General features: G+C 34.0%; 1 protein-coding gene across 5 annotated transcripts; it reads right to left on the bottom strand.

Annotated features, from left to right (window-relative positions):
• Positions 1 to 36,518: 36,518 nt before the first annotated feature.
• Positions 36,519 to 135,651, bottom strand: LOC120415830 (uncharacterized). Of its 5 annotated transcripts, none has more exons than XM_039577460.2 (9): positions 135,430 to 135,651; positions 127,053 to 127,702; positions 115,508 to 116,141; positions 88,320 to 88,521; positions 63,954 to 63,965; positions 59,075 to 59,258; positions 58,077 to 58,139; positions 48,718 to 49,028; positions 36,556 to 38,250 (listed from the first exon to the last, which is right to left on the bottom strand). In XM_039577460.2, exons 3-9 carry the CDS (start codon positions 115,942 to 115,944, stop codon positions 37,288 to 37,290), a joined length of 2,172 nt encoding a protein of 723 aa, XP_039433394.1. In that variant the 5' UTR covers positions 115,945 to 116,141; positions 127,053 to 127,702; positions 135,430 to 135,651; the 3' UTR covers positions 36,556 to 37,287. The 5 variants fall into 5 exon arrangements, with proteins under 5 accessions (XP_039433400.1, XP_039433394.1, XP_039433395.1 ...); XM_039577461.2 differs by lacking the exon at positions 135,430 to 135,651 and adding an exon at positions 127,769 to 128,179; XM_039577464.2 differs by having other exon boundaries at positions 36,559 to 38,247.
• Positions 135,652 to 144,179: the final 8,528 nt, after the last annotated feature.

Here is a 144,179-nt window from a genome sequence, read left to right as displayed (position 1 = left end):
CTGCCCCTGAATCCGCTTTGTAAATGCCGGCCCCGATACTCTTCAAGGGTGTTCCCCTCAGGAACTGGGAAAGATTTACTTACTTTACTTTACTTTTGTCACATTTGCAAAAAAACACATTTTTTTATTTTTTTATTCTTTTATTTTTTGATATGTTTTAGGGGACATCAAATCAGAAATTTTAAGAATGTGCAAAGAATCTTTGACTGAGTCACGATTTTTTTGAATCAATACTTTTTACAATAAATCGAAATATTGGTCGCAAAAATTATGCAACTTTATTTTCCAATGTAAAATCGAATTTGTAAAAGTACTTTAGTGAAAATTTGATATAATGCACCGTTTTCAATTTATAGCAATTTTTAGGTAACTTTTTTGAAAATAGTCGCAGTTATTAATTTTTTTTAAATAAGTAGGTACACATGTTTGCCCACTTTTAAAAAAAAATATTTGTGAAAGGCTGAGTTGCTAGTTGCTGAGATATTGCCATGGGTTTAAAACAGGAAAATTGATGTTTTATAAGTCTCACCCAAAAATCCCACTATTTTTCAATGTTGATATCCCAGCGACTTATGGTCCGATTTTCAATGTTGAAATATGAAACATTCGTGAAATTTTACGATCTTTCCGAAAACAATAAAAAAATTGAATGTATTGTCAAACTAAAAAATCAAATCAAACTATTTTTTTTTTCAAAATCATTAATTTTGGTGCAAGGTTCGTAAAGTTTTGAATCATTTTTTACAACGTTAGAATTTTGATGCAAAATGCCGAAATATTCCCATTTTTTTATTTTTCTTAAAATGCATTATGCGTTTCAAATTACGTGAGATTTTGTATGGATTCTTACTACAGCAGAGTTTTAAGTTTCAGTTTTAGTTTGATAAGGATTACTCTAATTTTTTTTGTTGATTTTCTTTGTAAATACCATGAATTCATATTTTCCACTATGCATGTCAAACATTGTTTTGTCACAACTTTTGAGATCTTAAAATAAAATATAATGTTTTCTCAAAATATCGTATCTTGTGAAAAGCTTTGAAAATTTCGCGTCGATTGTCACTGATTTCACTTATTGTGAAATATCAGTTTAATTTGATGAAAATTCGAGTAGTCTATGCCAAAGACAAAAAAGTTGTGACATTCCATTTAATGTTTCGCGCACCTATTTTAGAAAATTTTATTTTTAATGTTTTCAAAGAATTATGGTTCAAATTCTGTGAAAATTTGAGTAATCGTAAAAAAAATTACTGTAATTAAAAAGTTAAGAACACGCAAAATCCATACAAAATATCTCAAATTCAATACGATTTTTGCAAATTATAATTTTTTTTTGTTTTTAAAACGTTCTTCTTTTAATTCACTGAGCATAACTGAGAATGCTTCAGAAACATAATACATGTGATTTGCTTTGTTTTTAACGTATTGGTAAATCTCCAGAAAAAAAATTGTTTTATGTTTTATTATTGAAAAATTTCTTCAAAAAACGAACACTTCAATATTTTTTTGAATATTTCAGATAGCAGGCTTTTCAATTGAATTTCTTTAATCAATGATTTATTATTTTGAAAACACGCTTTGAAAACAAAGCTTTATTATATAGCAGAGCAATCTTCTACGAAGTCGACCGATTACAAACATTTTTATTTTTGTATTTTTTTTTTATTTGGCTCAAAATGTGTGGGTGCCTTTTTTATGACCAAAGCAGCCATTTTGTGTCCCATACAATTCCCCATATAATTTTAGTAGCTATTCATACAAAATGGTACGGAAATATGCGAAAATCTGTAACTTTTGAAGGAATCTTCTGATCGATTTGGTGCCTTCAGCAAAGTTGTAGGTATTGATGTAAAATATTTTGAATACAATTGGTGAACAGAAATGTTTTTGCAGATTTTTTAATAACTTTTTTTTTAACAAATAATGACTTTCCCAAAATCCATATGTTTATGTAAGTATAATAGTTATGCAGCCATATTGTGATTGTTAGAAGATAAAATGTTTTTTAATTTTTTTTTTCTTTTCAGTTTTTTGTCCGTTTTTTTATTGAAACTAAATTTGCAATCATACCTTTTTTATGAAATCTACCGTTTTCAAGATATATGTAGCAACTTAAAAATTAAAATCAAATGAAAAATTCTCGTTTATGTTTTTTTAAAGCAGTGCACAGTGGGCGAAATGGAACCCAAAATCGGACTTAATTGAACGCGGCTGGTTCCCTGGTATGAATAATAGTGTTTCTTATGTAAAAAAAATCCGGGGAATCGATTGGTGATGGTTTCATCCACCGCACGAAACGGCAAAGGGTCCATTTTGCCCCAATTCCCCATTTTTTAACATTTTTTCTTGAAAATCAGTCTGTATTTGGAGCGGAGGCTTTATGCGGCCTTCCAAAATGCACTTAGCTTATGTGAAAATGTCCCAGGAATCCAGTAAAAATAACCACTTGCACCGCAAAAATCATCAAGGGTCCATTTAACCCCAATTCCGCTATAAAAGCATTTTTGGCCATTTTCAAATGTTAGGTCCGATTTTAAAAATCTGAAAATATTTTTATCGTAAAGATCAGACAATTTTACATAAGGATGACGATTGGCACTTGATACTTTGAGACATTTATGTTGATAATGTATGTGAAAGGCAGTTTATTCTGCGTTTGGGAAAATTGGCCCAAAAGTGATTCTTCAATCTTTTTATTTAGTTTAATTTCTATATCAACATAAATGTGTCAAACTATCAAGTGCAAATCGTCATTCTTATGTAAAATTGTCTGATCTTTACGATAAAAATATTTTCAGATTTTTAAAATCGGACCTAACATTTGAAAATGGCCAAAAATGCTTTTATAGCGGAATTGGGGTTAAATGGACCCTAGATGATTTTTGCGGTGCAAGTGGTTATTTTTACTGGATTCCTGGGACATTTTCACATAAGCTAAGTGCATTTTGGAAGGCCGCACAAAGCCTCCGCTCCAAATACAGACCGATTTTCAAGAAAAAATGTTAAAAAATGGGAAATTGGGGCAAAATGGACCCTTTGCCGTTTCGTGCGGTGGATGAAACCATCACCAATCGATTCCCCGGATTTTTTTACATAAGAAACACTATTATTCATACCAGGGAACCAGCCGCGTTCAATTAAGTCCGATTTTGGGTTCCATTTCGCCCACTGTGCAGTGCCCATTCCTGATTTTTTTAAAGTTCAGTAAATTTTCAACAAAATATCCTACGAGACATTGATGATTACAACTCTGGTTGCTTATATTCAGCAAATAAAAGAAAAAATACAAAAAAAATGAAGTTTTTAAATCCTCCTCCAAACCGCTTCTGATTTTCTATTACCAATGTCTCATAAACCAATGGTTCTATTTTCAATGTTTAAAAATGAAGCATTTGTGAAATTTTCTGAATTTTCTGAAATATTTTTTATATTTTGGAATCACTATCACATTTCAAAATGGCGTAATATTCCATTTTTGACCATTTTATAATACTGTCTTGATTCCAAATGTTTTACATTTTTTGGCACCACTTTATAAAAGAGATTCTTTTAAGCAATGCATTCTATTGTTTAATAAGTTAGAGATTAGCCTTGGTTTTTTTTTTAAGTTATTAGGTTTGCAAAAGCAAATCTGGGAGTCTTGTCTAGAAATCGGCTGATTTCATGAAATTTTATTATTTTATTTTTGATTCGGCTGAAAATTTTCACGCAAAAAAATAGAAGCTCAAAAAAAATATCTTGATATCATTAAAAAAACGATTTTTCAAAAATGTATTCAATGTGTTCTACAATTTTTGCAATGATATTTTTCTTTCAAAAGTACAATTTGTTATTACTAAAATCTTCCAAAATTACCTCAGAGAAAGATATAAAGTTTTGAACACAACTGAAACGACACACCAGACGATCCCAATTCTTCCTCATATATGAATAGCATGTCAAATATGAACATCAACCTTTCCGGCGGCAATATTGGCGAGTAAAAAAAGCAACAAGCGACAAAAAGCCAACGCAAACTTTTCCCGGGAAAACCGACTTTTCCTCGCAGCCTCTTGGTCTTGTTGTTAGCACTAATGGTCACAGTACGCCCCCCCGTTCCTGCCACCTTGGCCTAAATGTTGAGAAAAGTCGCTGATGGTGTTGCTTCGTCGTTTCCAGTTGTATTGTTGTTTGTGCAGAAGAAAAAAAAAGGTAAACGAAATGGCAGCCGCCACATTTATCTACCTGAATCTGGTTCTCGTTCTTTGTTCTAACTTTCTCCCCAGGTGGTGATACTTGCAGCATAACAGCAGCTCATATGAGCGTCACACTAAGCGAGGTCGACTTTTTGTCCCAATAAAGACAGCTAAATGGGAAAACGGAGCTTTTTTACCTCTCAATGGTGTACAACTTTCAGCTCGTTTCTGTTAGGGTTCTAATCAGGCTGAAGGCATCGAATATCGAATTTTAAAGTTTTGAGTATTTGTGATTACCTAAATTAGCTACACTCGCCGCATATGCTAGAAGCACTCGGGCGCGTTGATCAATAACTGCTACCTGTTTATTTATTGAAATAAGATTTCATCCCAAATAATCATTAGTTAATTAGTAGGAAACTGCTGTATAATCTTAAATTAAAAAAAAGTATACGGTGCATTCATGTGCTAGCCCACAGGACAGAGCAAGAATGACACGCAATACAGGGCAGAATGGAATTTACACAGAGCTAGCAGGAAATTGCAATTGATCTTGTAAGTAACACTTCTTAAGAAAAAGTGTACGATACATTATCGTGTTAAAAATAATGAATTAACATGAATTAAACTCTCGTGAAGCATGATTAAGGAGGAGGATTTCTGGAAAAAAAGAAAGGCTTCATCCATAAAGTACGTTACGCTAAAATCAGCCAAAATTTACCCCCCTCCCCCCCTTTGTCACACTTTTCCTATACTTAAAACACTCAATGTCACACTTGCTCAGACCCTCCCTCCCCCCCCCTAGAGCGTGACATACTTTATGGATGACGCCAAAGTATAAAACTGAAAAATGTAAGAAAATCACAAAGATTAATTTGATTTATGATCTGATTAAGATCAAATTTTTTAGTTTCTTGTTTTTGATTTTTTTTTGTTTGTCAATCATTTCGAAATCTTGGAAGACGATGCAGCTGTGTCCACATGTATCAGAAAAATATGTTTTTGTTTTTGAAATTAAATGTATCAGAATTGAAAAAAAATTATCAATTATTCAGATGAAACTGGCTCACAATATAAAAAATCGGTTTTATATGATCAATCTTTCAAACCGTATGGCAGATTTTGAAGTTTTTGCTGAATGGCACTATTTCGCTACCGCACATGGCAACCCATGAGAATTATTTTATCTACTACAGCCAGCTCTACATTTATTCTTGCTTTAAATAAAATAAGAAATTAGGAATTAGGAAAAATATGAAATTATATTATTTTCATATTTTTCCTAATGATATGAAAATGATAAAATTATATTGTAAAAACGCTGTAGCATTTGCAAATAAATATTAAAAGTTCAAAATTTACTTAATATGGTTCAAAGACACTGAGATCAGCAAAAACAATGCATTTAAAATTACCCAATAAATAATTCTTAAACAAAAAAAGATTGTTCAAGGGATTAATTATCTCAAAATCTTATAAAAAAAAAAAAATTCATCATACAGAACACCAGGTAGTAATTATTGATCAACGCGCCCAAGTGCATCTAGCAGATGCGGCGAGTGTAGCTAATTTAGGTAATCTCAAATACTCAATCTAATCTAATCTAATCTAATCAGACCCTAGCGCAGCCAATCTTTCGAAGGGATCCTGGAGAGTGCCTTAGGTTAGATGACGCCTAGCACTCTTCTTGTCATTTATTAACATTTGTAGTGCGCCATTGCATCGGAATGCATTGAAACAACACAAGCGTTAAAGCGGCCAGGCCTACTGCGTAAAGCCGTATCGCAGAGATGACTCGTAATTGGGTTGAGTTTGAGCACAGAGTGTTCGAACAACAACACAATTCTGAATCGACAGGGGAGGAAGAAGCGTGGGGACACACCACCATACGCTCCAAGATTTGGTTGTATTCGTTGGGAGCACCATGCTAAGAAGGTTTGGTACTCCGGGATCCTCTGGGATGGGACATTGTATTTCCACGAATGCCCTGGACACTATTTGCCGTGGTTATAGCGCCACAACTCGCTCTTAGGTAATCTCAAATACTCAAAACTTTAAAATTCGATATCTCTGGAACGAAACATATTCCTTTCTGTCGATAAGTGATTCTTATGTAAAATTGGCCGGGGAATACGATGGTGAGGTCAGATTTAAAAAATAAATAGGGCTGTTTTGAGATACGGCCATTTAAAGTTTTCAATTGCGCAATACAGGTAGAAAACATATTTTAATCTAAATTTTGACCACGGAAATGGATTCTACGTCCAATTTCCTTCAAAATTGAGTCTAAGACCGACCCTCTAAGATTTGCGGTTCCTGAGTTATCGTCGTTTGAAGATAGGGATTTTTTGGGAGGGTACAAAAATGGAGGGGGTGGTCCGATTTGGATGAAATTCGGGATTTTTGCATGTTTTGATAGTCTCAACAGCTCTGCCAAATTTGAGCAGAATCGGAGATGGTAATTTTCAAGTGCTGTTCCGCTTCGGGTGGAATGACCCATATACAGATTTTTGTGATTTTTGGGATCGATAAATCTGTATATCTGTCACGGCTGGTGTCAAGTGCCATTAGGCATGCAGAAAGCTCACTTTAAACCATAAGCTCCTAAAAGAGCATTTAACGCAGCCAAATAGCAATGCTTGAATATGGCGCCGGGACTCGTGGTGTAGGGGTAAGCGTGGTTGCCTCTCACCCAGTCGGCCTGAGATCGATCCCAGACGGTCCCGGTGGCATTTTTCGAGACGAGATTTGTCTGATCACGCCTTCCGTCGGACGGGGAAGTAAATGTTGGCCCCGGTCTAACCTAGAGGGTTAGGTCGATAGGTCAGTCCAGGTGTAGGAGTCGTCTCCCTGGGTCCTGTCTCGGTGGAGTCGCTGGTAGGCAGTTGGAGTAGCAATCCAAAGGTCGGCAGTTCGAATCCCTGGGTGGATGGAAGCTAAGGTTTGAAAAGAGGTTTGCAATTGCCTCAACAATCAAGCCTGCGGACACCTAGTTTCGAGTAGGAATCTCGCAATCGAGAACGCCAAGGCAATGCTGTAGAGCGAATAATTTGATTTTTGATTATTTAAAATGCAAAAAAAAAAATGTTAATTGATTTGCCATTTTCCGTTAGTCAACAAATTTACATGATTTTTGCTAACTTTATAGATTTGCAATATACCACATTAGGACACATTTTACGATTCAAAGTTCACTGAGTTTTCATAAATCTATTTCAATTTGTATTTTATGTAATTGTTTTTCTATCTACTATTTGTTTTGATTGTTCGATTTGAATTTTCTTTTTTAATCCATTTTCGATTTTGTTTTTCAATATTTGTTTAGTGTTCTGTTTGTCCTTTCAAAACACTTCCCGCAAGTTTTGCCCTGTGTGTTTTTCCACAATCAGCTACAACCCACGATAGTTTGCCAAAGAGTTGAGTCGCGCAAACAAACAAACCCACAACAACTTTTCCTTTTTTCCTAAAGCGTTGGCAAAAGGTGCCACGTTTCCTGTGTCCCGCCCCCACCACGTCGCTTTTCTCTCCGTCGTTGGTGAGATTCTTGGTTGTTGGCTTGTTTTGAATTACTTAACCGTAGATTGTGGAGGTGCCTAGTGGAGGTGTTCCCGGAACCTGGGGCTGAGTTTTGCTGTTGATGCATGCATTTTTCCTTTTTTTTTGCTTTCTCACCACCAAACAACTAACCTAAACTAAACAACGACGACGACGACAACAGTAGGGAGGCGTCCTGATATGAAGATGTAACTTTTCAGGTGGCACCTTTTACTTGTGCCTCGTTTTGTGGGAGGGAAAAACTGCTTTTTCTCACGGAAAGTTTTCCCTTTGCAGTGCCATTTTTCATTGTGCCATAGAGTGGCATAGAGTGCAAGCAGGGCAGCCTTTTTGAAAAGACTAATAGAAAGTGGCAGGAAAAATTGATGATGGTTATTTCCTAGTAAGAGCGGAAATCCTGAGAAAATCTAGAGTAATCCGCAATATAACTATTTCTAAGAAAGAAGAATTTAAAGTGCATTTAACTGAAAAAAAACATTTCCATCATTCTAATCCTGGAGCCTTTTAATCCCACGTGGTGATTCTATTACCAGAAATTTACTTTCCCTACATTGGAAACTAACCTCGCCGAACCAGGCCAGGCCAGACCGACATGAAAGTGGAAAAGTGGAGTGTGGTCTTTCGTACCGTGGCAAGCTTGCAAGGCACGAACACACGTGGATGGAAATTTAAAATTTATTAAATAGTAAAAACCCGACTTCACCAACATGTGAACAAGCCGGCAGAAGAATGTAGTTTGCAAGGGCCAGGGTTTCTGAAGCAAAGTTTGTTTCTTGTTTCTTGTTTCTTGTTTCTTGTTTCTTGTTTCTTGTTTCTTGTTTCTTGTTTCTTGTTTCTTGTTTCTTGTTTCTTGTTTCTTGTTTCTTGTTTCTTGTTTCTTGTTTCTTGTTTCTTGTTTCTTGTTTCTTGTTTCTTGTTTCTTGTTTCTTGTTTCTTGTTTCTTGTTTCTTGTTTCTTGTTTCTTGTTTCTTGTTTCTTGTTTCTTGTTTCTTGTTTCTTGTTTCTTGTTTCTTGTTTCTTGTTTCTTGTTTCTTGTTTCTTGTTTCTTGTTTCTTGTTTCTTGTTTCTTGTTTCTTGTTTCTTGTTTCTTGTTTCTTGTTTCTTGTTTCTTGTTTCTTGTTTCTTGTTTCTTGTTTCTTGTTTCTTGTTTCTTGTTTCTTGTTTCTTGTTTCTTGTTTCTTGTTTCTTGTTTCTTGTTTCTTGTTTCTTGTTTCTTGTTTCTTGTTTCTTGTTTCTTGTTTCTTGTTTCTTGTTTCTTGTTTCTTGTTTCTTGTTTCTTGTTTCTTGTTTCTTGTTTCTTGTTTCTTGTTTCTTGTTTCTTGTTTCTTGTTTCTTGTTTCTTGTTTCTTGTTTCTTGTTTCTTGTTTCTTGTTTCTTGTTTCTTGTTTCTTGTTTCTTGTTTCTTGTTTCTTGTTTCTTGTTTCTTGTTTCTTGTTTCTTGTTTCTTGTTTCTTGTTTCTTGTTTCTTGTTTCTTGTTTCTTGTTTCTTGTTTCTTGTTTCTTGTTTCTTGTTTCTTGTTTCTTGTTTCTTGTTTCTTGTTTCTTGTTTCTTGTTTCTTGTTTCTTGTTTCTTGTTTCTTGTTTCTTGTTTCTTGTTTCTTGTTTCTTGTTTCTTGTTTCTTGTTTCTTGTTTCTTGTTTCTTGTTTCTTGTTTCTTGTTTCTTGTTTCTTGTTTCTTGTTTCTTGTTTCTTGTTTCTTGTTTCTTGTTTCTTGTTTCTTGTTTCTTGTTTCTTGTTTCTTGTTTCTTGTATTCAATTTGGGGTTCTTTTCTTTTTTAATGATGTTTTTTTTTGTGTTTCTGGTGTTTTTTGAGTTTTTTTTTATATTTTGTGTTTTTTTGCGTGTGGTTTTTTGTATTAAATTTTAAAGTTATTTACATCTTTTGGTGTTTTGCGTGTCGTTTTTTTTTTTTGTTTTTTTTTTATATTTTTTGTTTTTTTTTGTGTTTTTGTGTTTTTTTTCTTTGTTTTTTTCGTTTAATATTGCTTCAGTTTTTTTTGTGTGAGTTTTCAGTGTATTTTTTGTGTGTGTTTTCAGTGTTTTTTGTGTTTTCATGTTTTTTAGTTCTTTTGTTTTTTGCGAATTATTATTTATAATAATTTTTGTTTTTTTTTTGTGGAAATAAGTGTTTTATGTGTTGTTTTCAGGTTTGTTTTTGTTGTGAACTTTTGTCTTGTTTTTATGTCGTTTTTGTGTTGTTTTTTGTGTTGTTTTTTGGGTTGTTTTTTTTTATTGCGTTTTGTGTGTGTGTGTGTTTTTTTTTGTGTTTCTGTGTGTTTTTAAAAGTATTTTAGTGTTTTTTTGTTTTTTTTTGTGTTTTTCCATGTTTTTTGGTTGTTTTGCTTTTTGCGTATTATTGTGTTTTCATGTTTTTCAGTTCTTTTGTTGTTTTGCGAGTTATTTTTTATAGTAATTTTTGTTTTTTTTTTTTTGTGAAAATTATTGTTTTTTATGTTGTTTTCAGGTTTGTTTTTTTGTGAATTTTTTGTCTTGTTTTTATGTCGTTTTTGTGTTGTTTTTTTTGTTGTTTTTTATTGCTTTTGTGTGTGTGTGTGTTTTATTTTTTATTTTTTGTGTTTCTATGTGATTTTTTCATTTTGTGTGTTTTTAAAAGTATTTTAGTGTTTTTTTTGTGTTTTTCCGTGTTTTTTAGTTCTTTTGCTTTTTGCGTATTATTTTTTAAAGTGATATTAGCTTTTTTGTGCTTCCTCCTTTTTTGTGTTTTTTGTGCATGTGTGTGTTTATTTACGTATTTGTTTTTTTGTGGCCTTTAGTGTTTTTTAATTGAGTTTTATATGTTGTTTTCAGGTTATTTTTGTGCATTGCATTTGTGATTTTTTTACTTGTTTTGTGTTATTTTACGTTATTTTTATGTCGTTTTATGATGTTTTTCAATTGTTGTGCGTTGTTTTTATGTTGTTTTTGTGGTGTCAATTTTGGTGTTGGCTTTGTGTTTTTTTTTCTTTGTTTGTTTGGTTTTTAGTTCTGTTGTGATTTGGGTATTGTTTTTAGAAGTTTTTTTTTGTGTTGTTATAAGGTTGTGTTTTTTTTTTGCTTTTATGTTTGTTTTTCTTGTTCTGAGCGTTTGTATGTTTTGTGTCGTTTTTGTGTTGTTATTGTATTGTTGTGCGTTGTTTTTATGTCGTTTTTTTTTTTGCTTGTATGATTTTTTTTTGTCTTTTTTTGAGCATTTTTGTGTGTATTTTGCATTATTTTGTGTTCTTTTGGTATAGTCTATGTGTTGTCTTTGTACTGTTTTTTTTGTTCTTTTGTGTTTTGCGTATTGTTTTTAGAGTTGTGTTTTTGTTTTTTTTTTTGTGTTTTATGTGTCGTTATGAGGTTTTTTTTGCCTTTATGATTTCTTTTTATCTTATTTTGTTTTTGTCAATATCAATAAATTGAAATTTGAGTTATAAAGTAACCCCTGACGATCTTCTCTCCTCTTAGCAGAAGAAAAAAAACAAGCTAGAGTCTATTCACCGGACCAGATATTTATAAGGTAACGGTGCGGTGCGTGAGTGAGCGCAGTATGGAACGGCCCCCCAAGAACCGGTCGGTTGGTCTGTTCGGGACCCGGGTCTCCCGCCCACACCGGAAGTAACCCATCGCACCGGGGACGTGTGTTGCCGTTTAATGATAGCTTAGTGGTGAACCAGGGCCATAAATAACCAACCAGCTAGAGTGTGTGTGGGTGTTTTCTTCTTGGAAAAAATCTTGCTCCAGGTTTGGCCTGGGCCCTCATAACCGTTTGTCCCAGAAAAATAAGGTCTGCTTGAGAGGGCGCTCTCAAATCCAAATAAGTGGGGGGTAGGAATAATTCATTAAAATTAATAAAAGCGAATAGTTATGCAAATCCAGCGCTGGTTATTTCCTGAATAGCACAGGTAAATGCTACCCACCACTTTTCAGAAGGGAAGGGGAAAAGGACGTAAATGGTCATGATAGATGAGAATAAGGGTAAGCAAACTAATCAACCAGGATTGTGAACTGTTCCATTGTTGTTGTTTGACTAAATCCTTTTGCAACAAATTAATCAATTAGGCGAAATCCCGTCACGCTACAATATCACATTGAACAGCGCATGACATGCGTTTTGAGACTGAAGGTAAACGAATTGCAATTTTAGAGCTTGATTTGATCGGTGCAAAATTTGCCAATTTTCAGCAGCGAGCTTTCAATCAAGCTATCATTACAAAACAGTTGTTTTGATTAGATTGCCAATCTGATGGGACGGTTAATTGATTGAAAGCTGTGTGTTAACTGTAAGAGTTTTTCTGTTTTTTTCTGTTTTTCTGTTTTATTGTTTTTCTGTTTTTCTGTTTTTATGTTTTTCTGTTTTTCTGTTTTTCTGTTTTTCTGTTTTTCTGTTTTTCTGTTTTTCTGTTTTTCTGTTTTTCTGTTTTTCTGTTTTTCTGTTTTTCTGTTTTTCTGTTTTTCTGTTTTTCTGTTTTTCTGTTTTTCTGTTTTTCTGTTTTTCTGTTTTTCTGTTTTTCTGTTTTTCTGTTTTTCTGTTTTTCTGTTTTTCTGTTTTTCGGTTTTTCTGTTTTTCTGTTTTTCTGTTTTTCGGTTTTTCTGTTTTTCGGTTTTTCTGTTTTTCTGTTTTTCTGTTTTTCTTTTTTTTCCCTTTTTTCTGTTTTTCTATTTTTCAGTTTTTCTGTTTTTCTGTTTTTCTGTTTTTCTGTTTTTCTGTTTTTCTGTTTTTCTGTTTTTCTGTTTTTCTGTTTTTCTGTTTTTCTGTTTTTCTGTTTTTCTGTTTTTCTGTTTTTCTGTTTTTCTGTTTTTCTGTTTTTCTGTTTTTCTGTTTTTCTGTTTTTCTGTTTTTCTGTTTTTCTGTTTTTCTGTTTTTCTGTTTTTCTGTTTTTCTGTTTTTCTGTTTTTCTGTTTTTCTGTTTTTCTGTTTTTCTGTTTTTCTGTTTTTCTGTTTTTCTGTTTTTCTGTTTTTCTGTTTTTCTGTTTTTCTGTTTTTCTGTTTTTCTGTTTTTCTGTTTTTCTGTTTTTCTGTTTTTCTGTTTTTCTGTTTTTCTGTTTTTCTGTTTTTCTGTTTTTCTGTTTTTCTTTTTTTCTCACCTATGCTTATGCTTTTTCTGTTTTTCTGTTTTTTTTCTGTTTTTGACTGTATGTTTTTTATAATTTTATTTTCTTAGAATTTAATGAAAATCTAATGTTTTAATAGATTAAATTATTTAAAAATGTTAGTCTAGCTGCAGCTAATATGCACCATGTGTCATAATAAATCATTAAAATCTTAATTATACAATTTACCTATTCGTAACCTAAACTGTAATTTTCTGCACTGCAACTTTTCATTACAATTTGACTACAAAAAAACGTTGCATGAATCAAGTCAAGCGTGACGAAAATGCTTTAGGGGAAAATGAATTAAAAATATTGAACATACGAGCTTTTCCTTTATTGTACGATTCACGAACCAGAAAAAAACACATTGTTTCATTCATGAATTTCATCGCGTGATTCAGCCCCGTTTCTTTCGCCTCTAGTAGTAATGCATTACAAAAAAGTAATATAAACATAAACGTGAAGAGGAATGATTAACAAAAAGCGCAACTCAGGGAATTTCCCAAATGGATCACGATGGAATGCTAAAAATCCGTCTGAATCACCATGCGTCTCCATCAAACGCTAATTTCGGGCGGAATATCAATGGAGCAGCATGGTGTGTTTGTTCTAGCCATTCTGATTGAACCATTCAGAAGCTGGCGAGTGAGTAAACCTCAATGAAACGCTCGAAATCGTTTGCTCTCACTCAAAGAAGTGAGTACCAAATTGTAAATAAATAAACAAATTTCGAAGCGATTGGAACAAAAGGCCGGATGTTTTGCATCTGCCACCGAAACCGACGACCGCACTAATCTACTTAACGAAATTGATTGAGAGCTTCTTCAAATGCGAAATTCCCAAACTGGGATCACCGACTTTCCTTTCGTTGACCGAGTGATTTCCAATTTTATGGTCGCAGTCTCTGTCTCTCCCGAGGGGGTCCTAGAATCAATAACAATAGCCACCACCGCCAGCAGCAGGAGTGAAGTGCAGTCAGTGTTGCAGGTCACGTGAAAGACCAGATCCTGAGCCGGAGAATCAACCGGGAAGTTTATGGCTGAGTCGTTTTTTATAGCGTAACATCCCCGACACTCCCGGGGCCGATAATTGAATTGGGGTTTTATTTTTACGAACTACGCGCGTTGGCCCACTATAGTCTCGGGAAATGCCTTTTTCATTGAGGAAAAAATGGTCTGGGGCGAAATTGATGTAGAAATTCTTAAGAAGGATCAATGTTCTTTTCTAGATTAAAAATATCTGCATTAATTTGTTTCAATTAGAACTTTTTCTTAAATCTAGTTGATTCAAAATAGTTTCAAAATGATTACTAAGTAATACTAAGGTTTTTTTGAAAATTAATGATTACCAATAATCTGGATGGTAAAAAAGAAGAAAAATGTATGTTATTCTCTAAAATTTCGCAGTTTTTTGAAGTTTTTTGATTTTTTATTTTATTTGGATAAAAAACAATCAAACAGAATACTATTTTGCATCATTAGTTTTTCCATACAGTTTTGCGCGCTTGTCATAAAATTTGGGCATGGGTATATTTGAAAAATCTGTATCTTCTATAGGGGTTTTCTGATCGTCTTACTGACTTCGACCAAAGGTTGGCATGATTATGACTTTTTGATTTTTTGTTTGACTTGTTTTTTTGCTTAAACTTATTTTAAGTTCGTACTTTTTGATTTTCGGATTTCGAATTTTTCGAGTTTGGGATAAAGATAGTGCAGAATCTGGTGCCGGAGATAGGACCTTTTGAAAAAATGTGATATTTAAACGCTGTCGAACAAAATATCAAAAAACATATCTAGATGCGAAGTCCAATTTGGAATCGAAAATAACTTTAAGCATTTTTTGATAAAATGCACCGTTTTTAAGTTAAAGAAAAGTCATATTTTCGAAAAACTAAAAATAAAATCTTGCAATTTCCTTTTTTTACTTTGTTGATCAGACTGCTGGTTGCTGAGAAACAGCCTCTTTAAAATTTTATTTTATGAAAATCCGAATCGAAACAAATCGACTCGAGTCAAAATTCTCCGCGGGTCGATTTTCAGCTCGCGATTCTTGGAAACGGATGTGCGATAAAAGGTCGAATGGACAAAAGATCGAATGCCAAAAGGTCGAATGAACAAATGGTCGAATGCAAGTTGAATGGACAAAAGGCCGAAAGTGGACAAAACGTCGAAAGGTCAAACGTAAAAAACGTGAAGCTAATATTAATAATTATAAACTTCTAAAATATTCTTTGAACAAAAATCTTACAATTAATTCCGTTTTTTCTGAGATTTTATCCATCCTTTAAGCAAAGATCTTTTTTTCAAATAAACAGAATAAACTACAAACCATTTTTTGAGAACTTTTCCATTCCTCAAAAAAATATTAGTTTTTGTAATAATATTTTGTTTCTTCTTGTTTAAAAAAAATGCAACTACAAAAAAAAATACAAAAAACAAACTATTTTTGATTATCGTAATATTTTGGTGAGTTTTTCCATTCTTTCAAACATGAGCAGTTCTTTTAAAAAAAAATCAGCTTCTTAAATATTTTGGAAGTTTATTTTTATTTTGAAAAAATCAACCTATTCTTGATTTGCATAATATTTTGGTTAGTTTTTTCATTCGATGAGCAATTTATTTTTAAAAAAGGTCAACTTCTATAATATTTTTAAAGTTTATTTTATCAAGCAACCTTTCTGTAACTGTCGTAATGTTTTAGTGAGTTTTTTTCCATTCTTTCAAATATGAGCAGTTCTTCAAAAAAAAAGTTCAACTTCTAATTTTTTTTAAAGTTTTTTTTATGTTTTAAAACAACTTATTCTTGTTTGTCGCAATGTTTTTGTGAATTTTTAATTATTTTTAAAATATAAGCGATAATACTTCTTCCAAAATAATATATAAGTTTTTATTTTTTTCATAAAAAAATAAAAGTTGAAATATATTAGTGATTTTTTAGTTCATATAAATGTAAACAGTTCCAAAACATGAAAAAGTAAAAAACAGCAAAGCAATCCACTTTAACGACCCCCGGATCTTTTTTTCTATTGCAAGTTTCTGCTCATTTCTAGGCGTCCGAAAATTATGTGTGGTGTCACTCAAAACCTCTTTTACGCAAATGGACTTGACGTTTTACTTTTTCACACATGTATTGCTTCTTAAATATTGTTGCAGATATTCTATCCTTTTTCAACCTATCCATCATGGTCAAATTAGATCCTTAGAAAAATCTGTCTTCAAAAATATAGTTGTACATAGTAAAAAAAAAATATTGTATTTATTTTTTTTTAAACCCCCTCCCCTCCCCCTCCCTTTTCAAAAAGACTCCAATAATCCAAAGGCAAGTTTTTATTCAAAAGACCTCTAAATTTTCAAAAATATACTGAAATTAATGAAAACCCTTAAAAACAACTTTCATGCCGCCATGCCTCACAATCATGCGACTGCCAGTTGGGTGTACGTTAGGGGCCATTTATAAGCCACGTGGACACTTTGAGGAGGCGATTGGCGATTGTCCATTAGGGTGACAATAAAAAAAATCGACATCAGAGATACCCTCTCACTCGATTCCTAATGCAAAAATAAGTATCTATGCCAATTATGAGCCAAATCGGTTAAGGCTAAGGGGTCGCTTTTCATCGTTGAAGTTTATATGGGGTAAATCACGAAAATGTATGGGAAAAAACATCGTTTCAGTAATTTTCTGCTAGGTGGCGCAGGTCTCGCCCAAAATTGTCCAAGTGTGAGATTCTTGTAAGAAATTTAATTCCCTCCATCTTTGTCGAAGGGTGCAAAACGATCCGAGTTGATCCTGATTTTTGGTGATTTTTCTAGAAAAAAAAAATATTTTCTTATATACTTCCTATATACCCCTTGTATACTTTCAAATATATAAGCCGATTTCTTTTCATCGCATTGCTAATAACTCATCAGGATCAACTCGGATCGTCTTGCACCCTTCTACAAAGCTGTAGGTAATTAAATTTCTTACAAGAATCTCACACTTGGACAATTTTGGGCGAGACCTGCGCCACCTGCTGCAAAAATCCTGAAGCGATGTTTTTCCCCATACATTATTGAGTGATTCGACAGAAACGTGCACGCATCCTGGTGGCGAATAGAAACACTACGCGACGATGTTCGGAATGACAGCGTGCTTGGAAATATTAATTTTTTGGTAGTTTTTGATTTTTATTTCATTCAAATATTTTTTAACATCGATGAGAGTTATTGTAAAGTGTGGCAATTGCAAAAACGAATCGAATGATGTATAAATCATAGGGGCTGAGTTAATTTTTCATGCTTTTTTCCTCGAATTTACCAAAAAGCTCTTTTGAAAAATTGATTTAAATAAGATTTAATTGATTGATAATGCTCCTCATGTGTGTATTATTGATAGAACAAGCTATTAGAGTCATATTACAGCATACATACAATAATTTTCTTAAAATATGACCAGTTATTCGATTTTTTTCAAAAAAATCACCGAAAAGCTTTTTTAAGGTCAAACAGGAAGAAAAGTAATGTTTAAACACTTTTACATTATATTTGATTATTACTTTTAACTTTTGCAACATATAACTCAAGTTATCCAAAATATCGATCATCTTTTTAGAAAAATCGTCTAAATAAAATACCAGTCAAAATTAATCGCTACAATTCACCACGCATTATGATCGTTAGCGAAATTGCCACACTTTGCAATACCCCACTTTTCTGAAAATGTTTGATTTTTCATTATAAACGCATTTTTTCCCTTAAAACTGCTCAAAATGTATGGGGGCTGTCATTCCGAACACCGCTGGAACAACAGCGAACCTAGCGGAAAAAATGTCGTCGAATTCTTCTATTGCGATTTTCCCCAACGATGAAAAGCGACCCCTTAGAGATAACCGATTTGGCTCAAAATTGGCACAGTTGCTTGTTTTTGCCTAAAGAATCGATCCAGGGGTTATCTCTTGCGATCTTCCGAAATTTTCAATTGGGTCCATCCATAAATCACGTGGACACTTTAGGGGGGGGGGGGGGGGTATGGCGATTGTCCATGATCCACACAAAAAAGATTTTTTTTTTGTATGGACAATTGTCCACGAAGGGGGGGGGGTAACAGATTCTTAAAAAAGTGTCCACGTGGTTTATGAATGGTCCCATTTTTCTTGTCACCCTATTGTCCATGCATGCTCCATACAAAAAGGTTTTTTTATGGAAATTGTCCACGATGGGGGGGGCGAGATTTCCAAAAAAGTGTGGATGGTCTCAAGGGGTCGTACTGGAGCTATGAATTTCGGAATAAAAAAAAATTTTGATGCATGTCTAACATTTGGTCGTACAAATGTTTAAAATATTTTTTTGATGCAAAATCCAAATAAAATTAAAAATGATTAAAATAAATTTTATAATAAAGTGGATGGTTTTTAAGTTTCAGTTAATGTTTGGTTGAAATTCGCCAATAATGTTCAGTTTTTTTTCCGATTTTAAAATATGTTCTGAATAAAAAGCACCATTTCAGACATTTTTTTTTAATTTCTTAAAGTAACATCTATTTTCTGACGATATCTTGTAAACTGCTGGTTCGACTAGAAATTAAACTATTTTGAATTTTTATTTGGAAAAAAATAAAAATATAATCTGATAAAATGACTTGTACTTTTTTTTAAAGGTCTAATAAAACAAATTTCTAGTTTGTGCTTTTTGGGTGTATTTGAAACGCCTTGAGTCAGTGGTATTAAAAACACCCAAAAAATGAAAATTTGGTTTATTGGACCTTTTCAAAAAAAAAAACTCCAGATTTGTTATTTTTATATTTGATGAATAACGAAAATTAAAAATTCAAACTAAACGCATTAAGCTAGTCGGGGAATTTATTTTTCAATGTAAATTTCAAACAACTGAATGAAACTGTACAATTTTTAAAACCAAGCTGTAGGACCTTTAAATGAACCGAGTGGTCCACATCCGGAAAAAATTCGTTCAGCCAAACATCCAACCAACATCCCCACACACGCACAGACATTTGCTCAGAATTTTATTCTGAGTCTATAAGTGAAAATCTAGAGTTTTTTTTTTCTATGAAAAGGTCCCCTCCATTTAATGAAGGAGGGATGTCACTGTCTTTCAAAGGAATGTCATCATGCATCAACAAAAAATCTCCTCTAATGATGATAGTAAAGTAATAAATTTTTATTATTTGTTCTTGTTGTTTCTTTTTTTTCATCGTCATTAGTATTCAATATTTTTTTCTTTAATAATAAAAAATGGGCTTCCTTCATAGTTTAATAATCAATACATTGAACACATGTTTATTATGCAATACAAAACGTTCTTTTCCTCAATTTTTTGTTGTTGCCTCATTTTATTCCTGTTTTGCCTGCTCGCCTTCTATTTACCGAATATGTTTCAAATGTGATGTTTTTCTAATGCATTCAAATGATTGGTTACCTTGCTTTCCCATTTTTTGTTTGTGTTTTTTTCCTTTTTGGTTGTCACAGCATGTTATCCTCCTAGTAAAGTAGTAGATATCGAATAAATGTGTTTGTGTGTGTGTTGAAATTTGAATTTCCTCAAACACCAAAAATGTTTAGCATTTTCTCGCGTGTATGTATTTTTGTGTGAAATTACATAAAAATTTTGCCTTTGAAAAAAACATTTAAAAAATCTAATTTACAGATGTTCACCTTCTCTCGGTCTGATATTCCGCTGGTAACACGTGTAATCAACACATAAAAAAATACCCTCGTTTCGATTGTGTGTGGACAGATTCTCATTCGCTTGTATTTGTTTCTAATTTTTAAATTAATGATTTGCTGCCGTGAGTATAATGTCATGATGATTGTTTTTTTTAATTTGATTTGTGTTATAATCTTACAGAAAAAGCAGACAAACTTAAATGCCTTACCTTTGGATGAGATTGGATTCGGTTTCCCATCTTATTACAAGTTAATACGATCATAAGAATATTACTTTTTGTTTATTTTTTTACTTTCTGTACTGGATTATTTCTTTACCATAACTCCGCGAGGGAAGTGTGTGAGTGCTGTCTGCGAAACGGATTCATAGTCGTTGTAACAGTTTTATTTCCTTATCATTTCACTAATTTTCTGGTTTTGCTTCCGGTTTAATGTAAATTGTTTTTGGACAGTTAATACTTTCATGTTGACTTTTTTTTTCTTCTTTCTTTGTGCTAAAACATAATTCAGCTGATTTTGTCGACGCGTGTAACTATTTCGATTTTTTTTCTGCTTCAGCACGTACACATTTTTGTGTGAATTGCAATTTTATTTAATGTTGCGCTTAAATAAAACAAATTCTTCATTTCAAATTAATATTGGCATGTGCTTGGTGAAAATGTGGCAAATTTAACCTTTAAAAGCATGGAAGATGGTTTTGAATGTGAAATCTAGATGTCGCAGTCAACTGTAGCGAAGACACCTACATCAGACGCTTTGACGACACAGTGATGCCAGATTGAAGGAAAATCTGAGCAGTCTTAAAAAAAGTAATCAAACAATTCTAGAGTTTTTTTAGTACGTCCTTTAAAAATATAAAAGACAATAGGGGAAATATACCCATTTTAATCACACTAAGCCGTTCGACCAATTCTCATCACTTTTGCCGTTTCTGCTATTAAATCAACATTTTCAGATGTTTCAACAATGGAGAGTTGCTTGCTCACTTTTATTTGAGCTATTTATTACTTTGGAACAGTCAAAAACACTTTATATAAGCTGTAATTCATGATCAAAGTGCTGATAGGCCGATAATAGAAATAGGCTGAGAAAGGGTATAGTTCCCCTAATTAATAGGACCTTTAAAAAAACTCAAGAAATTATTTCCCTAATTTATTAACTTAATTTTTTCAACGATTCAAAAATTCAAATTTTCATTTTTATTTCCTTTGCTGTAAGGATGTTTTTGAAACCGGCTTCAGTAAAGTGTACTCAAAAATAACAAAACAGCAACAAAACAAATGAAAATTTAATTCATACGACCTTTTGAAAAAAAACTATATGTACTGAAAAAAATTTGTGTCATAGAAAAAATGTCAAACATAGAATTTTAATCATTTTGTCAAAAAATATTGAACCAAATAGATTTTTTCAACCTAAACAAATCAATAACCATTGTATTCAAATTTCATAACTATTGTCGAAGGAATATTGCGAGAAAACGCTTGTACATACCCGAACAGAGGGTAATAACTAAATTCATGCCATTTCAAAAACAAATACTGTTAAAATAACAGAAAATATAATGGCATCTTCTTGAAAAATCCATTTTTGCATAAGGGTTTAATAACAGTTCATGTTATCATAACAAAATTCGTTATTGGTTTGATATAGGTTGAAAGCCAAAACAACTTTGGAATAACATTTTTTGTAATGGAAGAATACCTTTAACTGTTATTGGGATGATCGGATTAGTTGTTAAAATAACAAAAAATAATAACAAAGATTTGCTCGAAGAATTACTAAAAATGTTATTAGTCTGTTATTACAATAACAATCCAATAACAAAAGAATCATAACGACGAATAACAAATCTTGCTATAAATAACATAAAATGTTATTGGTCTAGTATTTTCAAATATCAAAAAATGTTATTCCCAAAGTATTTCCGTCTGCTCGGGATAGTTTTATTTATATACAGGTACATATTTTGCAATCATTGATCGAATCTTAAATTCAATTTTGGAATTGAAATCTTGAAATCCTCTCAAATTGATTTATTTATACAGAGTAAGACATGAAAAGACTTCACTTTTAGAATGTTAAATAATTTTTTACAGGAAATTTTTAACCAAAATATAACTTAACTTAAAAACAATGCATTTAGTTCAAGTATTTTTTCATTGCAAATTGATTAGACATTGAGAATTTTTGTTTCAACATTAATTTTCGATACAATCCAAAAATGTATATTCTCTCGTATATTCTAATAAAAAATAAATCTTTTTATTTTTTATCAATGATACTTTTCGCACAATCAAAGTTCTGATCAAGATCAAGATTGCAAATAAAAATCTATCGAAAGAAACCAATTTAGAAAAAAATTGTTGCACTTTTGGCCAAAGATACGTATAAATGAATAAGGCCGATGCAAATATTTTTCAAAGTTTTTTTTTCTCTCGGCTGTGACCGTGGTCGAGCGGTGGAGGGGGGAAATAAAAGAAATATAAATATTGAAATAACAAGGCATAGTTTTAACATTTGCATGGAAATAGTGTTTTAAAATGCATTTTAAACTAGATCAGTTGTTTTGCAATCATTAGTTTTCAAAAAATGTAAGATTTACCGAAAACAAAAATTTCATTCATTTTGCGATAAAAAACATTTACAATTTTCAAACATCAACCCAATCATGCTAAAAATGATTCTAAACGCAGAAGAATGCATTTTAATTTGATTTCGGCTGGTTGAACTTGAACTTCCATTGGAATTTTTAAGTTTTTTAGAAAACATTTCTTTTGCCCCCTGATTTTTCGAGCCAACATTGAAGGAGGGGGAGACAAAAACTTTAAATAAAATTTGTACCAGCCTAAAACGAAATAAAAAATCAATTTTCAAAAAAAAATAATTAAAATGCTCTCTGCGAATATGAGTTTAAAATATAGAGTAATTGGGTCCTAAAATGAAGCTTGGATTGCTGATATTATTGTTTACAGCGATAAAGCTTGTTTTTCTGAGTACATTGACCCTTTGTACGACCACAAAGAGTTTAAAATGGATTTTTAAATCAATTTTGAAAAATTAACTTCGCGGTCCTTCTTGACAGAAAAGCACCTACTTGACAGCTCGTTCCAAGGGGACCATAGTTGATCCATAGAAAAAATGTTGTCTTGTAAAAAAATAATTTTGCATTAAAATGAAAAAAAGTGATCAGAAATGGTTTTTAATCGTGTTTTTTACCGTTGTACATAAAAATTTACATAGGGCTTTAGTACCCAATTCCAAACTTTACAAAAAATCATTGAAAATTATACAATTGAATCAAAACAGTTGATTTATGTACTCAATTTAAGCTCAAATCAACCCACCAAGTTTAAAGGCATTTTTTAGATCTGAATTTTTATTTAATTTGTTTCGTTTCGATTTGTTAAATTTTTGGGGGAAATACTTTCTTTTTTAATTTTTAACAACATTTTCAAACAATTTTTAATTAAGTACAATCAATGACAAATTATATGAATACTTAGCTTTTAAGATTCAACTTGCCTTTAGACGGGCTTCGATTAAACAAATCGACAAAAGTAAATTTTCACTATGTTTTAACGCAATTGTTGCAACCTTTCAATTTTATTTTATTTAAAAATTTAATGAAAAACAGGCGAAAACGAAACTATTGGCACTACGCCCCCCGGGGCATGGCCTTCCTCTAACGTGGGATTTCTGCTCCAGCGCCTCTGACGAGACAGGAGAAACCGGGACCGACGTTTTACTTCACCATCCGATAGAAGCTCAGTGGATAAGGCGGGAATCGAACCGGCGTCTCATAGCATCATCGGGATCGGCAGCCGAAGCCGCTACCCCTGCGCCACGAGACCCACATGAAAAACAGGCAATATGGTTAAAAAATGATTACAGGTTGTAGCAAACCTACGAATAAAAATCAAAAACTTAACAAGATAAAATCATGTTAAAATACAAAAAGTAAATAAAAAAGACAATAAAAAAACAAAATTTTAGATTTTCGTCGAAAAATCATCAAAACTTCCGAAAATTTAAGGATTACAAAAAAAACATAGGATTTTCATGATCCGAAAATTTAAGGATTACAAAAAAAAACGTAGGATTTTCATGATTTATGTGAGTAATTTGAATTCTGGAGTTTTTTTTTTTTTTTTGAAAATGTCCAATAAACCAAATTTCCAGTTTTTGCTTTTTGGGTGTTTTTGAAACCGCCTTGAGTCAGGAGTATTAAAAAACACCCAAAAATCAAAAACTGAAAATTTGATTTATTGGACCTTTTCAAAAAACTCCAGAATTGGATTACCACTTTTCAATTTAAAAAAAACCTTCCACAATTCCCATCATTTGGCACCACTGGCCACCATCCAATCGTCTGATAGAGTGGTTGTTGTCTTCGCTAAGTAAGCAAAATGCACGCGTCGCGGTGGGAAAAATGCTTCATTATTGGTCACGTGGTCATGCTGCTGGATTGGTTTGAAATCTTTGGTATAAGAGAGAGAATCGATTTATGCGTATAATTTAACCAACTAAATCATTAGATGCGATATTTTTTTTTCTATAACGTTGTTAGGAACCGTTTGCTCGACCTTTCTCCCTCTCTCCTGCTTTAGACCGATCTCTGTTTTGGTAATGTTGTCTTTCTTTTTCGTCGTTAATCCGTTTAAAAAATGAGAATGAGTTGCTTTCTGTTTCTGATGTTTCGGCTATTTTCTCGGTCGTTCTACTAGTTGAGCAACTTGACTTACAACTATCTATCTCGTTTCTTCTGGCATTTTTTCATACCGTCTCTTTCAGTGTGTTTACAACTAAGGAATGTGTGTCGTTTTAAACTTAAAAAATACGTAACATTTACACTCTTCGAACCACTTTTTTTGGTGACCTTTTTCAGTTTTGGTTTAAAGATTCTTACTCACTGGGGTCCACGACAGTACGTGTGGGGTGGTTTATGAGACTAAAATTCGGTTGGTTTTACTATTTAATTTAAAACAAAATGGAGTTAATACTTTCCTTCTTCGTGGTTTCGATTTCTCGTCCTGCTTAGTTTCACTACACCAATAGTTAAACGGCTGAATCTGGTAGAATAATCTCTAATTTTTTTCAATTATTTAACTCTTCTCAACCTCAACCTTGTGATGTTTGCTTAATTTTCGTGATTACTATTTTACGTTTCGATTAAACCCACAACGATGACTAATTCTTATTTTCTTCTTAGTCTCACTTGATAGAGTGTGTATGTTTTAAAATTTGGCTTAGCTCTTCTGCAATTATATTCTCTCACTTATTTCTTGGTTTCAAGTTTGGTGAGTTTGTACGAAAATGTATCATTTCCGGGGGGGTTTTTCCTCAATTGTTTTTAGGCTCCTGCTCCAGTCGATAGAAAGTTTTTGTCTGTTTCCTTGTTTGTCCTTTTTTTATTTTTTTGGTTGGAGTGTGAAGCGATTGGTACGGCACAAATTGGTCGGGAATAGGATAGGACTAACGATTGTGCTCGTAGATCTTCTGTTTCAAAAAAAATAATCGTTGCAGATTTGTTTAAATTTTCAAACATTCAAATCAAGGCTTAGGTGGTCTCTTAAAACAAAATCTAGTAAAAAATAATAAAACTTTTTTTTTTCTTTATTTGATAAATGATTTGGTAATAACAACACATTGTTGACGATCTTATCTTGTTACAATTTTATCAACGCATGGCAACATGGTGCGATAACTTTTAAAAATATGGACAGTTAGAAATGTTTAAAAAAATCATGGATTTTTGAAAAAAAAAAGTTTAATAATTTACATTATTTAATTAATTTAATTATTGCTCAGAATGAAGCGATAACATAACATTAATTTAAAATTTTCAGAAAAAAATTGTAAAATTTAAAAAGTTTATATTTGAATAATTTAAAATTTAAAAAAAATATTAATTTTGAAAATTCAAATACGTACATAAAAAAATTAAATTCTGGGATATTCAAAATACAAAAAATAAGCATCAAGAAATCGACAAAATATAACATTTAAACTACCGTCATCAGGGGTGACATTGGGCATTGGGTCAGGGGGTGAAATTGGGTCATACAAAAATGCAGAAATTTGTGTGGCCCAATCTCACCCCTGATAACGATATTTAGAAATTTTAAAAATGAAGAATTTAAAAATTGAAATCAGATTTTTTTTAATTTAAAATATAAAATTTTAAATTAAAAAAACAAAACAAAAATTTTAAATACAAATTTGACATAATTTTCAAAGTTTAAGATTTTAAATTTAAAAATAAGAAATTTGTTACTCAAAAAAAAACACTGAAAAAAATAAAAAAAATCGAACAACTTTAAACAAAAATGTTTAAAAAAGGTTTTTGACAAAAATGGCAAAATTCAAGATTTTTTATTTGAATCATAAGAAATTTGTTACTCAAAAAATACAAACACCGAAAAAAATCTATAAAAATCGGACAACTTTAAACAAAAAGTTTAAAAAAGGTTTTTGACAAATATGTCAAAATTTAATATTTTAAATTTAAACCATAAGAAATTTGTTACTCAAAAATACAAACACTGAAAAAAATTCAAACAACTTTAAATAAAAAAGTTTGAAAAAAACTTTTTTTTTAATTACAAGATTCAAGATTTTAGATTTAAAAAATAAGAAAATTGTTACTCAAAAAATAAAAACACTGCAAAACATAAAAAAAATCTAACAACTGTTTAAAAAAGATTTTTGACAAAAATGGCAAAATTCAAGATTATAAATTTAAAACATAAGAAATTTGTTACTTAAAAAATAAAAACAAGGAAAAAATTTAAAAAAAATCTAACAACTGTAAACAAAAAAGCTTAAAAAAGGTTTTTTGACAAAATGTCAAAATTCAAGATTTTAAATTTTAAAAATAAGAAATTTGTAACTCAAAAAATATAAACACAGAAAAAAATGCAAAACAATAAATATTCACAAAATTTAAAATTTAACTTTTACAGTTTATATTTAAAAAATAATTATTTTTTTTCTTATTCAAGAATATTTTCTGGCAACGAAATTTTAATATAAAACAAAAAATAACAAATCAAGCATTTTAAAATACTGAAATTTACAAAAATTGAAATAAAAAAAACTCGAAAATAAGGCTGGCACAAATTTTATTTAAGACCATCCAAAAACCCCGTGGAACCCTCGTGGATTTGTCCATACAAAAAAAAATCGAGGAAGAAAAGTCGAGTCGAGGGACAAAAACTTTGAAATATATTTACAATGGATTTATTTTTTTTAAGTTCAAAAAATAAAAAAAATCGAAAATTTAAATTAACAAAAAACTAACTAATGTAAAAAAATAATATTTGAATTCTAAAATTGGGTCCTAAAATGAAGCTTAAATTGCTGATATTATTGTTTACAGCGATAAAGCTTATTTTCTGAGTACAATGACCCTTTGTATGACCACAAAGAGTTTAAAATGATTTTTTAAATCAATTTTGAAAAATTAACCTCGCGGTCCTTCTTGACAGAAAAGCTCCTACTTGACAGCTCGTTCCAAGGGGACCATAGTTGATCCACCGAAAAAATGTTGTCTTGTCAAAAAAAAATTTTGCATTAAAATGAAAAAAAGTGATCAGAAATGGTTTTTAATCGTGTTTTTTACCGTTGTACATAAAAATTGACATAGGGCTTTAGTACCCAATTCAATAGTTCAAAAATGTAAAAAATTAAGAATAAGTTGTTATTTGGAATCACACAGGGCCACAATAGATTCATCGAATCACAGTTGATATTTTATTTTTCGATACTAGTTTTTTTTTTTAATTCTCGTTATTTTTACTGAAAAGTAAATTTTTAAGTTAATTCAAAAGAAACTGCGTTAAAAGGCAAACAATGTACAGAAAACCCACTGTTGAACAATCACGACAACTTTGTTTAATAGACAAACTATCACCACTGTATGCAGCTGACAGAGCAGATGCCCTGTGGTAAATTGGAACCGTCAAATAACCGTCGCGTTTTGGTCGCTATATTATAACAGGGCATTAAAAAGTGGGATTTTCGTTGTGTCAAGGAGAAGTTTGTCTCTCAAGAAGGAACTTTTTTTTAACTTTGTTTTTAAAATTTGCCCGCCCGTGTGGATCAATCGGACCGCGCACTGGACTTACAATCCAGAGGTCGCCGGCTCGAATCCCGCGGCGGGCGCTCTAAAATTCTTTGTGTAAATATGGGTATTTGGCGCCGTCGCTCCGTGCCAAACTTTCATACACTTAGGAGCCCAGGGCGGCGAAGTCCTTGTAGATAAAAAGGAAGACATTAGTGGTTGGTACTAGCAATGGTGGCCGACAGCTATAAAGTCAACTTCGTTTTTCGTTTTAAAATTTACGATCAGTAAGGAAAAAAGTATCTGCTCAATGAATAAAAACAGAATTTTAGCACTTATATTAGGACCCAATTCAGAAATCTAGTTATCAAAGATATCATCTTTTCTGTAATCTAAGATGGACGCAAAATTGGCGAAGAATTAAAAAAAAATAAGAAAAAAAATGAATTATTTTATTTTAAACATTAAAATTTCTGCTTTTTTTATATTTTATCAATTATTATTTTTCTTGAATGTCTGAGGTATAACTTTCAGATTTTTGAACTCTTGAACTCGATTTTTTATATTTTTTCTGACCACGTTCCTTTCGAACTTCGTACTTGGCTTAACACATATTCTGTCCAGATTCCCAGTAAACCATGATTTGTAGATAACCCGGCCTTTTGAAATTTGAAAATTGCACCAAAAATAAATCCAAATAAATATTTTATTTTTCTTTGCAATGAGAAAATAATGTTTTAAGTCGTTGACCAATTTTCTTAAATGTTTGAGACGCTTAGGTCGAAAATAGGTACATGTGCCCAGTGTTTGCATTTATACTACAAAAAATCTATGTATTTCAGCAAAACAGACGATAATTTAATAACAAAGTAGTCATCTTGAGTAAAAATAACCCAGCACAATCAATTCCTGTCCTATTCCTATCCAAAATCCGCTTCAAAGGACTTACTTTTTTCCACAGCTCTGCTCAACAGATTCAACACTCTAAATTAGTGTGCTCTTGTTTTGTTCAGTATTCAGTTCTCGCCTTACCCTACAGTACGGTTACGTGTTACAGATATAATACATGTATTGTAAAAAATTTACGTAATTGTCTAACTAAACGACAAAACGCGCGCGCTTTTCCTTATTTTCCTCGTGAAAAACTAAACCCCGCCCTCGTTTAAAACCGAAAAACACAGAATGAACTCGAAATTACCCTAAATACCACTTCCGGCAGCGCTACCTTACCACCTTAAGATTCATATCCGGGGAGGTTTAAAGTGGTGCAGTAGCGACCCACCTCCTCCCCCGGAACCCCCACTCTGGTCCATCATGTGCCAGTCCCCGTCGCTGTCCGCTTCCGCTCCGGTCCCACTTCCGGCATCTCCCGCACCTTCCCCGTCCTCCTCGCCGCCGTCCACCATCCCGATGTTGTTCTGCTTGCTGAGCAGCTTCTTCTCGTCCAGCGATTTCGAGGTAAAGTCGCGCCATTTCGGATTCGTGCCGGTCACCGTGACGACCGGGCAGCCGCCGCCGCCGCCGGAAGTGGACGTGGTCATCGTGGTTCCGGTCGGGGCCGACGTCTGCTCGAACGAAACCGCCCGCTGCTTGCGGATCCGCTGGTGGTGGTCCTTGGCCGGATCGATGGCCACGACGGCACCGCCGGATCCAACGGCGCCCGCGGCCACTTTGTTGTTTTTACTCCGGAAGCTGTTGGACCGGGACGAGCCGTTCTCCTTGTTGCGCCGCGACGAGCTCCGGTGGATGTGGCCGTGGCGGGAGCCGCCGCGCCGGCTGGGCCGCTTCACCGACGTGTGGACCGACTCGGCCGACGCGCTCAGACCGACGTTTCCCACTAGAGGGGGCGAGTGTTACCCGGATAGTATACCATGCAGGCGCAGGAAGAGGGTGCGCGCGCGGCGCGGTGAGGAGAAAAGATGGTGATCGGTTTTAGGGGCAAGACATTGCAATGCTAATTTCTCTTTTAAAAGTTGTGAACATTATGGCACAAAGGACACATAAGCGCTTGCAATATGAGAATTCTACAAACCAAATAATTTTTTTTAAAGAAAAAGCCAACAAATCAAGCAATTTCAATAATGACTCGGACTAAACAGTAAGGGGCAGCGATGTGGAACACAATGACGAGTAATAAAATAATTACAATTATAACTGCAAGACGGGTTGGCGAAGAACACACACACGAAAACAACAATGAACAAGAACACACAATAAAAACACAAAACAGAAGGAAAGAAAGGGAGAAAAAGAAAAGAAAATAAGAACACACAAGTTGTAGAAGAAACACCAAGAAAAATCACGCGCAAATTTAAAATTTATTTTCATTATTTATTAAATTTTATGAACTTGTTAAACAGAAAAAAGTTAAAATTGGATTATTTACACAGGCGCGCGCATTTGCAATGTAAAATTAGAAGAGTTACGATGGTGCGACTGTATCACAGACAAACAGAGATCAATGCTTGACATCTTTGTTTGTCTATGAATGAAAGTTAATTGACTCATTTTGGGCAGGCACATTCCAGAATGCTTGGAGTACGCGGAATATATCGTTTGATTCGGCTGACATTTTTGCAGCTTTTGGAAGAAGAAATTTTTAGTGAAGCCATTTTTAAATACCGTCATCATTCCCAATGTCACCCCTGCTGACGGTATTGAAATTTTAAGAAATAGGAAACTGTTTGATAGCTAAAAAATTTAAATGATTTAAAAATTTAAATTTTTGTAGAAAATTTTCCAAAATTGATCATTTTTGTTTAGATTTCATGAAATAACATGAAAAAGTTGAAAAAAGAGCATATTTTGCATGGAAAAGTATTTATTTTTGATTTTTTTTTAACTCATCTTTGAAACCAATCTTAACAGTTTCAAACAAACCTTCGTTAAAAAAGACACCTAATATTACACACTGCGCATGTAAAATTTTTGTACACCAAAAAAAAAGTTGCAACCAATACGATTCAAACCCAGCACCAACAGTAAGTACTGGCTACTGGGAAATTTATTTTACAATCAGGCCTTTTACACGCAGCTGGATTACTACTTTTTTTTGCTGTGCATACAAACAGGGTATTTTTTTTAATCTGTATTTTTTAAGGAACTTACTGACTTTTTTACAACAACAAAAATCTGAAAATCAACATTATTTAAAATTTTCCGCTATGGCACTAAGAAAACCCTAATTTTATCAATTTCCTTTCTTTTCCGATTTTTTAAGTCCAAACGCTGGCTTTAAATGGTTATAAAGGGGCGTTCTTTTATTACGTAACGCAAAGTTGGGATATTTACCCCACCGATTTTTGAGTGTTTTTTACAGGGCTGTGGAGTCGGAGTCGGTGGAGTCGGCTCTTTTTGTGGACCTGGAGTCGGAGTCGGAGTCGTCAAAACTCTAATAGCTGGAGTCGGTGTCGGAGTCGGCAAAATTGTATGAGCTGGAGTCGGAGTCGTAAAATTCTGATAGACCCGGAGGCGGAGCTTGAGTCGGAGTTGTCAAAAAATTTAACATAATTTACGAACTTATTTATTGTTCAATATTTGATATAATTCAGGTTAATTCCCATTTTTTATATTTTAAATTTATTTATTGAATTGCGCGCACTGGGTTGACATTTATCAGATACTTAAAGTGTTGATCCTTAAATAATATCGTTGAACAAGTCTATTTTTTTAAATGCCTTAAATCGGGGTGATATAATTGATATAATTTAATTTATTTTTTCAAATATTAGAATTTTCTCATGATTTGTATGTTTGAAGTGTGTACTGGGCTGGATCACACAATGTCTTCTCAAATAAATTCAAAAAAGCTTTAAAAAATAGTTACTTTGAAAATTGATTATTTCAAAACCACCAATCAACCTTTGGTTGTAACTGCACACCAATTTCTCACTACTGAACTCAAATAAAATTACTGAAATCTGCACTACTGAAATTTTCAGTAATTGAAAACTTGCTGAAAAAAACAATTGAAAATTAGTGTAGGTAGCTTATTAACATAAAAAAAATGATATAAATTTAAAGTAGTTAAATAAAATGTTCCAATTTTCCAAACAACAAAATTAAAAATTACTCAGAAAAATTGTGCTGAAAATGCGTTTTTTTTATATTGAAAATACAGATTAGGTGTCGGAGTCGGAGTCGGAGCCGGAGTCAACAATTTGTGGAAAGCCGGAGTCGGAGTCGGCTTAACTCAGAAAGCCTGAGTCGGAGTCGGCGTCGGAGTCGCTTGAAATATGACCCGACTCCGCAGCCCTGGATTTTTAAGTTAATTTCAAAGTCAGCAGTTTTTAAGCTGCTTTAACGGAAAAAATATCCATTAGGATCACAAAAATATGTATTTCAATATGCGTTTCAAATGAAAAGTTTCAAAAAAGCAAACATAAAAATTTGAATTGTTTCAATAACCTTTTAAAAAAATCCAGAGCCGTTTTTTTAAACTGATCCACTAAAATGGATTTTTTTTAAACATTTCATCGGTTAGATTTTGTATGAAATGTCGGTGAAAATTTTGTTACAAGTGGGTAGGGGTCCAAAAATCTAAATATTTGCGTTACGTAATAAAAGAACGCTCCCTTATCAACTGACTGACTGACAATTTTGTTGATTTTTAACATTTCATCGAATAAAATCGCAGAAAAAAACATATCTATCAGGCTGCTGTTATGCAAATAATTTTCTATCTCCGTCAAACTTTTCACCGACATGGTTTTATGGAACTGATTTTGTTCAACCGCAATAGATTTCCTTTGAAAAAAAATCGTTAGTGTCAAACCTTCAAAAAATTATCACGATAAATACTTTTCTACCACAGTTTTTTGTGTGATTTGGTAGATTTTTGACAGTTCGATGCTAACGAATTATTTCAAGAAAATCTTCCACGGATTCAACGAAACAAGTTCAACATGCCAAAATTAGTGGTAATTTCAAATTTGATCGATAAAATGTTTCGAAAATTCCACCAATATCATATCTCAATTACTTTTTCAAAAGATCTTATCTGCATAGGAAACCCACACAACTAAAAAAGTAGTAATCCAGCTGCGTGTAAAAGGCCTGGGTGTAAAATAAATATTGCATTATTTTATGCAATTTTATGTGATTTTACACCCTGAAATATGTAGCCCATCAGTATGGGAAACCTACTTGACCGAAATGTCAAGCTGATATATGCGTTTTTCCTACCGAGTTTTCATCGGTCTGATGGCCGAGCGGGCTAAAGCGCCAGTCTCTACTGTAGGTGCTGGGTTTGAGTCCCGTCGGTTGCAACTTTTTTTGTGTTTGCAAAAATTGTACATGCAGTGTGTAATATTAAGTGTTTATTTTGACGAAGGTCAATTATTATCGGATTTTTTGCTGTGCATGACGATCGATTCACAGTAAAAATTGTGTAAATTCGGAAGGTGTTATTTTGGAAAGCTGAATATAACCTCTTTTATGATGACATTTTACCTCAATTTAGACTGAGAAGTGACATTACGCACAAAAAAGTGGTAAAATTTAAGATTTTCAGCTGTAAATCTACACTTTTTTCTGACAAAAAGGATGCACCACTTTTCAAACGTAATATTACTATGATTTTTCATAACATTTAAAAAGCCAACCAGATGAAATAAATCTACTCTGAAATTCAGCCTGATTCAAACGATATATTCCAAACAAAGAGACACTACACTGAAAAAAAATTAAAGTACTAAATTCCTAAATTCTAGGAATTTTGGCTCCTTTCCTTATTAAGTAATCCAAAAAACCCGATTACTAAATAAGGAAAAGAGGCAAAATTCCTAGAATAAAGGAATTTGGTACTATTTTTTATATCAGTGTAGGAGGGCGACGAAAGGATATTCGGCAATCCCTGCACACGAATGTTAGGGAGATATGACAAAAACAAGTTAGTTTCTTTTTTGTTTGTTTGCTCCGAATGCTTGCACAAGCGCATCAAGCACACTTGCGTTTCAGTCTCAGCCAGATTAGCTTCTTTATTATGTTCAGATATCCAATTCGATGTTTTTTTTGTCACATTGTTTCTGTATAATTCTGCGCGTTATTGTTTTATTACAGGCAAAATAATGAAACTATAATAAATATGTGGTTAAAAACTAGGTAAAATATCCTCTTTCTCTGTTGTTTTATTTTAGCTCACAGTGTACATGTGGTGAAATATAGTGTGTTGGTTGAAACTCGTGTAAAAAAATCGTGTGTGATTTGTGTTAAAAACCTATAACCTTACAAATTAATAGAAAATCAATAACTGTGCTCTTTCAATTATATATACGCTTGTATTTGTAGTAATGAATATATGTGTGTGTTTATTTGTGAAGCTTCGTATTGTTTTTTTTATCACTTGGAAACGAAACGAAAATCAGGGTTACAAAAAAATCACATCTAAGCAGTAAATCTCTTACAACACTAAGTAAACAATAAGGTCTATGAATGAGTGTGTTTGTGAAATGAGAGTGTGATCATCACTATGTAAATCAGTGCACGGTTAGAAGCAAAATCAGTTTCGTTTGTTTGCTTTGCTGAAATCTACCACCAACACATAATTGGGTTTTGCTCGGTTGACCTGCTTCCAGCACACATATTACGAGGAGTTGAGAATATTACAAAGTTACAGAATGAAATAATACGACGCGCGTGGAATGCATGGAATGTTGGGAGTACTTCTGTGAGGGTTGAGTTATTCGTTTGGCACTAACAGATTTTTTTTTATTTTGTTAGGATTAAGGTTTTATAGTCGAAAACGCCTCTGAAGAATTTCCTTTATTGTATGATTTTTTTATCCAAACATCAAAGTCAAAATAACATATTGTGTTATTTGCTGATATTTTTGTGTGTTTTTCTTCAAAGCGAGAAAACAATTATTTTTAAACTATGTAGGAATCAGCGATGGAATAATCATCATCAATAGAAAATCTTTTGACTTTCATCAAGAGAAAAAATCCGAAGGGAATCTAAAAAAAATCATCATCATTGATTATTCGGCGGAACATCTTTTTCACCACTACACTTGCAAGTGTAACGTCACAAGTCGAAAAATGACCTGGCACTTTTTGTAGATGGGCAATGTGTGTAAAGAAAGCAAAATAAATATTTGTAAGTGGTGCTAACAAGGAAATTCACAAAAAAATCATCAACAGATTGATTTTCTTGGAGAAGTTCGGGAGCGATTTTCATTTGCGTGATTTGCCTCCTCAAAATGATTTTTTTTTGCGATTATTCCATCCCTGGTAGGAGTTCAAAACCATTAAAATGCTTCGCTCTTTTACCAATATTTGTACCAACCTAAGCAAATTCATTAAGATACAAATTGAAAAAACCACAAAAACAAATTCAAAAATACTTAAAATTAAACTCAATCAATGAAAAAACAGTGTTATAACCAAAGAAGATAGTTTATAACTTACATAATGTTCACCGGTAATTAGTAATTAAGCAACTATCAATGTAGTCTACGTTTGTTTGGCGAATCAATAAATAGAAAAAAATTATTCAATATTTAATTTTTCATTTTTTAAGGAAACACTGAGAATTTTTGCTTAAAAGATGAATTTTAAGAGTCGCCAATATGAGGCTTTTTAAAAGAGGTTTTCAGACGAGGATTTGTTCAAAATACTCAAATTTCAAAAGAACAAAAACAAAAAAACTGGTTTGTGCACGAATCACTCAAATCTTAAATAAATCCAGATTTTGAAAATACTTTTTTTAATCTTTGTAAAAACTAAAAAAAAAATATTTTTTTTTTAAAATCACTTTGTGTATTTTTTCAATTCATCATTTTGTTAGAAAATTTGCTATATTTTGTATGCACATTGTCTTACATAGGCATTTCTAAAAATATATTTTCTTATTTTTTAAATTACAGTCCAGTCCAGGCTCAATTATCATAAGGTCATGGAAAATTTCACTTCGGATATTTAATCGAATCACGAACAAAAATATCTCTATATGTGTTTAATTTTCGATTGCTGAGCTCAAGTAGGTATGATCCCTAAACTACCCGTGAATCAAAATGTTTAAACATTAAATCCAAGATGGCTGCCAAAATGACGTTGATAAAATAATGGGGAAAAGCATTTGGTAATTTTATAGGAAATTAACCTTTCAAAATTCGGAGAGCGAATTTCATGTTAAAAGTAAGCAAATAAAAAACAACACAATCAAAACTTCGGATAATTGAGTCATGACTGTATTAAGAACCAAACTTAAAACTCGCTTTAAAAATCTTGTCAAATAGTTAATTATTGAGTATTGTCATACATTATCCCTTATAATGCATTCAAATTATTCTAAATTTGTATCATTTTTTGACATTCTTTATCAGAGCAATTCTCTACGAAATCGGTCTTTTTTCTTCAATTTTAATATTTGTATTTTTTAATCCGACTGAAACTTTTTTGGTGCCTTCGGTATTCCCAAAGAAGCCATTTTGCATCATTAGTTTGTTCATATAATTTTCCTTACAAATTTGGCAGCTGTCCATACAAAAATGATGTATGGAAATTCAAAAATCTGTATCTTTTGAAGGAATTTTTTGATCGATTTGGTGTCTTCGGCAAAGTTGTAGGTATGGATACGGACTACACTGGAAAAAAATAATACACGGTAAAAAAAATTTGGTGATTTTTTTATTCAACTTTTTATCACTAAAACTTGATTTTCAAAAAAACACTATTTTTATTTTTTTTATTTTTTGATATGTTTTAGAGGACATAAATTGCCAACTTTTCAGAAATTTCCAGGTTGTGCAAAAAATCTTTGACCGAGTTATGAATTTTTTAATCAATACTGATTTTTTCAAAAAATCGAAATTTTGGTCGCAAAAATGATTCAACTCCATTTTTCGATGTAAAATTGAATTTGCAATCAAAAAGTACTTTAGTGAAATTTTGATAAAGTGCACCGTTTTTAAGTTATAGCCATTTTTATGTAACTTTTTCAAAATAGTCCCAGTTTTTCATTTTTTTTTAAATTGGTGCCCATGTTTGCCTACCTTTGAAAAAAATATTTTTGAAAAGCTGAGAAAATTCTCTATATTTTGCTTTTTCGGGTTTTGTTGATACGACCCATAGTTGCTGAGATATTGCCATGCAAAGGTTAAAAAACAAGAAAATTGATGTTTTCTAAGTCTCACCCAAACAACCCACCATTTTCTAATGTCGATATCTCAGCAACTGTAGGTCCGATTTACAATGTTAAAATATGAAACATTCGTGAAATTTTCAGATCTTTTCGAAAAAAATATTTTCAAAAATTTAAAATCAAGACTAACATTTCAAATGGGCGTAATATTGAGTGTACACAACTTTGCCCAAGACACCAAATCGATCAGAAAATTCCATCAAAAGATACAGATTTTTGAATTTTCATGCATCATTTTTGTATGGACAGCTGCCAAATTTGTATGGAAAATTATATGGACAAACTAATGATGCAAAATGGCTTCTTTGGGCATACCGAAGGCACCAAAAAAGTTTCAGCCGGATTAAAAAATACAAAAATTAAAATTAAAGAAAAAAGACCGATTCCGTAGAGAACTGCTCAGTTTCTTTACGATTAATTTCATAAAATGTTTTAAAACTATTTTCAAGAATTAACTAACAAAATCAATTAAATAATATTTGAAAACTATAAAAATGTCTGCTGAAAGAAGGAATACGTTAAGTGGTGATTTCAAAATTTACAAATAGAAAAATCCTTAACCACACCAAACGAAAAACTCAACACTCTCAAAACCCAAACCATTGTCCTTCTAGAACAGAAAATCCAACACGGTAAACACCAAAATGGACAGATTGCTCTGCCGGGACGTATTGTTCCCGACCGAACTCGCGTTCCTCGACTGACTACGACTCAACGTCGTCTGGTTTATGCTGTTACTAGCAACCCTAGTGGCGACCGCACTTGCATTGTTGGCAACACTAGCAGCCGTCACAACGTCACGGTCAGCTTTGGCATTCTGGTGGTTATGTTCCGTTCCGACGGTCGTCGTCGTCGGCGGCGTGGACGTGACCACCGGTGGCTTCGCGACTGGTTCCGCCGGCCGACTGCAGTTGACGATCGACATGGACGCGTTTGACATGACCTGATCGTACGAGTGACGTCGCTGACGGATCATTCGACGACGCCGCCGCCGGCGATTCTCCGCACGCTGGTCAAAGTGGTGCGCCTGGATGACGGCAAAGTCGTGCTCGTCTTCGTCGTCTTGAAGATCGTCAACGACGCCCTCGTCGTCATCGTCTTCGTCTGCGTCCGGTCGATCCGGCGCGATGATCTCGATCGAGTCGCAGTGCTCGAAGAACCAGCCCGGGTCGCCGGGTGTCCCCGCCGTGGCCGCCGCCGACGACTGCCGGAACGTGGTGCGCTTGTTATGCAGTGGGTGATGATGATGATGGTGATGGTGGTGTCGCAGATGATGATGATGATGATTAGTGGCAAGATGGTTAACATCAACAACAACAATATCATTCAAATGCTCGTCAACGCTCTGGCAATAGGTACCGATAATTCCGTGATGGCCGTGGTGCCCATGGTGGCCTCCTGGTCCTACTCCAGCGCCGCCGCCTCCTCCTCCTCCGCCGGGACCTCCTAGCAGACTGCCCGGAATGGGCGTCGACGTGATCATGCCCGGGTTGTACAGTTCCAGCGAGCCTCGCGCCCCCAGGAACCACTCGGACCGGGTTCGCATCCGGGCCGCTTGCCGCTCGTGGACCTGCTTCAGAGTGCGTTCGGATTTTGGATCGAATGTATTTTTTTCGTTTGAGAGGGCACGAAGGGAAACAGAGATAGAGAAAAGAAAACGGGAGGACAAATGTTTGAGATTCGTGTGCGGACCCTCGGTGGAAGTGATTGAGATTGGACACAACTCTACAACTACGAGTGTGGTTGAGGGGAACCGTATTCTATTCTACTGGAACAAATTATAAACCGACGGTCCCTGGGCTCGGATTAGGGCTACACACTACTGAAACTAAATGGGTTAGGAGGCCAATCCAATGATACTGTTACTAAAAAACGAATTAAATTGTACAATTTTCCCTTGAGTTCCCTCGTTAGTACACCATCGATACTTATAAATAGGTTTCGGAATATTTTCAGAATTGCAGTGTGTCCAGTTTGATTGGATTGTTTTGTGGTTGTAAAACTGTTCAATTATCGTAACACGTGCTTTGCGTATCCCAGTTCTTTTGAATTTCCAAAAGCCATCCAACTCCGAGCAAAACATATTTCGTCGCCGTCGTGCTAACTTGTCGCACGTGCATTTTGGGACAAATTGAGTTAAGAACGCCAATGTCTCACCATTTTACCTTCACAGATCCCCAAAATTCGATTCCAATCGTGAGATATTCAATAAAAACCGAAAATACTCCGTGCATTGTTGTCGCTCTTCATATGAAAGAAGTTTCAATGTAAGTGCGTCAAATGACCAAAGCGATTTAAGGTCTGAACGCGTTTGACGCACGTACAAGTTAGACTACCGTAAACAATTGTAATTATAACTCGGGACTCCAGCAACCAACTTTAACCAAACTTCGGGACAATGCAAAGAATGGGTCAGCCAAACAAAACGTGTTTGTTATTGGTTACATTGCGTGCTCTAGTTTTTGTTTATTCAAGGTCAAACATTAAAACGCGCTTTTCTCGGAACGCCAAAACGGCGGGTGCGACAAGATAGCACGACGACGTCGATTTGGAGAGATACGGTAGAAAATTTAACTGTTCCTCTTAAAAAAATTGGAGTATCGTAAGCTTCTGGTTTTGAATTTCTCAAACTTAAAAATTCAAAATTAATAACATTTCAAAAATTCCTGAAACTTTATAAAATTTTAATAATTAAAAAAAAAACTAAAATTTTTCAAAATGTGTAAAATTATGAAAGTTTTAAATTTTCTAAAATTTTCAATATTCATTGGAATCAATTTTTAAAATACAAAAAAAAACAGATCAAAGAATCTAAAATTAGAATCTAAAATTAGTTTTAGCTTATTAAAAATAAGGATAAATTTTAAAATTTAAGAAACAAAATCTAAAATGTTTGCTGCCATATATATATACAGCAATTCCATTTCAAAAGAGCCTAAACCGAAAAAAAAGTTCTCCGATCGGGCTCAAATTTTTTCTGGGGGTTCCTTGGCCAAAATAATTAGACCCGTATTTTTTTGTTTGGCCATTAGGGTGACCTACATCGTGCTAGGGTGGTTCGAAAAATGGCAATTTTTGTCATTTTTCGCAAAAACCTCTATTTTCAAAAAATCATATCTCCGCGCCATTTCATCCGATTTTCGCTGTCTTAGGCGCAAAAGAAAGATGATGAGTTAAGCTATTTGGGAAAAATAGTAAGAAGTTTCGAAAATCTAGCTTAACATTTGAAAAAGTCGCATGAAAACTTAAAATGCCGTTTTGACCGTGTCTGGACCAAAGAGCCTATGTCTGAAAATATTTTTATCGGATTCCTCGGAAAATTTCACATAACATATAAAAAAATTGGTGATGTCGAACCGTACGTTTCCAAGATATGATTTTTTGAAAATAAAAACTGAGTTTTTCGACGCGCCACGCGCAAAAACAGGAAAATGACGAAATCGGCAAAAAATCATCTTTTTTCACTAAAACTGCGATAACTTAAAAATTTCAGCGATGACCTATACATGTCTGGGTACCAAAAGTTGCGTCTTTCAATTACAAAAATTTTGATACCCAGACATGTATAGGTCATCGCTGAAATTTTTAAGTTATCGCAGTTTTAGTGAAAAAAGATGATTTTTTGCCGATTTCGTCATTTTCCTGTTTTTGCGCGTGGCGCGTCGAAAAACTCAGTTTTTATTTTCAAAAAATCATATCTTGGAAACGTACGGTTCGACATCACCAATTTTTTTATATGTTATGTGAAATTTTCCGAGGAATCCGATAAAAATATTTTCAGACATAGGCTCTTTGGTCCAGACACGGTCAAAACGCCATTTTAAGTTTTCATGCGACTTTTTCAAATGTTAAGCTAGATTTTCGAAACTTCTTACTATTTTTCCCAAATAGCCAAACTCATTATCTTTCTTTTGCGTCTAAGACAGCAAAAATCGGATGAAATGGCGCGGAGATATGATTTTTTGAAAAAAGAGGTTTTTGCGAAAAATGACAAAAATTGCCATTTTTCGAACCACCCTAGCACGATGTAGGTCACCCTAATGGCCAAACAAAAAAATACGGGTCTAATTATTTTGGCCAAGGAACCCCCAGAAAAAATTTGAGCCCGATCGGAGAACTTTTTTTTCGGTTTAGGCTCTTTTGAAATGGAATTGCTGTATATATATTTTTGCTTGAATAGAATTGAAATTACTACTTTTTAAATTACGAATTTATTTTGGAGATCTGCAAAAAAAGTTTTTTTTAAATGCTTAGTTCTGAAGAATTTTGAGTTTCAATTTGTTGTGATTTTAAAATATTTGATTTTCAAATTTTGGATTATTTTCAAATAATTTTTTAAAGTTTTTTTTTTGTTTTATATGCTCAGATTCATTTTTTTCATGATTTGAACTACAACATTTCGAAATATTAAATTTCAGAATTTTGATGATTCTATTTTAATTTTTATATCAGAACTGATTTGAGACTACTTAAGAAATATTTTTTTTTTTTTTAATAATTTATCAAATTATTTTGGAGCGTTGAAGAGTTTCAATTTTTCAAATACTAAATTCAGAAGAAATTGTTTTTTTTTTTTTTAATTTTTTCAAGATACTGAAATAATTAAATTTCAAAATTTTGATGATTCAATTTGTTTTACAAAAAAATAAATTGAAACAATTTTTTAAATATTGTTCAAAAAATATTTATTTTGAAGCTCTAAAAAGTTTTTTTTAAATACTTAATTCAGAAGAAATTCTATTTTTAATTTGTTCAAGTTTTAATTTCAGGATGGCAATACTTAATGATTTCAGAATTTTGGTTTTATTTTTCAATTTGGTTTGAATTTCAATATTTATTATGGAACTTATAAATTTATTAGAGATAAATTAATATAAATTTATTTAGAGATTTCAAATTTGTAAATTCCTAAAGATTTTCTAAATTCCTGAATTTTTTGAATTCAATATTTGTTTTATTTTTTTTACTTTATGAGTTTAAGATACAAAAGTTTGATTGTTTGATTTTGAAATATTTTAACATTTATATAATAAGTTAAATTTATTTATTTCAATTGATCTTTTATGAAAATAATTTCTAAGCTCTGGAGAGTTGTATGGATATTGGATGTTTTAGCTGAAGAATTTCTAAATTTATGAACTTTTAAATTGTTTTTTTTTTTTTTGTTAGATTTTATGTCTTTAAGATTTTCAATTGAATTTCAAAATTTAAAAAATGTTAGTTCTCTAAATTTGAATGATTCAGTGTTTTTTTTTTTCAATCCCGAGTTTGAACTATAAAACATTCGAATTTTAGAGTAAAGGAGCTTTGAAATTTTTGGATTCTTTAAAATTTGATTCCAGGATTTTTTAATTTTCAGAATGTATGATTTAAAAAAAACTTAAAAATAAAATTTAAGAATTTCTTGAATTTACTTTTGTTGTGTTGAAAAAATCCTGAACTTTTGAACTTAAATTTATTTTTTAAATGTTTGTTAGTTTTGGTTATAGAAAAATTTTTTTTTTAAAGAATTAAGATTAATTTTTCCCAATTTTTCAATGTCACAGAGTTTAAAAAATTTTAAATCAGGGTATTTAGCAATTTTTGATTTTGATTTATGAATCCAGTTTTAAAATGGAATTATAAAATATTAGAATTTTTTAAATAAAAAAACTTGAATTTTTTGAATTCTTGAACGGTTTAGTTTTTAAAATCTAGCATTAACCTAACTATAGTTTTTTTATTTTAATAATTTCTTCTTTTTTAAATACTATGCGCAGATAGGCTACTACAAATTATATTTCAACTATTTTAATTTTATTATTCATTTGTTTTGACATGTATAGGTCATCGCTGAAATTTTTAAGTTATCGCAGTTTTAGTGAAAAAAGATGATTTTTTGCCGATTTCGTCATTTTCCTGTTTTTGCGCGTGGCGCGTCGAAAAACTCAGTTTTTATTTTCAAAAAATCATATCTTGGAAACGTACGGTTCGACATCACCAATTTTTTTATATGTTATGTGAAATTTTCCGAGGAATCCGATAAAAATATTTTCAGACATAGGCTCTTTGGTCCAGACACGGTCAAAACGCCATTTTAAGTTTTCATGCGACTTTTTCAAATGTTAAGCTAGATTTTCGAAACTTCTTACTATTTTTCCCAAATAGCCAAACTCATTATCTTTCTTTTGCGTCTAAGACAGCAAAAATCGGATGAAATGGCGCGGAGATATGATTTTTTGAAAAAAGAGGTTTTTGCGAAAAATGACAAAAATTGCCATTTTTCGAACCACCCTAGCACGATGTAGGTCACCCTAATGGCCAAACAAAAAAATACGGGTCTAATTATTTTGGCCAAGGAACCCCCAGAAAAAATTTGAGCCCGATCGGAGAACTTTTTTTTCGGTTTAGGCTCTTTTGAAATGGAATTGCTGTATATATATTTTTGCTTGAATAGAATTGAAATTACTACTTTTTAAATTACGAATTTATTTTGGAGATCTGCAAAAAAAGTTTTTTTTAAATGCTTAGTTCTGAAGAATTTTGAGTTTCAATTTGTTGTGATTTTAAAATATTTGATTTTCAAATTTTGGATTATTTTCAAATAATTTTTTAAAGTTTTTTTTTTTTGTTTTATATGCTCAGATTCATTTTTTTCATGATTTGAACTACAACATTTCGAAATATTAAATTTCAGAATTTTGATGATTCTATTTTAATTTTTATATCAGAACTGATTTGAGACTACTTAAGAAATATTTTTTTTTTTAATAATTTATCAAATTATTTTGGAGCGTTGAAGAGTTTCAATTTTTCAAATACTAAATTCAGAAGAAATTGTTTTTTTTTTTTAAATTTTTTCAAGATACTGAAATAATTAAATTTCAAAATTTTGATGATTCAATTTGTTTTACAAAAAAATAAATTGAAACAATTTTTTAAATATTGTTCAAAAAATATTTATTTTGAAGCTCTAAAAAGTTTTTTTTAAATACTTAATTCAGAAGAAATTCTATTTTTAATTTGTTCAAGTTTTAATTTCAGGATGGCAATACTTAATGATTTCAGAATTTTGGTTTTATTTTTCAATTTGGTTTGAATTTCAATATTTATTATGGAACTTATAAATTTATTAGAGATAAATTAATATAAATTTATTTAGAGATTTCAAATTTGTAAATTCCTAAAGATTTTCTAAATTCCTGAATTTTTTGAATTCAATATTTGTTTTATTTTTTTTACTTTATGAGTTTAAGATACAAAAGTTTGATTGTTTGATTTTGAAATATTTTAACATTTATATAATAAGTTAAATTTATTTATTTCAATTGATCTTTTATGAAAATAATTTCTAAGCTCTGGAGAGTTGTATGGATATTGGATGTTTTAGCTGAAGAATTTCTAAATTTATGAACTTTTAAATTGTTTTTTTTTTTTTGTTAGATTTTATGTCTTTAAGATTTTCAATTGAATTTCAAAATTTAAAAAATGTTAGTTCTCTAAATTTGAATGATTCAGTGTTTTTTTTTTCAATCCCGAGTTTGAACTATAAAACATTCGAATTTTAGAGTAAAGGAGCTTTGAAATTTTTGGATTCTTTAAAATTTGATTCCAGGATTTTTTAATTTTCAGAATGTATGATTTAAAAAAAAACTTAAAAATAAAATTTAAGAATTTCTTGAATTTACTTTTGTTGTGTTGAAAAAATCCTGAACTTTTGAACTTAAATTTATTTTTTAAATGTTTGTTAGTTTTGGTTATAGAAAAAATTTTTTTTTAAAGAATTAAGATTAATTTTTCCCAATTTTTCAATGTCACAGAGTTTAAAAAATTTTAAATCAGGGTATTTAGCAATTTTTGATTTTGATTTATGAATCCAGTTTTAAAATGGAATTATAAAATATTAGAATTTTTTAAATAAAAAAACTTGAATTTTTTGAATTCTTGAACGGTTTAGTTTTTAAAATCTAGCATTAACCTAACTATAGTTTTTTTATTTTAATAATTTCTTCTTTTTTAAATACTATGCGCAGATAGGCTACTACAAATTATATTTCAACTATTTTAATTTTATTATTCATTTGTTTTGACATGTATAGGTCATCGCTGAAATTTTTAAGTTATCGCAGTTTTAGTGAAAAAAGATGATTTTTTGCCGATTTCGTCATTTTCCTGTTTTTGCGCGTGGCGCGTCGAAAAACTCAGTTTTTATTTTCAAAAAATCATATCTTGGAAACGTACGGTTCGACATCACCAATTTTTTTATATGTTATGTGAAATTTTCCGAGGAATCCGATAAAAATATTTTCAGACATAGGCTCTTTGGTCCAGACACGGTCAAAACGCCATTTTAAGTTTTCATGCGACTTTTTCAAATGTTAAGCTAGATTTTCGAAACTTCTTACTATTTTTCCCAAATAGCCAAACTCATTATCTTTCTTTTGCGTCTAAGACAGCAAAAATCGGATGAAATGGCGCGGAGATATGATTTTTTGAAAAAAGAGGTTTTTGCGAAAAATGACAAAAATTGCCATTTTTCGAACCACCCTAGCACGATGTAGGTCACCCTAATGGCCAAACAAAAAAATACGGGTCTAATTATTTTGGCCAAGGAACCCCCAGAAAAAATTTGAGCCCGATCGGAGAACTTTTTTTTCGGTTTAGGCTCTTTTGAAATGGAATTGCTGTATATATATTTTTGCTTGAATAGAATTGAAATTACTACTTTTTAAATTACGAATTTATTTTGGAGATCTGCAAAAAAAGTTTTTTTTAAATGCTTAGTTCTGAAGAATTTTGAGTTTCAATTTGTTGTGATTTTAAAATATTTGATTTTCAAATTTTGGATTATTTTCAAATAATTTTTTAAAGTTTTTTTTTTTTGTTTTATATGCTCAGATTCATTTTTTTCATGATTTGAACTACAACATTTCGAAATATTAAATTTCAGAATTTTGATGATTCTATTTTAATTTTTATATCAGAACTGATTTGAGACTACTTAAGAAATATTTTTTTTTTTAATAATTTATCAAATTATTTTGGAGCGTTGAAGAGTTTCAATTTTTCAAATACTAAATTCAGAAGAAATTGTTTTTTTTTTTAAATTTTTTCAAGATACTGAAATAATTAAATTTCAAAATTTTGATGATTCAATTTGTTTTACAAAAAAATAAATTGAAACAATTTTTTAAATATTGTTCAAAAAATATTTATTTTGAAGCTCTAAAAAGTTTTTTTTAAATACTTAATTCAGAAGAAATTCTATTTTTAATTTGTTCAAGTTTTAATTTCAGGATGGCAATACTTAATGATTTCAGAATTTTGGTTTTATTTTTCAATTTGGTTTGAATTTCAATATTTATTATGGAACTTATAAATTTATTAGAGATAAATTAATATAAATTTATTTAGAGATTTCAAATTTGTAAATTCCTAAAGATTTTCTAAATTCCTGAATTTTTTGAATTCAATATTTGTTTTATTTTTTTTACTTTATGAGTTTAAGATACAAAAGTTTGATTGTTTGATTTTGAAATATTTTAACATTTATATAATAAGTTAAATTTATTTATTTCAATTGATCTTTTATGAAAATAATTTCTAAGCTCTGGAGAGTTGTATGGATATTGGATGTTTTAGCTGAAGAATTTCTAAATTTATGAACTTTTAAATTGTTTTTTTTTTTTTTGTTAGATTTTATGTCTTTAAGATTTTCAATTGAATTTCAAAATTTAAAAAATGTTAGTTCTCTAAATTTGAATGATTCAGTGTTTTTTTTTTTCAATCCCGAGTTTGAACTATAAAACATTCGAATTTTAGAGTAAAGGAGCTTTGAAATTTTTGGATTCTTTAAAATTTGATTCCAGGATTTTTTAATTTTCAGAATGTATGATTTAAAAAAAAACTTAAAAATAAAATTTAAGAATTTCTTGAATTTACTTTTGTTGTGTTGAAAAAATCCTGAACTTTTGAACTTAAATTTATTTTTTAAATGTTTGTTAGTTTTGGTTATAGAAAAAAATTTTTTTTAAAGAATTAAGATTAATTTTTCCCAATTTTTCAATGTCACAGAGTTTAAAAAATTTTAAATCAGGGTATTTAGCAATTTTTGATTTTGATTTATGAATCCAGTTTTAAAATGGAATTATAAAATATTAGAATTTTTTAAATAAAAAAACTTGAATTTTTTGAATTCTTGAACGGTTTAGTTTTTAAAATCTAGCATTAACCTAACTATAGTTTTTTTATTTTAATAATTTCTTCTTTTTTAAATACTATGCGCAGATAGGCTACTACAAATTATATTTCAACTATTTTAATTTTATTATTCATTTGTTTTTTTTTTATACAGTCCAGACTTGATTATCCGAAGGACTTGAAAAAATCACTTAGGATAATCAAATCTGCAGATTATCGAGTCTAATTAAATTTCATATTTTTTAAATTCACAATTGGGCCATTGCAAATTTAATTTCAAGTTTTTGCCCTCCTACCCCTTCGAAACATTTTCAATAGTGGCCAAAAAAATAATTATAGCTTCAAAAAATTAATGTTAATTGGAATACTTTATAAAATTTATTGTCCACTTTGCTAAACATTTATTATGCAACTTTAATCAGAAAAAGACGTTTTATTTTTTTACAATTTCTGAATTCTGGAACCACAGATCGAAAGAAATTAAAAATATTCTCACAAATTCATTGATATTTTGCAAATTTGAGACGGTATATATGTAGTGATTTATAAAGCATTTAGTGATTGTTTTTGCTTCACAATTTAAAAAAATATGGCTTGAAATTTTAAATTTATGATTTTTCAAAATGGTCTTGTCTTTGAACATCAATTAAATATTCAAAAATTATTTTTAAAAAACGAAAAAATATTGGCAAGATGACAATTTTAGAGTACAAGGCATACCACTTCGTTCGCCCTTTGATATTCTGCTTGCGGTCGCTCACATACGAACAGATGAGCGCATCGAAAAGTCACTCACACATTCATTTGGCTCTCACCAGGAATACATTCGCGCAGAACCGCACGAGCAAGCAAGAGAGAGGTTGAGAGAGAAATAAAGAGAGAATGTGTCTACGTGAGCAGTCTGAGTGTCGAGCTTGGTTTCGTTCGTTTCAACTTCGTGTGCGTTCACTGACGGTCGCTACGAAATTCAAGTTAACAACCACAAAACAATCTCAACTACACACTAATAACAAAAAAGTAAGCCGGTGTCAATCCTAAAAGCCAAAATGACGATAACAGTAACAAAAAAAAATACAACACAGTGCACAAATTGGCATTATTTGGTTTATGTTTCACAACATCGATTAAGCCTTTATTGGTACATAATAGAACAGAAAAAATAGTAGCATTAGTGTGGTAAATCCGCTGAAAATACAAATATTATTTCGATTTTGACGACATTCTACAATGAGATACTGCTGCTGAGATACTTTCCCGTGTTTTGATTTTGTTTTCTCTACTATCCTTTTCTATTGTTTACGAATATCCCAACGATTTTTCTTCCTTCTTCCTGAGGTGATGCATTTTTTTTCTGTGTGTGTGTAATAATACTCTTCCCAAGTTGAGTACGCGCGAAACAAAAACTATTCTACCAGTAGTAGTGCGAATGGTTAAAGTTCTACAAACTAAGTCGCTGAAATAAAATTCGTTTGATGGATCCTTCTACAAGCTAGTTCGACTAAAGTTGTGTAAGTGGTGTGTATGTTTTCACGTGTGTGTGTGTCAGAAAAAGTAAAATAAGTAAGATAAAACTAGCAAGCTCGTAACTAATAATACGCAAAGCCCCACAGCAAGGTGAGTTTGTGTGTGTGATTGGTTCGTTTCTTTCGATCGTTTTGGGTGCAAATTAATTTAAGAATTAAGAACACTTTGGGTTAGCAGCTGAAGCGTTTGATTTTAGTGGTACAAACTCCCCCAATTTAGCGTGTAACGGCGTGATTCTATTGTGTATTAGAGAGAAGGTAACCCAAATTGTTTAGGTGTGTGTTTTTGAGTGTAAAGAAGGTACTCCGTGTTCAGTCGTTCAGTACATGACCCTCACCTGAGGTAGGTAGGACAGGCTCTTGGTGCTCTCGGCGTACCGGTTGACCGCCCGCAGCTCGTCCAGCGTCATGTGGTGCTGCGAGCCGGACCGCGTCGTCGTCGACGAGCTCGAGTGGGACGAGCCGGAACAGCTGGACTTGCCGCCGACGCCCTGGAAGATGCCGGGCCCTTCCAGCGAGACCGAGAGCCGGGCGCAGGACTCGAGCAGCGAGTGCTCTGGAATGATGCCGAGGGAGATGGCCGAGTTGCCGACGTTGGGGCCGCCGGTCGTCAGCAGGGCCGGCGTCGAGTGCGATTCCTCCTGGGCGACTGCGTTGCGTTGAGGTTGATGGTGATGATGGACAAACACATAATGGTGGCGATTGGAGGTTAGACGGCGACAATGGGAGATCAGAGATTTGGAAGATTTTTAAAATGGGGGAGACAAAGAAAGGATCATGATTAGAGCAATTTGTCCCGATTGTCACACAAAAAGCAAAAATTGCTCACAAATACTACCTTAAAATTCTAGAATCTAATCGTGTTTGTGCTGAGCTTATACGAATATCACACAAGTATTTACAAAATAATAAACAGCAATTCATTACATTCTCGCAGATCATTTTTTTGCTGTTTTTTAGCCAATTGTTACTTGGCCCATCCATTCCTAATGTCCAAAGAAGCCATTTTGCATCATTGATTTACTCATGTACGCCTTCATACAAAAGTGCTCCAAAAATATTAGAAATTCCGAATTTTGAGAAACTTTTTCTAGTACACAGTAGAGTGGAACAAATTTGACCGATCATTTCAAGTCTGAATGTAATGGATTTCATAACAAATTTCACTCAGTGTGTGTTTTTTGGAATTGCAAAAAATGTTGTATGGAACTCGTTGCAAAACTTGATTTTTTCAGCACTCTTCGTATTTATCCAACTCGGTGAACCTCGTTGGATAAAAGTACGACTCGTGCTGAAAAAATCCTCTTTTTGCAACTTGTTGCATAAACTACTATTAATAATTGTGCAGTTTAAAACTTTCAAAGGCTTTGCGCTTTTCGATAAATTAAATTTCAGCTTTTTTAATAAAATTGAAAGCTGGTTATAAAACAGGTATAATAAGCTATAAAAAAATTTTTGTATGGATTTTGTGGTTTATTTTGTAATTCTGAAACAAACAAACGTGAACCACCCTAATTTCAACAAAGTTCCTACGAATAAAATTGCCTTTATTAATTAACAACATCTTTCCCGAAGACACTAAAATTCCAAAATAGTACAATTAAAAACAATGATCTTAAATTTGCGATCTTGATCCCAACTTAGTAACAGTTAGGGGTTTAAGTAGGTCATAAAGCTAATTTAGGCTGTCACGAATCAGTGTCTTGCGAACCTTCGTGGTGAACGGACACTAGAGCTGCGGTATTTTTTACTACCTAAGCTCAGAGTTATTTCAAAACAAAATTCACAGTCTTTTTAAAGACTACCTGAGTTATTTTCTAAAATTCTAAACAGTCTTTTCAAGACTAACCCCACCTGAAATTTTGTTGTATTTTACAAACGAAGCCATCTTTTTAAGAGAACTTTGCTTGCAAAATGCGTCAAAACAAAGGTAAACGCAAATCTTCTGAAGATTTGGTCGTTACGTCGGTGAAGCGTTTGAACGCTAAACCGGCTAACGGAAACAGAAAAAGAAAACAGCCTTTTCTGAGGTCTGATTCTGATTCTGAATGTGAGGTCAATCCTCCAATTCCATTGACAAACAGTTTCGGTGTTTTATCCGAAACTGATGACAAGGAACCTTCTCCTCGTACTGAGCCTTCTGCCGTCGAGAAACGAGTAAAGGCTCCGCCAATTGTAGTGACTTCCGTCTCCGATTTGGCCAGCTTTCGAACGCAACTGAAGAATTGCAAGGAAACTTGCAATTTGAAAGTTTCGTTCCAGCTTGGTCGAAGAGGAGAATGTCGCTTGTTGACGGAATTTTTACAAGATCACCAAACTTTTGTTGGTTATTTGAAAAACCACAAACACAATTTCTACACGTATGAGACCAAGAATGCTCGGCCATTCAAGGCGGTCTTGAAAGGTCTCTCCAACGACTTGTCGGTGGATGAGATCAAAAACGAACTTAAGGTGTTGCTTGGCTTTGCCCCATCCCAAGTAATACCGATGAAGAAAAAATCAAACGGGAATATTTCTCGCTTTGGTTTGACTTCACAATTTTATCTGATTCATTTCAACAGAAATGAAATCAACAATTTGAAACTTTTGGACAAAGTTCAGTTTTTGTTCCATGTACGGGTAAAGTGGGAGCATTTTAAGAAACATGGCGGTAATGGTCAGAATCTGACCCAGTGCCGGCGTTGCCAGGCATTCGGTCATGGTACTGATCATTGCGCCATGGTTCCAAAATGCATGGTTTGCGGGGATTCTTCTCACGACAAGGACAATTGTCCCGTGAAAGAAGTCACCCAATTTAAATGTGCAAATTGTGGTGGAAATCACAAATCAAATTTCTGGGATTGCCCCATCAGAAAAAAGGTTTTGGATTCTCGTGCTAAGCATCAGCCGAAATCCAAACCGAAATTTTCTCAAAGTCAGGTTGTACCTGCATCTTTAAATCAAACGTTCGTGCTGTCTCACTCGAACAATTCTAGAAATACCCCTACCGTGGAAAAGTTAGGTAACAACAATGGCATTTCTTATGCTAACGTCGTTTCGGGTTCGGGTTCATCCACGAATTTTAAATCCTCTACCAATCTTTCTGAAATTGGGCAGGTACCTCAAATCTCATTTGAAAAATTTTCTGCTGGCAACGCTTTGGGATCTTCTGATCTTGGCGATGTTACGTTTGAAAAAATGACTTTTTTGCAAAACTCACTGTTTGGTTTGATTCAAACAATGAGTAATGCTACATCCATGATGGAAGCAATCCAGATTGGATTAAAATTTGCGAATGATGTTGTTCTTACCCTGAAGTTTAATCATGGATCTAAGTAATTCCATCAATATTATGAATTTTAATGCTCGCTCTTTAAAAGCGAAAGAAAATGAATTTTTCAACTTTTTACGAGTTCATAACGTGCATGTTGCTGTTATAACCGAAACATTTTTAAAAACTGGCATTTATTTGAAAAGTGATCCAGATTATAAAGTTATAACTAATAACCGAATGAATCGAAATGGCGGTGGAGTTGCAATAGTTATCCACCGTAGTATGACTTATAGCACTTTACGTGACTTTAAGTTAAAAGTTATTGAAAGTTTGGGCATTGAACTTGAAACTTCTTTTGGGAAAATTATGATTGCAGCTGCATATTTGCCTTTCCAGTGCACTGGGGAAAATAAAAATTATTTCAAAGGGGATTTGAATAAACTTACTCGGCATAGATCTCGATTTTTGATCATCGGTGATTTTAATGCCAAACACCAATCTTGGAATAATTCAAAAGTAAATTCCAATGGTAAAATTCTGTTCAGAGATTGCACTTCTGGTATTTATTCGGTTTTATACCCGAATGGGCCAACTTGCTTTTCTTCTGTTAGAAATCCATCAACAATTGATTTGGTGTTGACAAATCAAAGTCAGTATTGTGGTCCTTTAGTGACTCATGCTGATTTTGATTCTGATCATCTTCCAGTAACTTTTTCACTTTCTCATGAAGCAGTTACCAGACCCAATAGTTCTGTGTTTAATTACCACAAAGCTAATTGGGACAGGTATCAGCATCATATTGAGAATAATTTAAATCATGATTTTGTTTTAGAAACCAAAGCTGATATTGATTCAGCCTTGGAATCTTTAACTAATGCAATTTTGGATGCTAGGAATATTGCTATTCCTAAAGTCCAAGTCAAATTTGATTCTCCCATTATTGATGACGATCTTCAGCTTCTGATTCGTCTGAAAAATGTTCGCCGAAGACAGTATCAACGTTCTCGTGATCCTGCACTGAAGCGAATTCAAAAAGATTTGCAAAAGGTTATTGACCACAGATTCACTCTCCTGCGAAATGAAAAGTTCGCAAGAGATGTCGAACAAATTAAACCTTATTCCAAACCTTTTTGGAAACTTTCAAAGGTTCTTAAGAAACCTCAAAAACCCATCCCTTCTTTAAAAGATGGTGATAATATTCTATTAACTAATGGGGAAAAAGCTCAAAAACTTGCTCAGCAGTTTGAGAGTGCTCATAATTTCAACTTGAATGTTTTGAGTCCTATTGAAAATCAAATTTCAATAGAATTTCAGAATATTGTTGAACAAGAATTTTCATCAGATGAAGTTTTTAATACGGATCTGAATGAAATAAAATCTATTATCAAAAAATTTAAAAATATGAAAGCCCCTGGTGAGGATGGCATTTTTTACATTTTAATTAAAAAATTACCAGAAGCAACTTTAAGTTGCTTGGTCAAAATTTTCAACAAATGTTTTGATTTGGCATATTTTCCCAGTAGTTGGAAAAATGCCAAAGTAATTCCGATTTTGAAACCGGATAAAAATCCTGCTGAAGCCTCAAGCTATCGGCCCATTAGTTTGCTTTCATCTATTAGTAAATTATTCGAAAGAATAATTCTTAATAGAATGATGACGCACATTAATGAAAATTCAATTTTCGCTGATGAGCAGTTTGGATTTCGCCTTGGGCATTCAACTACTCATCAGTTGTTGAGAGTTTCAAATTTAATTCGAAGCAACAAATCTGAGGGCTATTCTACTGGCGCTGCTCTTCTAGACATAGAAAAAGCATTTGACAGTGTTTGGCATAAAGGTTTGATTGCGAAATTGAAAAGGTTTAATTTTCCGATTTATATCGTGAAAATTATTCAAAATTATTTGACGGATCGTACTCTGCAGGTATGTTATCAGAATAGCAAATCTGATCAACTACCTGTACGTGCTGGCGTCCCTCAAGGAAGCATTTTGGGTCCAATTTTATACAATATTTTTACTTCTGACTTGCCTGATTTGCCCCCAGGATGTCAGAAATCACTTTTTGCTGATGACACAAGCATCTCCGCCAAAGGCAGAAGCCTTCGTGTCATCACAAGAAGATTACAAAAAAGCTTGGATATTTTCAATTCTTATTTGAAAGAATGGAAAATTACTCCAAATGCTGCAAAAACTCAACTTATTATTTTCCCTCACAAACCAAGGGCTGATTTTCTTAAACCAAAAAGTCATCACATTATAAAGATGAATGAGGTAAATTTAAAGTGGGAGGATCAAGTGAAATATCTTGGACTTGGTTTTGACAAAAACCTTACTTACAAGGATCACATTGAAAGTATCCAGGTTAAATGTAACAAATATATTAAATGTTTGTATCCACTTATAAACAGGAATTCTAGACTTTGTCTCAAGAATAAACTGTTAATTTATAAACAAATTTTCAGACCTGCCATGCTTTATGCTGTGCCGATCTGGACAAGCTGTTGCTTAACCAGGAAGAAAAAACTTCAGAGGATTCAGAACAAAATTCTGAAAATGATTCTGAAACTTCCTCCCTGGTTCAGCACCAGTGAACTTCATCAATTAGCCGAAGTTGACACTTTGGATGTTATGTCCAATAAGATAATTGATGCATTTCGACAAAAATCATTGCAGTCTTCAGCTGCATTGATCCGCTCTTTATATAGTTTATAAGTTAGTTTTAAGGTATCCCTTTTCCCTTTTGTACATGTAGGACCTCCTACATTTGAAATCACTGAATAGCGAAAGCTACAATATTTCATGAATAAATGAAAGTTGCTAGTATTTAAAATTGAGGTGAAAAGTCATCGTTTGTGATTGGACACTCAATAAAAAAAAAAGGCTGTCACGAAATTTTCAGAACCATGATAAAACCTATTAAGGTGAAGCCGTTGATAATTTTCGAAAAAAGCAAGCATCGCTATAAAAAATTGTGTATTAAATTCAATTTAACGAATTTCAGCACCAAAAGGAATCAGCATGTGTAGGGCACTTGTTGAAGGAATTTTGACAAAATATTGAATGCGACGCAAAATTTATATCTTTGAAGGAAAATCATGACAATGATGGAAGTCTTCACGTTTTAACTGTGAAATGTTAAGTAGGCACAGTGTTTTTTTTAATGAAATTATTTTTATTAGGTCCTTTTCGGTTTGGTAAAAATAATTGTTTGTCATGATTTTTGGATACGGACATTTTAAAAATTCAAAATTCAAAAAAAACTCAGTGTCCATACTGCACAGTTTTCCAGATCGCAAAATTAAGTGGAAATTACATTTTCCTAAAAATTGTGCAGTTTTGGAGCATTGTTAAGGCTTGATTTTTTTAAGGGTGGTTCGCGATTATTGTTTTTGAGATAGTTAAACTTTTCAGGATTTTTTTGATATTTTTTCTTCTAGAAAGTTGTTAGGCATGCCAATCCAGGCAACTTTGACGAAGGCACCAACATTTTATCTCAAAATCTATGCCTTCGACGATTAATTTTAATATGTTTTTTAGTTACGTCTTTTAGCGCTCTGGAAAACCAACATTTTGATGTATTTGTACCAAATAATGGACTTATTTAACAGCCATTTTAATGTAAACAAGATGCAATATAAAAAAATAATATCTCGAAAAAGCGAAAGCCAAGTTTTATAAGCCAGGTGACTTTCAAAAGTAAGGTATATTTTTAATAAACTTCAGATATCTTCATTCAAAAATGTCTAATTTTCTAGGGAAAAGTGTATGGACCACCCTAACGAAATTTTAAAAATTTTCAACTGTTTGACTTCCAATGTTAATTTGCTAGCTTAATCTGAATCTGCCCTCAGAATTGAGCCAAACTGCAAAATATCGATTTTTGGATGTATTTTGGGTTTACATGTTTAATTTACATAGAAAAATGTGCTCAGAACATCAATTTCTTCATCAACCTAACCCTGAATTGCTTCGCTCAACAAACCGATTTTTAAGGGGTTTTCTCTAGAGCGTCCAATTTCCCGGGGTTACAAATTTTCCGGGACACGGGAAATTTTCAGCCAATTTCCCGGGAAATCCCGGGAATTCCCGGGAAATTTTAAATTTATTGAAAATTGTTTTGATTTTGGTTTTAATTATTATTATGCAGCAAAATTGTAAAGGACATCAACATTAATGGTTTAAATAAGTTTGAAGATCAATTAACAGCTTGACTGCATGTTAAAAATCATTCAACTACAAGAAAATGTATTTTGGTATTTTTTGATGAGAAATTTTAAACTTGAAATGAGAAAAAAAATGCAGAAATTATGTTTTTCATGACAAATACTGGTTTCAGCTCTTGAATAAATGGTAAAGCTTTTTAGTGTTGGTTTTACTCCAAACAACCTAATGTTTTCAAATATTTGAAGCAAGTTTTGAATATATTTTTGCATTTTTTGAGAAAAAAAAACAATAGAAAGTAATTTTTCAATGATCTTTTTTGTATTATCATGCAACATGATTTAAATTATACGATAAATTAACAAGATTCCACAAAAAGTCTTCTATTTTTCACATTAAACCCTCTAACACCTGTAGTTGCACCAGTGCTCCATAATTCTTTTACTTCAAATTGTTATTTCTTTAGTACTAGGTATTCAACCAATTTAATTAATTCTTTTTGCACAAATTCGATTTTCATCTCATTTGATCATGGTAAACAAAAACGTAAAAAAATCTCAGTTTTAATTCGGAGGTATTTGTGATTTGTTTTGATGAAATAACATAACTTTTTGAAATAACATCAATTTGTTAAAAGCTTACCTAATTGTAATAATTTAATACTCATTAAGCATGATCTATTCCCAGTTGCTTCAAAAATTAATATTATCAGAAATAATTCTGTTATCTTAATTTCTGATAATCTGATTAATTATAAATAAACAAAACAATACATTCAATTTAACAAAACCATGTTGCGTTTATTTATTTATTATTTTTTCAGAGAATTTTCAAAAAACAGTTAAAAAATTTAAGAAAATTTATACTTCCGCTTGAATTTTGGGAATTCCCGGGATTTTTTTTTTTCGGGAATTCCCGGGAATTTTTTTTTCCCGGGACGGGAAATTGGACGCTCTAGTTTTCTCTGATGCTATTGATAAAATAAGTCGTAGGAAACGTAGATTGTGAGATAACATTTTGGTGTCATCAATAAAATTGTTTGGATTGGCCAACAACTTTCTATAAGAGAAAACAATCTCAAAAAAAAAAATCCTGAAAAGATACCATAATCGTGAACCACCATATTTTCCAATATCCCAAAGGTATTTTTCCTAAAATTTGTGATTTTTTATTTGAAAATTACTATTTTTATGGAAAATTGTATGGTACCACCCAAACGAAAATTAAAAATGTTATCCATGTTATTTTTTCCGCTGAATCTGCACTCAAATTGAGCTAAATGTTCAAAATGTTAACTTTGTTATCATATTTTATGTTTCTATGTAAACAAATATTATAAACTCCACGAATATTTGTGGTCTGGACCACTGTGGAATGCCCACATGCTGAAAATAAAACTTTAATTTTATTTCCAATAATTGATTCTGAATGAGAAAAAGCTAACTTTGATTTGGTTTACAATGTTTTTTTTTTTGAATAAGCATTTACAATTTTAAAAATCTTAATTTTTTGTGTTCGAAAAAGTTGATCTTTTCAGCACTATACCAAAAAAAAAAATTTTCAATATTTTTTGTTTTGTACAAAATTCCACTCAAAAAGCATTTTTGGAGTAGCAAAAAATGTTGTAAGCAACTCGATGCTAAACATTATTTTTTCAGCACTCGTTGTATTTATCCAACTCATGCTGAAAAAAACTTTTTTTGCAGCTTTTTGCATAGAATACTATTGTTACATTTTGAGCATTTTTATCGACTCACGAGATTTTTTCTTTCTTGTCTGTTTTGAGTTGTTGAGTTCAATGGAACCCAAAAATGATCGAAGGTGATTTGCAAATTTTTGTCCATGATTTTGTTTAAAAAACATTATTATTTAGAAAAAGGAGTTTCGATCAAAATCTACAACTTTACCGAAGACATCAAATCGGATAGAAACTTTTTTTAAGATACAGATTTTGTTTGGAGACTTGTATGAACAAACCAATGATACAAAATGCTTTTTTGTTTTTTTTTTTTTTTTTTTTTTTTGAGCTAAGGAAAGCATTAGCAGAGATTAACTAAAAACAAACAAAAAATATGATATATTTGCGAAAAACTAAAGAATTGCTCTAAAGTTAAAACAATACTCGCACACTTAACAAAATAAAACTAAATATACAGTTAACTAAAAAGTCTACTCAAACGCTACAAGCTACTACACTGAGGCACCGTGCTACCGGTGACAATTTTGGTGGCGGAGGAGGTGCGCTAGGTTGTGGTGGTAAAGCAACAAAGGATTCGAACGTACTTAGTCCCCATCGTTCGCACTCGCACTGCAGCCAGGTTTTCTCGGTTTCTAGTGCTAGTTTTACTGCAGGAAGAGAGGGTGGTGGGCGTCGTCCACACACACGAAGGTCGAACACGATGCGATTAATTGAAGGTGGTGGTGGTGGTATTTTGTGGTGAGTAGGTGGTGGTGGCAGAGATATATGTATGAGATATACGAGGAAGAGATAGAGAAAAATGGATAAAGGAGAAATAAAAAGAAATGAAAAAATATAATTAATATACCATTAGTGAATTATTCTAAAACTCTCAATTCGGAAGGGTTTTGATTGTGTGAGTAAGTTATTTTAAGGTTAAGATATTAATATTCTAAAATTTAAAACCAAGCCAGTCGTTTTTATGATAAAAATAATCTCAAGCGGAACGCAAACGTCAAAATAAATTTAATTATACACACTGTAAGAATTTTATTTTTTTTATAGTAAAAATGTAAATAAATAAAACAAATATTTTCTTGTTCTTTTTATCACTACTATGTTATTTTTATTCTAAAAAAATGACATTGTAGCCAGATTATATCGATAGGTCTTGGCAGTGTTGCCAGAATTTATGAGTTATGAATTAGCTCAATCAAATATTAATTTTCAGGATAATGTGAAGCTCATTTGATTAAATTTCAGTTTCAGTAAGAAAAAACTGTGTTTTTTTAAATAATTTATTTGATCAATTAAGTAGCTAAAAAAACATGCAAAAACAGAAATAGCTAAAAATACCAACAAAAAGTAAAACAACATCTAAAATAAGATAAAATATTACTCACTACAACCAAAACCCAACACTCTCAAAAACTAAAAAAAAAACGACGACAAACTTCCAGCAAGGTTTATTGTACATCATAAACCTTAGGTATTCTTGCCTAAGTTAGCGTCGTCCGGTCATTCAACCCTAACACCTCGATAAATATTTTCGAAAAGCAAAACCTATAACCAAAAACCAACAATCCACCACACCACAACTTACACGCGTAGTTCTGCTGGGCCGTTTTGCCCCGCGGCGGCGGCGGATACCGGAACGAGCAGATCCACTCGTCCTGGACCCGCAGGACGCGGCCGGTCACGCGGGCGTAGTACTCGTAGTTGTCCCGCCCGAACAGGTCGTACGCGGCGAACTGCTCGATCATCTGCTTCATGATCTTGGTGGCGACCTGCAATGGACGATAGGAAAAAGCAATAGCAACAGTTAGGTTTGGTTAGACGGGCTTGTTTCAATTGGGCTCGGGGCGTAATCCGATAATCAGTTCGGGTGATGTGGGCACGGAGAACGGTTTGATGCGATGACTTAACTAAGGGATGGTGACGGAATGTGAACGCTATGAGTCAGAGGTTTTCGAATAATAATAATCACGACAGCGAGATTACTGATAGGTACGAGTATCGGCTGCTAATTGGACAAACAGATCGTAGGTAGGGAAGAATGCTGGATGATTACTGATAGAGCTTTGAATGATTTCTAGCTGAAAGAGACATTTTTTCGATATCTAGAGCAGACCAATCAGGTAAATATAGTCAGAAATCTTTCGTTGTACTTATATCTCAAAATTGAAAATTGAAAAATAATACTTTTCTCTACTTTTGATGTATATATCAACATAGTAATATATGTGTGCAAGTGTGATTTTGATGTTTCCAACAAAGCTAGAACAATCGGTTAAGTTTTTTTTTAATTTCTAGTGTTCCTTGGCACTACCATCCAAGTGCATTGTTTGAAAAAATAAATCATAGCTGTAATCAAAATTTGTAGCGAAAAATCAAATTAAAAAAATGGGGCATGGTAACAGTTATGCAGACATTTTTTTTTAATATCTTAGAAAATAAACCAAAAATGTTAAAAAGGCCTAAAAGTTATTAAAAAAAACAAAACCCTAAAAGCTTATTTTGTTTTAAGATAAATATTCAATAAAAAACATCATACATAACATAACGAAAAAAGTAACCATTAAACTTACTAAAAACATACTACACGATTTTCAGAACCACTTTAGAGTATTATTGGCCTGTTATCCAGGAATCGGTTCCCAGAATGCCAACTTGACTTTTTTCAACGAATCCCCATCATGTTGCAGATCAAACTTTAAACAATTAAATGATATGTCCATCTAAAATCATGCTATTGTTCTCAACCCCTTCCAAGCCATTCCGAAACCGGATACAAGTGGCCGCTAGGGGACGCTTCCGGGATAAAGAGGAAACCCGATCTTCCAACATATCAAACTTCATAAATTTTGAGATATTACTATCTACGGTCCAGGGATGCCAGGTACACAGATTTATCTGTGTTTCATAGACTTTTGAAGTTATGTCCAGACATTTTGTGATGCATGTACAAACTCTGAAATTTGACACAGACATACACAGTTTTTCCGAAAACAGAGTGAAAATTCAATTTTTGGAAGTCAGGATGGTGTTGACAACAATTTTTCGATTTTATGATTTTATGATTTTATGATTTTATGATTTTATGATTTTATGATTTTATGATTTTATGATTTTATGATTTTATGATTTTATGATTTTATGATTTTATGATTTTATGATTTTATGATTTTATGATTTTATGATTTTATGATTTTATGATTTTATGATTTTATGATTTTATGATTTTATGATTTTATGATTTTATGATTTTATGATTTTATGATTTTATGATTTTATGATTTTATGATTTTATGATTTTATGATTTTATGATTTTATGATTTTATGATTTTATGATTTAGATGTCTAGATTTTGCAGAACTCTATTTGATAAAATCTGTAATTCTTGCAATCAAAAACATCGGAAGTTATAAATCCAAGATGGTGTCAAAATGGCGGGAATGAAATATGAAAAAAATCAGTTAGGGGCGCAAAACTCAAATTAGATGTTAAAACCGAGAAAAAATATATAAAAATTCCGAGCTACCGCGGCCGTGAGGTTACGGGTTACGCCCTGTGAGCGGAAGGTGATGGGTTCCAATTCCTGTCTGGCTCGGCAAAGTCAGGTCCCTTCAAAGAGTAAATCTGCTCACTGGGAATACTGACCGGTAGGGGATGAGTATCGATTTGCGGCGTACTGGGTTTCTAATCCAGAGGTCGTTAGTTTGATTCTCGTATCGGGAGGATGAAGTTTAAACAAAAAAATGGCCATAATTCGATTATCCGAAGTTCTTGAGAAAACTTCACACAATCAAACATTGGAAAATCAATACTGCGAATAGTCGAATTCGGACTGTATTATCACAATTCAACTTTGTGCCAAAAGGTGACGAGATCTTTGACGAAACCAAAGGTTTTGCCTTTCTTACAAAAGAAAGGTTTAAGGTTTGCTTTTGGAAAAACGCTTTCTCAGAAATTTTAAAAAAATTGTGCACGGCGAGGATTCGTCCCAGGAAAAAATCCTATTACTAAATTGAAGGTTAGGATGCGCTCTTTCGATTGAATTTTGGCCCGAAACCCGGAACTCAAAGTCTGATTTTTGAGAGCTCTTTTTCTGAAATACATGAGCGATGTCTCTATCCGCTCTTAAAAATTTGTGTCTTCCATCACTGGAAAACCGCTCGTAAAACCCACCATTTTTATAAGTCAGATCTGTAGCCGTGGAGTCGGAGACGAACATTTTATTTTTCGATTCACAATTTTCGACCAGTAAATGTGGTCAAAGCCATTTTTAGAGGTATTTTTTGGACTATTTTACAGATAACACTATCAAATTAAAAGAATTCAGTTTCAAACAAAAAGCCATTCGAAAACATGCGCCATAAACAGCGTAGGCCCAAAATTTTAAGCTTTTCCAAAATGTATTTCCAGAGATATAGCCATTTTAGTGTTTTTCGTCTTATTTTTACCCTATTTTTTCCTATAAAATTCTTGGATTTATACAAAATCATATACTGAACATCAAATTCGAAGTCCCGACTCGTTCTTGCTCGAAAGCTCGACAAGTCGTTAAGTCGAAACTTCAACGCCAGCGCTTTTACGCTTGCGCGTTTTACGCTGCGCGTGAAAGTGTTCTTTCTGGCTTCTCATAATAGATCGACAAAGTGCAATAGCGATACATATTTTTTAAGTTAATCATAGACTAACAATAAAGACTGAGTACCCTTTATTTTTTTTCTTATAATTTCAATCCAATATGTTTTTCTAAATTAAATTTAAATATTTTGCGACAAATAATGTACTTCAGAAATAAAAAAACGGCATTTGAGGTTTAGCCTAAAAAGATTCGAAGCTTTAGGCAAAATTCTCACTGAGTGGTATCATTATTTTTCTGAAAAATTAATTACACCAATATACAGTGAGTCAAATATTTGTCCGTACCCCCCCGTACGGAAAATGTTTGTGATATAAAAGTACATAAAATTCGACTAAAGTGCCATGTTTTATACATCAATCGACGCGGCAGAATGTCCTCTTTAAGACACTGTCATTGGATTTGAATTTTCACTTTCCGTACTGAGAATTTTTGTACCGTCCTGGGACAGAATGTTTTGCTTGGGGAATTTGAAAATTTCAAATTTCAGACTAGGGACTCGTAATCGGGCTGTAGTGGACGAAATTGGATGCTTTAAATTGCAAGAGGTGGGTTTTTTTGTCCTCTATCTGACCACCACAAAATTTCCCTCCGAGGGGTTAACCCGGTTCCGGGACAATCCGGATTGTTTAACGGTATTGTTCCGAAACAGTATTTTTGGTCGAAAAATGTCAATAAAAAAGATGAAAACAATGTATATTTCGAACAAATATTGTTAAAACTTGTTAAATAGAGACTCTTACAACATAAAATAGCAATTTTATAAAAATAGTTGTTTATAAACTAATATTTTGATAAGTTTTATATAAAAAACTAAATTTAATCCAATTTTTAATATAAACTAACTAAACAAAGTTATCAGAAGTTCAAAGTTGTCACAAACTGGCTAGAGGTACTAGTATTTGACACAGAAACAACATTTCATTAATGAATTCACTTAAATCGATCAGATTTTGTACTTTTATTAGGGGTACGGACAATTATTTGACCTCTTTATTTTACTTTTTTCAGTAAACTATTTTTGTATTTTTTAAGAAAAAGTTTTTTGCAAATCCAATGACAGTGTCTTAAAGAGGACATTCTGCCGCGTCGATTGATGTATAAAACATGGCACTTTAGTCGAATTTTATGTACTTCTATATCACAAACATTTTCCGTACGGGGGGGTACGGACAAATATTTGACTCACTGTATTTCTCGGCGATTCATCATTTTGTAAGAAAGGCTCTATTTCACCTCCGGTAATATTAAATCGTTTTTTATTTTTATTTTTGAAAATCTTGTCTATTTCAATGCATTTTAATTATTTGATGTTTTAAAATTTTCGTACAGTTGAACTCCTAAGCTCACGGTGAAATTGTTAATTACTAGATCGAGTTTAGTAGATTAGCTTTATATGTTTAAAAAAATGAACAAACTTCACCTTAAGTGTAAATAGTATTTAAACTGTTTGAAATGCTTTAAAATTAAAAGAAATAAAAAATAAGAAAAAAATAAAAGATATAAAGTAAACAAAAAAACATAAGAACAAGCTATAGTTAAAACAAGAGGCTAAAATAGATTTTTTGACAACAATTTTCCATATGATTTCTGTATCATTTTTGGCATGCATGCTGAACAAAAATAATCATTCCAATTTGTGTAATTATCTACTGTGGATAGACATGACAAATACTGAGAGGGCAGATATAAAAATTCTGAGTTCACAGGAAAAGAACCAACACGACAGAGGGAGACCAGAAGAAACGAGAAATTACTCATTTTTTTGTTGGCATATTTTCCAATCTAAATGTCAGGTTAGGAGTGAGGTTAAATAAGGAAAAAAAAACTTACAGTTACTTCCGCCTGATGGTTTTGGGTCAGTGGATTTATGTTTCGATTTGTTGTTAGTGTGTAGTGTTAGTATCGATTGCGTGATTAATTTTAGTTTGGTTATTTTTGTTTGCACAAGTCGGCCGAATCGATGGTGATGACGGGGTGTCGATGAAGCCGGATTTTGCATTAGTCGCGCAGATAAGTGAGTTGGGTGCATATGAAAAAAAAGAAATAAATAAAAATAAATGTTATGAAAATTGCCGGCAAATTGCTCGCTTATAAACCATAACAAAATAAGCCAACACACACGTGGAAAGTGAAAACCAATCTCGGAAACTGGCATAAACCTTCCTTCTCGAAAACATCGCGCCTCAAATTGCAATTTCCCTATTTTTAATCATCAACACAAAAGGCAAACTTCCGCACAACGCCCGAGATATTGATGGAAAAGCGAAAATTTCCTCCCAAATGAAGTGTGAAATTATTAATCGTCGTCATGTTTGCTGCGGCGGTGTCGGTTCGAAATTGCATCCCATTTGCTGTGTACTAACTACTACAATGTAGAGTTTGGTTTAGTTTTGCCCAAGAAGGTTCGATGACGCCGTGGCCACACACAAGCATTGACGTGAGGAAAACATTTGCCAAACTATTAAACTTTAGTTGCTTTCGGCGACCACTTAACCCTTGAATGGCACTTTCACCTAATTTTGTTTCAACAATTTAGAGCAAAACCACTTGTTTTGTTGAAGGTTAATCAGCTCAAATTTTCTTCACTTTCATCTTTTTTTTTTCCTCTTCATACTCATTGTTCTTTCTGTCTGAGCGATCATGTTCGCGGCTAGTTTAGTTTTTGTCTCCGCGCTTTACCAAAGCCCAGGATTACGAGCCGAATCTGCCATGCGCTAAGCTGCTTAGGCATTAAGGTTAATTTGTAGAATTGTGACGACGCTGAAAAAAAAACCACGGTAGCCACGAAATTAGAAGGCAGCAGGGAAGGGAAACAAAGTGATTTTGCAAACAATGGCAACTAGTTTGCAACTAGGTTTAAGCCCGTCATGGTGACAGGAGCGATGGAAACGCGGGCAAAATTAATGGTAGCTTATTTTGGTTAATGTTTTTAAGGGGACAGAACAAAATTAAAATCATAAGGAAATTAGAGCGTCCAATTTCCCGTCCCGGGAAAAAAATTCCCGTTTCCCGGGAAATTTGTAAATTTCCCGGGAATTCCCGAAATACAAGCAGAAGTATACATTATCCTACCTTTTTGGCAAAAATGTTTTGAAATTATTTGATTTTATTTATTTCAATACACTGTTCATATTGAACTAATCAGCTTGTCTGTAAAATGAAATTGTCAAGGTTTAATTCAGATAATATTTATTTCTGAAGCATTCACCACTAGGAATATTGTTTGCTTATATGTTGGACAACAAAAATTACGCTGTTACGGAATAAATATAAACTATTTTATTTTTACAACCTTTTAAACGTTTTTTTTTTGTAATATCATTTGAAAATAAGATATTTACATCTTCCGGCCAAGATCAACATTGAGATTTGAGGATGAAAATTGAACTGATAAACTGTTAAATATAAAAAAATATCGTTTAATTTCAACCACTTTTAAATGCTCAAAATTATTTTATTTCAATGAATTTATCAGGCTGAATACCATATATAATACCATATATAACTAAAATCATATTATAAAACCATTAAAAAACAACTTCGTATCATATGAAATTTACCCAAAGAATGCAACTATATTTAAAAAAAAAACTCCCTCCAAATATTTGAAAACTATGAGTTGTGATTTCATGAAATAGTGTTTCAAGTTAAGAAGCGCTAGAAATAAGATTTTTAAGGTAAATTCAATGATTATTTATCTATTCACAAGTTGAAAATACTTGTTCTGAGATAAATTATTTATCATGACAAACAAAATTTATGCATGATTTTTTTTCCATTTTAACTTGACAAATTTAAAAGCAATTTTATGGTTGTGGAGCATAGATTTTCATTTCAACAAAAATACTAATATTTTTTTCTTTTATTAGGGACGATTTGAAAGACGGCATTCAAATTAGAAAGTTTATATATTTTCTCAAAGTTGCATGATTTTTGACAAGCAGTCAAGCCATTTATTGATGCTCACACTCATTTTGACCATTAAAGTTGCTGTTCTATACAATTTTGTTGCAAAAGATTTACTAGAAACAGGATCCGAATAATTTTCGTTAAATTTTAAATTTCCCGGGAATTCCCGGGATTTCCCGGGAAATTTGTTGAAAATTTCCCGTTTCCCGGGAATTTAATAACCCCGGGAAAATGGACGCTCTAAAGGAAATACAAATACAAACAAAACAATTTACAAAAAAACTGTTTTGAAAAAAAAATGATGATGATATTCATCCGTTTCTGGTAAATTTTCATCAGGTACACATTTTCACATATTTTTTTCGGTAAAATTTCTCGAAAAAGGGAGAATATAGAACAAATCAAATTTTAAACCTTTAAAATTCAATTATTTTTCTGCGTAATTGAACAAATAAACATTCAAAAACTTATTGTTTTTGCTTAAGAAAAAGTTAACAAAAAAATATAATTAATTATTGTTAAAAACTGAATTGCTCACAAATCAAATAAAAACACACAATAATAAAAAAAACTACAACAAATTTAACCAAAAGCTTTGAATAAAAGCAAACCAAAAATTCAAAACATAAAATGATAAAACATACTAAGTAAATGACGAAATAGTAGTTTTTGCAATTCCGTCGTGAAACTATTTACTTTTCCTGTCATTCTTGAACGACGAAAAAGCCTACTTTTCTGTACCAAAAATAACAGAATCGAATAGCAACACTTTTCACAATAAATGCTGAAAAGTTCTACTTTTAAGCACTGAAATGGGTGCTGAAAAGTTGAACTTTTCAGCACTTGTTTCGAAAAGTAACACTTTTCGACATTTTTCTGATTTAAACGATTTATTGACAAAATACATGAAAATTTGACATAAAATTTCACTCAGTGTGTGTTTTTTGGAATTGCAAAAAATGTTGTATGGAACTCGTTGCAAAACTTGATTTTTTCAGCACTCGTCGTGTTTATTCAACTCGGTGAACCTCGTTGGATAAATGTACGACTCGTGCTGAAAAAATCCTCTTCTCCCAACTTGTTGCATAAACTACTAATTTGAAAAGTGTTTCTATTCGAATCTGTTATTTCAGTAACAACATTTCAAAAGGGCGAAACCTACGATCCTGCCGTTTCGAGAAAATCAACATTCAAAATTTTGCAATTCCGATCAATTCCTATTTCCACAAAAAAGCATGAAAACCATCATTTTTTTCAAAACGTAATAGAAAATAGCAATAATTTCATCATAGAGAGCAATTTGAAATTAATTAAGGTGTTTTTGCTTTCAAAAATTGAGAAAAACAAATTACGCCTTTTTGAAGAGCGTGCCTCCATTTTCGCCCCACCGTATTCGCCCAGGTATTCGCCACCCACTCAACCAAAACAACGGTTTAGCCCGTCAGGTTACGCCACAAAGCAAAAGTAAACAACAGATTCGCCCTTTTGGTTTTTGTTCACTTTTTGGGTTTTTAAAGAAAAAAGTGGTGAAACAACTATTTTATCATTGTGAAACGTTACAGTCAGTGATAATACAGTGATATTTGCAACCGCAGTGATAAAAAATTGGTCTAGAAAGCCTTCATAAGGAGTCCGGTTCAGGCCAAGACTCGTTGAGCTAGGATACACCGTAAGTAGCAAGTTGGTTTGACGATGTGGTCTATATTGAAGTGACGTTCCTTGGGGTGTCCCCGCCGGAAGTGGGAGACATGGCACCTGACGACTAGGCCACCCGCGACACCATCCTGCCTTCTCAATCTTTGCTTAGCTTCAATGGTTACGGAGGCGATGATTTTGTACGGCATTCCTCCTAAACCTCCCTACACTAACTTTTTGTCTTGCAACTGCTCGACCCAGAATCCCCGGATGTCCCAAGAACCGGTAAATTATGGACCTTCATATCTAGATTGTGAATCCAGACCAGATCCGATGCTACAATAATTGAAATTGAAAAGTTATGTATTTAGGATCATACAAATCTGTGTTTGTTGTGGAATTGTGGTCAGAGACATCAAAACATACATTTTGATCCAGTTTGAGGATTGTCAGGTTAAAATTCAATAAATTATAACGAAAATTTAGTGTTTCTAAATATACGTCGGAACTTGCAGAAAACACTACATTCGCCCCTCGTGATTGGATGAAAACACAAGGGCGGAAACTCAAATTGGTTTGTTTTGATTGATGTTGTTGATTAGCCCTTTTGTTTTTTGCTTGTAAAACTACGTATTTTCGGAATTTTGTGATGATGGAGGGTGTTTTAGAAGCAGTTTTTTTCGCTTTATATGATTCTGACAAAAACTCAGTTTGTTTACATCTGAGGGTTTCGCCCTATTGAAAAGTTGTTACAGATTTTTGCAAGAGAAAAGTAGGCTGTTTCGTCATTCTAGAATGACAGGAAGAGTAAACCGTTTCAAGGCGGAATTGCAAAAAAAAAAAATTGCAGGAATTGTAATTTCAAAAATGTCCTAAATATTCTTAAACCAGCCCAAACATGCTGAATAAGATTGTCAATGCAGAAATAGGCATTTAAGATTGTTCTAAGTTGATTCGACTTCTATTTCCATTAAAATTTAAATGTGAAATGTCAAATTTTATGTTTATTTTTTATAAGGCTGGTACAAATATTTTTAAAAGTTTTTTTCTCCCCCCCCCCCCCCCCCCCTTCAAAATTGGCCCGAAAAACCAGGAGCAAAAAAAATATTTTCACAATAAATTTCAAAATTTCAATGAAAATTCAAGTGCAACCAACTGAAATCAAATTAAAATACATTATCTTGCGATTAAAATCATTTTTAGCATGTTTGGGTTTATTAAAAAATCTTAAGATTTTTTTAAAATTTTCGATGCAAAATATTTTTTTTCGATACAATTTTTGTTTTTGTCAGATCTTAGATTTTTGAAAACTAGAGATTGCAAAACATCTGAACTAGTGTAAAATGCATTTTAAAACACTTTTTTTTCATTTAAATGTGAAGACTATGGCTTGTTATTAAAATTTTTATATTTTTTATTTGTTTGCCCTCCCCCCTTAACCTCAGCCAGGACCGAGGGACAAAAACTTTTTTAAATATTTGCATCGGCCTAATTAATATTCCAATTCTCGGCATCTCAAATAACTAACTTCAACTCGCTTGTTCTCGGGCATAACTCAACCAATCGGAACAATTCATTATTTTTTTAGTAAAATATAAGGATGTCTAGATGATCTTAAAACTTTGCAGAACTCGATTTGATCAAATCTGTAGTTTTTGCAATCAAAAACTAACTAACTGTTCTAACTTTTTGTTTGCGCATGCAAAGAAAAAATCTTCCAAAAATCCGCGGAGGCAAGCGCGGCAAATTTGCTCGATGAAATCACCTTGCTTTTGAAAAGTGGCGAGTTAAAATTTGTATACTAAAAAATAAAAAGCTAATATTTGTATTTGTGCCGAAGATATGAAATATGTGTGTGTGTTTTTTTTTTGAAAAATCGTCAATAAAAACGCAAAAAACACCTTATTTCAAAAACTACCACCCTAATCACCAAACAAAAAATAAATGTCTAATTATTTTGGCCAAGGAACTCACATTCCGAATCTGAGCCAAATCGGAGCACTTTTGACGTGGAATCGCTGTAATAATGTGTATTTTTTATTTTTGAAATATCACAACAGGGTGCAAAATTTCCAATCTTTCAAAAACAAATGCTGGCGATAGTGCATGGGAAGGTTTCCTAATCTACTTTGCGAATAGGGGTTTCAAAAGCTAATATACAGCCATCCTTCATACTCGGAACAGTTTACAGATCGGCGAATGTTCGAAAAATCATAGAAAATTGATAATTGAACATAATGACTTGCTTCTACCTGCATGTGAAAGCTTTTCTTGCGATCTTTCGGTTGATGTATTGACCGACTGTAAATTTTTACGTTTTATATCAAATTTTCAAAGAAAAACATTGACTCTTAAAATCCCCAAATTCGGAACCCTTTTTTATTACGGATGTAAACAAACTTTGATTCTCTCCACGAGTACATATTTTCTACAAAATAATGACTTCACACTCTGGAACCAATGAAAATCAAACTATGTAATGTTTTATGAATGGTCTGATAACTTTTTTGTGAAAATATCGGTTAAATTCAGGTGTTCTACAATTGTGGGAGGCACAATAACATCCCACAATTATGGAACAGGCAATTTGGAGGCAGTGTTTTGCTGCTCTGAATAAAATAGTCTCGAAATGCAGTTCTTGTTCAAAAAGAACTACTTTTGCTAGTGAAATAACAAGATAATGTCCAAATAAAGGTCCTAAAACTAGAAGGGTCGCCAGGAAAGATGCATTTGGCATGCTATTGACAAATTAACACAGAAGTGTTCCGACTTTGTGAGTGTTCCGAATATGTGGGATGGCTGTACTATAAAAAGCATAAGAAAAAGCATGTTTTTTATTCGCCGAAAATATAAAGCCAATTCCAAATTTGATTCAAAACATATTTGAACTTTGTTTAAAATGATTTTTTTCTTGCCTGACAAATAAAAAACACAATTTTTTAATTGAGATTGTGAACCACCCTAGCTTAGCTAAGACCACCTTAGTTGCCATATAAATTAAAACGGGTTCAAACAAGTTCACCCCCAAAAAAAGAGCGCTCAATCGGGCAGTTTTGGTTCTGATTTATACGACATTAAAATAAATTATCTGATAGAAAAAAATTACCATTTTTTCATAGCTATAACTTGGCTTTAAGAAACACCCTATTGAAATTTTATAGTTGAGCAATTCCAGCTCAAATCGGGAATTTTTCTGGTACTTTTGTACCCGACCCTCTCCGATTTCAATGAAACTTTTTAGACATGTTATCCTAGGCCTATATAAGCCATTTTTGTGTATATGGAGCCAATTGTACTCAAAAATGACATTTGAGAAGGGCGTAAGTTATTTAAATATTTTTGTATTTTGTAATTTAAAAATTACTGTATCTCAAAGTTTTTGCATCGTATCAAAAAGTGGTCAAAGACAAACTTGTAGAAAATTTGATGGGCTCGCTGAAAATTTACACTGAAAGAAAAATACAAGCCAATTATATGAGAATTTTAAAAATTTTACGTTTAAAAGTTAAATTATAAGGTGATGTAACGATTTTTTTTCGTTCAAAATTTTTATGAAAATAGCCTAAAATGTGACAAAAAGACTCACGAAAAATGCAGGATGGTATGTCTCTCCTAAAAAAATACAAAAATCATTTACTAAAACTATTTTTTTGAAAAGTGGTCTAAACGTCAAAATTTTCAAAAACTGATAGTGTGAATCGATTCCCCAGACAATTTTACATAAAAGTCTTCATTTTGACCATTGTCTTATATCCAATCATTGTGAAGATACAGCGGCTATAAAAATAAAAATGCTGAAAAAATAGATTTTTTTTGTGTTTTTTGGGGAATTCTATATGACAGACTTGATTTTTCAGTCTCGTACATTTTTTTTACCGGCAAACTTATGGGAAATTGGACGAGCTTTCCGGTAAAAATATGCACGAGACTGAAAAATCAATTCTGTCATATAGAAATCGCCAAAAACCACCAAAAAACCTATTTTTCAACATTTTTTTTAAAACCGCTGTAACTTCACAAGGATTGGATTTAGGAAAATGGTCAATATGAAGACTTTTATGTAAAATTGTGTGGAGAATCGACTCTCGTGTTCGGTTTTGAAATTTTTTGACGACTACAGCACTTTTCAAAAAAACAGTTTCAGTAAATGATTTTTGTATTTTTTCAGAAGAGACATACCATCCTGCATTTTCCGTGAGTCTTTTTGTCACATTTTAAGCTATTTTCACAAAAAATTTGAACGAAAAAAAATCGTGACATCACCTTAAAATTTAACTTTTAAACTTAAAAATTGTAAATTCACATAAAATTGGCGTGTATTTTTCTATCAGTGTATTTTTTTCAGAAAGCCTATCAAATTTCCTACAAGTTTGTCTTCGACCACTTTTTGATACGACGCAATGGCTTCGAGATACAGTAATTTTTAAATTACAAAATACAAAAATATTTAAAGACCTTACGCCCTTCTCAAATGTTATTTTCGAGTACTATTGGCTCCATATACACAAAAATGGCTTATATAGGCATAGGATACCATGTCTACAAAATTTCATTGAAATCGGTGAGAGTCGGGTACAAAAGTACCAGAAAAAATCCTGATTTGAGCTGGAATTTCTCAGTTACATTAAAGCAGAAGTTTTAAGTTTTCAAATGCATCGTTAAACAAACATTTTAAAAAGGCTTATTAAAAATATAAAAAAACGCTGTAATTTTGAATAAAATGAGCTAACAACTTCGTTCACGTTTCAAAAGTCGTGCTTTTTACGTTCTTAATATTTCCCGAAAAAACCAAAATTGTCAAAAAACAATACAAAAAAAAAGCAATAAAAACACTATGTTATGGGCACCCTAGTTTTTTTTTATTTTGTAGAATGAACAGATTACAAGAAAGAGATTTGGTGTCTTGGGCAAAGTTGTTGGAATGGTTTGAATTTTAATAATACTGAAGATAGTGAACCATTATCTCATCTGGGAGTCAAGACAGTTTTTGAAAATATTAGAAATTGTTGAACGACCCTAGTATCGTTTTGATCAAAAGACGTTTTTATTCTTGACAAATGCTTCGTAAGGTTTTTTGCCCATGGCGATGAATTTCTGAAAAATTTAAAATACTTCCATCCACGTTCAAATTGAACTTCAAGATAAACAGTAGAGACTCTCACGATTTCTCCTTCTTGAAGGTAAAAATGTACCCTCGTTGACATTCCATGAACTCCGCACTCTTAAACATAAACAATTCCGCAAGGTTCCTCACTCAACTCTCAATGTTGTCAGTCAATTCTCAGTGCAGTGGTTGCACACACAGAAACACACATTTCAGTGCCCGGGGATTAATTCGTCGTCGCGAAATCAATAACATTCCCCGTCACAGCTGACAGAACTCCTCCACAGCGCCAAAGTCACACCCTGACCTTATGTAATCTGCTGCTCTTTTCCCTATAAGTGCATACGCCGCGAGAAGGGGTCGGTCTTTGGACATTCAACGTGGCTCAGCGCGCGCGTGACTTGTCTCGATTGCCAACTCTTCATCAATCGTCAGCGAAGCGAGTTCTGATTCTTCGAAGAGGTAGAATTCAACCCAAGTGGTGTCACTCGATAGCTTTCCTCGATGCACTCCACTGGACAATTCTGTCAATCGTCGAACCAAATCGCCCGTTGCGGTTTTTCGAAAAAAAAATCGTTACAGCTTCAACGCCAACTTGCGAATGCAATCGACAATACCGTGCGCGCGTTGACCGCGTTTTCTCGCCGGTTACAAAATCTCGGAGCAAAACAAAGCAAAACAAAACAGAAGCTGCGCGCTGCGGGCGAAGAGGAAAAAACGACTAAAATTATGCTAATTAGCCTCACTTTATGGTACCAGCACCGACTACTGACTGGGTGATAATTAAAACTAAAGCGCATAGATGCGCGCGCGAGCGCGATTCGTTCAGCTTTCGCAGTCATATGTTTATGTGCGCTTGAAACGCCAACATGCCAAACTCAAGCTGGGGTTAACCCTTGACGATTTTATTTAGTGAGATGATTGATTTTTTACGAAATATCGAAAAAAAACGTAGGGTAGATGTCACTTTTTTTGGACCAACTAGGCAAAGCTTTTTTTATCATTTTTTCAAATAAAAAATAAAAAAAAATTTTTTTGGGCTTTTCAATTTTTTGAGTGAAAAAGTGGAATGAAAGAGTGGATATTTTTTAAGAATTTTATTATTCTCGACTTGGCCGAAGACATCAAACCATTTGATTCAAACCAGTCAGAAACCTGTTCTCTAGATATCATTTCCAAAGCGAAATAAGCCCTTGTGAAATGTTAGACGTGATTTTTAAATTCTAAAGGTACGATTTTCAGAGATGTTCAAGAATAGACTAAACTATTATGAAAATTAAAAAATGCAAAAAATGTGAAAAATTACCTGAAAATAGATATATAATGGATTTCAGCGGAATGTAGACTGGATTTCGTCATGTAATGTGATCATTGTCAAAGCCCAAATTGCCTAGAAACTAATAATTGGAAATGGAACCAATTTCACCTGAACCACATTGACAGCCATCAATTGCCAGCCACTCCAAGGAAAGATATTTGAGAAGAGTTGATTTTCACTTTTTTAAGGGGATAAGGGAAAATCTCCACGGTATCCCCAAGTAAGTTTCACTTGGAGTTGAACCGTTTTTCGGGATGGTATAAGGTTTTGAAGCAAGCAGCAAGCAATCCGATGCTGCTGTCGAGACTTTTTTGGACATGAGGAATCCATAGACAAAGTTTCATCCAAACCAAAATATTTAAACTTAAAATTCAAAATCGTAAATTTAAATAAATAAAAAAACTTTTAATAAAACAAAAATAAAATTTTGATAAAACAAATTAACAGCTGAAGGTTAATACAAGTCTTCCTCTATATCTTATTCGATCTACTGGTTAGTTGGCTGATATTAGCTGTGTTTCTTAGCTAGCTGATGCAGACCAACCCAAGCGTGTGCATTAAAACTGTGCTATTGTGTTGTTTATGGTTAGGTAATATGCGCTCTGATGCTGGCCAAGAGGTAGTAACGCAGCGGGAGGGGGAAGCTGATTTGGGCAGATGTGGGTTATTTATGCTCGCTCGTTCGACGTTTTTTGCAGCGCAACGAAACTAGCACTTTTACTCTCTGAAATTGGTCCACTTTCGGCGATAGAGTGTGCGTTTGATATTGGCTGGGCAATTTTATCGTGAATTGTTATCGACAATTTGAAGTCCTTTGGAGAAATTTTCAAATAATTCCAGATAATTCAGAAAATTGATTTATATTTACAGAGTGATGAGATTTTTACAATAAGAATTTTGCAGGTACGTCCAAGCACCCTTCCTCCTGTGTAGTTTCGGTAAAAAACTAACCGTTCACAGAATACTCTCTTTGTTAAACATAACGTAGTGGGGCTGGCCGCTTTAATTTTCGTGCTACATTTTCACCCGAATATACTACAATTGAGCAATTCTCCACGAAATCGGCCGATTTCGACCATTTCATTTCACCAAAGAAGCCACTTTGTATCATTTGTTCACCCATACAAGTCCCCATACAATTTTGGCAGCTGTTCATAAAAAATGGAACATACATATTCGAAAATCTGTACCTTTTGTAGGAACTTTCCTATCAATTTGTTGTCTTCGGCAAAGTTGTAGGTTTTTACGAGGACTCAGATAAAAATAGGTACAGGGATTTATTTTTGTCGATTTTTAAATTATTTTTTATTTCACAAAAAATCTATTTCACAAAATACATATTTGTAATTTTTGATTTTTTTATATGTTTCAGGGGGCAAAAAGCCACAACTTTTGAGCCATAGAGAGGTATGGTCAAATCCGGATTTTTTTAAAAAAAAGGTCCAATAAACCAAAATTTTAGTTTTTGCTTTTTTGGTATTTTTAATACCACTGACTCAAGGCGGTTTCAAAAACACCCAAAAAACAAAAAAAAACTGGAAATTTGGTTTGTTGGACTTTAAAAAAAACTCCAGAAATGTTTTGCAAAAAAAAATACATTTTAGTCAAGTTAAAGTCAATTTTAATTGAAAAATTCCAGTTTTTCGAATTTTAAACAATATCCTCGATAGTCCATCTCTAAAAATATTTTTTTTTTTAGAAAAGTTTAGAAATAGGGCGTAAAATTTTCCCGGGTTTTGAATTTCTCGGGAAATGGGTAAAAGATATTTGAAATCCCGGGAATTCCCGGAATCCCGGGAAATTTTTAAAGCAGGAATAAAATCTATGTTTTCATTATATTTGTCATGGTTTTCAAGCTTGAAATCATAGAATTAGCTCAATACTATTCATTGGTGATAATTTACGCTTTAATATGAACAAGGATAGCAGATTTTAAATAGCCTGAAAGATGTTTTTTGTTGTTCTTTGTTGTGCTTTGGTTTCTAATTCAATTCCAATGTGATTCAAATTAAATAAGTCTCTTATAAGCAAATATTTTTATTTTTTATATGACATGAATAAAAAAGCCTAAAAAAAACATTTTAAATGTCTGAAATATCAAATAAAACGATAGAAAATAAAAATATACTAGCCAATTTCACATTTTGAATAAGTTTAGAAATTCATGTTTTATATAAAAACGCTTACTGGGAAAAATCGGAACTACAGTCTAAATAGTTACAGGAGATTTGAGACAATTAAATTGGAGATCGGTGTACAATCAAAAAATCAAAAGATTATACAAAAAATGACTTAAATAGCTGTCTTAATTCGATGAATCCGTCTTGATTTGCCAAAGATGTTTCATAAAAAAATATTTAAAATGATATTATTTTTTAAAATTTAAAATCATACATAAACAATGTCTTTTCATAAATATTTAAATGGAAATAGAAAATATTTGAAGCTCTAGGTAATTTACGGATCGGTAATTTTTTCACAAAAGTCAAATTAATGCTTATGTCTAAAATTTTTTTGAATAGGTCCTATAAACATATGAAAAACACAAAAACTTAATGGACCTTATAAAAAAAACCCTAGATATGTGCTTAATTTTTGTTATCGTTGTTCATCTATTTCCAAAACAAAACTTGAATTTCCAGACCAAAATTTGATATTTTTTCCAATTTCGGAAATTCCCAGGACAAAATACAAAAATCCCGGGATTCGGGAATTCCCAGTTTTGGAAAAATCCCGGGATTTCCCGGGATGGACGCGCTATTTAGAAATTAAATTGCCTAAAAGACCTGAATCGACATTGGACCTCTAGTTTTTGAAATAAAGCGAATAGAAGAAAATAAACAAGAAAATTTAAGCTTTTTAAGTTACATCCAAATATTCTCACATTTTCTAATGCCAATACATTTATGAAGTTTTGTGATCGATTCAAATTTTGGTATCAAAACTAACATTTGAATGTTTGGCCCTTTTTGAACGTTATTCCTGATTGCAAAATTTTCATATTTTTTTTTTAATTCTCTTATGTATTATATGCAATTTTATTGGAAATTTTCTGAACTTTTCGAAAAATTATTCAATTGGCTACATCTCGAAAACAGTGCACCTTATTCAACAAAATTTTAAGTACTTTTCGATTAAAACTTGATCTTAACTAAAAACTGAAGTATATTTTTTTCCAGAAAACACTTTTTTTCAAAACATCATCACTCAGCGGCAAAATTTTTGTCTCAAAAGTTGTGGTTTTTTGTTTCCTAAAACATTTGAAAAAAATTCAATGATAAAAAATATAGTTTAAAAAAAACTTAAGAGGCAGTATTTGTAGATTTTGCTCGGTTTGTTCTATAGGTCGTATCGAGGTGCTCCGATTTGGATGAAACTTTCAGCGTTTGTTTGTCTATACATGAGATGAACTCATGCCAAATATGAGCCCTCTACGACAAAGGGAAGTGAGGTAAAACGGGCATTGAAGTTTGAGGTCCAAAAACATGAAAAATCTTAAAATTGCTCACACTGGTGAAAAACTCGCTCTTAATTAGGAAATCTTTTTTTTTCCTGGTATAATTTTTTGGCTGAATAGTCCTCATCTACAAATTTGCCGAATGATTTTCGAATATTCACGTACAATTGTTGTATGGACAGCTGCCAAAATTTTATGGGTGAACCAATGACACAAAATGGCCTCTTTGGTCGTAGAGAAGGCCCTCAACAAGTTTGAGTTTTCATAGAAGGATAACTGCAATTCTGTTCTTATTATTTTATGAAACTTTTTTGTTAAAAATGTGAAGTTTGACACAAGATCATTATTATCCTGTGTTGTGCAGAAAAATGCACTAAATCAGACCTACACGTTAAGCGTAACAAACCCGTTACTAAAAAAAACAACCTTACCACAGTTCACCCAACTTTCACTTATCGCCCAGACACTAAATTAGGCCGCGCATGAGTGGCTTGTCCTAAAAGTTGCAGCAAAAAAAACATTCGTCGCACCCAGCAAGGAAGGAAGTCACGACGCGACGACTTCAATTGGCTGCTATTTACCACGGCCATAAATATATGCACAAGCCCGAAGCAAACTGCACTTTTGATAAACAGTTTTTACTGGGACCCTAAGAGCTGCCGAGACCATGTTTAAATTTCGCGCTCTATGATTTATGTGGTTTTCGCGCGGGGGCTGTTTTGTAATAAGAAAATTTATACCGTAGACTACTTTCGCTGATTTTTTTATTTTTCTTTATTATTTTTTGTTAGTTAAGTTTGTGCAAAAGTGAAAGGATTGTTTACATTTTTATTTGCCAGATGGGGTTGCATATCTGATCCTTGGCTTGTCTTGACTTAACTTATCACTTTATTTGCTGCTGCCACGAACAATTTATTAACCTTTGTGCAAGGAGTACTGTAAAGACTTAATAAAAACGCAGTCTTCAGCCGAGCATGAAGAACGTCCGCTTCGAATGCATTGCGCAATCCTTGAGCGCCTTTGCCAAGTTTCCATAGGGGAAATTGGCCAGTTGTGGGCGGCCTCCTTCTTCAACCAGAAACCCACAATTTGCATAAAAATACACCGTAATAAGCCCAAGTATTACCTCACATCGCCGACTTGCAGCCGGTCAAGTACGAGTGGCAATAACCCTACGAAATAATTGACCAAATCAACACTCAAAAGTTGCAATGGGCATCAACAATGGTAATTTTCTCAATACAAAAACTCAAACGCACGCACACACACTGCTATTAATCCACTTAATGGGCTGGTCGGAAGTGGTTAATCATGGCTAATTTCACACAGATTTGTGGTGCGGTTGCGACGACAGCGTGTTATTACCCTTGTTCGAGCGGTGCCACTTGTTGGTGGTTTGTTTTTTGGAGGTCCACAGCGCAGCCGCCGTGGCACTACAGACACACAATTCGAAGATTTGATCTGATGGACCAGATTTGGGGAACCACCCGCTCGTTGTGGTTGGCGATTTTCGGTTGAAAATTGAGATTGTTGCATAATTTATTAAGTATGACCAAAAGATAAATAAATTAACACAATTCAATTAATGAAAACAAGCGTATCCTAGTAAGCAAACAACAAACAAAATCTTCACGGTAAACCGATTCCGGAAACAGGTGAATCGTGTAACACTATTGGAGAACTACCAAGTGGAGCTAGTTGATAAAATGGCAACTTTTTTATTTATATCGATCGTTTTAGTGAAATTTACAACAACAAAATCAGAAGAAAAATTTACAAAATGTGTCCACGTAGTTTATCGATAGCCCCTAAACCAAATAAAATAAATTAATTATCGATGTTCACATTTTAATTTACGACAATATCAACGAAACTGCCTTCTCTTCTCTACTAAAAATAATAACAGATTCGAAAAGTAATACTTTTCGATACAAACTGAAAAGTTTTAACTTTCATCACTCAAATGTGTGCCTAAAGTTAAACTGTTAATCACTAGCATCGAAAAATAATAATTATCAATATTATTTTGATTTTAACTTAAAATTTACTGGTTTGTTTTTTTATTAAATAGTGAGTTTCTGAAAATATTTAGTTCGAAAAGTCCAACCAAATTCCTGCGATTTCATATTAATATCATAAAAGAATTGACCTCAGGTTGCTTAGATACAGCGAATAAAAGAGAAACAATCAGAAAAATTTAAGTTTTCAAAGTCTCACCCAAACCACCACCCAAATTTATACTCAAAATAAGTCAACAACTAATGTTCTGATTTTCAGAACATTTGTTATATTTTGTGATATTTTCGAACATTTCTGGAGTTTTTTGAAAAGGTCCAATAAACCATTTTTTTGTAGACAATGCTTTAGGGGACGAATAATAAAATATTTCGACGGTTTCGATATTTAAAATCTAAAATTAAAACAAATTTTAAAAAATCATAAATTTGGAAAAGGGACCATCCATAAACCACTTTAGGAGGGGAGGGGGGGAGGGGGGGTTTGGCGATTGTCCACGATCCATACAAAAAAGTTTTTTTTTGTATGGAAAATTGTCCACGAGGGGGGGGGGGGTAACAGATTCCCAAAAAAGTGTCCACGTGGTTTATGGATGGTCCCAAACTTGGAAAAACAATCACAAATCTAGGGATTTGAAAATTTAGATATACAGTAGTTGTTCGGTAACTGGGCTGAGAACGTAGCCCAGTCACCGAATGTTGCTCGTAAACTGGGCTGAACAAAAAATAACGAGGGGATAACCAATGCACAATATTTTCCAGATGAAATATAAAAATAAAAGTTACTCAATGTTATTTACAATGCTTACTTTTCATATTTCTTTAATTGTAACTTGAAATTAAACAAATGTTTGAAAAAAGTTTTTTTTATTTATTGAATATGATTTTTACATCCATTAACCCTTCGGTCATTTTGGTTTGTTTTGGTTTTTTGACGTTTGTCTGCTTTTTAACTGGGCTACAGCCCAGTTAACTAGCACCCAGTTAAAAAGCAGCCCAGTTAAAAAACGCCCAGTTACCGAACAAATACTGTAGTTCGTACTCGATGATCCACGCCAAAGTTTCACTCCGAAAAATCGAAACGTAAAATTTATATTGTTTTCTTCTCAAAATTTCTCTAGAGGTCAAATTTTAGACCCCAAAACAACCTCCATTGTTACCAGATTTTCGGTAATTTAGGATGGCGACAAAAATGGTGGCATTTAAGAATAAAAAAAAACTTAATTTGTTTTTTTTTCTAATGGTTCAAAGTTTTTTAAGTTAAGGAGTAAGGAATTTAAGTATTTAGGAATTCAAGAACTTGAGAAATAAAAAATAAGGATAAAACACGTTATTCAAAACTAAAAAAAAATCAGAGCCGGCAATCAGATATAAAAAAAAGAGTTAAATGTAGTAATAAATTCTTAAACATTATGTCAACGATTCTTATAAGAAAAAAACAACCAAACATTTTCGGAAGAAAACTGTTTCAGTAACAACTTCTAAGAAATCGATGTCGCCGAACAAATTTATGTTTTAGTAATTCCTGCTTATGAGCAATTCCAGCTCAAATCAGGATTTATTCTGGTACTTTTGTACCCGACCCTCTCCGATTTCAATGAAACTTTGTAGACATGTTATCCTAGGCCTATATTAGCCATTTTTGTGTATATGGAGCCAATAGTACTCGAAAACAACATTTGAGAAGGGCGTAAGGTATTTAAATATTTTGTAATTTAAAAATTACTATATCTCGAAGCCATTGCTTCGTATCAAAAAGTGGTCAAAGACAAACTTGTAGGAAATTGGACGGGCTTTCTGAAAAAAATACACTGAAACAAAAATACACGCCACATCTATGTGATTTTTTGATTTTTAAGTCTAAAACTTAAATTTAAGGTGATGTCACGATATTTTTTCGTTCAAAATTTTTGAGGAAATAGCCTAAAATGTAATCAAAAGACTGACGAAAAATGCAGGATGGTATGTCTCTCCTAAAAAAATACAAAAATCATTTACTAAAACTGTTTTTTTTTTAAATGTGGTCTAAACGTCAAAATTTTTGAAAACCGGTAGTGGGAATTTATTCTCCAGACAATTTTACATAAAAGTCTCCATATTGACCGTTGTCCTATGTCCAATCCTTGGGAAGATACAGCGGTTTTAAAAATGAAAATGTTGAAAAAACGGATTTTTTTGTGGTTTTTGGCAATTTCTATATGACAGACTTGGTTTTTCAGTCTCGTAAATATTTTTACCGGAAAGCTCGTCCAATTTCCCACAAGTTCGCCTTTGACATCTTTTTGATTTATATCGTTTTTTTATTTACGTAATCAAATTTACTACCCTGGTTTCTACCACACTGAAAAAAATATTCTATTTTCAGTTATAAGCAATGTAATTAAGCTTATATCTGTAAGCCCTTACATCCAATTGAAAAGCTGTCAAAGGCAAACTTATGGGAAATTGAACGAGCTTTCCGGTAAAAATATTTACGAGACTAAAAAACCAAGTCTGTCATATAGAAATTGCCAAAAACCACAAAAAAATCCGTTTTTTCAACATTTTCATTTTTAAAACCGCTGTATCTTCCCAAGGATTGGACATAGGACAATGGTCAATATGGAGACTTTTATGTAAAATTGTCTGGAGAATCGATTCCCACTACCGGTTTTCAAAAATTTTGACGTTTAGACCCCTTTTCAAAAAAACAGTTTTAGTAAATGATTTTTGTATTTTTTAGGAGAGACATACCATCCTGCATTTTTTGTCAGTCTTTTGGTTATATTTTTGGCTATTTCCTCAAAAATTTTGAACGAAAAAAAAAAGTGACATCATCTTTAAATTTAAGTTTTAGACTTAAAAATCAAAAAATCTCATAGATGTGGCGAGTATTTTTGTTTCAGTGTATTTTTTTCAGAAAGCCGTTCAATTTCCTACAAGTTTGTCTTTGACCACTTTTTGATACGACGCAACGGCTTCGAGATACAGTAATTTTTAAATTACAAAATACAAAAAATATTTAAATACTTTACGCCCTTCTCAAATGTTATTTTCGAGTACTATTGGCTCCATATACACAAAAATGGCTTATATAGGCCTAGGGTAACATGTCTACAAAGTTTCAGTGAAATCGGAGAGGGTCGGGTACAAAAGTACCAAAAAAATTCCTGATTTGAGCTGGAATTGCTTATTCAGAATTTTTTTTAAAGTTACTTTAAAAAATCAGCAAATATTGTTTTTCCTGTACCAATATTTTTTCTGAATAGTTCTTTTCAATATCTACAGCTTTGCAGAAGACACCAAACCGATCAGCAAATTCCTTCAAAAGAAACAGATTTTCGAATATTTAGTATGATTTTTGTATGAACAGCTGCTAAACTTGTAAGGAACCTTGAATAGGTAAACCAATGACACAAAATGGCTTAGAAAAGTGATCGTAGAGAAGGCCACATAAAAGTTTGAGCCATTTAAAAAAATGTAAATAAAATCCATTTCCGGTTTTGGTGGAGAAATTCAACATGGTTAAAATTGCTCTCCACTGAAGCTAAACAAATCGTCAGCGGTTTACGAAATTGCACTTCATCAAATTCATATTTCCAGGTTAATTTTCCACAATTTCCCGGCAACAGTGAGTGATGGGCAATGGTTATCATCGCTCGAACTAAATGCAGCATAAAAATTAAAATTTAACCATTCCCCCCAATTTCACACCTGCTGGCTTTCCGTTTTTTTTTTTAAGCTGATTAGGCAAGTAACCTCCCTCTCCTCTCTGTGGGTGGGGTGTAGCACGCGGCTATCAATTACAGGGTAGCTATCAGCAGCAGCTCCAAGCGATAATTGCAGAAAATTTATGCACATTTGAGCAGCGAGCGCCACTTCACCGTTCATAAACCGATTAGCAACTATTGGTTGGTGATTTAATTTGAATTTTGACTTTTTGTTTAGCTGGTGGGGAAAAAAGAGGTTAACTCATTTTGAACACCTGATTTTTCCTCATTTTTTCGTAGAAAAATACATGGAAATTAAGTTGGATTCGCTTCGGCACACCCCAAATTTGCAACATTATGATGTAGTTGAGTTTTTATTTGTTTAGTTAAGTATTATTTATTTTATCTGGAAAATTTGTGTGGAGCATCCCAACCTGTCAAGGGGGAGGTCATTCCACTTTCGAGTGACCGTGGCAAACAAAAATCTCACCGAAATTAAACCACATCAAATCGGTAAAAAAAGAAAGAAAATAAGAAGCAAAATTGCCCCTGACAGACAGCGATCGCGCCGCAAATCAAAACAACAACAAAGCGAAAACGAAAGTGTGCGTGTGTGTGTGTGATTTGAGAAAAATTATCATCAAACACAAAATTATGCTAACTGTGGCGAAACGAAATCGAAAGTTTTCGGGGTCGCACTGATTTTATTTCTCTTCTCTTTCTTTTTCTTGTTGCAGTTTTTGGGGGCACATCAGCGTAAAGATATTAATCACACTCAGACATAAAAATACTCAAACATACACACACGTACAAATCACAGATAAGTGCACGCGATTGAAAGCAAAAGCGTGACCGAATTCAGCTGCTGCTCGGAGCGAGTTAAGTCTTGAGTGGTAACACAGCAGCTGTCAGCGCGGTTGACGGTCGGCGAATTGGATTATTATAAATTGCATTGCGTTGCAATGTATGGATTTTTGTGGTCTTTGTTATTGTTTTAAAAGCTCCCGTTTGATTACGATAACAAATAAAACGGTACCAAGGCTCTTTTTGTCATAAAAAATTGCAAGAGTCACCAAACGTTCAACTTACGAACATAAAATATTGTATTTTTTCACCTGTTTTTTTTTGTAAATCAAAACATTTAAAACTAAAACAGAACGGAAACAATATTTCTGGAGTTTCTTTTAAAAAGGTCCAATAAACCAAATTTTCAGTTTTTGCTTTTTGGGTGTTTTTTAATACTCCTGGCTCAAGGCGGATTCAGAAACATCCACAAAAAGCAAAAACTGGTAATTTGGTTATTGGACCTTTTAAAAAAAAAACTCCAGATTTTCAAGTTAAACATGATATTCAAAGAATGAACGGAAATTCGAAATATAATGCCCAATTCTGGTTTTTTTAAATCAGAGTGCGAATACAAGTTTAATTTCAAATGCCTTGTATTACTCAACCAAAATCATTCAATCAACTCAGTAAAATCTATTTTGTTTGAATAAATTTTACAGTACTAAATTTCGAAGAAGGGGCCCAACTCGCTGCGCAGTAAAAAAGGATAATGTTGGGTGGTTAAACATTCGATGGATGTAAAATTACATTGTTTTCTATGTAATTTTATCTCTATTTGTGTGAAACATGTAAACTTACACAAAAAAATATGTAAATATTTTTTCTCACACAAAACCTGCTAACATTCCCTGATGTAACATGATTAGTTTGACTGAGTGCTAATTCCATGAAATTGATGTAAAATTACCATTTTCGATAATGTTCTACGTATTTTTTTTTTTTTGTAAAACTTATTAAATTACACACAAAAATATTTAAAATATTTCCCGAGGTTTCCAGTGGTTCAGATTGTCACGAATCAATTTTTAGGATTTTTTACATAAAGATTACTATAGTTTACGTTAAAACCTCTTAAATTTATATATTTTCATGTGTAATGTTACAAGCTTTACAAAAAACGAGGTAAAATAACATCAAAAAATGTAATTTTACAACCATCAAATTTTTAACCATTCAATTTTTTTTTTTCTTTTCAGCGGGTTTAGGTAGTTTCTAAAGATAATTTGTAGAAAATTTTAGGTTTCGTGTAACTGATGTACTTTTCCAAGATATTTTTTTGAAAAAGATATCTTCTCAGTACGCAGTAAAAGTAACCATGGTTTCATCAATTCCAGTAGAAATGTAGACAGCTTTTGGGTAAATAATATTCAAATATTTCCACGAAAATGTGTGAATTTATATTTTTGATGAGTAACTGCTATTGTTCCACATTAGGGTGCCCAGAAAAAATGATCCCCTGCTCCACAAGCTGAAAACGGTTTATAGGGCTATTATAAGCACCTGTGTAAATTTTGAGCGGATTTGGATGAGGTTAAGCCATTGATACCCGAGCCTGAAGTCGGAGAAAAAAAGGTTTTTCATACAAAAATGACTTTTTTAAATCGCTAATAACTTTTCAGGATCAAATTTTATAGCTTTGACATGTTTTACAAAGTTGTAGAGCATTAAATTTAAGAATCTCAATTTCTATATGACAGACTTGATTTTTCAGTCTCAAGAATATGAAAAAAAAATCTTTTTTCAGTTATGAGCAATGTATTTAAGCTTATATCTGTTTGCCAACATCCAATTGAAAAGCTGTCAGAGGCAAACTCGTTTTCGTTTCGTTTTACGGAGCAAGGTGGGGGACGCGGCCTCAAGTCAGTCCAAGTCCGGTTTCTTGTGGAAAAAAGGGTAGTGGCCGAACTAGTATTGCATACCAAATGAACACCACCGGAAGATATAGGGGATCGGGAGGGGGAAGGTGAAAGAAAATTAGTGTTGGTGTGAGTAGTAAGAACTTGGATGACTTGCACAGTTACGGAAATCTAAATTTTACACTGAATAAAGAAAATCTGAAATTGTAATTCAAAGTAAAAAGGCCCGGAATAAATTAAATTATTACTTAATTAAATAAGAAAATGTAACTAATCGGAGATCTATACAAAAGAAATCTATGATGTATTCCAAATTGAAAGGAAATAAAAAAAATACTAGAGAACAAAAGATGAAAACTAACTGCCGACCTGTCGCGTCCGTCAGTAATCTTGTCGTACGTTACAACTAGAAAAAGATCTGCCAAAGAACTATTACACTTCGACCAAATCAACTAATCATTTAAGTCCAATTATTCATCTACGGAAAACTAACTAACTTTAATCAACAACCTAAACTGTCTGAAACTGTCTGAAAGTAAATTTAATCTCAAATCCTCAAATGTTTTATTACAACGCCAAATAAGGTAAAGGACCTTGTTTTAAAACCAGTCTTGCCGCTTCCAAAAACCAATAAAAATAAAGGAACAGTTCATACGTTGAACACTCGTCATTAAGGCAACTATTTCGAGCCTTTCGTTTCATTAGGGCATAAAGCCTTGCAAACAAGAGTGCATCTCTATTATACCTTATGTAAACTGTCATTTGAGTGAAGGAGACACACTCCTGTTCACAAAACCCATGCGCCCTTTTGAAATGTTAGGCTCCATTTGATTGTCAAGGCTCCAATAGATCCTCGATTCGCAACAATATTCGATACAACCATAATCCGAAAACCGTTAGTTCAACAGATTAACGAATTTTGTCCGATATCATTTCATTATTGATTGATCGAGACTCTATGGAAATTTTGACATATCAAAATGCTTTGTATTATTACTTAAATGGAAGTTTAAAATTTAAGCACGTAACAATTTTTTAAAATAAATTTCTAAATCTATTCTATCCTACAATGCCTAGAAGAGGCCTCTGTTTCTGTTGTGAGTAAGCGCTGGTTTCAGAGTTCATTTTTCAATTTAAAAGGGGTGGGAGACGACTAATTTGCTTCATGAACTCCTACTCGGCCTTGGGACCACCTCTTAAGACACTGATGGCTCCTAGCTAGGAATTAAACCTAGACACAGCGTCGAGGCCCGCTTCGCATGGCAAAAATGTTGGCTGGGGGGAAGTGATATTATCACGAAATTTTATTTTAAAGCCAACATTGCTAACGGCGTCGAGGTCCTTACTCATGCCCAAGGAAAAGCTGTCAGAGGCAAACTCATGGGAAATTGGACAAGCTTTCCGGTAAAAATCAGGTTTGTCATATAGAAATTGCCAAAAACCACCAAAAAACCTAATTTTTGACATTTTTTTTTAAACCACTGTATCTTCCCAAGGATTGGACATAGGACAATGGTCAATATGCAAACTTTTATGTAAAATTGTCTGGCGAATCGATTCCCACGATCGGTTTTTAAAAATTTTGAAGTTTAGACCACTTTAAAAAAAAACACTTCCAGTAAATGATTTTTATATTTGTTTAGGAGAGACATACCACGCTGCATTTTTCGTCAGTCTTTTTGTAACATCTTAACCTATTTCCTCAAAAATTTTGAACGAAAAAAAATCGTGACATAACCTTAAAATTTTACTTTTAAACTTAAAAGTCAAAAATGTCATAGAAGTGGCGTGTATTTTTATTTCAGTGTATTTTTTTTTTTTTTTTTTCAGAAAGTCCGTCCAATTTCCTACAAGTTTGTCTTTGACCACTTTTTGATACGATGCAACGGCTTTGAGATACAGTAATTTTTAAATTGCAAAATACAAAAATATTTAAATAACTTTCGCCCTTCTCAAATGTTATTTTCGAGTTCAATTGGCTCCATATCGAGAAATTAAAAGTAATTGTGTGCGCGTGCAACATGGAGTTAAACTATTCAAAGTGCCATAGTAATCTTCATTTTTTTCATGATTTTTGAACTTTTTTAAATCGAGTTTGGACTGTATAACCATTATTATTCTTTATGTGAGACCAACAAAAATTTCTCAATGAATTTTTAATTCAATCGATTACAACATATTTTTAAAGAATTTTGAAGTTTTATTTTTATACTCGTATCAAAGTTGTTTTTTAAATATGGAAAAGTAAATCTCGACCCTTCATTCTCGTTGACTACAGATATTTTTTTCGAATGTCAAAATATCAAACACAACATTTTCATAATTCCCAAAAATTAGGAGAGAAATTTCCGCCCCTCAAAAACCTACCTTAAACCGCAGCACGTCCTCCATCCGGGCCGTCTTGCCGTCGCTGACGCACGACTGGAAGAAGCTGGGCGCCACCGACACGCCCAGCGCCTCGCTGGTCATCCCGGTCGCGGCTCGCTCCGAATTGCTGGCGATCACCCGGAAGGTGCCAAACAGCAGCACCAAAAGGCGCTGCGTGTGGCCTGGCAGTGACATCAGTAGTCTGCAAGAGAGGAGACAAAGAAAAAGTTAGAAACTATTAAAAAAAAAATTAGTTATAAAAATTTAAAGAATTAAATGTAATGTTTGATCAATACACTGAGAAAAATAGTCACAAGAAATTCTTGGAATTTATCCACGAAAATACATTTAGAAAATCTAGAACAAAATTAAAAATCTTTCAAGAGCACAATAAACAAAGTGATAAGAACATCAAAAATTCAAATCAATTTTCGAAAAACACTGTGAAAAATCATCACTTTAAATTCTTAAAAATTATCAATTTTTTTCGTTTTTTTTTAATTATGTGAAAAAAAAAATCTAGATTCTAAAGTGTTCTAAGCAAGAACGCCGTCAAAGTTAATTGGGGAAGGCATCACCGGTCTGACACAAACTTCCGAGAGGTGCTAAATGAGCTTAGTGTAAACAAAACATCAGAAACTGCTGCACACACGGAAATGGCAACTCAAAACAAAAACTGCTCTCCTCTCTCATCCACCCCCCTTATGATGCATAAAACAAAACGAAATGATGCACAAATAGTGCATCGTAATGTAAACAAGAGCTTTTCTTCTTCCACAACCCCCTGAAGCAGACACAAACGTTCAAGTGTCACGCGAAGGTGTCCGGAGAAACGTGATTCCGTCAAACGTGAACGAGCGCGCGCGCTCTTTTTTGTCTTGCTGTTTTAAAATTAAATGTCTGACTTTTATGGTGTACTTCAAGTCGTCATCAAAGAGTCGTTAAAAAGAAGAGATATCTCTACAACTGATAAGATTACAACGTGGAGATACAAAAACAGCGTTGCTCGATTGGCACTCTTGGAACAAAACCAAAACAAATCGTAAAGTTTTGAATCTACTAGCGAATCATTCTTGAATTTCATAAGCTCAACCTGTTTTTGGGCATCAACTACCTGCTACCGGACGAATCACTGGACAAACTGCGATCCTAGGAATAGCAGCAACTTGTTGGCTGGAATGGCCATGATTCATGCACCTCAGGCTGAATGATTTAGGTGCTCCTCTTCAGCTCACGTTGAACAGGTGAACAACAACAGGGACAGTGGGTGATTCATGATCTTTACTACCTTTGCTCAAGCAGTTAGGATATGGGTTGTTTGGTAATCAAAATGGTATTGTGCGGTTTTGTTGAGATTATTAGAAAAGTACTGTTTATTCAAAATCAAACTTGATCCAGAACAGGAAAAAATCTCAAAAATCTCAAATGTTTGAGGTTTCGATCTGACTTCCATCCGATTTGCCGTTTCTCACCATTTTAACAAATTATTTTACAAAATTCTTAGTAAAAACTTATTTGATCATTCCCTATTGGAATGGACGATCCATATAAAAAAAATGATTTTGTATGGGAAAATGCTACAAAGGAAGAAGAGTGTCAAAAATTTCAAAAAAAAATGCTGCATTTATTATCAAACTTCAAAAATACTCACAATTAAAGTTGAAATCTGAAAAAAAATATTTTTTTAAGCTAAATAAAATTGCATAAAACTTTATTGTTAGACGATAAATTCTTTCTAGGCAACTCGTCAAAAGTATTTTGCCGACATTAATTTTTTAAACAAAAAAATCTTATAGAGATTTTGTGTATTTTTCATTCAGTGTAATTTTTACTAAAAGCTTGCCAAATTTTCCTTAGTTACAGAATTGCATACGAATAAGAAAACAAATCGGTCATTTTTAATGCAAAAGCTCTGTTGAGTGGTGAAACGCTGCACTTTAGAAAAAAAATATTTGACTACCATTGCAATGCTAATTGGATTTTTGAAAAAAAGCTTTTAATTCTTTTTGCGATATTTTCAAAAGTCTTGTTAAAGACACTGAATTTTGACAATTTTGACAAAGCTCAATAATGGCTTATTTTTAATCTAAACAATATTTGAAAATGTTTGTTAATTTAAAAAAAATCAAACATTTTTACACGAAAGATCGATTCACGGGGAGCTGTTGGGACAAAATATATATTGGAATAAACAATTATCCAGATGGCGGAAGGGAGGGGGGTTTCAAGTATCTGAAAAAAGTGTTCACGTAGTTTATGAATAGCCCCAACGCAGTTATTATTGACATTGAAAACGTATCGAAAGTTACCGAGAAATCGTCAGTTAAAAAAACAAGGCTTAAATGAAAACTCTTGGCACAACAATTTTTTTAATTTGGCAAGGCTCAGGAAAAATTGTAGATAATTACAATGATTTAGGGGACTAAAAACACCTTTTTGCGCTAGTTTGGAAGCTAAAAATCAATTTTGCAATGATAAATTACTTTGCACATATTTCGATAAAGTTTTCAAATTATAAAGCAGGTATTAGACTATGACAATCAACAGTTTGTCAGTTTGACAGTTTGCCAATCTCGCAAAATTGTTTAAAAAAAAATAAAAAAAAAATAACAATTGAAATTACAAGCCATGGTTTCAACATTTTAGTGAAAAAAAGTGTTTCAAATTGCATTATACACATGTCCAGTTGTTTTGCCATCATTAGTTTCCAAAATATGTAAATCTTGAAAAAAAAAAATTGCGAAATTTTTTTTTTGTGGTGCTGTACTTTGGAATTTCATAAAAAATCAAAACATTTTTAAACAATCCCAAACATGCTAAAAATGATTATCAATGCAGAAAAACGCATTTAAAATTGTTTTCAGTTCATTAGACTTCTTTTTTCATGGAAATCTTGAAGTTTTTTGGAAAAACAAGTTTTATTTGTTTTATAAATATAATATATATAATATTCAGACATACACTTTGAAAAATATTTGCAACGGCCTAATTAGCATTATTTTTAACTCGCGATATCTCGGAAACTATTGGTTCAATTTATTTATGTTAGACATTTTTCTAGATAAAAAATAATTCGAAATTTTAAACTTAAGAAACGCTTTTTGCATGGACAAAAAAAAACAAACAATATAAAAGTAAAAAAAAACATTAAAAATACAAATTTAAAAAAATGCATTTTAAAATCTAGAATTATTTTAAACTTGGTTAAAAATCAGCAATCAGGATCTGCTAGAACTAAAACATTAACCGATGCATCCCAAAAATCAGCTACCATCTATTTATGTTGAATTGGTAAATTTTAGATGGAATTGCAATTCATGCTGATAACTAATGTTTTACTATACTTCGTCATTTGTAAAAAAAATGTCAAAATGTCCTAGATCCTCGATTCATATCTCATCATTATAAAAACAAATAAAAGGTCTCAGTCATCTCTCTCTCTCTCTGCCTGAACTTCTCCACTTCATTGGCACAAATTACCTATCAATTTGACTAATCGTCGCGCACCGTCTCTTGCAAAAGACCAACGTGAAATAAATATCTCAACACCGGCATCAAGTCGTCAAACGCGGCAGCAGCGCCAGCACTGTTCAAGCTATTAGTCAAAAGTTTCGTCGTACAACGGCCGGCGGCAAGGGTTAACAAGTAATATCTCTTCCGCCCATGTGCGGCGTCACAACGCGTTGACACGACCGTCGGCCGGTTCGGTTTGGTTTGTCTCCTGGCCCGGTGCCCCAGTCTCAGCCGAACCGGCCAATTCTCGAGTAGATGTGCGGGATAGATGTCAGCAGCTGTCAATCAACAGAACCGCGCCCGCCGGGCAGGTCCGCCAAATTTCTTCCCCCTAGTATTCCGCGACTCTTGGGGGTTGGACAAAGTACACATGGCCCGGTTGATGATGATACCGGTGCGGTGATGACGACGTCGACGATGACATGTAACAGAATATGTGTTCGCTAATAGTGAGTGCGCCAAGATGCTGCCAAGTGGATCGTCGAAGAATCCGGACTTCGTCACTTGGTTGGCACCCCGCCGGCGTGTGGTGCGCCGAGAGGAGGATCTGAAAGGTGTGGAAGTGATTTCCGGATTTTGGACAAATTGTGGGGAACTCTCCGACTCATAGTTTCTCGTGTAACAGACGCATTTAACCTCTTAATTAAGTTTAACTTTACTACATGTTTGAACTTGTACGAGGCTTGTTGGATATAGTGTATCCCATAAAGTGTCCCCTCGATTTTCTCCCTCGTATTACGACGTCCAATTGTGTCATGTAAAAGCGGCCCCTCTCGTTTTATGGGGTCAATATTTGTTGGGGACGATGAGTACGACATTGGCAACCCTTTGCTATGTACTCTGCTGCTTGATTACTTTACTGCGAGTGTGTGAAGCTGTGGATTGACTTTATCAAGACTTCAACAAAAATAGACGGTTTCCACGCGAAATCGACCATAAAAATACGATTCTGAACCGGACCATTTCCGATCTTAATAAAACTTCCTGGATCGTTTGTCCTACTCAAATCAACAACTCCTGTGCACTCAGTTTAGTAATTCACAATGGCATTTGACTTTTAGGAATTCTTTTAGTTTTAAATTATTGGTAATTACTTTTAAATTGAAAAAATCATATCTTTCGAAGCAGATGTTCAAAAAATCGATCGAAAGTGTGTTTTAACGAAAATCGTGCGCTCTTTTCAATGAAAATATTTCCAAAAGCCGAAACTTTCATTTTCGATCAAAAAACAGCCAAAAATCGAATTTTCTTCGAAAATCAGGCTGAATACACCCTTAGATTCAAATTTTGCCATTACCATTCGAAAGAGCGGACAATTTCCTACTTTTCTTTCATAGACACCAAGTTGGAGCGAAAGCGTTTTCGAGTGGTTTGTAAATAAAAACCTTGTTTCGTTTTTTTTCCAAAAAACTAAATTACATGTTTTATGGCAAATTTTGTAACAGATCCCATTTTTAAACTTAAAATAAAGTTAAGCTTCCGTGTTTTTGAGTTTTTCCTTGACGTACCAGTTTCAAATACATATAAATGGAACGAAATAATTACTAAAGATAACCAAAAAAGGTGCACTTAAGGTAAAATTTCCTGAACCACTTTTATTATGGAAAAATGTTTATCTCACTCGTCAGTGTTGTTAATACCTGCAAAATATTTGTTTTCCTATTTTTTTGGCTCTTAGGGTGATTCCTGTCGCGTCAGGGCGGTTCAAAGATGACAATTTTGAGTATTTTTTAATAATCATTGTCAAACGCCGTTTAGACTGAACTCATGCGTATTTTTCCTTGAAAGCCAAATTAGTCACTTTCCATGTACAAACCGGATAACTTAAGTTGGTTTAAACAATGTCAAGTTGTTTTTGGAAATATGTGTTTTTTTTTTGCAAAATCGCCATAATTGTCATTTTAAAGCACACCCTGACGTGCCAGACACGAGCACTTAGCAGAATTTTGTAAGATGTTCAATAATTTGTCAACGTGTTTTTTTTTCCTACAATTAAAATAAAATTAAAATCCAACACAGGATTTTTTATTTGTTATCCTGAGAATAATTTAAGTAATAGAAGGACGAAAAGGGAATAAATATCACAGAATTTTACAATTTGCAGTTACCTTAAGTGCATCTTTTTGGTTATCTTTAGTAATTATTTCGTTCCTTTTATATGTATTTGAAACTGCTAGGTCAAGGAAAAACTCAAAAACACGGAAGCAGAACTTTATTTTAAGTTTAAAAATGGGATCTGTTACAAAATTTGCCATAAAACATGTAATTTAGTTTTTTGGAAAAAAATAAAAAAAAAACGAAAAAAGGTTTTTATTTACAAACCACTCGAAAACGCTTTCGCTCCAACTTGGTGTCTATGGAAGAAAAGTAGGAAATTGTCCGCTCTTTCGAATGGTAATGGCAAAATTTGAATCTAAGGGTGTATTCAGCCTGATTTTCGAAGAAAATTCGATTTTTGGCTGTTTTTTGATCGAAAATGAAAGTTTCGGCTTTTGGAAATATTTTCATTGAAAAGAGCGCACGATTTTCGTTAAAACACACTTTCGATCGATTTTTTGAACATCTGCTTCGAAAGATATGATTTTTTCAATTTAAAAGTAATTACCAATAATTTAAAACTAAAAGAATTCCTAAAAGTCAAATGCCATTGTGAATTACTAAACTGAGTGCACAGGAGTTGTTGATTTGAGTAGGACAAACGATCCAGGAAGTTTTATTAAGATCGGAGATGGTCCGGATTTTGAGTGGTCGATTTCGCGTGGAAACCGTCAATAGATGTTGATATTTTCTTCTCTTGATCTACGTAATGTTGTATCAAACCGCCCCTCACCATAGCACCGTAACTTGCAAGGCACGTCGACGGCCAATTCGGTTCAAACAGCTTTGCAGCTTTCATTTCGCATTCGTTCTTCTTTATCTATTTTGTATTTCTCTCAAAAATAAAAAGCATACAAGCATGTATTTCGTAGATAATGTTGCCATATTAGTCATTTTGGTAATTTTGGTAATTTTGGTAATTTTGGTCATTTTGGTAATTTTGGTAATTTTGGTAATTTTGGTAATTTTGGTAATTTTGGTCATTTTGGTCATTTTGGTCATTTTGGTCATTTTGGTCATTTTGGTCATTTTGGTCATTTTGGTCATTTTGGTCATTTTGGTCATTTTGGTCATTTTGGTCATTTTGGTCATTTTGGTCATTTTGGTCATTTTGGTCATTTTGGTCATTTTGGTCATTTTGGTCATTTTGGTCATTTTTGTATTTTTGTATTTTTGTATTTTTGTATTTTTGATTTTTTGTAAATCTACGTTCTTGGAAAACACTTGAAAAAAATTATTTTTAAAAGTGTGGTGAAATTTAACCGCAATTTATTGCGAAAATGCAATTTCATAAAAAAATATGTAAATTTACACATTTGTTGATGTAATATTACATATTTTCCAGACCATTCTTTTTACTGTGTCTTCTTCCCTACAGCCCAGAAATGACACAATTCTTCCCTCGATGACCTCGCCGGGGTCCCACTTTAGAGAGAGAGCACCACGTCAACTACAAACGTGGCTGCGCTAAACCAATTTAGAACAAATTTGTTCACTTGACGTGTTTGGCAATCTTGCGCTCTGTAAAGTAATGGGATGGAATGTCGCCCCAATCGCCTTCGTCGTCGCCGGTCGGTCGTCTCCGGCATTCCAACAACAAATTATTCTATCAGTGTGGTGGCTTTTGCGGTCCATAACTGCCCCCCGCCTCTCATATATGGCAACGCCGCCGCCGGTAAGGACTTGACAATCGATTAAGGCATGCGTCAGAGCGGCTCGCGCCATAGAGATATTCGTGAAGGAATTCCGGCGGCGGCGGTTTTTGGCCCATCTCCGGCCGTGAATCATTTGACCGGGTAGGAGAGATATCTCGCGACTGCAATCAGTTGGCAAGATTACGGCGGTGATGAACGTCGACGTCGTCTCGAGGTCATTATTGCGGAATATCTGTAACTTTGATAAAAAGTTGCTGCTTTCAAGTCTCTTCGGACGTCGGCGTGCTGCTCGGTTGGCAATGCGTTGCAATCTCGGTTTCACGATGATCTTGAGTTGTCTTGTATACGGTGAATATCCACCCAGTGAACTAGATGGAACTGGGTACCGGTTGTTAGCGTTGAGTTTTGACAAATGACTTTTTCAAATTTTTGTGCAATAAAGTTCACTACACACCATCGTTGCTCGGAAGGCATGTCGACGTTTGAAGAAAAAAATCTGCTGATTACACGCAATTGTCAAGCTCGTACATTTCGTAAATTCCTCTCCAAGCCATAGTTTGGCCATTCGAAGCCCCAAAGCCAATGGCGCCGGCCAGCCAGTGGTGTGTTGATTCAATTAATCATCCTTCGCTCAAGTCTCGCGAGCTGGCCAAGCTGCCTCTGCCGAGGGGTGCTCGACTTTGATATGATTGGTTTATTAAATTACCGCAACATACGGCGCTGCTGCTGCTCTTGCGGCCATACCTCGTTGAGTTTTTTTTTCGAAGCTGATGGATCTTTGGTGGGTTTGTTGGATGTGAAGAAATGGATGGAATTTCGGGAAAAATGTCAGTTGCATGAACCTGATGTGTGTAGCGAAATAATAATGAAGATGAAAAATTTAATAATTGTAGCAAACACACCGTGAACAGCACCAATAGCAGTAGCAGCAATGTTGGAGTTGGAGGAGTTTTTTTTCTTTCTTCATTAAACTTTGTTTGCAAGAAATTCATTTACGCCATTTGGTTGGCTTGGCCGAGTAGTTTGGTGGTGGCGGCTGGCGCCTTCTGTATCATTCCACTTTCGATTGGAAAACGGATTCGTTTTTGGGGTTGTTTACTTTCGAAATGTTTCACCGATTAAATTAATAATGGTCAGTCGTGCTACCTGTAATAATGACGGAGTGACGTAATTGCTACGCGTGTGAAAGTCTCTCAAATGTCACGTGCCTTTGCGGGATTTAAATTGATGTGTGATTTCCTAAACTTCTTCTTCAATGAAAAAAGAATTAAAGAAGTTAGACCCCATCAATGGATAACCAGTTTAGCAGATCATCAGCTGCAGTTCCCTCTCAACCTCCCTCTGGCAAACCTCCTTCAATTCACTCTCAAGAGGAATGCACATAATTCAATTTTCAACGGTGCAACGTCGCGCTCCCCTCTGACCTGTCCAGAGATCGTCGCTTACGGTGTGTATTCAGCAGAACCCTGGTCTCTCGTTGTTGTTGTTCTACTGGCTTGGGATGGTTTGGCCCATAAATTAATTCCACGTTTCCACTCTCGCTCTTGATATGGTCATATGGTACCCCACGCCCGTTCACATACACAAGCAGAATGTCTACAAACATTGTCTTAAACAGAGCACACATTTGTAGTGTCTTGGTACCAGAGCAACAGGGTAGCTACTCGGTTTGAAAATTTAGTTGAAAACTAGCCAAACTTTGTAATCCTCTAATTCCCATTTTTTTAAGAATGTCAAATTGTCAATCTAACACAACAAATAATTGCCTAAAAGCAATCCTGGGAGCACATATTCCACCTCTGTAGATTCAAAACTGCTCATTTCAACGAATCATCTCTGCCGTAAACTAAACGCAGTGGGCCTGGCCGCTTAAGCGTTTGTGGTATTTTCGAATTAAAAAAAAAGTGACCGCATGGTTTATGGATGGCCCTTAGTATTGTTAGAGGATTATTCGGTCAAATTTACGTAGGGGCCACCCATAAACCACGTGGACACTTTAGGGGGGAGAGGGGGTTTGGCGAATGCCCACGATCCATAAAAAAATATTTTTGTTTTGTTGTCTACGAAGGGGGGAATAAAGAGGGGGTTGGGATTTCCAGAAAAATGTCCACGTGGTTTATTGATGGTCCCTTATTGGGAACGAGAAAAAAACATCGAAATTAAGTAAACCGAACTCCTGATAATCGAAACTTTGGTTAATCAAATCTGGACTGTAAAAGATCGTACATAAACCACGTGGACGCCTTCAATTTGGAATTTGCAAACTCCCTGCCCCGTGTTTTTTTCTCATATTTTCTATAATTTTGGAATAAACCGAGATACAAAATTTTGCGTCGTTTGATACCTGTATTGAAAATTATGTAAATTGGAGTATTTAAAAAAATACGATACTTGGTGAAAATTTGAGTATTTTACACAAAAAAAATTAATGTAGTGAAAGTCTAAAAAAATTGCGTCATTTGATACCCATATTGCAAATTATGATTATTTCAGTATTTTCGAAAAAGCATTTTGTGTTAATTTTAGTATTAAGAAAAAAACTTATTAAAAACTTTAATGATTTTGGGGATTTTTTAAGTAGTTTTCACCAAAAACTTGATTGTACCTAATATCTATACAACAATTCCCGTCGTTTGATACCCACTTAATTTTTTTTTAATTGTTAACGTAAAACCAAAAACCAGACACTGTTTATTTTATGAATCAAAATTAAAGAGAATAAAATAAAGTTGCAAGGAACATGAATAATACACATGATGGAACTGTGATTCAATATTTTCCTAAGGTGGTAAGTCAAGTGCATAAAAAAAATTAAATTCCCGAAATCGTGAATTGTGTTCATGAATCTAAGAACCACGAAGGAATTTATTCATGAGTATGGTGCATTTGCACTATAAACGTGAATATATTACTTCGTGGTTCACGAAATTCATGAACACGATTCACGATTTCAGGTATTTACTTTTTCCGTGTGAACACTTCTCAACGAAATCGACCGATTTCGACCATCTTTGTTTTTGTATGTTTTGATTAGGCTGAAACTTTGTGGGGGCCATCCACATTTTGTGTTATTGCTTCACCCATACAAGTCTCCATACAATTTACACCCAAAGGAAAAATATATCTCAAAATCTGCAACAGTGCTGCAGAAAATGTCACATTTTATAACATTTTTTGCAGCAAGCCCGTAGATCATTTTTGCCCGCGTGTAAACATGTCAGCGATCTGCAGTTCTCACCAACACATATAAAGCTGGCCCGTCCCCGAGCAACACTCCAAAGAGAAGAATATAAGAAGCAAATCCAATGTTGCAGATTTTGAGATATATTTTTCCATTGGGTGTATGAACAGCTTTCTACACCCAACCGGCGGTCGCATGATTGTGATACATGGCGGCATGAAAGTATATCGGAATCAGCATGAAAACTGTCCTCATGCATTTTTTGCGATATAGGGGTATGACATTTTTGCCCGTTACCGACAATTATCGACATTACCGACAGATCGACGAGGATTGAACCACCAACTTCTTGGTTATTGATCCGACACGCTACCACCGCGCCATGGACGCTTAATGAAATGAGATTGAAAGAGCACCAACATAATCTTCTCTCTGAAGTGTTGCTCAGGGACGGGCCAGCATAGGGTAGGGACGTGGCGTTACATCGTGCTGCCATCTGGTTTTTTTCAAGTGGAAGAGTGGAAAAGTGCTGAGTCATCGTCTAAAAATAGACGGTGTCCTATCTCGCCCAGCAAAATGAAGTCGATAAAGTAGTCGGTTTCGATGAGAAAAAGTGGAAAACGTGGTCTAAAAATAGCGACGCCATCCCCCTATTATATGTGTTAGTGAGAACTGCAGATCGCAGAAATGTTCACACGCGGGCAAAAATGATCTACGGGCTTGCTGCAAAAAATGTTATAAAATGTGACATTTTCTGCAGCAAATCCACTGTTGCAGATTTTGTGATATATTTTTTCTTTGGGTGTAGAATAGAAAATTTCCAATTCCAATAAAATTGCCTTAGAGAAACAGCGAATAAAAGAAATAATAAAATTAAAGTTTTTAAGTCTCACCTAAACATTCCCACATTTTCTAATGTCAATATCGTAGAAACATTTAAAACAAACATTTAAACATTTTAGTATCTTCTCGAAAACAATATTTTGGATTTTTTGAATCAAGGCTAACATATCAAATGGGCGTAATATTGAATGTTTGGCCTTTTTAAAATGTTAGTCTTAATTCCAAAATCAATTGATTTTTTATGAAATTTATATTTTTCAAAATAACACTTTTTTTCAAAAAAAAAATCTTGGCCCAAAATTTATGTCCATACTTCATGGCTCAAAATTTGATTGTTGTCCCCTAAAACATATGAAAAAAAATCTGAAATTTAAAAAAATAAGGATTTTGGGAAAAAGATTTTTTGTGAAAAGAAATTATTTTGAAAATCGCAAAAGAAACCCTGCACCTATTTTTTCTGAATAATCTTCATCAATACCTACAACTATGCCAAAGACATCGAATTGATCAGAAATTTCCTTAAAATGTTACAGATTTTTTAAATATTTACGTACCATTTTAGCATGGACAGCTGTCAAAATTGTATGGAGTCTTGTATGGGTGAACTAATGACACAAAATGGCTTCTTTGTTCATAGAGAAGGACCAAATAAAAAAATATAAATCAAACCCATTTCCGGTTTTGGTGGAGATTGTTCAAGTATGTTTTTTTTTCTTTTCTTTTTTCTTTTGAATTTGACAAGTTTCTACGAAGTTTGTCAATCCATTTTTTTGTTCTTGCGGGCGAATCTTGCCTGTTCGTCCTTTTTATAGCATCTCTGCTTGGAAGGTATGCCGAATATTTGCGATCAAAAAATACCTGTTCATAGCGTCAGGAAGGCACGACAACAGGTGAATTCGTCCAGTAAAGAACCACTGAACTTTACTGCCAAATCAGTCTGTCACTTGAAGTTACAGAGAAAAATCTTTTTCTCACTTTTGAAAAAAAAAAAAATATAAATAAGCAGTCACCCTGCCACTGTTGCACGGTGTATACAATTTTGTTATTGCATTATACACAACACCAGTACCGTCCTTCTTGAGCAGAGCACAGCACATCAGATGTGAATCCGAAAACTTCAACCAGCCCGAGCGGGGCCACATTTCGCGCGCCATAGCGGAGTATAAGTTTAGGAGGTCAGTGCACTGAGTATAACTATACGAAGAATACTTTACGCGCTATGAAGCGGTGGGAGGATGATCATCGTGAAGCACTGTGCAAGCAATAACATAGTTTAGAAGCCGCGTTGATGCGCACGCGGGTTACACCACTTTGTGTACGGTTTTGGCCTAGTTATTGGGGAGGTTGGTCAGAATCGACGCAGCCTACCAATCAGTAGCAACAAGCTACAAGCAGTCCACAATTGGAGGTGTTAACTGGGACTGATCTGCTCGCGCTACAGTAGTAACTACTTCAGTAGTAGTTCGAGGAGAGGTCGGGATAGCAATTTTGCTGTCGAGCATTGGCAATTATATGCTCGTTGGCTATACGAGGGGACGAGGGGCCAGTTAGAGCTATTAAAATTATGTCGACTTGAATGCGCGCGGACTGGACGAATTGGACGAGGTTGGCACGGTGATGATGATGGTTAGATTGGAATCATTTTTTCCCTCCTAATTCAATTTGAGAATCGTTAGAAATGATCTTTCAAATCAGAACAAGGTTTGTGGTTACGAGTGTACACTCGGAATGGAGTTCAATCGAACAACATTTATTTCTTTCAAAAAAGAGAATGTCAACTTCCCGCCCGACGATCACTTTCTCAAACTTTTAACATTGAGGTTCGTTTACCAGAACATGGCAATGATCGGCGGCGGACGACACTTTCGAATGCATTCACAAAACGCCGAAGAAGATCGCCATGCTCACTGACTCTGAATTTGCATGCCCCTTTACATTACCGAAGCTGGGAAAGGTATCAATTTCAGCGTCGAATGTCACCATGTGGCGCATCGCCAGGCCAACAATCTCTCGCTTGACTTTGGGTAACAGTGAAAATTTTGGGGTTTTCATAAAAAAAATAATATTAGCAAAAACAGTTTGATTACTATTTTTCAATTTAAAATTTAAATTTACAAACTATTTTGAAATTTTTTGTAAGTGCCAAAAAGGGCGACAGTCCACCTTTCACGGCGTGCCTCCAAGTATGCAAAGCGAGCATAAACGGTGGTGTAAACATGAACTCTCCGACGACCAACGACATCAACCGCAGACACCGACGACCGGTGAAAACAACCAACTTGTGTGACCATGTGAAAAGTGAAACCGGAAAATTATTCACTTTCATGGTTTGTGGTCAGCCGGGATCGTTCTCTCTTATTGCTAAAGGATATTTCAAAGATTTTGAGAAAGGTTCAAAAAAATTTGTATGACGTGTGATAAAATTCCATCTCAACACTTGATCTTTATAGGACTTTTCTGACAAGCCAGCACAACATCAACGAAATGCAGATAGCGGACTCCTTGGCCCTGGCGCCATCTCTGCTGCTGGAAAAGTCTGGCCAACACGCGGATTGACCTGGTTTCACGAGCTCCGCAGTCATCGATTGGATCTCAACAGCGCGGTGCGCTCGGATTCACGTTGAATTATGACCTTTCGGCAAGCGAACTTTTGAGCAGCAGCAGCAGCCGTCTCTTTGCGATTTATGCCGATCTGCCGATCGCCGATCGATTGGATGATCTTTACGGAGTTGTTCCAAATGTAGGCTTGTGAGTATTGTTGGGGGTAGAGAACAATATGGCAGAGTTCAACATTACACGTTTACGTAAATAAGGTCGAGAGAGATTGAAAGTGGAACTCTAGGGTAAGAGAAGCAGAAGTAAGATATCGTCGCCATCGTGCTAACTTGTCGTACGTGCATTTTGGGCCAAATTGAGTTAGGAACGCCATTTTGTGCAGCTCACAATGCCTCACCTTTTGACCTTCACAGATCCCCAAAATTCGATTTCAATCCTGAGATATTCAACAAAAACCGAAAAAACTCCGTGCAGATGTCTCCTACAAGCTGCAGGTCGAACCGAGTTGATATCTGGATGGAACACTTTATTATTTCAGTTTGAAAATTATGATATTTTTTCACTAAAATGCCAATAACTCCCTTTAGAATTAACCAATTGGGATGCTCTACCCTGCATTTTGTTGCATTTTTGAAGCCCTTTAAGATGCATTTTGAAATTTGAAATTAAATTGAATTTTGCCTAAGTTATAGCTTTTTAAAGATTTTTTACGTTTTTGAACCTTCAAACATTGTGTCCCGATTTGCCCCACTTCCCGTTGACCTAGAGTGCTCATATTTTGGCCAGATGCTAGTTTTATATGTACAAACAACCCCTGAAAATTTCAGGTAGATTGGTGAGGTCGATGCGAGATGGGTATGCTTTGCTCGTGGACTCGCTCTTAAACAAATTAACCAAGTTCTTCTTGCTCTTTGATACATCAAAGGATATTTTTTATCTATTTTCATCCAATTTGGCCATGGTAAACATAATAGTGAAAAAACTTAATTTTGATCTTTGCAAAAAGAGGTACCTTATTTTCAGATGATATAACAACAATTTTCGTTTAAAAAACTACCCAGAATTATAAAAGTTAATTTTCATTCCAAAACATCGTAATTTTTGTTGCTTTACGAATAAACAAGATCCCAGTTGTGAAAGCTTCAGAAACTAATATTATCTGAAATAGAGCAATTCCAGCTCAAATCAGGAATTTTTCTGGTACTTTTGTACCCGACCCTCTCCGATTTCAATGAAAGTTTTTAGACATGTTATCCTAGGCCTATATAAGCCATTTTTGTGTATATGGAGCCAATAGTACTCGAAAATAACATTTGAGAAGGGTGTAAGGTATTTAAATATTTTTGTATTTTGCAATTTAAAAATTACTGTGTCTCGAAGCCATTGCGTCGTATCAAAAAGTGGTCCAAGACAAACTTGTAGGAAATTTGATGGGCTTTCTGAAAAAAATACACTGAAACAAAAATACACGCCACTTCTATGAGATTTTTTGATTTTTAAGTCTAAAACTTAAATTTATAGGTGTTGTCACGATTTTTTTTCGTTCAAAATTTTTGAGGAAATAGCCTAAGATGTTACCAAAAGACTGACGAAAAATGCAGGATGATATGTCTCTCCTAAAAAAATACAAAAATCATTTACTAAAACTGTTTTTTTGAAAAGTGGTCTAAACGTCAAAATTTTAAAAAAACCCACAGTGAGAATCGATTCTCCAGACAATTTTACATAAAAGTCTCCATATTGACCATTGTCCTATGTCCAATCCTTGGGAAGATACAGCGGTTTTAAAAATAAAAATGATGAAAAAATGGGGTTTTTGGTGGTTTTTGGCAATTTCTATATGACAGACTTGGTTTTTCAGTCTCGTAAATATTTTTACCGGAAAGCTCGTCCAATTTCCCATAAGTTTGCCTTTGACAGCATTTCAATTGGATGTAAGGGCTTACAGTTATAAGCTTAATTACATTGTTAATAACTGAAAAGAGAATATTTTTTTCAGTGTGGTAGAAACCTGGATAATAAATTAGCTTACGTAAATATCAAAACGAGTCAAATCAAAAAGCTGTCAAAGGCAAACTTATGGGAAATTGGACGAGCTTTCCGGTAAAAATATTTACGAGACTGAAAAACCAAGTCTGTCATATAGAAATTGCCAAAAACCACCAAAAACCCCATTTTTTCATCATTTTTATTTTTAAAACCGCTGTATCTTCCCAAGGATTGGACATAGGACAATGGTCAATATGGAGACTTTTATGTAAAATTGTCTGGAGAATCGATTCTTACTGTGGGTTTTTCTAAAATTTTGACGTTTAGACCACTTTTCAAAAAAACAGTTTTAGTAAATGATTTTTGTATTTTTTTAGGAGAGACATACCATCCTGCATTTTTCGTCAGTCTTTTGGTAACATCTTAGGCTATTTCCTCAAAAATTTTGAACGAAAAAAAATCGTGACAACACCTTTAAATTTAAGTTTTAGACTTAAAAATCAAAAAATCTCATAGAAGTGGCGTGTATTTTTGTTTCAGTGTATTTTTTTCAGAAAGCCCATCCAATTTCCTACAAGTTTGTCTTGGACCACTTTTTGATACGACGCAACGGCTTCGAGACACAGTAATTTTTAAATTGCAAAATACAAAAATATTTAAATACCTTACGCCCTTCTCAAATGTTATTTTCGAGTACTATTGGCTCCATATACACAAAAATGGCTTATATAGGCCTAGGATAACATGTCTAAAAACTTTCATTGAAATCGGAGAGGGTCGGGTACAAAAGTACCAGAAAAATTCCTGATTTGAGCTGGAATTGCTCAATATACCTTGATATGAAATTTTCAGACGAACTGATAAGTTATAAGAACAGTAAATTGAACTGAATAAAATAAAATTGAGTTTTTTCATTATCATTTTTTTGGTGAATTAAAAAAAGGGGGACAAAGATGTTAGGTAAATGTATACTTCCGCTTGAATTTTAGGAATTCCAGGGAAATTTACAAATTTCCCGGGAAACGGGAAATATTTTTTTCCGCGAAATCCCGGGAATTGAAAAAAAAATGTGTCAAGATGTTAGGAAAATGTGAATTTATTCATGTGTCAAGATGTTATGAAAATGTATACTTCCACTTGAATTTCGGGAATTCCCGGAAAATTTATAAATTTCCCGGGAAACGGGAAATGTTCTTTTCCGCGAAATCCCGGGAATTGAAAAGAAAAATGTGTCAAGATGTTATGAAAATGTATACTTCCGCTTGAATTTCGGGAATTCTCGGGAAATTCACAAATTTCCCGGGAAAATATTTATTTCCGGGAAATCCCGAAATTCAAGCGGAAGTATACATTTTCATAACATCTTGACACATGAATAAATTCACAGTTGTGTGTTATTCATAAGTCCATAATGTTCAATTATTCATATAAGTCCAAGTATTCATTTGATAACTACTTTGGATTAAAAATCTAAACTTTAATCTAAAATCCTCTAAATTTAATGGTCAAAACTAAACATTCCTTTAAATGTTGTAGTACTACTTCTATCAAAAACAATAAAAAAATATGAACTGATATACAAATAGGATAGAATCGCGATTTGAAAAAGAAATGACCATTTACGTCAAAAGATCCGTAGTTCGTCGATTCGCAACAATGGTCGATACAACCATAATCCGAAAACCGTTAGTTCAACAGATCAACGAATTTTGTCCGATATCATTACATTATTGATTGATCGAGACTCTATGGACAATTTGACATAAAAGAATGCCTAGTATTCTACATCAATCAAAGTTTATTGACAGCATTACTCTTACTTAACAATTGCAACTAACTTTAACATCAAATAGATTTGGAAAGGATACAGGTTTATTTTAAATGCTAATGCTAAGCAACAAATCAATTGTACTATCCTGAAGACCCAACCTAAATCCCACATTGTGATAGTGAAAAAGTCACAGAAGCAGCGGTGTCTTGTGCAATTGTGATATTTTCACTATCGGAGAACTACTTAGTTCACGAAGGCAGCTTATCGGTCAACGCTTAAGCCCTGGGGCTGCGGCAAAGCGAGTTCTCGTAGCATGAAGTGGTGTCCATAGTGCCTATAAAAAAGAATGTTTACCCAAATTTTAACTAATGCACTAGGATCAAATCATGCCCCTTGACTTTACAAGGCCCAGGGATTTTTTTATTTTTTGATATTTGTAAATTTAAGAGGAAAAAACCCCGCAACTTTTGAGCCAAAAAATTTGCCACCAAGTAATGATTGTTTGTAAAAAAATAGTTTTTTTTTTTGAAAAAGTTAAAATTTTAGTCAAACTAGTTTAATTATAACTTAAAAATTGCCACTTTCTCGATTTTTTATAATAGTGTCCAAGAATTCCTAGAATATAGGAATATTTCTGAAAATATTTTTAATGAAAAGTTGAAAATTTCCAATAAATTTGCCAAGGGCAATTGCCTGAAGAGAGGTTGAAATACAGCGAATAAAAGAAAAAAAAAAGCAAGAAAATTGAAAGTCTCATCTAAACAGCCTTTCAATTTCATTTTTTTTTTAATTTTCTGAGCTTTTCGATTTTTTTATTGCTCTATATTGAACATTTGATCATTGATGAAACTTTTATTCAAAATAATAAAATTGCTCAAAATCGTTATATTTTAATTATAGACTTGGACACTTTTAACTAACTATTGTTTAATATGAAGTAACAATTAAAGAAATATGAAAAGAAAGCATTGTAAATAAATTTTAGTAACTATTGTTAAATTTCATCAGGAAAATATAATGCATCGGTCTCGTCATTATTTTTCGTTCAGCCCAGCGAGAAGCATTCGGTGACTGAGCGATTGTTGTCAAATAACAACATTATTCAAATTCTAAAAAAAGAAAGATAAACTGCAATTTGAGTTGAAGTAAACGCAGTAAAATCTATTTGAAATTTTAGCTCAGTTTTTTTCTGTACATTTGTAGCCAACAATCAATTTTTATTTTTTATTTTTTTGTTTTCATATAATTCAATTTTATAATTGCCGCTGAAAAAAATTAGTTAGTTAGTTGTCTTGATTAAGGAGAAGTGATTAAACAAACGGAAATAATGTTGTAAATGAATTTGGAACGGAAATTCAAATATCACGTTGAATAAGCAAAATTTTATTGCCAAAACTTTAAAATCAAATGAATGTTTTTAATCAACATTTTTTATAAAATGGGAAATTTTGATCTCTAATATATCATGAACAGCCTAAAGGGCCAGACATCGAACTACAGTAGTTGTTCGGTGACTGGGCTGAGAACGTAACCCAGCCACCGAATGTTGCTCGTTAACTGGGCTGAACAAAACATAACGAGGGGACTACCGATGAATAATATTTTCCAGATGAAATATTAAAATAAAAGTTACTCAAATTTATTTACAATTCTTACTTTTCATATTTCTTTACAAGTTACAATAACTTGAAATTAAACAAAAGTTTGAAAAGAGTTTTTTTATTTATTGAATATGATTTTTGCATCCATTAACCCCTCGGTCATTTTGGTTTGTTTTGGTTTGTTGATGTTTGTCTGCTTTTTAACTGGGCTACGGCCCAGTTATCGAGCGCCCAGTTAAAAAGCAGCCCTGTTAAACAACGCCCAGTTACCGAACAACTACTGTATTTTTAAAAGCCGTCGTGGGCCGAATCTTGGGAGGCTGGGAAGACCTGCTATAAAGCATGTAATTTTTACGAAATCCTTAAACATAATTTTGGTGGGTTGGTTGATGTTTTCTAATGCTACACCCAAAACTGGCAGCGCTAGTCCGAGAGAATGATTGTTTCGAGTCGAGAGAATAGTGGTACCATTCACGGACGCAGAGAACACAGCTTGAGATGGGCAATAGAACTATTCTCTCGAGGTTCATTTGCAAAAAAAGTTCATCCGTCAAACAAAAAACCAAAAGTGTCGACAACGGGAATCGAACCAGAGACCTTTGACAAACCAATACAATGATTTAGCTGCCTCGGCCACCACAGCTTGGTGACCAAGGAGAAGTCAGAAGTCATGACACTTGTTGGAGATGGTGTGAGTTGGTACCATTATTCTATCGATTTTGGCACTGAGCCCTCAATAAATTTTGAGAGAACGATTATCTCGACTCTGAATTTTGGGTGTATGACGTTAAAAATGTCCATAGATTTTTTTGACATCTATGGCTCAAAAGTTGCAGGTCCCCTACCTAAAACATATCAAAAAATCTCAAAAATAAAAAAATACGCATTTTGGGAAATTGAGTTTTTGTGAAAAAAGTTGATTAAAAAATCTGCAAAAAAAATGTTCGTGTACCTATTTTTTTCTCAATAGTCCTCAGCAATTCCTACAATTTTGCAGAAGACAAAAAAATGGATCAAAAAATTCACTCAAAAGTTACAGCTGTTTGAACATTTACCTACCATTTTTGTATGGACAGCCTAAATTGTATGAGGTCTTAGGGAAGGCCCCCACAAAGTTTGAGCCAAATCAAAAAATACAAAAAATAAAAATGGTCGAAATCGGTCGATCTTTGCTAAATAATTACTTTATAAAATTGCAAATTTGCAGCTCGTTTTTTCTTCAAACGCTTGAGTTATCCTTTCTGAAAACAAGAGTTGGAACGCGTTTTTGGTTTTCAAATCTTTAAACCTAATGTAACAAATGTACAACTCGTAAACTAAAAAATGGCAAAAATCCAGTTTTTCAAGGTTACATAAAGCCCCAACTACCCTAGCTGGAGCTAGAGCAACTCTCTGCCAGCAAACACCCGCTTCTAAACCCAATGCGCGGAAGCGACGTAATCGACGTCGTCGAGGCTAGGTGAAAGTCGTATGGCTGGCTCAGAATTTGCTGCCATCGTATATAGCTGGCAGTAGCCAGAGTGTATCGCTCGTTCACTTGAAAAACACAGTTGCAACTCTCTAGCAGTGGCAGACCCCTCGTCGGAGAACGCCCCCCTGCTTGAACGAACGATCAAGTTTCACTTTTTCTAGGTTTCTGCTACTGCTGCGCCACTGGATGAGTGGGACGGCGATTGTGAATGGAAGCAGACAGTGCAACAGTGTGGAGTACGTGCGAACACTTCTCTGAATTGACTCTGGAAGGATTCTCGAATTGTCGTAATTAAAGCAAATAAAAAGTACAAAATTCAAAACAGTTATTTCAAATAACAATTCACACCGTCTTCCTCAATTAGTTTGTAGCATCATAAAATTCCTCGTGCACATCGCCCAGTTGATTACGCAGGGCCATCATCGGCAGTTCTTCCACTAATCCCTTGAGTGCAATACCGCGTCTTCTTCATACGGTTTACATAAAGAACCTCCCTTAGGGGAGACCAACCTTCCCTTAGTCTCGCATGCCTTGAGCAACCATAAAGCTCCCTCGCCCTCCTCGACCCAGTTACCCCGTTTCCCAGAGTCGATTCGATCGAGTGCTTCTTCACACCACCGTGCTCTCGCTGTCCGTGTCGGTCCGTTCTTGACTTATGGCGCAAAGACAGTCGAGAGACCCTTCGTAGGTTGTTGTTGTTTGTGTTTGCTCCGTGTTGCAGCGCGATCGACGACCCCGTTTTCATGTGTCTTCTTCCCCTTACAAGCCGTCGGTCTTACGAAAAGGTTCCGATCGTGTGCCCGGACCATTTCCAGTATTGTTACCGACGACGACGACGGCCGAGTCGCATTTGCATTTTTAATCGACGGCGTGGAACAAGAATGCCATCGACAGTTGGTGTTTAGACGACCGTTAGATTCGGGGGGTCTGAAACGGTTGACGGTTGATTGTTCTCTTTCAAACTTCCGAAGAGCGACCTCCAAACGTCGTCGTCGACGACGGCGACGTGATGGAGTTGGTTGACCTAGAACAACAACTCTAGAGTTCGGTTGGCTGTTGGTGGGAAAAAGGTTGTATGTCTTTTGTCAGAACTCTGTTTTGGGGAGCTGAAAAAGCACGTTCAGCTGCGCTTTGTTGGAGCTATTGTTGAAAGCTAAACTGAAAGTCAGTCTCAACGGGTTCAAGATAAAAGCAGATTTGGTAAATTGTTGATCGTATTATTATGGTAATGATCTCTTTAGCATAAACACAGACTTGTTAAATATGGAGCAAGAACTTCCAAGAATTCTCGTTTACTTTTTCCAAAAGGTCCTTTGTTTTGAAAAAGTAATCTAGAATTGATGTTATTAATGAGATCTGAAAAAGACTTTCATAAAACATGGAATCTAGTACTTTTGTTGCAAAATTTTGGAACTGATTGAAAATACAAAGTAAACAAAATAGTCATGAAGCTGCGTGCAAAATACTGAAAGTTGAATAAATTCAGCATTATTTCATGTAATTTTACATGTATGAATATGTAGCCCATATCAGTAAGTGAAGTCTACTAACCCGAAATGTCAATCTTTCCCACGGTTTGAAACCAAAATTAAAATTCAATACACATTTTATAATAACTGTTTCAATTATAGTTACGTGGTTTTGTACATGTTTTTGCATGCAACTTTAGTGCAGATTTTTTTCTGTATTCTTATAAGAAAAAGGTCTGGAACACCGCAAAAAATGTGAAAATATGTAAATATGTAATATAAGGTGTAATTTTAGATGGTTGAATATCACCCCTTTTGTGATGTAATTTTACCTCAATTTAGACTGTAAAATTGACATTACACCAGAAAAGTGGTAATACTGCAGATTTTCAGAGGTAAGATTACATTTTTTCTGACATAAAAGATGTACCCCTTCCCAGATGTAATATTACCATGATTTTTTTACTGTGTATCCACCTAAAATATCAAAACTTTTGATGCCGATTGAAACCGATAACCGAGGTAATCAACAAAACAGCATGCTGCATCATTGGTTAGGCCATTCAAGTCTGCACACAATTCTTGTAGCTACACAGTAAAAAAAAAATCATGGTAACATTATATCTGGGAAGAGGTACATCTTTTAAGTAAGAAAAATGTGTAATTTTACCGTTAAAATTTTGTAATTTTGCCACTTTTCATGTGTAATGTCACTTTTTCAGTCTAATTTGAGATAAAGTTACATCATAAAAGAGGTAATATTCAACTTTTCAAAATTACACCTTTCTAATCCACAAAACGTTTTACTGTGTATCCCTAAAAAATGGTATGTAAATATTTGAAAATCTAGGGATTTACGATCAACATAGAGTTTTCAGCAAACTTGTAGGTGATAATATGGTTGGTTTGAAAATCTGTTTTTAGCACTTTTGAAACGTTAGGCTTGATTATGAAACTATTGTTGTTGTAAAGTATGGATAACTTCACAAAGATTTCATTTTTAAGTCAGTCAGTTGGAAAAATTTGGCTTTTTGGAAAACATCACTTAAAAATGTCATTTTCCTCGTTTTCAATTCTTAGCAACTATTTGAATGATTCCAAAAATAAAAATTCTAAAAAATTTCACCGATATTTGAAAAAATATAATTCAGAAATGGGCCCGATTTCAAAAATCAAAACTATACATGTTTAACAAAAATTACCCTCAAACCCTCAAAAATGGTGAATTCTAATGACAGAAATTTTTACACTTATTTTACTCAAAAAAAAAAATCTTTTCGAACCTTTTTTTATTGGTTTTTTAAAGTGTTTATCAAACGTGGCTCAATGGACCATGTTCATACTCCTTTGTAATTCAAAATTTGCCTTTTTTGGCTTCCTAAAAATATCAAAAAATTAAATAGAAAATAGGGTTTTTAGACATTACTTTTTCGTTAAAATAAAGTTCATTAACTTTTTTTTAAATACAGCGTTTCCACGTCATACCAGCCAAATTCAGATCAAAAGTGGTTCGATTTGGCTCAAACTTGACATGGGAGTTCCTTAGCAAAAAATACAAGACCTGTACATTTTTTTTTGTTCGAAAACTAGGGTGGTCGTATCCGAAATAGGGTTGTCCAAAAAATGTGTCTTTTAATGATTTTCGCAAAAAATCATATATCTGGAATTTTTGTTTCAATAATTTCAGGAATTTCAATGGATTTTATTTATTAATTTTAATTTTTGTATTTTTTCAAAAGTCAAACCATCCACATTAACGACCCCCGGGTCTTTTGTGGACTCTATTGCAAGTTTCTGCTCGAACCTAGGAGTCCGAAGGCTTGAATGGGGAGAGCACCCAAACCTCTTTTTACTCCAAGGAACCTTCCACCCCAGTGTTTGAACTGACGACCTTTGGATTGCGAGTCCAACCGCCGCCAGCGATTCCACCGGAGTAGGCTTGGTTTGGTGTGTTGTTTGTACTTATGGAATGGAGACGACTCCTACACCTTGAATAACTTAACAGCCTAACAACCAAGGCCGGGACCGACATTTTACTTCCTCATCCGATGGAAGGTTGCAGCAGACGGGAATCGAACCCAGAATCATCCGCATACAAAGTGGACAGCGTAACCATTCGGCCACGCACTGTATTTTTTAATCCTGTTGAAACTTTTTTGGTGCCTTTGGTATGCCCAAAGAAGCCATTTTGCATCATTAGTTCGTTCATATAATTTTCCATACAAGCTTGGCAGCTGTCCATACAAAAACGATATATGAAAATTCAAAATTCTGTATCTTTTGAAGGAATTTTCAGATCGATTTGGTGTCTTCGGCAAAGTTGTAGGTATGGATATGGACTACACTGAAAAACATGATACACAGTAAAAAAAAATGTGATTTTTGATTTCACTTTTTGTCACTAAAACATGAGGTTATGGATTTTTTTAAAGTAGTGCCAATGTTTGCCCAATTTTGACAAAATTATTTTTGAAAAGCTGAGAAAATTATCAATATTTTGCTTATTCGGACTTTGTTGATACGACCCTTAGTTGCTGAGATATTGGATGTTTAGACCGTCTTGATTTTAAATTTTTGAAAATATTTTTTTCGAAAAAATTTAAAAATTTCACGAATGTTTCAAATTTAAAAATTGTAAATCGAACCATTTGTTGCTGAGATATCGACATTAGAAAATGGTGGGTTGTTGGGGTGAGACATAGAAAACATCAATTTTCCTGTTTTTTCACCTTTGCATGGTAATATCTCAGCATCTAAGGGTCGTATCAACAAAGTTCGATAAAGCAAAATATAGAGAGTTTTCTCAGCTTTTCAAAAAAAAAATTTTCAAGGGTTGGCAAACATGGGCACTAATTTAAAAAAATGAAAAACTGCGACTATTTTCAAAAAAGTTACCTAAAAATGACTATAACTTGACAACGGTGCACTTTATAAAAAATTCACTAATGTACTCGAATCGAACCATTTGTTGCTGAGATATCGACATTAGAAAATGGTGGGTTGTTGGGGTGAGACATGGAAAACATCAATTTTCCTGTTTTTTCACCTTTGCATGGTAATATCTCAGCATCTAAGGGTCGTATCAACAAAGTTCGATAAAGCAAAATATAGAGAGTTTTCTCAGCTTTTCAAAAAAAAAATTTTCAAGGGTTGGCAAACATGGGCACTAATTTAAAAAAATGAAAAACTGCGACTATTTTCAAAAAAGTTACCTAAAAATGACTATAACTTGACAACGGTGCACTTTATAAAAAATTCACTAATGTACTCGAATCGAACCATTTGTTGCTGAGATATCGACATTAGAAAATGGTGGGTTGTTGGGGTGAGACATAGAAAACATCAATTTTCCTGTTTTTTCACCTTTGCATGGTAATATCTCAGCATCTAAGGGTCGTATCAACAAAGTTCGATAAAGCAAAATATAGAGAGTTTTCTCAGCTTTTCAAAAAAAAAATTTTTCAAGGGTTGGCAAACATGGGCACTAATTTAAAAAAATGAAAAACTGCGACTATTTTCAAAAAAGTTACCTAAAAATGACTATAACTTGACAACGGTGCACTTTATAAAAAATTCACTAATGTACTTAAAAATGAAGTTGAAAAATTTTTGCGACCAATATTTCGATTTTTTGAAAAAATCTGTATCTAATCTAATCTAATCTAATCTGATCAAACACAATTTTTTGAAAAAATCTGTATGGATTCAAAATATCATAATTCGGTCAAAGATTTTTTGCCCACTCTGGAAATTTCTGAAAAGTTGAAATTTGATGTCCTCTAAAACATATCAAAAATAAAAAATATAAAAATAGTGTTTTTTTGCAAAACAAGTGTTAGTGACAAAAAGTGAAATTAAAAATCACCAAAAAAATTTACCGTCATTTTTTTTCAGTGTAGTCCATATCCATACCTACAACTTTGCCCTAGACACCAAATCGATCAAAAAATTCCTTCAAAAGATACAGATTTTTGAATTTTTACATATCATTTTTGTATTGGACAGCTGCCAAATTTGTATGGAAAATTATATGAACGAACTAATGATGCAAAATGGCTTCTTTGGGCATACCGAAGTCACCAAACAAGTTTCAGCCGGATTAAAAAATACAAAAAAACGAATGACCGAAATCTCAGAGAATTGCTCTGGAATGTCAAACGTGCGAGCCAAATGACTGTGTGAGTGACTTTGTGTTGCGTTCGTTCGTTTGTGAATCAGGTTGTCGGGGCGTTGTGTTTCCCGCAAAGAGGACTCTGCAAACGGGTAAAATTTCACAGAATCTACAAGGAAGGAAGAATGCGTGGACACACCGAACCGAACGCTCTGGCTTATGATGACATGGCTCAGTGAGAATAATTTTGATGATCGGACTCCATGATTTTTATTTCAGAATACTTATTTTGTACCACAACCCAGCCAAGAAAGATCAACCAAATCACTCCATCAAAAAACGTAACAAAACGGTTGCCTCTGCATACGGGCTTGCATGTCTCACGTCAAAATTCATCCATCCCATCACGCAAGCCCCCTGCTGCATTCGTATAACAAAACGGGGTTAAGTGTTGATACTAGCGTAGAGTTCCATCAATCGAGGGGGGAACACTCGTCAAAGGTGCCCCAAAAACTAGTTTCACCTCCGATAACTATCGGAAGTGACCGCGTCGGGTCGTCGTGCACGTGGGAAGTTCCCTCCTTCGATGCAGCACAAACAAGCAACACAACCAGTTTGCTTGTAAGCGACTGTTGATTGTGTAACTTGAGGAGGTGTCCTCTATTTATTACGACATCGCGTTCTACTACGCGGAAAGCGCAGCCACGACTAGACACTTTGTAGCCGTCGTAACGACTAACGTTACGAAAATTCAGGTCACCTAATCAGTTGCTTGCGTGCAGGCCCCCTCCCGAAATAAAAGCACGAGCCATTATCAGAATCCCACAAAAAAAAACCTCGCCGTAAGTCCCGTCACGTTTCACGCGCCGTACCCATTCATAAAAGCTCGACTCGGCTTATCTCTCAATGAGCTACAGCTTAAGCTACTCACTTGTGCATCTTCTCCTGCTGCACCTCCTCCTCGCCAATGTCCACGATCTGGAACAGCTCCGTCTCGCCGTCCCGGCCAAACACCCCGCCCGGGATCTTCCGCAGGAACTTTTTCAGCACCGACGCGATCGTGTACACCGAGTAGTTGTCCACGTTGACGAGCCGGCCCTGCTGCAGAAAGTGGATCAGCTTCTTCATGGCGCCCTGGTGGCCCGGCGCCCGGAACACGTCCTTCCGGGAGGGGGCCTCCTTGTTGAGCTTCAGGATCAGCACCAACAGCGGGCCCGGAATGTCGTTCTTGCACACCTCGTCCAGCGGCACGCCAAACTTGACCTTCTCGAGCCGGTGCGGGTACGGCGAGCCCGGGTGGCCACACGACGTGACCACGCTGCCGAGGGTCGCCGCCCGCCGGTGCATCCGTTGCGCCCAGCTGGACATTTCTGCGTGAGTGTGTGCGTGTGTGCGTTACTATTCTAATTCAATCGCGATAGGCGCGTTATCAACGCGCGCGGGTCTAGATTCTTCTTCGTCGTCTTCTTCGACAGCAACACCTCATCGGGAAGGTGCTACAATTGTTTCTGTGTGGTTGTTCGCAGCGCGCAGCGCAGCTGTTGCCTTTTGTTGTTGTTTGTGGCCTGCAAATAGAGGAAACGAAAATATTTGCTTTATTCGATTGTAATCAGCTAAAAGGTGGTGCTTTCTCCGGTTACAGACAAGACAAATAGAAACAAGCGTATTAATAAATAGACATGTTATTTTTTTATTGGTGGTGAGGAAGGGGGGTTGAAGCGCCCTGTTTGGATTGCAAACATTTCATTCAGTTTTATTCGCGTTATGAACAATGAACTGCCGCGTATTAAATATGTTTGACCCCGTGCGTATGGATTGGCGTTACGAAATAAAATGTGTGCAGTGAAAGTCCCCCGCTGAAGAGTTGGCTTACCACATTTTGAATGAGCGGTTTGATATCCTAGGAACTTAAGGTTAAGCAACTGTTCAGTTGCGGACATTCTGGTTATCTTTACTTCAAAGAAATTTATACATGTTTATGCAGACAAGTCCAGCAATAATTATTACGTTTGATGATGTGATTAAATGAAAACAATAAATTTGAAAAAATCAATCCCTCCGGCTTAGCGTGGCTCACGGATATATGAAAAAGACAAAAGTGTTCAATTTCGAACGCCTCGACCGAAATTTTGTAGCATTATAACCGCAGAAGCTAGCCTGAAATTTTGAGCGCATTTTGTTAATGTTTAGTTGTTCCACTCTTAATCTGAAGTTATAAAGAAATTTCAATAAATTTAATTTATTTATTTTCAACTTTTTAACTCTTCTTCGAGAAAGTTTTCCTATGCCGTATGATTTTTTTCAGAATAGAGGTTTCTTATAGGTTTTGATCCGGGGAACAACTTTGTAGAACATCGCAAAGCGCTAGGAATTAATCCCAGAAAGATACAGACAAATTTTTAGAGAAAGTTTAATTTTGTTTCCGTACTCCAAAAAATATCCTGTATCTTTTCGGGATCAATTACTAGCGCTTTGCGATGTTCTACAAAGTTGTTCCCCGGATCAAAACCTATAAGAAACCTCTATTCTGAAAAAAATCATACGGCATAGTAAATTTTTAGAAGTTCCATACTAACTTCAGGTCAATGGTGGAAGTACTAAACCTTAACTAAATACGCTCAAAATTTCAGGTTATGTTCTGGGGCCATATTGCTACAAAATTCCGGTCGAGGCGTTCGAAATTGAACACTTTTGTCTTTTTCATATATCCGTGAGCCACGCTACAGTCCGGCTACACACAAATCAATTATTTCAAGAAAACCCGCAAAAAAAGCTAATTTGCTCAAAAGTAGTTTCAAAAACATAACTATATTAAAAGAATACTTGAAGCCTGTTAAACAGAGTTTTGTCCAAAAATAAGCTTAAATATCAGAAAATCTAGCTATAACTCTCCTCAAAAGAGCTCCAATGGCTTTGGTGTCTTCGACAAAGTTCAATGTTTTGTTATTATTAAGAATTCTCCTGTATATGGTAATGGTCTAAAAACGGCAGTTCAATGAAGAGATAGTGTTTTCGAGTCTTTGGGAAAAGTGCTGGAAATGTTGCTGCTCTACAACTTTGTTGCCAAAGCTCTACATCTTAACCCTCTCACGCCCATGGTTACTCCAGAGCACCAAAACTTTGAACTCAAATATCTCGGAACTGACACAACTTTTCATGATGCTTTAAGTTGCAGGTGTTTATGTAGAATGTATACTAACATCTCCCCAAATTTCATCAAATTTGGTTAAGCACAAGCAAAGTTACAGTGTGAAATGTAAACAAAAATGGGCCAATTTTAGGGAAATAAATAAGACCTGTTTTCGAAAGCCCGTAAAAAATACCAAACACAAAATTTTATGAAACAAAAAATGTTTTGCTATCATTTGAACCTTGGACAAGAACCCCTGTGAATAACATTGTGAGTTTGGACCGGTTTTAAGTGTTTTTCAACCTTTTTCATTTGGTGCACCAGAGCACTACCTAGGCATATGAGCAACTAAATATTCAGGAGCACTTTTTTCTAAATTACAGAAAAATTTTATTTTTATCAAAACAAAAGTTTATAAACGTTTTGACTATTCATAAACAAGACAAAACATTGTTATTAGACCGATAGTTTTATTATTTTCCTCATTTTTCATGAAAATGGTTGTTTGTGGGTTTTGAATGAGCCAATCAAAGAAACCTGAAAATGCAGAGATTTTAGAATTTGTAGTTAATACTTCAGAAATATGGTTTTACAGCAAAGAATAAGTAGTTTTTAACACATTTCGAAGCGTTTTCAAACAAATGAACCAATAGATTTGAAGAAAACGAGATTTTGTGGTTTAAAAAAAAAGTTGCTCATCTTCCTGATGGTGCTCTGGTGCACCACTTCAAATTCTACTTTTTTGCCTCAATTCGATGTTTGTGGGTCAAAGTAAAGTATTTCCTGCATTATTGTACCAAAATTAAGCCATTTACTATTTTTACGATAAGCAAACAGCTCTGGGCGTTAGAGGGTTAACTGTCAAAAGTCGTTCAACTCAAAGATGATCTTGAAAATGCTCTAAAGTAATTTCGCAATTCGCAATTTTCAGTGTAAGAACGGGCCTTGACCGATCTTATGCACTAGGTTCCCGACGAACACGCACTGCCCTTACACCTACATCTCACCCTTGCTCTGAGTCAGTACGAGCAACACGCTAGAACACGCTTTGAGTGTTCGTGCCAGGCATGCACACCTTCTTTTCCGGTTACGCATTTTAACTCGGCCGGGGGTGGTACATTAAGTAGGGTTTGATGTAAGTATAAGCGCCTAACCATTCATTGTGTGCCTATCAACTTTCATTAAAGCAAAAACTGGTTTATTTTTAGTTTGAATTCAAAAACTTATTGTTATTTACTGTGTATTGTTTTCTCCTGAAATCTTTCCTAGTGTTGAGTCGTGTTTATATGTTGCTATTTCTTTTGTCGCGGTGTTTTGTTACAATTTTTGGTCCTAAGCATGTTATAAAAGTTTACCAAAAATACAATAGTAATATTTGTGTTAATCCTTTAACTATTCCATAAATTGAGTAAGGGCTCAATTCTTACTTGTTTGAAAAAAGGGTGAAGATTGAAAACAATAGACAGTAAAATAGAATTTATTTTATAAAAATCAAGAATAAATTGTAAGAGAATGATGATCGTATTTGAAAGAATAAAAATTAGAAGCTAGATGTATTAGATGTAAAATTAGACAATAGTTGATAAAAAGAGATACAAAACAAGCTAAGATTATAGTAATGATAATTTAAAGGACAGATAAAGAATTATTCAAATAAATAAATTCGCAATAAAATCAAAAAAGATTAGGCGAATGATAAATAGACTTGATCTTACTAGTACATTAAGGAAAAGTATATTTTTAAGGAAAAAAACAAAGTTTGTTACAGCAGTATCAATTGGTAAAAAAGAGTGGAAAAGCTTTGAGAGATAAGAGAATCAAAAGTTACTAAAATCAAAATCAAATGATTAATATAGAAGAATGAATGAAGAAGTGAGAATCAGTAGAGCAAAATAAAAATAGGAGATAGGTGGTAGCTGAGAATGAAAAGAAGAGAAACCCCGTTGTGCGATGCTTCAGGTACATCCACAGCAGTTGACTCAACATACTGCGAATCGAAACAATACCGTCTACAATCACAAATTACTTCCCTTTCCCACATTGTTGCGCCCCTTTCTTTTAGCCGTCTCGACTCTGACCCGCGGTGGTCAAAGGTTTACGATCCGTTTCCACAGGCCACCAGCTAGGTTACACCTTGTCATCATGATGACTAAACCAAGCCAACGTGGAGGTAAGAAAATAGGACACTCGCAAGGAACCAGAGCTATACTGTTCTGATCAAGATAATTCGGATGATCTAACAGAACTACGGATGTAGTTAGTTACGCTCCTTCCAGGATGTTCCTTACGTGGACGTCAACCGAAGAGCACGCAACAAGGTCAGTGCCATTGCATGCTCTTAGGTATCAATCCTTGGCCTGCATCTTGAAAATGCTCTAAAGTAATTTGGAAATTTTAAATCTAAGACGCGACCAAATTAATTCGGTAATTAAACGTTCAGAAAAATAAACGAATCAATTTTGACTTAAACGGGGTGGAATTTGATGTTAGAAGTAAGAAAATAAAAAACATTTTTTCATGATTCAACTATTCGAATATTCTAACAAACGGCTAATCAAACTTCGAAAAAATCGAGGCTTCGGATAATCGATTCTGGACTGCACTAATTATTGTAGTACATTCGAGTATCTCCAAGACGTTATAGAGCAATTCCAGCTCAAATCGGTAATTTTTCTGGTACTTTTATACCCGACCCTCTCCGATTTCAATGAAACTTTGTAGACATGTTATCCTAGGCCTATATAAGCCATTTTTATGTATATGGAGCCAATAGTACTCGAAAATAACATTTGAGAAGGGCGTAAGGTATTTAAATATTTTTGTATTTTGTAATTTAAAAATTACTGTATCTCGAAGCCGTGGCGTCGTATCAAAAAGTGGTCAAAGACAAACTTGTAGGAAATTGGACGGCCTTTCTGAAAAAATACACTGAAACAAAAATACACGCCACATCAATGAGATTTTTTTGATTTTTAAGTCTAAAACTTAAATTTAAAGGTGATGTAACGATTTTTTTTCGTTCAAAATTTTTGAGGAAATAGCCTAAAATGTTACTAAAAGCCTGACGAAAAATGCAGGATGGTATGTCTCTCCTAAAAAAATACAAAAATCATTTACTAAAACTGTTTTTTTGAAAAGTGGTCTAAACGTCAAAATTTTTAAAACCAGTAGTGGCAGGGTGGCCACTCAAGTCGGGAAATCGGGAAAGTCGGGAAAAAGTCGGGAATTCGTCAAAATCCGCAAAAAATCGGGAAAAAGTCGGGAATTTATAATTTTTTTGTCAAAAAGTCGGGAAAGGTCGGGAATTCTAAGCATACTTGCCTGAAAATATATTTTTAACTCTTGAATAATTTTGTAATTAATATTTGAGTATGGAAAAGCTGTTTAAAACATTCAAAATCTTAATTAGTATTGGAGTCTTCGACACAGATCTTCATAATATTTTTCATGAATCATATGATCTCTATTAATTTTAAGTTAATGATAAACTAATATAAAAATAGAGCCTAATGGCCAGCTTAGAGTTATGATTCTATTTCATTTTGTCACATAGATTGAATATTTGAAAACAGATTCCAACTTGAGTTTGGCAATGGTTTTTTTGGTAAATATTTTTAATTGTTTAAATAAAAGACCAAAATTTAAAAACCTTTTTTACATTTTTAAAAAATCAAGCAAATTTTGAAATTGCAAAAAAAAATAATCCAAAAAAGTTGGAGTTATTGCGAAACTGTTAAAAAAATTGTCTCTTCAAACATTTTGCTTGAAACATAAAATCATATCAAACTGAATGTTCATTGAAAAAAAAAACAGTTAAATACTGACCACTAGATAAATTAAAATTGAAAAAATATATATCAAAAATTAAAAAATTAAAAAGGTAACATGGCAAAAACATTTTTTTATAAATTCCTTGACATTTTTCTAAATCCTTTGAATAAATAATATAAGCAATTATGTTTAAATCATTCTCTGATTTCAAATGATGATGAAGTTTAAACAAAATAGGAACGAAATTTTAAGTTCAGTTATCTTTGACCTTTTGTCATTTCCAGATGAAACGAAGTATCAAAAACTATACTTTTGCCAATTTAAAAAAATACAAGGAATTTATAAGTATTGTTGTACTTTCGATATTTTTTCAAAGACTAGTTGTTTGTGTTTCTACTCTGAATCATAATAATTAGGGGAAATATACCCATTTTAATCGCACTAAGCCTTTCGACCAATTCTCATCACTTTTGCCGGTTTCCGCTATTAAATCAACATTTTCAGATGTTTGAACAATGAAGAGAGGCTTGCTCACTTTTATTTGAGCTATTTATTACTTTGGAACAGTCAAAAACACTTTACTTAAGCTGCAATTCATGATCAAAGTGCTGATAGGCCGATAATAGAAATAGGCCGAGAAAGGGTATAGTTCCCCTAAATTCCATTTTTGAAGTTTTTTTTAAATTGTTGTTTAGTTTGTGTATTTACAAAAAATGTCTATATTTGGATTATTTTTAAATTATTTTTTTTGTGGTTTATCTTGACTTTTCTTATAGAAAGTTTTTTGTTTGAAATCATTCTTTAGATAAGAAATGCGTATTATTTGAGCATTCTGGAAAAGTCTGGAAAAAGTCGGGAATTTGAAAATGGGATTTGAGTGGTCACCCTGAGTGGTGGGGATCGATTCTTCAGACAATTTTACATAAAAGTCTCCATATTGACCATTGTCCTATGTCCAGTCCTTGGGAAGATACAGCGATTTTAAAAATAAAAATGTTGAAAAAACTGGTTTTTTGTGGTTTGACAGACTTGGTTTTTTAGTCTCGTAAATATTTTTACCGGAAAGCTCGTCCAATTTCTCATAAGTTTGCCTTTGACAGCATTTCGATTGGGGACTTACAGATATAAGCTTAATTGCATTGCTAATAACTGAAAATAGAATTTTTTTTTCAGTGCGGTAGAAACCAGGACAGTAAATTTGCTTACGTAAATATAAAAACGATATAAATCAAAAAGCATTTTTCGTCAGTCTTTTGGTAAAATTTTAGGCTACTTCCTCAAAAATTTTGAACGAAAAAAAATCGTGACATCACCTTTAAATTTAAGTTTTAGACTTAAAAATCAAAAAATCTCATAAATGTGGCGTGTATTTTTGTTTCAGTGTATTTTTTTCAGAAAGCCCGTTCTATTTCGTACAAGTTTGTCTTTGACCACTTTTTGATACGACGCAATGGCTTTGAGATACAGCAACATTTAATTTACGAATAAAAAAAAATATTTAAAACACTTACGCCCTTCTCAAATGTTATTTTCGAGTACTATTGGCTCCATATACACAAAAATTGCTTATATAGGCCTAGGATAACATGTCTACAAAGTCTCATTGAAATCGGAGAGGGTCGGGTACAAAAGTACCAGAAAAAAAACCTGATTTGAGCTGGAATTGCTCTATACCGTCATTTATGCGGTCAGGCATACTGCGTTGCATTAACCGTAGAGAGGATTCTGTAAACGGATCACATTTCACAGAATCTACAAGGGATGAAGGATGCGTGGACAAACCGTACAGCAAAAAAAAAGTAGTAGGGGAAGGTGGGGCAAGACGACCATATGGGGCAAGAGGAACAATCGCTCGTACAACCGTGATTTTTACAGTTTTGATTATTTCCAGTATGAGGAGTTGTTGCTAGCAATGCAATTAGCTGATTCTACTACCACACAACTTCCAAAACGACGTATATGGCACTGGGCATAAGATTTAATGAAGTTTTTTTCAAATCCTTTGTTTTCTTATAATATTTGGAATGTACAACATAAGGCTTTGGGTTCGTTTTAAGGCTCATTTTATCAAACTGGTATTTTTCCTAGATCAGAAGTGTCCCTACTAATGATTTGCACCTATTATAAAGCATGATTTAACTTTTGGTTATTTTTGTTGAGAACTTTAAAAAAAATCATGTTCAGGTGGGGCAATTAAGTGTACCATATGGATTTTTAGTATGGAAAAAATTACGAATTGCTGCAACAACATATTTTATTGTGAAATAAATACTTAAAAGAACTTAAAAACTGATAAACAATTGTTAAAAAAAATTGTCCATACAAAATATAGTGATACCATGAAAGTTTACTATTCATCATCTAAGTAAAAAAAAAATTCGTAAAACGATCAAATTTTTGGTAAAATATTTTTTTAAATCTAAAAATTAAAGAATTGAAACGTTTCATTCTAATATGATGTATCTAAGTGATAACAGTTCAAAATGTTGAACAGTTGAAACTGGATTTAAATAAATACTTAAAAAGTTGTCCATAAACCATGTGGACACTTTAGGAGGGTTAGAAACACTCTTTAAATGAGAGGAAGGCACCAAGCACCTTAAGGTGGATTAAGTAACGTTTTTGAAAGAAAAATCAAATTTGCAATCAAAAAGCGCTCTAATTTTTTTAATTTATTTTATTTTTGGTAAAATGTATCGTTTTTAAGATGTAAGCTTTTGGGTGTTTATTTTCGATTTATTTCTGTTGTTTTTTTAATACTTCTTGAAAGAAAAGGCCAACCGAAAGAAAAATTAAAAGCTGAGAAAATGTCTTATGATTTTTTCTGTAGAACTTTGAAAATCGGGCAATCAGTTTCTGAAATACAGCTTCACAAAGAATTCAAATCGATGTAAATGAGTTTTTTGAAATGTTTCCTAATTATAGCCTGTAATTTTTAACTGACGTTATCTCGGAAACTATTGGTCCGATTTTCAATGTTAAAGATTAATTCTCTAAAAAATATTTCAAAATATTTAAATTTAATTTTTATTTTTAGGGGTCGACTTTGGCTGTGTTTTTTACTAACATTTGCTAAAATTTACTTAAAAAGTATGCAAAATTTTTGTAGTGTCCCAGACTATGCTTCTACACATTTTTTTTACAACTTAAAAAAATGGGATGCCGGAGCGCAAGTCGACGCTGTGTATACAGACCTCAAGGCTGCTTTCGATCGAGTCGACCACGGAGTTCTTCTGAAACGACTGGAAGTACTTGGAGTTTCTGCTAATCTCATTCGCTGGTTGAAGTCCTACCTCACTGACCGGGTTATGCGTGTCAGGATTGGGAACTCTGAATCGGACATATTCACCAGTCTGTCTGGCGTTCCCCAAGGCAGTAACTTAGGGCCCCTACTGTTTATCCTGTTCGTCAATGAATTGGCACTGCTGCTAGCCGGAGGATGTCGGCTGTTCTACGCAGATGACGTGAAAATATTCACAGTTGTAAGGAGCGTTTTGGACTGTTCAACTCTGCAGAGACAGCTGGATCGTTTCAACGAGTGGTGCTTGCGTAACTTCCTGACGATCAGCATTGACAAATGCAACGCCATCTCTTTCCATCGAAAACTGAAGCCTGTGATCTTTGACTACGCCATCGCGGGAAGCACACTGGCGCGGGTGACCCAAGTACGAGATCTTGGAGTTACTCTGGACTGCAAACTCAGTTTCACCAGCCATCGCCATGACATCGTGTCCAGAGCCAACCGTCAGCTGGGATTCATCTTCAGGATCGCTGAGGACTTCCGGGATGTTGCATGTCTGCGCTCCCTGTACTGCGCGCTGGTAAGATCCATCCTCGAGTTCTGCTCTGTTGTCTGGTGTCCATACCAAAGCACTTGGACAGCCAAGATCGAATCAGTCCAAAGAAAATTTACTCGACTTGCCCTTCGCCGTGCGCACAATCCTGCTGGTTGGAGTCCGTACGAGGAACGTTGCCGAATCCTGCGGTTGGACACACTTGAAAAAAGGCGGCACATCTCACAAGCATCGTTCGTTGCCAAAGTGCTGGCTGGCGAAATCGACAGTCCCTGGATCCTAGCGCAGATCCAAGTTTACGCTCCCGAAAGGCCGCTCCGCCAACGTCCATACCTGCAGCTCGCACGTCGCAACACCAACTATGGACAACATGAGCCGATTCGATTTATGTGTAGTCGTTTTAATGTTTTTTCTCAACTCTATCGTCCTAACATTTCCACTTCCATGTTTCAACAACGTGCTCGACTCTGGTATTCTAGTCAGTTTTAATGTATATGTGTCGGTGTCGTCGCTAGTTTTTATAAGCCGAATCATATAGACCACAAGTAGTCAAATGATATTTTTTACAATAAACAAACAATAAATGATAATGGTGCCATTTTATAGCAGAAAACGTGAAAACAAGCAAAAATTTGAAAAAGTGACAATTAGAAGATGAAAAATCACGATAGGCAAAATGTAATGATAGGTGATAGAATAGGCCAAGTACTACCAAAAACAAACATAAACTAAATAATATAAATGAAAATTAAAATATTATAAATAAAACAAGAAAAACATAAAACAATAGAAGTAAAGTTGCGCAAAATGACCTCCTGAACATAGGAAAAATAATCATTTTCGAAAAAAATGTCAATAGAGGGTTAAATTTTGAAAGCTAAAAAAATAGATTTTTTTTTCTAATTACTGTTTTTATACTTAACTATAAAATTTTGGTAAATTGATAACCAAACCATTTTTTGAGCTTTAAGAGAACAACAAACTAGCCGTTGGTCGAAGATAGTAGACTGACTAAATTAGGCATATTTACTCATGTAAAAAAAAATGCAATTTTCAAAACATTTCTGCTTAATGCTCATTCAGTTTTGGATAAACGATTTTTGAGTTATACGTCGTAGATTTATGTCAGGGGTTTTTTACCTTGGCCATCAAAAATGCCCGGTAGGTGTGCATTTGTAGGTTTTAAATTAGTCAAATTGAATTTTTTTTATTATAAATAACTATCCATAATTTCGTTACTGGCCTGCCGATCACGATATGAAGATCGCAAGCTATCACATGTCTAGCTTATTTGTCCTACCCAATCCATTAGATTTATTTTCCATCCCCCAACTAGACTAAACAACCATCGACTCCTCCGACTAGATTCTTTGTTGCAAGCGACGGTGTGATTAAACTACCATAACTCGAGGGGCAGGGGGGACTGTTTGTTGACCCAACTTACGATTAATCTCCAAACATACACGCATCGCATGAAGCAGCAGAAAAAAAACACACTCATTTCGATATTCTTTCATCTGTGCAGAAAATTGCTGCTACTCTCGCTCATTCCATCCATCCATCCCGAACCCATAAATCATGCAAACCAGACAGCCAGGCCCAGACCAGGGCAAAACTTTTTTTTCCGAAAAGAATCTCGTCGTGGTCGTAATCGTGTGTGAAGCAGATGTTTCATTACCTACTACTTTTTTTTTTTTTTTTGCTTCATTTCGTTCGACTTGTTGTACAAATCGGGTAACAACAATTCGCACAAATACAAACCAAATGGGAGCGATTCTTACCTCGGTTACACCTCCAGCAGCATCCCGTACGTAATCGGTGGAATCTACCAACACAACACCAACCAGTGTGAAGATTTGGGAAAAGAAAAACACGAAAAGTAATCCACAAAAATTTGACCTTTTCGGTCGATTTTGCACTTGTTTTGTTGCTGATTTTTTCCTTCTTCTATCTTCGTTTCTTCCTTTTCTGTAATCCTTCTTTCTTTCTTTTTGCTCTTTCGGCGATATTCGTTTTCCTCTAAATTTCCTCACTCGTCACACACACCCTGCTAATTTTTGTGTTGACTCTTTTTCCTCTTTTGTTTCCACCCGTTCTTATTCCCACACTCGCTCACTCTCACACACTGAAACAAATCGACACTTGCTCTCTTTGCCCCTCAGTTTCACTCGCTCGATCGCATTAATTTCGGCGGATTCGTTCTCCCGGATTGCTCCGGCCTTCTCGCGCTCTCGAATTTCTGGTCGCCGTCGTCGTCGTCGCTACAATCTTGTCGATTTTCCCACTTTGGAAAATCGTCCTCCACCCAGCCAACGACCGACTGCTGGGGCTGACCGAGTTGTTGTTGCTGTTGCTGCTTTTGTGGCAGGTTCTTCCATCATCCGTGGCACTTGTTCCGAGGTCCGGTCAAGTCCTGGGATCGCTGGACAACCTGAAAGTTGAGAAAATTAAGATACTTTAGAAGATTTTCCTTGACAAACTCTGAAAAAAAACGCACAATTTTCCACAAGATTTTCCACAACACACACTTTTTCTCTCTCTTCAGGCTAGGGCGGGGGTCATCCCAGTCCCGGAATGACCTGCTTCAAAGTCCCCGAATCGGTCCCATATTGAGGAGGCACCACTCCGCGAAATCGAACAACACCTCGCGCTAGAATCTACTCCGAACCAAGAAGCTTCCACGGGGAATCCGAGAACCAGAGGGGCATGGAATCTGCCACACGAACCGACGAGGACTCTTGAGCTCTTGACCGAAAAATACCACACACTACACTCAGCCGCCACACACAGCAGTCGTCGTCGGGGCCGGAGTTCAGGAGTTGAACGCAAACGCGCCCGAGAGTCGGAGAAGGCGCACGCATACACGCACAGCTGAAATTCACTGGATGATGGAAAGAGGGAGGAGGGAGCCGTGGCATGGGGCCGCAGCCGAAAATCTCAAATATTTCACCTACATTCTTCCTAATTTAGAATATGTGTGGTGTGGATGAGGTCTTGAACACAGCAAGCGGGAAATGAGTGAGCGACAGACGGGGTTTTCCTCCCAAAACATTAGAGGATTCTCTCGCACGAGCGCGAGAGGAGTCTCCCGCGAAAGAGAAAATTAAAAGTGGGATCACAACTTGTTACTTCTCTTGTTGGATTTTAATTTGAGGTAGAGTTGACACCCTTGATGAAAAACTACAAAACAGTAACTAAGCAAAGTTATTCAAAAATATATAAAATATAAATAGACTTCATTATCCGAAGTCTTCTTAGGGTAGTCCAGTCTTTGGTTAATTGAACCACACAAACAAATTTATCTCGGACTCGGACCACCCTGATGGTCAAACAAAAGATACACATCAGATTTGTATAAAGTTATGTACAGGAGATCCTAATTTCTAAATTTTCATTCTTACATCCGAGATTCCCCGAAGATTTAAGCGGCCAGTCCTACTACGTTGTGTTTACCGCAGAGACGATTATGTGAACGGATCAACAGAGAGGTAGGATGCGTGGACATACCGTACCAAACGGTTATTTCCAAGATAATTTCGTAAATGTCTTGCTATTATATCAGTTTTTAAATAACTTTTGATAATAGAGCAATACACTGAGATTTCGGTCATTCGATTTTTTTGTATTTTTTAAAACCGGCTAAAACTTTTTATGTGCCTTTGGTATGCCCAAAGAAGCCATTTTGCATCATTAGTTCGTTCATATAATTTTCCATACAAATTTGGCAGCTGTCCATACAAAAATGATGTGTGAAAATTCAAAAATCTGTATCTTTTGAAGGAATTTTTGATCGATTTGGTGTCTTCGGCAAAGTTGTAGGCAGACGTGCATCGGCACTCAATAGCACTTATGGATATGAGCTACACTGAAAAAAAAATGATACACGGTAAAACAAAATGGTGATTTTTAATTTCACTTTTTGTCACAAAATCTTGATTTGCAAAAAAAAAACTATTTTTTATATGTTTTAGAGGACATCAAATGCCAACTTTTGAGAAATTTCCAGAAATTTTCGATGTAAAATCAAATTTGCAATCAAAAAGTACTTTAGTGAAATTCTGATAAAAAGCACTGTTTGCAAGTTATAACTACTTTTAGGTAACTTTTTTTCAAAATAGTTGCAGTTATTCATTTTTAAAAATTAGTGCAATTGTTTCAACATTCAATATTACGCCTTTTTGAAATGTTAGTCCTGATTTAAAATTTTTGAAAATATTGTTTTCGAAAAGATCGGAACAAATGTTTCATATTTTAACCCTGTAAAACGAACCATTAGTTGCTGAGATATCGACATAAGAAAATGGTGGGTTGTTTGGGTGAGACTTAGAAAACATCAATTTTCCTGTTTTTAAATCTTTGCATGGCAATATCTCAGCAACTAAGGGTCGTATCAACAAAGTTCAAAAAAGCAAAATATAGAAAATTTTCTCAGCTTTTCAAATTTTTTTTTTTTTCAAAAGTGAGTAAACATGGTCACTAATTTAAAAAAAAATAATAACTGCTACTATTTTGAAAAAAGTTACCTAAAAGCAGTGTTGCGATCCTCACGCGCTCGTGAACGCTCATTTTTCGCTCATTCGTGAGGAGGAGCGCTGCGCGAGCTAGCTCACGTTTGCCCGCGCTCACGTTTGCTCCGAATTTTTCAGCTCGCGTTTGCCCCAAGCTCGCGCTCGTGCTCATTTTTCGCTCACGGAGCGCTCACTTTGGAAGTATCGAGAAACGAATCGCGATTTTTTTCATTTTTGAGAAAGTTTTTGTTTTTCAACCCTAGTTGGATTTTTTACTTAAGGCGCAGCATGTCAGTGAAATCATCACTTAGGAACATTTTTTATATATTAATTGGAATAGCTTATTTTCATAGTTAACTATGTTTTTAAATAATAAATTGGATTTGCAAGGGTCAACTCATATTGGAGACCTACAGTCAGAGTTAAAAATATAAATATTTTCGAATTAATCGGCCTTACCTCAACAATAGTTAAGGTAAGCAGAGACAATTGCTGGGGGAAGGGTATGAGCGCGTAAACAAAAATGACTGAAAACCTTATAAAAACTTACAAAACAATGTATAAATTCAAGAAGATTTATGCTGTGGTAAGTTCGATTCAATGTTATGTGATTGGTTGATTAAAATATAACATTAAACTGTTTTATGTACCTGTTTGTTGACTACCTTTCCAGCGTGCGGGTCAGAATTAGCAACCATTAAAAAAGTCATTCCGTTTAATGAATCGTTCAGTGCTTGGAAACGGCTGATCATTTTTTATAAAGTTAATCTTTCGCTTTCTTATTCTAGAAAATAGGGTAAATTGTTGAAACAGTTCTTTTTTCACAAAAAAGAAACTCCAAATTTCTAGTGTTTGAAATAACCTATTTGAATGAAATAATATAAATTGCCATTGTTTTGTTTTACCACATAAAGGGTGGCTCCTCTTCCCCCAATTATTTTAAACACTTCCGCTTTTTCCTTTTTTGTGTTTTTTTTAAACCGCTTTGAGTCCGGATTCTAAAAACTTGAAATAAACACAATTTGTCAATTAATTATTTGTACATATCAGTGATTCGCGTCAATGAATTTTTACATTAAGAATGAGTTAGCTCTTTGTTAGCTCACTCAAGAGTGAATCATTCTGTCCCTTGGATAATTCTGAATTTAAAATAGAACGTATATTTCGGTTTGTCCATTTCATTGCTTACTTTTGTTTGTTTGACCACTTTCTTGTTTGTTTTTGCTGCCTGTCAGTGTTGCGTTCCTCACGCGCTCACGCGCTCGTGAGCGCTCACTTTTCGCTCATTCGTGAGGAGGAGCGCTGCGCGAGCTAGCTCACGTTTGCCCGCGCTCACGTTTGCTCCGATTTTTTCAGCTCGCGTTTGCTCCACGCTCGCGCTCGCGCTCATATTTCGCTCACGGAGCGCTCATTTTGGACGTGTCGCTAATCATTTAACGCTTTTGAAAAAGTTTTTTTTTTCAATTCTTTATGGATTTTTTGCTTAAGGTGCAGTAGGGCTGTGGAATTATGACTTTGTGAACAAATGTTATGATAAATGAATTGGAATAGCTTATTTTCATCAACCATGTTTTAAATAAAATGTTTGATTCGCTAGGGGCAAATCATCTTTTAGGCATACAATTAAATTTATTAATATTTCAGAATTTAAAGGCCTTATTGTAGCAGAGAGGTGCGGGGAAGGGGTATAGACGCCTAAATAAAAGGGCCTGTAAACCTTAGAAAAACTTACAAAACAATTAATTGATTCAAGAAGATCAATGCTTTGGTAAGTTCGATTCAATGTTAAATGCTTGGTTGATTAAAATATAACATTAAACTGTTTTATGTACCTAATCAGTGTTTTGACTACATTTCCAGATTGCGGGTCAGAATAAGCTACCATTAAAAAAAGTTTTTCCGATTATTAAATCTTTCAGCGATTCAGTGATTAGAAACGGCGGATCATTTTTAAAAGGTTTGTCTTTATTTGGCAAACATTTTAGAAAAAAGGGTAACATTTTAGAAACAGTTCTATTTTTAAATATAAGCCTCAAAATTGCTAAGGGTTTAAATAACCCTTTTGACTCAAATCAAATAAATTGACAATATTTTTCACCACGTATAGGGTGGCTCTTCTTCCAGCAAAAGGATTTTGTTCAACACTTCCGCAACCAAACCTAATGAAAAATTTACATAAATTGTCAATATTTTAAAATAAAATATACATAAATTGACAAAAAAAAATGTACATAGCAGCAATACAATATGGTCCAATATGGATTTGATTTGTGAACAAACAGTGCATCTCTTCACGTCAATGAAGGTTTACATTATGAATTTAGTTTCTTGTTCCTTGTTCAAAAATGTCTCGATTTTAAATAGAACGTATATTTCCGTTCGCTGACCCAATCCATTTCATTGCTTACTTTTGTTTGTTTGACCACTTTCTTATTTGTTTTTGCTGCCTGTGCTGGGATAGTTCTGGAAACTTCGTTTCAAACAGGCAGAAAAAAACAACTACCTACTTTGGCTCACCAGCTCACGTGAGCGCAAAACGCTCCGGTGAGCGTGAGCGAGCACGAGCTACCTGATAAAAACTCACGCTCCAGCTGGAGCGAGCAAGCCTTCCGTGAGCGCTCGCTCATTCGCAACCCTGCTGCCTGTGCTGAGATAGTTCTAGAAACTTCGTTTCAAACAGGCAAATGCTTCAACAGGGAAAAACAACTACCTACTTTGGCTCACCAGCTCACGTGAGCGCAAAACGCTCCGGTGAGCGTGAGAGAGCACGAGCTACCTGATAAAAACTCACGCTCCAGCTGGAGCGAGCACGCTTTCCGTGAGCGCTCGCTCATTCGCAACCCTGCCTAAAAGTAACTATAACTCGAAAACGGTGCACATTATCAAAATTTCACTGAAGTACTTTTTGATTGCAAATTATATTTTACGTCGAAAAATGAAGTTAAAACGCCACCAATATTTCGATTTTTTGAAAAAATTGTATTGATTCAAAAATTTATAACTCGGTCAAAGATTTTTTGCCCATTCTGGAAATTTCTGAAAAGTTGGCATATTATGTCCCCTAAAACATATCAGAAAAAAATAGTGTTTTTTTTTTTGCGAATCAAGTTTTAGTGACAAAAAGTGAAATTAAAAATTACCAAAAAAATTTTAACCGTCTATCATTTTTTCAGTGTAGTCCATATCCATACCTCCTTAAAATCCGTACAGTTGGTAGCCTTAGGGATGAATATAAAATTATATCGATAGTTCCTGTAGTTTTTAAGATACTAAAATTTCTGTAACAATAATCCGGGCACGATTAGGCCGCGGGTAATCGGCTCCCCTCCCACTAACATTCACACACAATATGCTCTGTAATTACTCTTAGCTTTAAGAACAATGTAATTACAAAAGCCGACTCGGTCCTTACCAGGTCCCTGTACCGAAAAGGACCTAATAAAAATAATTTTATGAAAAAAAAATCTGGGTACAAAAGCTCTGGTTGATGTGCCCCGTTGAATCGTGCTTTCCATTTCATTAGGGTTCAAAACTTTTGAAAACAAGAGTGTATCCCTCTCACACCTTATGCAAACTGTCATTTGAGTGAAAGGGATACACTATTGTTTACAAAAGTTTTGTGCCCTTATGAAGTGTTAGGCTCCAAATAGCCTTTGCATTCTTAGATTTGAAAAAAAAATTACCCTGAAATTTTATAAACGATTTGAGTACAATTAATTTGAATTAAGTCAAAAATCAAAATTATTCAAGAGTTAGACAATATTTTTCAAACAACAACTATGTTCGGAATTCCCGAATTTTCAAAAAATCACAAATTCTCTACTTTTACCCAATTTCTGACTGATTTTGGTGAATGTCCAACTTTCCCGACTCGTTGACTTGAATGCCATCTGGTAAAATTTTTAGTTTTTATTATTTTTTTCTTCAAGTTTCCCTTAGATTCAAATCACTTTTGGCTACTTTAGATTTGCCAACGCGACATCTCGTAAACTTCAACAAGCCCGTCGAGAATCAGTGGTATGGACTAACCGCCACTAATAAACTGTATACAACTTTCACTCTTCCTGGTCTCCTGTTATCGCGGCGAACCCTATAGTTTTGATCGCGACTTGTGAGGCCAACAATTTGCATTCGTTCGCAAGCTTAACATTTATTTGAACAGTTCAGCAAAAGTGGCATGATGACGTTTCTTAATATTACAGGAAATACACATGAAACACAATCAACATTCTATTCAATTTAGGGATTTATTTGATTTAACCGTTAACGCAAATTTTAGAAAACACTTTAAAGAAATTGAAATTTAAAATAGTAAAACACAAGTACATTTTATAAAACATTGATAAATCATCAAAACAAAACGACAAATTTCACCACTCTTTTTTAGCAGGACGAAAAATCCTTTTCCAACCGTTTCCGCCTTCGCCTTATAGCCACCGATTTTAGCTAGAGAGAACTAAAGAATATCGAACATAGAACAAAACGGACTGGCAAAAAAACACAAAAAAGCGGAAAGCTATTATTCGCCTTTTTAGGGACTGAATTTGTTTTATTGTAGTATGACTCCTGCTTTATTGCATACTGACCATCAATGGTTTTTAACGCCCTCCGAGTGTTGACTGCTTGGAATGCATTCACTGAACAAGACGAAAGTACACTGGATCGCCAGTTTAAATGGTGAAAACATTCAAATAAATTTCCTATAATAATGTATAAATCGAAAGGATAAACCAATCGTTCTAGGGAATGTAATATTTAATACTGAAAAAAATATAATCCAAATCAAGAAATCATATGTGCGGTTAACTTAACGCTGTAGGTCTGGCCATGGAATAGAGTAACGTTTCTTCAAAAAGATGGACTGCGACAGGGTTAGGTTTAATTTGGTTTCATTTTGGATGCATCAAAGTCAACTTGCTTTGGTTTGAACAACTTTTTGATTTTTGAGATATTCTTGAAGGGAGAGCAACATAGCATAGCATAGCATTACAGGTGAGTACCACACTGTAGCGGGGGCCAAAACGGTCAAATCAATATTCTTAGAAAATTATGCTTTTTTAAGGGAGAGCGACAGTCCTTTTTTTGAATGGTTTAAATGGCCTTATAGGTCCTAATTTAAAAAAGTCGAGATTCTAGAATGATGATAAATTTCCTTTGAAAATTATTGACGGCTTCAATCCAAATTCTCATCCACGAACGGTTCTACTCATCTCTCATACACACACGCACACAAGCAAACAACGTTCTCTTTCTCGCTTTCGTTCTCTTGATTCGACCGTCGTCGGTTTGTGCGTTCGCGAAGGAAAATCTGGACATCCTCCCTGCTGCTTTCACACACTGCTGCTGCTAGCTGTAGAAGAATGAAAATTCCGACACCAAATTTTCCACCCAATTTTCCGACACCAGGGCGAATCATTCAACGCGTCCACATCCGGTTTGAAGCGAGGAAAAGTGCGTGAAAATTTGGCTTCTTTTTCTTCTAGACAGATTCTTTTGCCAGATCAAAACACAACTCGCACACATCAACACACATACACACACGTACGCAATCACACCTACTCACACGCCCGACTCAGAACCGCCTTTCTATTGTTCTGGTGCAGTACCGTTTCTCTAACCTTAAAACTAACGGTAATCGTAGTAGACCAACCTTTCAACACGTTAGAATTTTATCCGTTTTTCGATTCCGGTACACAAACTTTTATTCTCCTCTTCCTTCAAACATCACATCACCCGCGACGACTACACGGTGCAGTATGCCATGCCACCACACACACACATACATAAAGCACACAGTACCACGCGCCAACACGACCACGACAAAACGAGAAACTTCCAACCAGCTCGGGCTGGTGCTAGCGAGAGACTGAACGGCCCCGAAGAAGGAAATCAACGAGCGAGTGAGCCAGACGCATGAATGGACGCGACGATGAGAGAAAGAGAGTACAAATGAGAGAACAGAGTGCAGTGCTGCCGAATGTGCTGAATGCTAGGCGAAATGTGTTTGGATGGATAAAAATGGATAAAATTTAAAAATATGTATAAATCAATTAATAATAACATTATATTATAATTATTAAACAATTTATTTTATTATATCTACATACAGTAATATTGATAATTTGACAATCATAACATAAATGCATTAAAATGCTAACCAAATGATAATTTTTCACACGAGTTGTATTTATTTTCCATTTTACATAAATTTTATCCAACGATGCTTGCAGAGTTGGGTTAGTCGTTGAATGCTACACAAATTATGTTTTGCAAAGCTTCTTATATTTTTATTATTTTTTTTGCGATTACAAAAAACAGTTTGTTTACCATGATTTTTCAGTGACATAACCTCGGACTAGAGGTGGGCAAACCCGCTCTTTTTTAGGAGCTGCTCATTTTCGTTCGCTCTATAAAAAGAGGCTCCTTCACATTTTTAAAAAAATTTGGATGAAAAGGAGTTTTTCAAGAGTCGTGTGATTTTATAAGTTATTTCACATTGGACTTTAAAAGCAAAACAATGCCAAAGGGCCGTTGTGGGTTTGTAAACAAAGAGTGTGTCCTGCTCACGCTAGAGGATGTTTACATCTGGCATGAAAGGGATACACTCTTTGTTTACAAACCCACAACGGCCCTTTGGCATTGTTTTGCTAGTTTTATAAATTAGGCCGTACCAAATATTTTTTGAACTTTATGTCCCTAAACTCTGACCAAAGTCGAAAAAAATTTATAAAAATAACAAGCCTTGGTATAAACATTTTAATAAAAAAAGAGTTTTAAAATGCATTTTATGCATTCCATTTAAATTTTGAAGTTTTTTGAAAAAAATATATAGTTTTGCCCCCTGATTTTTCGAACCGATTTTGAAGGGGTGACATAAACTTTGAAAACATATTTATAACGGCCATATTCGATCAAAAAAACTGAAAACGAGAAGATGCCCTTGAAAACCATAGTTCTTGGTGGTCTCTATGTCAAGATTTCTTATTAAAACTATACATTCGGGTATTTGAATGGCATCCTAAATCTTGCTATTAATTTTAAAATTGCGTTTATTTCTGCAAGAATTGAACTAATGCTGATATTTTATTTGGAGAAAATATTCTTTGAATTCTTCTCTACATTCTGATTTAATTGATAAAGCCTATAAACGCTAAAGTTTAATCGGACAAAATGATAAAAAAAAATCCAAAATCTTTCAAATATTCAGTAGATTTTTGATAAAAAGAAAAGCTCAAATTTGTATTCCGATATTACTTTCATGTACACTCAGATGTACAAGGAAAAGTTTCTTTCATTTTGTTTAGAAAATCATTTACTTTTGGGATTAATTATTATAGGCATTGAAATTTTTTAAATTGCATTTTAAATTCTCAACAACAAGTTTAATACTAAATTTTTTGGAAATTCAATAAATTATGTTTATAACCAAAATCATGCCATATTGAAACGCTTCCGCGTCCATCTTCATCTCCACCATCGATTTTTGAATACTTCTGACTGAAAGCGGTTTCAAAAACACCCAAAAAATAAAAAAAAATAAATGTTTATTGAAACTTAAAAAAAACTCTTGACTTAAGCAATTCTCTACAATTTTGCAAATGGCCTTTAATGTATTTTTTATTAATAGTAACTAAACTTCATCATCCCGGTAAGAGAATCGAACTCACGACCTCTGGATTGGAAACTCAGCACGCCGCTAATCGAAACCCGGTCAGTATTCCCAGTGAGCATATTCACTCTTTTAAGGGATCTGACTTTGCCGAGCCAGACAGGAATCGAACCCTTCACCTTCCGCTTAAAGGGCGAAACCCGTAACCTCACGGCCACGGAAGCTCGGCAAAGTATGTCACGCTCTAGGGGGGGAGGGGGGGTCTGAGAAAGTGTGACATTGCGTGTTATAAGTATATATAGGGAAAGCGTGACAAAGGGGGGGGTATTTTTTTTTTTTTTTTTTTTTTGCCCAATGGGCATTGGGTTAAGTTCACTGCGACCACCTGAGAAGGCTATCTTTTGTGATGTACCCTGGTTACTGTCCATACTACAAATTACTCGTATCCATTGGATCGGAAGACGAGGGGTTATTTTGCAGACATGGTTTATCCCAATCCGGCGCAATACAGTCGATGAACTGTATGACCTTCTTGGGATGGGTGTGGTGCCATACATCGTACGGCGTAAGAAGGTGCGATCCAAAGAACCGCAGCCTTCGAGACACAAGTGCTCCGCAGAAGCAGAGTAAATGTGCCGAACTTTCCAGCTCAGTTAAACAAAAACGACAGAGGTTGTTAGGCCACCTGCCGATTTTGTGCAGGTGATATCTGGCAGGACAATGTCCTGTTAGAAGCCCTGCGAGTATTCGTAGTTCCCTACGGTTTAAGCCAAGAAGTTTCCTGGCAATTGAAGGACTTGGAGTGATAAAAGTTTTAGCTTGTCTCAATCCTCGCATCTCGCCCCAGATTGAAGCGATTTGCAATTGTCCCCAATTAGTTATTTCTTGCTTCACGGCACATTTTGAGATTCCAAGGAACGGCTCGGGACCCACGAAGATGTTTGATGAGCCTTGTCTGGCAAGTTCATCAGCCATTTCGTTGCCTTCAATGCCGCAGTGCCCTGGGACCCAAAACAGCATCACTCTGTTATGCCGAGAAGCAAGTTTCCTTAGGGAAGCGACGCACTCCCAAACAAGTTTGGATTCGCATTTAGAGGATTTTAATGCCAATAGTGCAGCTTGGCTATCCGAGAAAATACCGATTTTTGCGTGTCTATAATTTCTCATAATACACGTCCTCGCACAGATGTGTATGGCATACACTTCTGCTTGAAAAACGGTAGGCCACTTTCCCATAGATATGGTTTCCCTGGTTCGAGGACCGAAGACTCCAGCTCCAGTAGAAGTGCCCATTTTTGAACCTTCCGTAAAGAAACGAATAGTTCCTTCTGGAAGTGTAGGTCCTCCATTACTCCACATTTGGCGATTTGTTTCAATCACCTCATATGGAATGTCCATGTTGGGCCTCACCTCCATGCAGTCCGAGACTGAAGTTGCAAGGGGGGAAATGTCAAAAGCCTTCACGATCCGCGAGTGACCCGTTCCATCTCCTTCCACCCAGTTGTTACACCGTTGTAGTCGTAGAGCGCCAAGCGCTGCCTCCTGCTTCACATGTAAATGTAAAGGCAGAATGCATAGCATGGCTTCCATGGCCGCGGTAGGGGTTGTTTTCATTGCACTCGTTACAGAGAGACATGCCAGTCGTTGGAGCTTGGTCAGCTTCGACTGACATGTCTTCTGTTCAGTCTTTGGCCACCAAACGGTCGACGCATAGGTTACCCTAGGTCGAGCGATGGTGGTGTAAGACCAGAATGCAAGTTTCGGTTTAAGGCCCCAGGTTTTGCCGAGCATTTTGTTGCACGCCCAGATAGCAGTAGTTGCCTTCTTTACCGCATAGTCCAGATGTGCATTCCAGTTCAGCTTTTTGTCAAGGATTACTCCTAAATATTTGACCTCAGAACTGAAGGTCATTTGGGTTCCTTTCAAGGTAGGCGGCCTAAGGTCGTGTTTCCTCCTGTTAGTAAACGGGATTATCACGGTTTTGTTGGGGTTTATTGTCAGCCCTTCCTGCTCACACCACGACATGGTGCAGTTTAGAGCTGACTGTAGACGGTCCGATAACGTTCCGTCGTACTTCCCCCGGATGATTAAGACTACGTCGTCAGCATATCCAATGACTTCGTAGCCGAGTAGTGTAAGTTTTCTTAGAAGACTATCTACCACCACCAGCCAAAGCAAAGGAGAGAGTACTCCCCCTTGCGGACAGCCTTTGGCTGCTGTTATTGTGATAGATGTGTCTCCTAGCGATGCTGAAATCTCTCTGCTCGTAAGCATAGCATGAATCCAGCTCGCAGTTGTTCCATCGACGTTCCTCGACCGGAGCGCTTCATTGATGGCTGTGTACGAAGTGTTATCGAAGGCACCCTGAATATCAAGAAAAGCACAAAGTGCAGATTCTTTATATTTCAGTGCGTTCTCGATACGTGACACTAGCGTGTGTAGGGCAGTTTCGGTCGATTTGCCCGCTTGGTATGCATATTGGTGTTTATGCAAAGAGAAGTCCTTCAAGAACTCCGCCCGGATGTGGTTATCCGTGATTTTCTCCATAAGCTTGAGCAGCGTCACTGTCAGACTTATGGGTCTGAAGGCTTTTGGCATCGTGGGGTCACTTCTGCCGGCCTTAGGTATGAAGATCACCTTAACTTTACGCCAGCTTCGAGGGATGTAGCCCAGGGTGAAGCTGGCTCGAAGTAAGTTGATCAACTCAGCCATTATGGTGTCGGCTGCTTTTTGGAGAAAGATTGGAAGGATGCCGTCGGGTCCTGCAGCCTTCAGTGGTTCAAATGTGCCGAGGGCCCATCTGATTGAAGACTGGTTGAACATTCGACGGGCTAGGTGGACTGACTCTCTTGATGGTCGACACCATACGCCATCTGCAGTCTGGGTACTAGCTGCATCCTCCTCTCTTTCAGTTGATTCTGGAAAGTGCGTACTCATGAGTACTTGCAGTGTTTCCTTGTTTGTGACAGTGAGAGTGCCTTGCTCGTCTCTCACCTGTCCTAGACCGTTGGAATGGTCTTTTGACAACGCCTTTTGGAGTCGGGTTGCTTCAGACATCGAGCTTATGTCCTCACAGAAATTAGCCAGGCTAGTTTTTTTGGCTCTCCTCAACTCCGCGTTATACTTCGTTAGGGCTGCTTTGTAGGCATCCCATTCGGGGGGTAAATTTAGGCTGATTTTAGCGTGACGTACTTTATGGATGAAGCCTTTACAAATTTGAGACTGTCGAAAGAAAGTGCTGTAGTATTCGAAAATCTGTATCTCGAGAAGGGATTTTCTGATCGATTTGGTGTCTTGAGCAAAATTGTAGATACACTTTTAAACAACTTTTTTTTAACAACTTTTTATTCAAAAACTCGATTTTATGAAACTTTACCCCGTTTTTTTTCATTTTTTTATTTGTTTAGAAGACAAAAAGCGACAATTTTTAAGGTTTTGTTGTTGCCAAGTTATGTTATTTTTTTATCAGAAATGCATACAAACAATTCAAAAAAATAATTTTAATTATAAAATTTAGTTTAAAATCGAAAAGTAAAATTTTGATAATATGCACCGTTTTTGAGTTATAGCAATTTATAGGTTACATTATTCAACAAAATTGTCTTTTTAATAGTCATTGTCTATCTTTAGAAAAAAAATACCAAAAATGAGGTTTCAAAAGCATTTCCGATACATAAAAAACACTTTTTTTCAAAAAAGCATAACTTCAAAATCTAGAGTTTTTTTTTATTTGGGTTTTTTTATTATTATTTTTTTTTGCTTGTTGGGTATTTTTGAAACCGCCAAAAACCAAAAACTGAAAATTTGGTTTATTGGACCTTTGAGCATGAGCATGAGCATGGTTGACTGCCAATGAGCTGCTTCCGTTATTGACAGATCAGCTGAAGTTAAACAAGGAATCAAAAATGATCAGTGGGAGCCAACCATCCGTTCACTGTTTAACCTCTGAAGATCTCCACTTTATTAGTCAATAACGGCGCCCTCCCAAGAAGCCTGCAGTTCAACGAAAGGGAGGAATGTTAGTCCGATAGTTGAAGTTGCAAACTCATCAAGCACAAAGTTTTTCGCTATATACTTGTTGATACCGCTTGAGACCGTTGAATCCACAGCATCTCCTTCAAGCATCACGTGATTATTATTTTTTTGGGTTAGTAGGATAAGGTATTGGCTTTTCGATGCCTCCCGAGCTACGATGCTATGGGGAGGACTTTCATAACAAACCCGTCGGCGAGCCTTCCGAGCAACGATGCTATGGGAAGGTCTTTCTAATTAGCACACCAAAACACTCGCGCACAGGTATTTAAATACTGAATAAATGTAATTTTTCATCACGATTACCCAGACGACATTGATGATATAGGAAGGACTTTGTTACAGTCATTTACAGTAATACTTATTTTAATGCAACAATTCACACGACGTCGTGCCTCCCGATCAACGATGATGTAGGAAGGACTTGAGCAAGCCAATCAGGATGAAACACGAAATAAAATTCTTTTCTTTTCACACACAATGCCACATAATTGACCGCGCGTCACCACCCAACAAATTGAACTGATTTTCTTCTGCTTGTGGGCAAGCCAACCAGGATGAAACACGAAATAAAATTCTGTTCTTTTCACACACAATGCCACATAATTGACCGCGCGTCACCACCCAACAAATTGAACTCTTGGTTTATTGGACCTTTAAAAAAACTCCACAAATATAACTCAATAACTGGCAGGCACTTTTTGGCTTCTAAAACATCAACAAATTAAAAAAAAACGAAGTTGGTAGAGTTTGTTAAAATCCCGTTTTCGTCATAAAAAGTTATTTATAAGAATTAGATTTTTTATTCAAAAAGGTTACTTTTTTCAGAATAGTTCTGATCATAACATAACATCATAACCGAAAGACACTAAACCGATTGCAGAACTCTAGAGAACAGCTCAATTCTGAAATTTAAAAATTCAAGAAATTAAAACTTTATACATAAGTACTATATTTTTAAAACATAAAGCCACAAAGTTCGAAAATTAAAAAAAAAATATATAAAATTCTTAAGTCACAAACAATTAAAATTCTAAAAAAATAAAAATCTGAAATAAATTTTATAATCACCTTAATTCTAAAATTCTAAAATTCTAAAATTCTAAAATTCCAAAATTCTAAAATTCTGAAATTCTAAAATTCTAAAATTCTAAAATTCTAAAATTCTAAAGTTCTAAAATTCTAAAATTCTAAAATTCTAAAATCCTAAAATCCTAAAATTCTAAAATTCTAAAATTCTAAAATTCTAAAATTCTAAAATTCTAAAATTCTAAAATTCTAAAATTCTAAAATTCTAAAATTCTAAAATTCTAAAATTCTAAAATTCTAAAATTCTAAAATTCTAAAATTCTAAAATTCTAAAATTCTAAAATTCTAAAATTCTAAAATTCTAAAATTCTAAAATTCTAAAATTCTAAAATTCTAAAATTCTAAAATTCTAAAATTCTAAAATTCTAAAATTCTAAAATTCTAAAATTCTAAAATTCTAAAATTCTAAAATTCTAAAATTCTAAAATTCTAAAATTCTAAAATTCTAAAATTCTAAAATTCTAAAATTCTAAAATTCTAAAATTCTAAAATTCTAAAATTCTAAAATTCTAAAATTCTAAAATTCTAAAATTCTAAAATTCTAAAATTCTAAAATTCTAAAATTCTAAAATTCTAAAATTCTAAAATTCTAAAATTCTAAAATTCTAAAATTCTAAAATTCTAAAATTCTAAAATTCTAAAATTCTAAAATTCTAAAATTCTAAAATTCTAAAATTCTAAAATTCTAAAATTCTAAAATTCTAAAATTCTCAAATTCTAAAATTCTAAAATTCTAAAATTCTAAAATTCTAAAATTCTAAAATTCTAAAATTCTAAAATTCTAAAATTCTAAAATTCTAAAATTCTAAAATTCTAAAATTCTAAAATTCTAAAATTCTAAAATTCTAAAATTCTAAAATTCTAAAATTCTAAAATTCTAAAATTCTAAAATTCTAAAATTCTAAAATTCTAAAATTCTAAAATTCTAAAATTCTAAAATTCTAAAATTCTAAAATTCTAAAATTCTATAATTCTATAATTCTAAAATTCTAAAATTCTAAAATTCTAAAATTCTAAAATTCTAAAATTCTAAAATTCTAAAATTCTAAAATTCTAAAATTCTAAAATTCTAAAATTCTAAAATTCTAAAATTCTAAAATTCTAAAATTCTAAAATTCTAAAATTCTAAAATTCTAAAATTCTAAAATTCTAAAATTCTAAAATTCTAAAATTCTAAAATTCTAAAATTCTACAATTTTAAAATTCTAAAATTCTAAAATTCTAAAATTCTACAATTCTAAAATTCTTAAATTCTAAAATTCTAAAATTCTAAAATTCTTAAATTCTAAAATTCTAAAATTCTAAAATTCTAAAATTCTAAAATTCTAAAATTCTAAAATTCTAAAATTCTAAAATTCTAAAATTCTAAAATTCTAAAATTCTAAAATTCTAAAATTCTAAAATTCTAAAATTCTAAAATTCTAAAATTCTAAAATTCTAAAATTCTAAAATTCTAAAATTCTAAAATTCTAAAATTCTAAAATTCTAAAATTCTAAAATTCTAAAATTCTAAAATTCTAAAATTCTAAAATTCTAAAATTCTAAAATTCTAAAATTCTAAAATTCTAAAATTCTAAAATTCTAAAATTCTAAAATTCTAAAATTCTAAAATTCTAAAATTCTAAAATTCTAAAATTCTAAAATTCTAAAATTCTAAAATTCTAAAATTC

This window comes from Culex pipiens, chromosome 2 (assembly GCF_016801865.2).
Source record: "Culex pipiens pallens isolate TS chromosome 2, TS_CPP_V2, whole genome shotgun sequence".
Taxonomy (NCBI): domain Eukaryota; kingdom Metazoa; phylum Arthropoda; class Insecta; order Diptera; family Culicidae; genus Culex; species Culex pipiens.
The sequence above is the reverse complement of the archived record's forward strand: the minus strand, read 5'-3'. Positions and strand labels throughout refer to the sequence as shown.

What these genes read in the sequence shown, in the direction of transcription:
- LOC120415830 (XM_039577460.2), bottom strand. Translation starts at nt 115,944, where the DNA reads ATGTCCAGCTGGGCGCAACGGATGCACCGGCGGGCGGCGACCCTCGGC. An exon ending in GTGCGAACGATGGGGACTAA is followed by an intron (nt 49,029 to 58,076) that starts GTACGTTCGAAT and finishes AACGCAACGCAG; the next exon opens with TCGCCCAGGAGGAATCGCAC. An exon ending in GCCTGTCCTACCTACCTCAG is followed by an intron (nt 38,251 to 48,717) that starts GTGAGGGTCATG and finishes CGCACTCTGAAG; the next exon opens with CAGGTCCACGAGCGGCAAGC.